At 39.7% G+C, this 144179-nt stretch overlaps 2 protein-coding genes and 1 long non-coding RNA gene across 5 annotated transcripts in view; 1 reads left to right on the forward strand and 2 right to left on the reverse strand.

Annotated features, from left to right (window-relative positions):
* The first annotated feature begins 13636 nt into the window (after window positions 1–13636).
* On the forward strand, window positions 13637–56206 carry LOC133559043 (uncharacterized). The gene is made up of 5 exons (XR_009808078.1): window positions 13637–13880; window positions 20339–24538; window positions 44649–44685; window positions 54636–54758; window positions 55976–56206. It is a non-coding gene; the product is annotated as an uncharacterized LOC133559043 (long non-coding RNA).
* On the reverse strand, window positions 29796–81718 carry bmp5 (bone morphogenetic protein 5). The gene is made up of 7 exons (XM_061910343.1): window positions 80828–81718; window positions 58762–58954; window positions 45983–46131; window positions 35638–35835; window positions 31944–32020; window positions 31751–31861; window positions 29796–31642 (listed from the first exon to the last, which is right to left on the reverse strand). The coding sequence occupies exons 1-7, from the start codon at window positions 81306–81308 to the stop codon at window positions 31493–31495; spliced, it is 1359 nt and encodes a 452-aa protein (XP_061766327.1). The 5' UTR covers window positions 81309–81718; the 3' UTR covers window positions 29796–31492.
* A 7439-nt stretch (window positions 81719–89157) lies between these two features.
* The window catches only part of col21a1 (collagen, type XXI, alpha 1), a 113895-nt gene continuing 58873 nt past the window's right edge, over window positions 89158–144179 (reverse strand). For all 3 annotated transcript variants that reach the window (XM_061910344.1, XM_061910346.1, XM_061910345.1), the window contains 17 exons: window positions 138917–138970; window positions 138800–138853; window positions 138676–138729; window positions 138264–138317; window positions 128066–128110; window positions 127937–127990; window positions 127812–127865; window positions 123274–123327; window positions 123082–123153; window positions 122953–122988; window positions 117305–117349; window positions 115444–115476; window positions 115217–115363; window positions 115086–115140; window positions 96308–96499; window positions 93521–93598; window positions 89158–90953 (listed from right to left, as the gene is read on the reverse strand). In XM_061910344.1, the coding sequence (XP_061766328.1) occupies window positions 90775–90953; window positions 93521–93598; window positions 96308–96499; window positions 115086–115140; window positions 115217–115363; window positions 115444–115476; window positions 117305–117349; window positions 122953–122988; window positions 123082–123153; window positions 123274–123327; window positions 127812–127865; window positions 127937–127990; window positions 128066–128110; window positions 138264–138317; window positions 138676–138729; window positions 138800–138853; window positions 138917–138970 (1260 nt within the window). In that variant the 3' untranslated portion in view covers window positions 89158–90774. The remainder of the gene's footprint in view (window positions 90954–93520; window positions 93599–96307; window positions 96500–115085; window positions 115141–115216; window positions 115364–115443; window positions 115477–117304; window positions 117350–122952; window positions 122989–123081; window positions 123154–123273; window positions 123328–127811; window positions 127866–127936; window positions 127991–128065; window positions 128111–138263; window positions 138318–138675; window positions 138730–138799; window positions 138854–138916; window positions 138971–144179) is intronic.

Genomic DNA, 144179 nt, shown 5'->3' on the forward strand with positions numbered 1-144179 from the left:
TGGTACAATACAATCGGCAAGATAGGATGGAGCTAGACCGTGTAGTATTTTATACGTAAGTAGTAAAACCTTAAAGTCACATCTTAAGTGCACAGGAAGCCAGTGCAGGTGAGCCAGTACAGGCGTAATATGATCAAACTTTCTTGTTCTTGTCAAAAGTCTAGCAGCCGCATTTTGTACCAACTGTAATCTTTTAATGCTAGACATGGGGAGACCCGAAAATAATACGTTTATGGCAATATTAATATAATATAGATATTTGCATGAATATTGCATTAACGGGCTTCACGGTGGAAGAGGGGTTAGTGCAGGGGTGTCAAACTCAAATACAGAGTGGGCCGAAATTTTAAACTGAACTAAGCCGCGGGCCAAGTTTGAACAAATGAACCTTTTAATATGGACCCAAACAAGTTTTGCATTGAATATTGAACAAGCAAGGCTTGTATAATTTTATAGTGACATGCAAAATAGATTTTCAAATAAACATAATAATAATTAAAAAATATCAATGGCATATCAAATTATATATTGTAGCATCCCGGAGGCGTTAGTGCTGCAAGGGATTCTGAGTATTTCTTCTGTTGTGTTTATGTTGTGTTGCGGTGCGGATGTTCTCCCAAAATGTGTTTGTCATTCTTGTTTGGTGTGGGTTCACGGTGTGGCGCATATTTGTAAAAGCGTTAAAGTTGTTTATTCAGCCACCCTGAGTGTGACCTGATCAAGCATGCCTTGCATTAACTTATGTGTGTGTAAAATCTGCTTATATTGTGTGACTAGGACGGCACAATGTTTGTATGTAGGAAAAGCGGACATGGTGCAATGTTGTAGAGAAGGCTAAAGGAAGTGCCATTAAAACAATATTGTTTTCCGGGTGGAAATCGGTAGAAATTTGGGAGAATGGTTCCCCCGGGAGATTTTCGGGAGGGGCACTGAACTTCGGGAGTCTCGGTAGGGTTGGCAAGTATGAGGATTAGCAGTGTTAGAGCGGCATCGCCGCTGTATAATACCGGCAGGCCAGCTCTAATGTTTAATTTGATATTGCCTCAAGGGCCAAATGAAATTAATTTGGCCCGCGGGCCAGTTTGACACCCATGGGTTAATGCATCTGCCTCACAATACGAAGGTTCTGAGTAGTCAGGGTTCAATCCTGGGCTGGGGATCTTTCTGTGTGGAGTCTGCATGTTCTCCCCGTGAATGCGTGGGTTCCCTCCGGGTACTCCGGCTTCCTTCCACTTCCAAAGACATGCACCTGGGGATAGGTTGATTGGCAGCACTAAATTGGCCCTAGTGTGTGAATGTTGTCCGTCTATCTGTGTTGGCCCTGCGATGAGGTGGCGACTTGTCCAGGCTGTACACCGCCTTCCGCCCGATTGTAGCTGAGATAGCGCCCCCCCCGTGACCCCAAAGGGAATAAGCGGTAGTAGATGGATGGATTGTACTTTTTAATGTTCTAATATTGTTAATTGTCGGATATTGAAAAATGTTTACAATAAGGTCATCTTTTGGTCATTAAATGTACCGAAAGAATCGTTCTGAGATTTTAAAAAAAATTGCTGGAATAAGACAATAACATTTAAATTGTTCAATATTAGTATTTGCAGCGTGACCTGAAGGAGGCGGAGAATGGCAGGTGGAATGCAGGTAAAACTTAAGTTTGGCTGAATCAGGAAGTGGGGACGGTATAGAGGCTGTGCCAGCAATTTGAGGGTTGTAGGTTTGATCCCCTTCCGCCATCCTAGTCACTGCCGTTTGTGTCCTTGGGCAAGACACTTTACCCACCTGCTCCCAGTCAATCAGTCAATCAATCAATGTTTATTTATATATATCCCCAAATCACAAATGTCTCAAAGGACTGCACAAATCATTACGACTACAACATCCTTGGAAGAACCCACAAAAGGGCAAGGAAAACTCACACCCAGTGGGCAGGGAGAATTCACATCCAGTGGGACGCCAGTGACAATGCTGACTATTGAGAAACCTTGGAGAGGACCTCAGATGTGGGCAACCCCCCCCCTCTAGGGGACCGAAAGCAATGGATGTCGAGCGGGTCTAACATGATACTGTGAAAGTTCAATCCATAGTGGCTCCAACACAGCCGCGAGAGTTCAGTTCAAAGCGGATCCAAAACAGCAGCGAGAGTCCCGTCCACAGGAGACCATCTCAAGCGGAGGCGGATCAGCAGCGTAGAGATGTCCCCAACCGATACAGGCAAGCGGTCCATCCTGGGTCCCGACGAGCGGTCCATCCTGGGTCTCGACTCTGGACAGCCAGTACCTCATCCATTGTCATCGGTGCCACCCACACTGGTTTAAATGTAAAAAAAAATTGATATTGGGTTTCACTATGTAAAGCGCTTTGAGTGACTAGAGCGGGGCTCTTTAGCGCCGCCCTAGTGGCTTTCTGGAGCTTTAACAAAAATTTATGAAAAAGGTGAAAAGATGAGAGGGAAAAAAAATATTTTTTTGTGTTAATATGATTTCTGTAGGAAACATGACACAAACCTCCCTAATCGTTATAAAGCACATTGTTTACATTAAACATGCTTCACTGATTCGAGTATTTGGCGAGCGCCGTTTTGTCCTACTAATTCTGGCGGACTTTGAACCCACCGTAGTTTGTTTACATGTATAACTCTCTCTGACATTCTAAGATGTGTGTTATGCCACTTCTTTTTCTGTCTCATTTTGTCCACCAAACTTTTAATGTTGTGCGTGAATGCACAAAGGTGAGTTTTGTTGGTGTTATTGACTTGTGTGGAGTGTGCTAATCAGAAATATTTGGTCACTGCATGACCGCAAGCTAATCGATGATGCTAACATGCTGTTTAGGCTAGTTGTATGTACATATTGCATCATTATGCCTCATTTGTAGCTATATTTGAGCTCATTTAGTTTCCTTCAAGTCCTCTTAATTTATTTTAGGCGTCATGACACAATTTCTAATAATTTTCCTGAAGGAACTCTCCTGAAGGAATCAAAGTTCTATCTGTCTGTCTGTCTGTCAGTCTGTCTGTCTGTAATATGGCTTTTAATTTTTTGCGGCTCCAGACAGATTTGTTTTTGTATTCTTGGTCCAATATGGCTTTTTCAACAATTTGGGTTGCCGACCCCTGCACTACAGAAAAAGCGCTATATAAATATAAATCACTTCACTTCACCAAACACTGGCTTACTACGCAGACTATCAAATACAATGACCTGGCATCGAGGGGGACAGATGAGTAGCTTTGAAGCTTTTATGGAAGCTATGACTCAACATGGGTCTAAAAATTGCTAATTTACACCAATCGCTACTCATCCAAAAAATGGCGACGGGACCACCACGCTAAAGGGAAATGTAGTTAAGCTACGTAGCGTCGCTACTTGTTGCTCGTTACCGCCCATCACCGATCATTACATTTATCATACTTGCCAACCTTGAAACCTCCGATTTCGGTAGGTGGGGGTGGGTGGGGCGGAGGCGTGGTTGGGGGCGTGGTTGTGGTGGGGGCGTGGTTAAGAGGGTAGGAGTATATTTACATCTACGATTCACCAACTCGAGTATTTCATATATATTTCATATATATATATGTGTGAAATACTTGACTTTCAGTGAATTCTAGCTATATATATATTTATTTTATTATATATATAAATAAAATAAATAGTTGAATTTCAGACAGCACAGTAATAAAAACACATTTGTTCTACTAACTGTACTCAATAACCAGACGAGGTGATAAAGTCATGTTTTTTTTACTGTGGGCTTCAGAACAGACTCCCTCACTTGCCGTCAAGTGCGCAACACCACGTAAATCGTTGGCCAATCAAAAGGCAACCCCATAACGCTATAGCCAACATTCACCAGGAGATGGCGACGGACAACATAGAATCACTATTACAGACGGCGTCGCCATGGCTGTAACTTTCTCGTTCTTCTGCTTTGTCTCCTTGTGTGTGCAGTTTTTTTTTTTAAATCTGTAGATGTTGTAACATGATTGGGCAGGCAAGCTGTTTATACAGTAGGAAAGCGGACGTGAAAACAGTCTGTCCCCACTCAGGTCCGCAAGGAGCTGGAGGGGGCGTGGCTTCCAGCTCCGGCTGAATTTCGGGAGATTTTCTGGAGAAAATGTCTTCCTGGGAGAGGCGCTGAATTTCGTGAGTCCCCTGGAAAATCCAGGAGGGTTGGCAAGTATGCATTTATATACCCTGACTTTCTTCTATTTCAGGTGGGGAGAAGTTACTTTAGGCAGGCCTTGCAACTTTAATAGCGGATCCAGAAATATCGCTGAATTGCAGGGAATCGAAGATATTAAACAGTCGACGTGATTGTGAAGTGCTGGGAATAATCATGCCAAGGCAACAGGCCGCAGGAATGCAAATCAGCCCTCAAGCCAAAGAGTTAAGTTAGCAGGTGGCCTCTTCTATTCAGCGGACGTCAACAGAGTCCGGGTAACATCTGGGCAGCCACTGCTTTTAATTACGCTCAATGTTCCAGCATGCATGAAAAAAAACAGGTAAAAGTGTGCAGGGGGGTAGGGGGGAGAAGTGGTGCAACAGTACGTATCATGTGTTCCGTGAAGGTCAACACAGTTGTGTAAATAAATATTAATCCTTAACCTAATCCCCATTTCCATGACCTGTTAAAAATCCCTGAGCAGCCAGTCTGTGCTGGTGCACTGGTGGAGAAAATATGCTAATTCACACCACAAAGTTTATACGCTCAGCTCCGCTTCCAAAATATGACAAATAATGTGATGGATGTGTCTTTCAGCCGTGATGTGGAAATGATTGCGTATAAAATTAATGGTAATCTTCCTGTTGGACAGGAAGGCTGTAGTACTCCTTAGACCAGGGGTGTCAAATGTACGGCCCCTGGGTTTAAGATGAGTTTGCTAAATTTTAAAAATGAGCTGCAATTTTTTAAGAAAAAAACTGCTGTTCTAAATGTTTCCACTGGATGTCGCAATAGCAATTCAGGTGTGACCCGCGTCACACATAGTGATGGGATTGGCAGTTCTTTTGACTGAACTGAATCACCATAATCAGTTCCTTAAATTGATTCGTTCAAAAAATGTGTTCACCGATTCACTTCTGCAGCAGCAGTTCTGTGTGCAGGTCGGCGAATCATGAGTCAGTCAGTAACAGCTTCCCCAGCGGCAGATCTCGGTATGTGTCAGTTCGCGAACGACACAAGCCCTCAGCACCCAATGAACGACGCGCACTGTGACTGAACAAGAGCCTCAATGTGACGTCCTCCTCCGCGACACAGTCAGTCCTCTGTGTCCGTAGGTTTGCGAATCGCGAGTCCTGATTCTGAATGAGTGAGTGAGTGCAGCGCAAACCTGAATCACGTCTTCAGCGACAACCAGTCAGTTCTTGTTGGTTCGTGAAGCAAAACTGAATCACTCAGCTACAGACGTGAATCGCTCTCTGCCCTGACAGACTCCCCTTTGAAGTTTGCAAACAGACATTGCATCTGTAGTAGAGATTCTGTTACTTTTAAAAACACTGTGCGCGTTTCCGTCCTGTCTAATAAACAAAGTGTGACTAAATGTCTTGGTTGTTAAATATGTTTTATTGCACTGAAATGGAAATAATAAATGAAAGTGGGAAATAAAAAAAATAGTAATAGCCTACTACAATGCTTGCAATCAACAGTTAAAGGGGAACATTATCACCAGACCTATGCAAGCGTCAATATATACCTTGATGGTGCAGAAAAAGGACCATATATTTTTTTTAACCGATTTCCGAACTCTAAATGGGTGAATTTTGGCGAATTAAACGCCTTTCTGTTTATCGCGCTGGAGGCGATGACGTCAGAATGTGACGTCGCCGAGGTAATACAGCCGTCATTTTCATTTTCAACACATTACAAACACCGGGTCTCAGCTCTGTTATTTTCCGTTTTTTTTGACTATTTTTTGGAACCTTGGAGACATCATGCCTCGACGGTGTGTTGTCGGAGGGTGTAACAACACTAACAGGGAGGGATTCAAGTTGCACCACTGGCCCGAAGATGCGAAAGTGTCTGCTGCCAGACCCCCATTGAATGTGCTGGAGTGTTTCCACATTTTACCGGCAATGCTAAGGCAGACATGGCACAGAGATGTATGGATAACCTGCAGATGCATTTGCAACGATAGTCAACGAAATCACAAAGGTGAGTTTTGTTGATGTTGACTGCCAGCTAATTGATGCTAACATGCTACGCTAATCGATGCTAACATGCTATTTACCGGCGGTGCTAAAGCAGACATGGTACAGAGATGTATGGATAACCTGCAGATGCATTTGCAACTATATAACGTTTCCTTCCACCCACATTTAATGCGAAAAAAACACTTACCAATCGACGGATTTAAGTTGCTCCAGTGTCAAAAGATGCGAAAGTCCTGATCGTTTGGTCCGCACATTTTACCGGCGATGCTAACGCAGCTATTCGGCCATGCTATGGCTATGAATAGCGTCAATAGCTATTCGCTCAATAGCTTCAGTTTCTTCTTCAATACTTTCATACTCCAACCATCTGTTTCAATACATGCGTAATCTGTTGAATCGCTTAAGTCGCTGAAATCCGAGTTTGAATCCGAGCTTTTGTCGCTATATCTTGCTGTGGTATTCCCATTGTTTGTTTACATTGGCAGCACTGTGTGACGTCACAGGGAAATGGATAGCGGTTTCGAAGATAGCGAAAATAAGGCACTTTAAAGCTTTATTTAGGGATATTCCGAGACTGGTAAAATTTTGAAAAAAATTTCAAAAAATACAACAAGCCACTGGGAACTGATTTTTATTGTTTTTAACCCATTTGATATTGTCATAATGTTCCCCTTTAAAAAAATAGGCCTCGTTTGTTTAGTGCAAAAACAAATATTAAATTAAGAAACCCTTAACAAATGCCAACATAAATGTAAACTTAAATATGCAAACAAAAAGAAAATAAATACCTTCAAAATAAAACAAGTTAAGAGCCAGAAAAGCCAACATAAAAACTAAATGTTCTTTAGCTTATGTTTAAAAATATAACAAAGAAAATATCAACTTAAATGTGCAAACAAAATGAAAATAAATAGGGTACTTTAAATAAAACAAAACAAATATCAAACCAAGTGCCAGAAATGCCAACATAAAAACTAAAATTTCTGCAGCTTACATTTAAAAATATAAAATAGAAATATCAACTTAAATATGCAATAAAAATTGTATGTGTTGAGCTAATGGGGGGGGGGGGGGGGGGGGGGGGGGGGGGGACTGGGCGCGTGTGTGTGTTTGTTTTCATGTGGCTTGAGTCAACATTAGCCGTTAGCCTGGAGAATGAATGGAGAACGGATGCCAATGGCATGAAACATATCCCCGTGACGGGAGAAAAATCACTCGTGGTATTGGGCCAAGCAGAGCAGAGGGCGAGAGCGTTGTCGTTCGCTGAGTGATTCATGTCGTTAATCCGCCGTGAACGAATCGTTCGCTCAGTCCCTCCCCGTGCCTCCCCATGATGAGTAAGCTGGCTGCGTCGTTCGCCGACGTCGAGGGTTCGGTGAGTCACAGAATGCGCCAGTTCCATTTATACAGGCATGGTCGCGGCGGAGCTCAACTGAACTGAGAAAGGAACGAACCAGTTCATGAAGTGACTCGGTTTCAGTACGTTCACTGAAAAGATTTGTTCATTTGAACGAATCATTTGCAAACGACAACACTAGTCACACATGACACTGTCAGCTGACCTTCAGCGCCCTCCGGATGGGCTGCCGCTACTCTAATCGGCGCAGGTGCATGCAATCAACTGCTCCTGTTGTGGCTGGCAGCAGATGGCGACAGACTGATGCTGTAGCCATGCACAATACCTTCCTGCATCGTAAATGATCCACCCTACGGATAAAATAACGAAACGGTAAGATCCAAAGACTTAAGTCAACTTGAGGCTATTGGGGTGGTAGAGCTCGGTTGGTAGAGTGGCCGTGCCAGCAACTTGAGGGTTCCAGGTTCAATCCCAGCGTCTGGCATCCTAGTCACTGCCGTTGTGTCCTTGGGCAAGACACTTTACCCACCTGCTCCCAGTGCCACCCACACTGGTTTAAATATAACTTAGATATAGGGTTTCACTATGTAAAGCGCTTTGAGTCACTAGAGAAAAACGCTATATAAATATAATTGACTTCACTTCACTTGACCATCATTTTTTGATTAGAGTTCTGTGCACCGCAATTTCTTGACGGCACGATGTGCACTCTGAACTCCATTGTAAGATATGTGTTTCTACATTTATGCTTAAATGTACCATGTTCACATTAGTTAAGTTTGGAATTATGCTACCTTGATTTCGACTATAGTTTTGTTTTGATTATATTAAACATGCACCTGGGGATAGGTTGATTGGCAACACTAAATTGGCCCTAGTGTGTGAATGTGAGTGTGAATGTTGTCTGTCTATCTGTGTTGGCCCTGCGATGAGGTGGTGACTTGTCCAGGGTGTACCCCGCCTTATGCCCGATTGTAGCTGAGATAGGCGCCAGCGCCCACCGCGACCCCAAAAGGGAATAAGCGGTAGAAAATGGATGGATGGATGGATGGATAATTCAAATATTTGAATGATGATAATAATGTGTTGTGGCAGTTGCGCATGTCACCGGTGCGGCGGTTTGAGGAAACATCTGGTTGCTTTCCAAAACACGCCTTTAATGAACTGTCAAAATGAGAACGCTAAACAGGAAGTGCTTAAAGTTTATCGGCTTTATACGCTCAGACACTGAGACAAATTATTTCAGTTTTTGACATTTTTGAAGTGTTTTGTAGTCCAATGCATGTTAAAAGTACGGGGGGCAGCCTGGCGCGGTTGGGAGAGTGGCCATGCTGGCAACCTGATGGTTCCTGGTTCGATCCCCAGCTTCTACCAACGTAGTCACGTCTGTTCTGTCCTTGAGCAAGATACTTCAGTGTTTGAATGTGTGTGTGAAGATGTATGTGAATGGATGAATGTGGACATAGTGTCCAAGCGCTTTGAGTACCTTGAAGGTAGAAAAGCACTATACAAGTATAACCCATTCATTATCACAAATAAGTGGATACAAACTACTGTATTTCTTTACACAGTGGTCTCTCACCACATTGAGCTTCAAATACTGCGACTTCACCACATCCCGGAATTTTTAGGATTTTTTCAAATGTTTTAAAAGTATATTATCCATCCATCCATCCATCTTCTTCCGCTCATCCGAGGTCGGGTCGCGCGGGCAGCAGCCTAAGCACGGAAGCCCAGACTTCCCTCTCCCCAGCCACTTCGTCTAGCTCTTCCCGGGGGATCCCGAGGCGTTCCCAGGCCAGCCGGGAGACATAGTCTTCCCAACGTGTCCTGGGTCTTCCCCGTGGCCTCCTACCGGTTGGACGTGCCCTAAACACCTCCCTAGGGAGGAGTTCGGGTGGCATCCTGACCAGATGCCCGAACCACCTCATGTGGCTCCTCTCGATGTGGAGGAGCAGCGGCTTTACTTTGAGTTCCTCCCGGATGGCAGAGCTTCTCACCCTATCTCCACACGACGGAGGAAACTCATTTCGGCCGCTTGTACCCGTGATCTTATCCTCTCGGTCATGACCCAAAGCTCATGACCATAGGTGAGGATGGGAACGTAGATCGATCGGTAAATTGAGAGCTTTGCCTTCCGGCTCAGCTCTTTCTTCACCACAACGGATCGGTACAACGTCCGCATTACTGAAGACGCCGCACCGATCCGCCTGTCGATCTCACGATCCACTCTTCCCCCACTCGTGAACAAGACTCCTAGGTACTTGAACTCCTCCACTTGGGGCAGGGTCTCCTCCCCAACCCGGAGATGGCACTCCACCCTTTTCCGGGAGAGAACCATGGACTCGGATTTGGAGGGGCTGATTCTCATTCCGGCCGCTTCACACTCGGCTGCGAACCGATCCAGTGAGAGCTGAAGATCCCGGCCAGATGAAGCCAACAGGACCACATCGTCTGCAAAAAGCAGAGACCTAATCCCGCGGCCACCAAACCGGAACCCCTCAATGCCTTGACTGCACCTAGAAATTCTTTCCATAAAAGTTATGAACAGAATCGGTGACAAAGGGCAGCCTTGGCGGAGTCCAACCCTCACTGGAAACGTGTCCGACTTACTGCCAGCAATGCGGACCAAGCTCTGACACTGATCATACAGGGATCGGACTGCCACAATAAGACAGTCCGATACCCCATACTCTCTGAACACTCCCCACAGGACTTCCCTAGGGACACGGACGAATGCCTTCTCCAAGTCCACAAAGCACATGTAGACTGGTTGGGCAAACTCCCATGCACCCTCAAGAACCCTGCCGAGAGTATAGAGCTGGTCAACAGTTCCACGACCAGGACGAAAACCACACTGTTCCTCCTGAATCCGAGGTTCGACTATTCGGCGTAGTAAGTATATTAAACATTTTTTTAAAGTCCTAAATGAATTATTTTCAGGGATGCAAATAGAGACATGAATACTACAGTAGCATTGACCACTATAGAAGATATTTATGAAAGACATGACAACTGGTGGATTTTTTTTCAATGCATTCAAAATATTAAATAAATGCATACTATGGTACCTATGGGAGCCGTTCAATTCTGCCTATGGAGTCTTTAAAAAAACATCCAAACAGCTCCATTAGGGTTTTATATACATGATGTAAGTATATATGTAATGTAGTAACAGGGACATGTATAATAACCTTTAATATTTACGTGTTTTGATTATTTTAAATATATGTGGCACATGAATTTTTCTTCATCACCAATTATTACTCACTGCAGACTTCAGGAGAGCCAAAAAATACAATAAAACATAACTTACTGTACAATGTATGCTGTCGTTAGGATGCCGACTGCCAAGACGTTCATATATTCTCATTTAGATGAAGAATGACTCATAATCTTCACAAAGACACAAGGTGGAAGGCAAAGGAGTGCTTTTCGTGGTTTGATTGATTGATTGATTGATTGAAACTTTTATTAGTAGATTTCACAGTTCAGTACATATTCCGTACAATGGTGGTGTCTCGTCCTCGCCAGTTCCAGGTCCTTTATGGCTGTCAACATGTCCCAGCTTGTCAAATTATTTTAACAGCCACCTTCTGTCCAGGTGTGATGCATGATTTATGATCTGAAATAAACTTACAGGGAGTAAGGAAGCAAGGAAGCAGCTGATAAGTCGATGATGTAAACAGCGGCACACGGGAAGTGATTACGGCGCCACTATAAAGAGTTTGACTGCGTAAGTTCTTATAATAATAATAATAATAATAATAATAATAAAAATAATTTATATCGCACTTTCCTAAACACTCAAAGCACTCACAGAGAAGTAGGATAATAACAATATAAATAATACTTAGTTGATATTCCAGTCAGAAAAATGTAAATGGAGTATTGTTGGCGCTTCATCAATGGTTCTTTATTGGATTTTATGGGTGGAATAGTGGAGCTCCCATTGGCTTACAGCGGACTTTTATTTATGTTTCTTTAATATTTAGATTTTTTAAAATCCATCCATTGTCTTGTATTTCATAATGGTTATGAACAAAAGGCAAAATTTAAAAAAAAAAGTGCACTTCCCTAGGGGAATCATCCCACAAAAGATGAAGCCTTTGAAAGTGGAATTCTTTCCCATTCTTGTTTTATGTAGAGCTTCAGTCGTTCAACAGTCCGGGGTCTCCGCTGTCGTATTTTACGCTTTATAATGCGCCACACATTTTTGATGGGAGACAGGTCTGGACTGCAGGCAGGCCAGGAAAGTACCCACACTCTTTTTTTACGAAGCCACGCTGTTGTAACACGTGCTGAATGTGGCTTGGCATTGTCTTGCTGAAATAAGCAGGGGTGTCCATGAAAAAGACGGCGCTCAGATGGCAGCACATGTTGTTCCAAAACCTGCATGTACCTTTCAGCATTAATGGTGCCTTCACAGATGTGTAAGTTACCCATGCCTTGGGCACTAATAGACCCCCATACCATCACAGATGCTGGCTTTTGAACTTTGCGTTGATAACAGTCTGGATGCTTCGCTTCCCCTTTGGTCCGGATGACACAATGTGGAATATTTTCAAAAAATAATTTGAAATTGGACTCGTCAGACCACAAAACACTTTTCCACTTTGCATCAGTCCATCTTAGATGATCTCGGGCCCTGAGAAGCTGGCGGCATTTCTGGATGTTGTTGATAAATGGCTTTCACTTTGCATAGTAGAGCTTTTACTTGCACTTACAGAAGTAGCGACCAAATGTATTTAGTGACAGTGGTTCTCTAAAGTGATCCTGAGCCCATGTGGTGATATCCTTAAGAGATTGATGTTGGTTTTTGATACAGTGCCGTCTGAGGGATCGAGGGTCACCGTCATTCAATGTTTACCGCTTACGTGGAGTGATTTCTCCAGATTCTCTGAACCTTTTGATGATATTATGGACCGTTGATGTTGAAATCCCTAAATTTCTTGCAATTGCACTTTGAGAAACGTTGTTCTTAAACTGTTTGACTATTTGCTCATGCAGTTGTGGACACAGGAGTGTACCTCGCCCCATGCTTTCTTGTGAAAGACTGAGCATTTTTAGCGAAGCTGTTTTTATATCCAATCATGGCACCCACCTGTTTCCAATTAGCCTGCACACCTGTGGGATGTTCCAAATAAGTGTTTGATGAGCAATCCTCAACTTTATCAGTATTTATTGCCACCTTTCCCAACTTCTTCGTCACATGTTGCTGGCATCAGATTCTAAAGTTAAGGATTATTTGAAAAAAAAAAAAAGTTTATCAGTTTGAACATCAAATATGTTGTCTTTGTAGCATATTCAACTGAATATGGGTTGAAAATGATTTGCAAATCATTGTATTCCGTTTATATTTACATCTAACACAATTTCCCAACTCATATGGAAACGGGGTTTGTATAAAGCCGTCAGCCAAGAGTGTGGAGCTACTATGAGAAAACCTTTCGTAGGGTTCGTCATGCTACTGTGCAAACAAATATTTAGGATTATTTTTACGAGGTGTTTGAGATTAGACTAATAATTAGTTTTAGCTGAGGTAATAATCGTGTTTATAATTTATTAATCTATCGCTCCATGCCAGAGAAAATACCTCTAGTTTAGTTGCACACCATTTGCGTTCCTGCTTTTTACATGATTGTTTAAAAGCGCTGGTTTCTTCCATGAACCAGGGGGTACACCTCTTACGGGCCTTTTTAAGTTTTAACTGTGCTACAGTACATTTGCAATGGCGTTGCGCAAGGCGTCATTAAAGTTGTTGTTGAGGCTGTCGATGGAGCTGACAAAATTTGGGAACGGTGCCATCAGCCAGGGAAGTATGCCAGAGAGCGTGGTAGTTGTAACAGAATTCATGTTACTGCTCCTAAAGCATTGGTTATTAACACAATAACGACAGTGGGGCAGATATCTTGTTATTTCCTGCTTTGTTTACAGCAGACCTGGGCATGGGTCCCGTTAAAGGGGAACATTATCACAATTTCAGAAGGGTAAAAACCAATAAAACTCCGTTTCCCGTGGCTTATTTTGTTTTTCAAAGTTTTTTTCAAAATTTTACCCGTCACGCAATATCCCGAAAAAGGGCTTTATATCCACCCGTCCATTTTCCTGTGACGTCACAGCCTGACATCACCACAAACAAAGATGGCGGATAGCACAGAAAGGTATAGCATAGTAGCTCGGATTCAGACTCGGATTTCAGCGGCGCAAGCTATTCAACAGATTACGCATGTATTGAAACGGATGGTTGGAGTGTGGAGGCAGATAGCGAAAACGAAATTGAAGAAGAAACTGAAGCTATTGAGCCATATCACGACAGACAGCGGAACAGGAGGAAGCAAGAACGAATACGGCGATCGCCTTCTAAGCAACTATTGGTATGTGTTTGTTTGGCATTAAATGTGGGTGGAGGGAAAGGCTGGATGTAAATATAGCTACAATCAATCAATCAATGTTTATTTATATAGCCCTAAATCACAAATCCTCGAAAGAACCCACACAAGGGCAAGGAAAACTCACACCCAGTGGGCAGGGAGAATTCACACCCAGTGGGACGCCAGTGACAATGCTGACTATGAGAAACCTTGGAGGGGACCTCAGATGTGGGCAACCCCCCCCCAGGGGACCGAAAGCAACGGATGTCGAGCGGGTCTAACATACTGTGAAAGTTCAATCCACAGTGGCTCCAACACAGCCGGACATAGGAGGGGGTGACATAGGAGAAAAAGAAAATAAGCGGCAGATCAACTGGTCTAAAGAGGAAGTCTATTTAAAGGCTAGAGTATACAAATGAGTTTTAAGGTGAGACTTAAAGGCTTCTACTGAGGTAGCATCTCGAACTGTTACCGGGAGGGCATTCCAGAGTACTGGAGCCCGAACGGAAAACGCTCTATAGCCCGCAGACTTTTTTTGGGCTTTAGGAATCACCAATAAGCCGGTGTCTTTTGAACGCAGATTTCTTGCCGGGACATATGGTAAAATACAATCGGCAAGATAGGATGGAGCTAGACCGTGTAGTATTTTATACGTAAGTAGTAAAACCTTAAAGTCACATCTTAAGTGCACAGGAAGCCAGTGCAGGTGAGCCAGTACAGGCGTATTGTGATCAAACTTTCTTGTTCTTGTCAAAAGTCTAGCAGCCGCATTTTGTACCAACTGTAATCTTTTAATGCTAGACATGGGGAGACCCGAAAATAATACATTACAGTAATCGAGACGAGATGTAACAAACGCATGGATAATGATCTCAGCGTCTTTAGGGGACAAAATGGAGTGAATTTTAGCGATATTACAAATGAGGCATAATGATGCAATATGTACATACAGCTAGCCTAAATAGCATGTTAGCATCGATTAGCTGGCAGTCATGCTGTGAGCAAATATGTTTGATTAGCACATAATTCGATAACATCAACAAAACTCACCTTTGGGATTTTGTTGACTTTATCATTGGAAATGCATCTGCTTTGAGTGTCGCAGGATATCCACACATTTCTGTGCCATCTCTGTCGTAGCATCACTATCGTCGGTAAAGTGAGCGAGGGACCTTCGCATATTTTGACCACTGGTGCGGTGCACTATTGGTATGTGTTTGTTTGGCATTAAATGTGGGTGGAGGGAAAGGCTGGATGTAAATATAGCTACAAATGAGGCATAATGATGCAATATGTACATACAGCTAGCCTAAATAGCATGTTAGCATTGATTAGCTGGCAGTCATGCCGTGAGCAAATACGTCTGATTAGCACATAAGTCAATAACATCAACAAAACTCACCTTTGTGATTTCGTTGACTTTATCATTGGAAATGCATCTGCTTTGAGTGTCGCAGGATATCCACACAGCTCTGTGCCATCTCTGTCGTAGCATCGCTATCGTCGGTAAAGTGTGCGAGGGACTTTCGCATCTTTTGACCACTGGTGCGGTGCAACTTGAATCTGTCGATTGGTATGTGTTTGTTTGGCATTATATGTGGGTGGAGGGAAAGGCTGGATGCAAATATACCTACCAATGAGGCATAATGATGAAAAATATGTACATACGGTTAGCCTAAATAGCATGTTAGCATCGATTAGCATGCCGTGACCATTGATATGTCTGATCAGCACACTCCACGTGAGTCAACTTGAATCCGTCCCTGATCGTGTTGTTACACCCTCCGACAACACACCGACGAGGCATGATCTCTCCAAGTTACGGAAAACAGTCGAAAAAACGGAAAATAACAGAGTTGATTTGTCTTGGTGTGTGTAACGTGCTTGAGAAAATGGCGGATTACTTCCTGTTGTGATGTCACGGGTGAAAGGTCATTGCTCCGACAGCAAACAATTGAAAGGCGTTTGAATCGCCAAATTCACCCTTTTAGAGTTCGGAAATTGGTTAAAAAAACATATGTTCTTTTTTCTGCAACATCAAGGTATATATTGACGCTTACATAGGTCTGGTGATAATGTTCCCCTTTAAGCATTTCAATCTGGCCCACCGGACATTCCCATATAATTATTTTAGATGATTAAAACGGAAACTAGCTGCCATTATGATGTGCAGTGATGTTTTCAAATTACCGTAAGTCTTGACCTATACAAAGTATTTAAATGGTTGGAATCTGCGTGTGGGCATGTTATATTAGTTACTATGGTCGTCTAAGTCACAGCAGCTCAGACGTGGCACAAAGCAGTGTGGGTGTGGAGCGTTTCCACAGAGTGTTTTCCAGAGCGGACGGCCTGAAATGCGGGTGTCAGGGACAGACGCGGAAGGAGATTTTTACAAAAAAGTTCTGCAAGAAAAGTGATATATTAGATTTTAGGTGGGTTTTCTTTACGCTTAGCGTTCATATTTTGCCGTATTTGTTGCATTTTTGTTGTGTTTCTCTTGATTGTAAATAATATCGATCGAGAAGGGATGTGAGAAGTAAAAGAAGAGCGACGTTCATATGTTGTCAATATTCAGTGTTGTATCATTCCTTGTTAATCATAACACATTCTTTATTTTCATGTACTTTCTAGGTGTCTCGTTCAGTAGAAAATTAAATATTCCATTTCGTTTTTTAGGGCTGTTTGTCATAACGATTTTAGCATTCAATCAGACATTATTGTGAGGTTTTTGTGTTAATGTTCCTAAAAATAGGACCCAAATACACACATATTGTACAGCAGATTGTCAAAATTTGTGTTTGTGTGTGTGTGTGTGGGTGTGTGTGTGTGTGTGTGTGTGTGTGTGTGTGTGTGTGTGTGTGTGTGTGTGTGTGTGTGTGTGTTTCTACCCTTCTTGAGACATCAACAAGGTAAAGTACCTTCCATATGAGGACCGGTGAACAAGTTAGGACCAAAATCATGGTCCGAATAAGGAAAAACCATTGCATTTAATAGAGCAGTGTTTTTCAACCTTTTTCGAGCCAAGGCACATTTTTTTCATTGGAAAAATCCAGAAGCACACCACTAGCGAAAAACATAAAAAAAATGAAACCCAGCAGCCGATATTGACATTAAAAAGTAGTTCTCGAAATTGTTGGATATAAATTCAAACCATAACCAACCATGCATCATTATAGCTCTTGTCTCAAAGTAGGTGTACTGTCACGATCTGTCATACCAGGCCGTGACTTATTTTGACTTTGTTGGTGTTTTCCTCTGTGTAGTGTTTTAGTTCTTGTCTTGCGCTCCTATTTTGTTGTTGGTTGTCATGTCATGTACTGATGTAGTTTGTGGACGCCATCTGCTGCTCCACACGCTGAAAGTCTTTGCTGTCGTCCAGCATTCTGTTTGTGTTTACTTTGCAGCCAGTACAGTTTTAGTTTAGTTTTGCATGGCTACCCCTAAGCTTCAATGCCTTTTCTTAGCAGAACTCGCCTTTTGTTTATTTTTTGGTTAAAGCGTTAGATACCTTTTTACCTGCACGCTGCCTTCTGCTGTTGTATGCATATTGTGATCACAACAAACCATGTTCCCGACATCTACGAAGCAATTAACTACCTGTTGCTACCTTCTTATATGGAAGAGTATTACATGGTTAATCTGCTGAGCTGTAGACAGTACAGACACACTCAACAACAGCACATTTGCGGATCATAATTACTGGTTTGCAAAAAATATTTTTGACCCAATTCATCGAAATGACATCATCTCATCTCCCACGGCACACCAGACAATCTGTCAGCGGCACAGTAGTTGAAAAACACTGTAATGGAGTGTCTCATTTGCAAACCTGGTGGTGAAATCCATCAAAATTAGGGTGGTCCCAAAAAGGAGGAATTTTTCAAATTGACTGTCTATCGGTTTTAAAAGTGCTCCCCCTCTGGTCAACATATGAAATAACAATTGTAAGTTAAAAAAAAAACAAAAAAACAATTGGCCCTCTTTGGCCAAAATTATGAAAACAAATTATATATGTACATAAAGACATACTGTAATAACTTAAAGTAATTAATGAAGATTAAAAACCAATGACAAACAAAAAAAAATAAACAAAAAATATTTTTAGTAAAAGCTTACATTTTTTATGTTTGCATTCTATGTATATATTGTTACTGTTGTAAATACAAATCTTTATATATCTACAAAGGGTGGTCTTAAAGAGGTAGGCATTTTTTGGAGGTCACAAGAAGGTAACAAATACAAAAATTGTGTGTGCGTGTGTGCGTGCATGCATGCGTATATATATATACATATATATATATATATTTATATATATATATATATATATATATATATATATATATATATATATATATATATATATATATATATATATATATATATATATATACTGTATATATATACAGTGTGTATATATATATGGTGTGTGTGTGTATATATATATATATATATATACATAATATATATATATATATATATATATATATATATATATATATATATATATATATATATATATATATATGTATGTATGTATGTATGTGTGTATATATATATATATATATATGTCTTAATTAGACATCCAGAGAATAGTGCTCGATACCGTGGTAGAGCGCAATATATGTGTGTGTGGCAAAAATCACAAGATTACTTCATCTCTACAGAACTGTTTCATGAGGGGTTCCCTCAATTGTCAGGAGATTTTCTGACGATAGACGGAACCCCTCATGAAACAGTTCTGTAGAGATGAAGTAGTCTTGTGATTTTTCCCACACACACATTATATATACATATACATATATACATATATATATATATATATATATATATACACTTTGTGCCGGCGCAACGCAGCCTAATTTGCATGCGTAGAAAATGCGCATGTCATGTTCACCTCCGGTGTTGCTTTGTGTGAAAGTTCTTTAATGTTATTTATCTGAACTATATTTAGTGTTGTGGTATTGCAATTAAATACAATCCAGTGGTCTGAGGAGCCCTATTGTAGGGAATCACACCTGAGCCATCATAAATTAATGAAAATTTTAATAAACATGTGAAAGTACACAATGTGATAAAGAATATTTTACAACAATCAAACTAGGGATCTAGATATCTGGTCAAGACACTCTTCGCTCTTTTGCCTTCACCTTCATTGGCCATTTGTTTTTGGTGACTTTACATACTCTGGACCTAGACGTTGAGTCCGCAACATACCTGGCGGACAATAACGCTTTCGCCATTTACCTTAGTCCTCCCTCGACGGCCAGGTGATACAAATTATTTTTATTTAGCCTTAATTTAACCAAGTAATATCCCTTTGAGATCAAAGATATCTTTTCCAAGGGAGACCTAGCCAAGAGGGCAGCAGCAAAGTTACATTAAAAACAGTAAACAACACATAAAGCATTACATTTACAACATTAAAACATGCTCACATAACACATGTGCATACAGACCAGGTAGACTGCAATCCTTTCACAGAAGCTTGAAACTCATTTAATGTAGCAAGGGTTTGAAGTTGAAGATTTAATTATAGGTTATTCCAAGCCTTCGGTGCTGAAAACCTAAATGCTTTCTTGCCCAGTTCAGTTGTTCCTTTGGCAACGACAAATTGCAGAACATTCATTGAACGAAGATTGCGACTTCCTTGTTTCTTTGTTAAAAGACAAGACAGATAAGATGGAGTGATACCCAGAATGGTTTTGTAGTTGAACACATACCAATGATTGGACAAAAAAGCACACTGTACCTTTATTATCACATCCATGGGAGCCCGCATTCTCGTTGACTCTCCTTCGACAAATGGAAAAAGTTTTTCGGTAAGTAGAATCACAGCTGACCTGGACATTCGAAAGTTCTCTTGCCGTCTGAGAAGTGTTGTATACCGAATAGCTGCAATCGCTTTCTCTTAAGGTATTCATGTGTGATTCCCACAAGCGTCTGTACATGTAGAAGAAGGAGAAACACGGGCATGTCTGGATGACTCGCCTCCATATTTCCAGTGGTTAGCTCCGGTTGTTATGAAACCACTTTATTAGGAAGCTAGCTGTGGCGTGTTATTTCTGACGTCACTTCCTCTCCGAACTCACTTTGTAAACGATCAATGAGTCCATACGAAGCTAAGTGCCGGAGATTCAAGAAATACCCGGCTGACTTACCCCTGTAAGAATTTGTCCAAGGAGGGGCACCTTAAACGACGGTTTAGTATGGCTAAAGCGGGGCATAGGCTAAGTAATTACGACTTAGTGTAAACATGGCCTCAGATACTGTCATTAGGCTAAACATGTAGTCTCTTCTCACGGATATGGCCATCACCTTTGCATACCAATGTTTTATTGCCTTTTCTTCCGCGAGAATTATTCCAATCCACTAGGGCTGCAATTAAATCAACTGGGTATGTATTGAGTTACATGTAAATGATGCGACTATGTACGTTCATAATATGGTTTCTCTCATTTCAGAAAGAAACAAACCACCATTAGTGACTTGGTACAAAGGAAGGTGTGCACACCACGGCGAGCGGCTGCCCTGACTGATGCTATCCTGAATATGTTGCTAACTCACATGAGGCGACTATCAAAGGTGGAAGATGAAGGTTTTAGACAAATGATTCACGTCCTCAACCCTGGTTACACTCTTTCCTCGAGGAACCCTTTTACCAAACTGATGGAGAGGAAGTACGAGCAGACATTTCATGCAGTGTAGACTGACATAAGAGCCACCCAGAGCAAAATTGCTCTCACTTCTGAGGTGTGGACAAGTGTAGCCACGGAAGCCTACCTTGGAAATAAATACATGCCACTACATTGGAGACGAATGGAATACGAAGACAATTTGCCTTACGACCATGCCACTAGAGCAGGGGTCGGGAACCTTTTTGGCTGAGAGAGCCATACAAGCCAAATATTTTAAAAAGTACTTCCTTGAGAGCCATATAATATTTTTTTAAGACTGAACACAACTAAATGTGTGCATTTGTAAGTAAAAACGACATTTTTAGAGTATAATAAAATAAGTCTTATTCTTTTTAATACCACTGTTATTCTGAAGCGAACCAACAATAAATAAAATACTTCTTACCATTAATGCGACTTCTTGAACAGGTGCGGTAAAAGCCAGATGGAGGGATTAAAATGCATGAGAATGTTTTATATTTTGAACGTTATTTTTGACACTGTGACTACCAGCAGAATTATTCATTACTTATCATGTTAATGTCAGCTAAGATTTATCTGAGAGCCAGGTGCAGGCATCAAAAGAGCCACGTCTGGCTCTAGAGCTATAGGTACCCTACCCCTGCACTAGAGGAAAGACATTCTGCATCCAATATTATCAGAATGGTTGGAATAGGTTTGAAATTCTCCTAAGAAAAATTATTGCTATCGTGCAGGACAATGGTGCACTTTATTAAAAAAAATAACATTTTCGTAACACTTGCCTTCTTTTATTTGGCAAGTCGAAAGGACATGGTGCCAGTATGCTGTTTTTTTAAATAAAGTATTGGAAAGGATAGAAATGTAGTATGTCTCTTTCATCCGATTATTAATCGAAGTAATAATCAACAGATTAATTATCAAATTAATCGTTAGTTGCAGCCCTACAATCCACACATAAATGTCAGTACTAAAGGGACGGTATAGCTCGGTTGGTAGAACGACCGTGTCAGCAACTTGAGGGTTGCAGGTTCGATCCCCGCTTCCGCCATCCTAGTCACTGCCGTTGTGTCCTTGGGCAAGACACTTTACCCACCTGCTCCCAGTGCCACCCACACTGCTTTAAATGTAAGAATTAGATATTGGGTTTCACTATGTAAAGCGCTTTGAGTCACTAGAGAAAAAGCGCTATATAAATATAATTCACTTCACTTCACTAGAGGGCCCTATGCCCAAAGTGAAATACCTACAATTTCAACTGGTGGTTTGCTTCCTCCCAGATGAATGAAAACATTTACCACATGCAAAACATAATATGAGTTAATTAATTAACTTCATTAACATATATAAATTAAAAACTAATTCAGAATTTGCGACTTTTCCACCTTAAAAAAAGGCTAAACTGTGGTGTAAACCTGAGTTACTGAGGTTCTCGACTCTGAATGGAAAAGCACCGAGAACACACACTTGGTTAAATAGAGAAAATAAAAATCATAACAAAGTTTCAGTATGCAAACTAGTGAAAGGGTTATTACCCCTGCAAAGGAAACGCTACACCTCTGGGGTGAGGCACCGTGTCCAAGTTCCAGTTGGCTGACTGCGCGGTTCGGCCGGCAAGAGTTTCCGGTCTGACAACAGCGAGTCTTGAAGAGCCTCAAGCACGTCCTCCATGTAGAAACATCTTTCCAACACTATTAGTAAAATATTATGGTGCAGACAAATTGATTTTTTAGATTAAAGGCCTACTGAAACCCACTACTACCGACCACGCAGTCTGATAGTTTATATATCAATGATGAAATATTAACATTGCAACACATGCCAATACAGCCTTTTTAGTTGACTAAATTGCAATTTTAAAACGTGGCGGTATGATGACGCATGCGTTTGACGTCACCGGTCGTAGCGGACATTTTTTTCCAGCCCGATCCAAGCTATAAATAGTCTGCTTTAATCGCATAATTACGCAGTATTCTGGACATCTGTGTTGCCTAATATTTTGCAATTTGTTCAATTAATAATGGAGAAGTCAAAGTAGAAAGATGGAGGTTGGAAGCTTTTAGCCTTTAGCAACACAAACACAGCCGGTGTTTCCTTTTTTAAAATTCCCGAAGGTGAAGCTTTACTATGGAACAGAGCGGTCAATTTTCTCGCATTTTCGGTGAGAAAATTGTGGTAATAAGTCGGCTCTTACCGTAGACATGAGCGGAGCTTGCGTCCTCCCACCGGAGATACTGGCGGTCACCACACCCGTGGCCACACTCCTCTGACTTTCAGGTACCATATAATCTCACTAAAACACTACTAACACAATAGGCAGATAAGGGATTTTCCAGAATTATCCTAGTAAATGTGTCTAATAACATCTGAATCGCTCTCACTGCCCTCGCCTTTTTTTTTTTTTCTAGTCCTTCACTCTCACTATCCTCATCCACGAATCTTTCATCCTCGCTCTAGCTGCTGGTGGCTATGATTGTAAACAATGTGAGGATGTGAGGAGCCCTACAACCAGTGACGTCACGCGCACATCGTCTGCTACTTCCGGTAAAGGCAAGGCTTTTTTATTAGCGACCAAAAGTTGCGAACTTTATCGTCGATGTTCTCTACTAAATCCTTTCAGCAAAAATATGGCAATATCGCGAAATGATCAAGTATGACACATAGAATGGACCTGCTATCCCCGTTTAAATAAGAAAATCTCATTTCAGTAGGCATTTAAGAGATGTGGGAGCTGAGCCAAAATACAGTCATTTGTTTAGTTTACATTATATCACACCAGGAAGCAGCATTGTTCTTTTGTGACCACCAAAATTGGAGGTAGATAGAAATTATCGCTGACTCTCAATAAACCAGGGATGCTCAAAGTGGGGCCCGCGGGCCAATTTTGGCCCATCGTCTCATTTTTTTGGGCCGGCCAAAGGCCCTTTGATGGCATGTCCGCAAGGCTACACTATAAAAAAAAAAAGTCAGGAGGCGTTATTGTCACCTGGCAACTCGAGTGCTAGAAATGTACTGTAAAATCATTAGTGGTGCCATATTTTCACTCACCGTAATGCCCTGTAAGAACAGGGAACATGTATATTTTACCGTAAAAAAGTAGCAGCTCTGTCGCCAGAATTTTACGGTAAAAAAAAAAGTGATGCTGTTTTTGAATTTATAGTAATGCACTGTAAAAAATATGCCTCTAAAATATATATTAGGGGAAAAAAACTGTTGGTACACAGTAACAGTGGTACTGTTAAAATGGTACAGCTTTTCAAAATACATTAATTTGGTATGAAACAGTGGTTCTTAACCCGGGTTCGATCGAACCCTAGGGGTTCGGTGACTCGGCCTCAGGAGTTCGGCAGAGGTCAAAACACACCCGACTCATCGTCTTAATAAAAACTTCTCCCTATCTGCGTATTATGGATACGGCAACAGCAGAATTCACACTGATTTGCAGGTGTGTAATTTGTTGTGACTTTATGCAGTCTAGTGTGAGTTTAGTGTCGGTTTTGTTCTTTGAACAAGGTGATGTTCTTGCACGGTTCATTTTGTGACCAGTAAAAAAACATGGTAACACTTTAGCATGGGGGATAAATGTAATAGTGTGATGTTGTTGCGCTATATTATGAACGAGACAGGGTGTTATGTTTTATTTTGAAGTACTAGTTTTATTTTGAAGAACCGGATGTCCAGTGCAGGAAGTGACTCTGCGTTTTTTTCGGATATTTACTTCCTCTTCAATCGGACTTTTGCTGATGAGGTAATATTTCTTCATTGCGCTGTATTTCTTGTGTAAATATTATTTCTAAACTTTCATAATACTTTAAAAGTTAAAACATTAATGTTGTAGGTATAAGTGATGTGTTGTTTTAAGTATTTTTTTATGCACAATTTTGTTAAGTCAGGATTAGAGCGTCGAATGTTTGAAATGTTTGGTCATAATTACACATGGTATTTACGCAGGTATCACTCCGCCAGAAAAGTAAAGACCTGTGTATGTGTTTCATGTTTCCAACAAAGGTATGTGGATTTGTGTATTATTTTTTTTTTGTGATAAAACATTTTTGTTATTGTAATTTAAATTATTATTTTTATATGAATGAATGTTGTTTACCTCCTCTTCTATCAGACTTTTGCTGATGAGGTATCACTCCGCCAGAAAAGTAGAGACCTGTGTATGTGTTTCATGTTTCCAACAAAGGTGTCCAATAAATGATAAAACGACGGAATGGTGGAGTGTCACCTATTTAAAAAACTACACAACGCAGAATAAGACTCACTACAAATATTCACTATTAATTAGTTGCTTATTAACATGCAAATTAGTAACATATTGGCTCTTAACTAATATCTCCGTAATATCGCTAAAATTCGCTCCATTTTGTCCACTAAAGATGCTGAGATCACTATCCATGCATTTGTTACGTCTCGTCTCGATTACTGTAACGTATTATTTTCGGGTCTCCCCATGTCTAGCATTAAACGATTACAGTTGGTACAAAATGCGGCTGCAAGACTTCTGAGAAGAACAAGAAAGTTTGATCATTATAGGCCTATACTGGCTCACCTGCACTGGCTTCCTGTGCACTTAAGATGTGACTTTAAGGTTTTACTACTTACGTATAAAATACTACACGGTCTAGCTCCATCCTATCTTGCGGATTGTATCGTACCATATGTCCCGGCAAGAAATCTGCGTTCAAAAGACTCTGGCTTATTAGTGATTTCTGAAGCCCAAAGAAAATCTGCGGGCTATAGAGCGTTTTATGTTCGGGCTCCAGTACTCTGGAATGCCCTCCCGGTAATAGTTCGAGATGCTACCTCAGTAGAAGCATTTAAGTCTCACCTTAAAACTCATTTGTATACTCTAGCCTTTAAATAGACCTCCTTTTTAGACCAGTTGATCTGCCGCTTCTTTTCTTTTTCTCCTCTGTCCCCTCCTCCCTTGTGGAGGGGGTCCGTTCTGATGAGCATGGATGAAGTACTGGCTGTCCAGAGTCGGGACCCAGGATGGACCGCTCGCCTGTGTATCGGTTGAGGACATCTCTACGACGCTGATCCGACTCCACTTGGGATGGTTTCCTGTGGACGGGACTCTCGCTGCAGTCTTGGATCCGCTTTGAACTGAACTCTCGCGGCTGTGTTGGAGCCACTATGGATTGAACTTTCACAGTATCATTTTAGACCCGCTCGACATCCATTGCTTTCGGTCACTGGCGTCCCACTGGGTGTGAGTTTTCCTTGCCCTTATGTGGGTTCTTCTAAGGATGTCGTAGTCGTAGTGGTTTGTACAGTCCTTTGAGACATGTGTGATCTAGGGCTGTATAAATAAACATTGATTGATTGATTGATTAACTAGTCATTAGTAAGTACTTATTAATGCCTTATTCGGCATGGCCACTTTATACCCTAAATCTCTAACCCTAACCCTAACCAAATAACTCCAAATTAAGTCTTTGTTATTTAGACATGTTCCCCTAGTGTCCAACAACATCTAAATTAAATCTTTGTTACTTAGAATATGTTCTCCATACTAAAATGTTACCAAAAACACATAACTTTGTCTTGAATTAGAAAAAAACAAAAACATTTTTCCCCAAGAACGGTTCGGTGAATGTGCAAATGAAACTAACAGGGTTCGGTACCTCCAACAAGGTTAAGAACCACTGGTATAAAAGCACAGTAAATCTTACAGTAAAATTGTTGTGACTGAGCTGCCACTAAAATCTATAGATTTTTTTTTTTTTTTTTTTACAGGTGAAATAGTTGCATTTTAACTTTAGAATCCTGGTCTTTGGTAAAGTTGTCAGGTTTTGCTGCTCATTGAAGAAGGATAATCTTGGTTGCCATGCTTTCCCCACGTTAGAGATGCACGGATAGGCAATTATATCATCCGCAACCGCATCACCAAAGTCGTCATCCACCTGCCGTCCACCCGAACCAACATTTTATCAGAAACTCATCCGCCTGCCACCCGCCCGCTGAAATACATCAGAGGTTGGCCACCTTTACCACTTACAGAGCTGTTAAAACCCGTTTCACAGAGTAACGAAGACAATTAGGGCCGCTAACGTTCTCGCAATAATCCAATTGGCGTTCATCCTGATGACAAGAATATGGGCGTGCCGTGAAGCCATTGCCTTAGACACATTCAACAACATGTACAAACCGATTGTTAGTCTGGCAACATGTGTGCAGCTTCCGCAATCACACGTACAAGATTGAAAGGCATACTGGGTGACACAGAGTACACTGATGGTTGTGATATAAACAACTTTTACACTTACTAATATGCGCCACGCTGTGAAGCCACACCAAACAAGATTGACAAATATTTCCGGATGGTTCAACCGCCACCCGCCCGAATCTAATTAAAATCTATTTTTACGTCATGTCACCCGCCCGACCCGCGGTTTATCCACAGACTCCACGGATAAGACCGCAAATCGCGCATCTCTACCCCACGTCCTATAATGAAAACCGAAACCCAACACAATTTAGCATCCTCCATATGTTTAATCTATCCAGGTAAAGTTTGAAAGCGATCGGATGAAATATCTAGGAGGAAATGGTTACAAAAAACACCTGGAAATTGAAAAAATGGAAGAACATGACCTTTCAGAATGTGTTGAGGTTGAAAATGTATGGAAAAGATGCAGAGTTGCATGAACTCGGCACACAACTATGTGACAATTTCTACTAACTCATATTTATTTTAATTGTTTTTTGGCAGATTTTCACTTTGGCCCTAGGAGGCCAATTGGTTAGGCACCCTTTCCGTAAACTATTTGTCTGCACACAAGAGTATTTTACCAATATTTAAAGAATACACTTACCTTCCCAGCACACCTGCTGTACAGAGTCTCAGTAGGTATTAAATCACCTTCCTCCCACAGCGGAGGAATGGGGTCTAATTTAAATTCCACGATTATTTCAAGACAGCCTGGACAAGTACCACACATTTTTATTTTAGAAAAGACACAGTGTCTGATTAGAGTGGAGGCCACTAAGGAAAGTGCGTGTGAATACATTCATTATCCAGGTCCTTGTTATGTTTTGATGTGGGTGTTGTTGGTTTGGACCCCAGGATGCAAAGACGGCCGGTGAAATGCAGGTAAAATGTATTTAATTAAAACAAACAACGGTACAAAAGCGAAGCGCACGACAAAAGGCTAAAAGTCACTAAGCTACGCAACATGGGGCACAAAGCAGAATGGCATAAAACGCCTCCTGATTGGCAACCAGGAAAAGGTGTGTCCTGATTGCCAATCAAGGACAGGTAAAGGGACCCACCACTCAGACAGGAAAAAATAGTGACAAAAATGAGGCAAACAGAAAATGGAAACAAAAATAAAAACACAGCGCTGGACATAAATGCAAAACCCAAAACCAGTGAAGTTGGCACATCGTGTAAATTGCAAACAAAAATAGAATTCAATGATTTGCAAATCCCTTTCAACCTATATTGTGGGGCAGCGGGGCGCAGTGTAAGAGTGGCCGTGTGCAACCTGAGGGTCCCTGGTTCAATCCCCACCTAGTACCAACCTCGTCACGTCCGTTCTGTCCTGAGCAAGAGACTTCACCCTTGCTCCTGATGGGTGCTGGTTAGCGCCTTGCATGGCAGCTCCCTCCATCAGTGTGTGAATGGGTAAATGTGGAAGTAGTGTCAAAGCGCTTTGAGTACCTTGAAGGTAGAAAAGCGCTATACAAGTACAACCCATTTATCATTTATTTATTTATATTCAATTGAATAGACTGCAAAAACAAAATACTTAACGTTCGAACTGGAACACTTATTTTTTGCAATAATTAGCTCATTTTGAATTTGATGCCTGCAACATGTTTCAATAATGCTGGCGCAAGTGGCAAATAAGACTGAGAAAGTTGAGTAATTCTCATCAAACACTTATCTGGAACATCCCACAGGTGAAACAGGCTAATTAGGAATAGGTGGGTGCCATGATTGGGTATGAAAGCAGCTTCCATGACATGCTCAGTCATTCACACACAAAGATGGGGCGTATGTCACCACTTTGTGAACAAATGTGTGAGCAAATTTTAAGAACAACATTTGTCAATAAGCTATTGCAAGGAATTTAGGGATCTCACCATTTACAGTCGGTAATATCAAAAGGTTCAGAGAATTTGGAGAAATCACTGCACTTACGCGATGGTAATACACACCTTCGATGCCTCGGGCAGTACTGCATCAAAAAGTGACATCAGTGTGTAAAGAATATCACCACATGGGCTCAGGAACACTTCAGAAAACCAGTGTAAGTGCAAGTTAAAACTCTACTATGCAAAGCTAAAGCCATTTATCAACAACACCAAGAAACGCCGCCAGCTTCGCTGGGCCCGAACTGGTTTAAAATGGACTGATGCAAAGTAGAAAAGTGTTCTGTGGTCTGACGAGTCTAAATTTCTAATTGTTTTTGGAAACTGTGGACGTTGTGTCCTCCACACCAGAGAGGACAATAACCATCCGGACTGTTATAAGCACACAGTTCAAAAGCCAGCATCTGTGATGGTATGGGGGTGCATTAGTGCCCAAGGCATGGGTAGCTTACACATCTGTGAAGGCACCAATAATGCTGAAAGTTACATACAGGTTTTGGAGCAACATATGTTGCCATCCAAGCAACGTTACCATGGACGCTCCTGCTTATTTCAGCAAGACAATGCCAAGCCACATTCTGCACGTTAGAACTGTGTGGCTTCGTAGTAAAAGAGTGCGGGTACTAGACTGGCCTGCCTGTAGTCCAGACCTGTCTCCTATTGAAAATGTGTGGCGTATTATAAAGCGTAAAATTCGACAACGGAGACCCCGGACTGTTGAACAACTTAAGCTGTACATCAAGCAATAATGGGAAAGAATTCCACCTGAAAAGCTTCAAAAAATGGTCTCAGTTCCTAAACGTTTACTGAGTGTTAAAAGAAAAGGCCATGTAACACAGTGGTAAAAATGCCCCTGTGCCAAATTGTTTGCAACATGTTGTTGCCATTAAATTCTAAGTTAATGATTATTTGTATAAAAAAAAAAAAAGTTTTTCAGTTCGAACATTAAGTGTCTTGTTTTTGCAGTCTCTTCAATTGAATAAAGGTTGAAAGGGATTTGCAAATCATTGTATTCTGTATTTATTCAACGTGCCAACTTCACTGGTTTTATAAAAAAAAAATGCAAGAAATTTCTAATAATTGTCATGTCGTATTCCCAGAACATTGACTCCATCGCAATTGGACGGTTTGGATTTATCAAGTCAAGAAAAAGAAAATATTACAGTTTAGAAATGATATATTTATTAAAAATACTCAAAACTTTACATTGGGATATACTTTGTCCAAAGATCACATAAAGTAGGGTCACAGAGGAATAAGACACCTTTCTGACGTAAAAAGATGACATCTTCGGTAAAGTCAAGTGAACAATAGATCATTGACAATTTCATGTGGAAAGGTGAAAGAAACAAAAACTAGCAACGGCGATAAAAGATGAGGATTAAAGTCACATTTTCTTCCAGTCACCTCAAGTTGCGGGCTTAACGTTTTTGGTGTATTTCTAAAAACATCCTCGCTTCAAAAGAGCGGATTTGCAATAGAATAAATAGAAAATGACTTGGCAAAGTTATGAAGACCTTAAAGGCCTACTGAAACCCACTACTACCGACCACGCAGTCTGATAGTTTATATATCAATGATGAAATATTAACATTGCAACACATGCCAATACGGTCTTTTTAGTTTACTAAATTGCAATTTTAAATTTCCCGCAAAGTGTCCTGTTGAAAACGTCGCGGTATGATGACGCTTGCGTTTGACGTTTCGGGTTGTAGCGGACATTATTTTCCAGCCCGATCCAATCTATAAGTAGTCTGCTTTAATCGCATAATTACACAGTATTCTGGACATCTGTGTTGCTTAATATTTTGCAATTTGTTCAATTAATAATGGAGAAGTCAAAGTAGAAAGATGGAGGTGGGAAGCTTTTAGCCTTTAGCCACACAAACACACAGTGTTTCCTTGTTTAAAATTCCCGAAGGTGAACCTTTACTATGGAACAGAGCGGTCAAACGAACATGGATCCCGACCACGTCAACCGGCAGTTTTCGGTGAGAAAATTGTGGTAATAAGTCGGCTCTCACCGGAGACATCAGCGGAGCTTCCGTCCTCCTGCAGCTGTGTGACTTCCCTCAGAGACACTCGCGGTCAACACACCCGTGGCCACAGCCCTCCGACTTTCAGGTACTATTTAATCTCACTAAAACACTAGCAACACAATGGGCAGATAAGGGATTTTCCAGTATTATCCTAGTAAATGTGTCTAATAACATCTGAATCGCTCCCACTGCAATCGCCTTTTTTTGTTTTTTTTCTAGTCCTTCACTCTAAATTTCCTCATCCACGAATCTTTCATCCTCGCTCAAATTAATAGGGAAATTGTCGCTTTCTCGGTCCTAATACCTCTTGCTGCTGGAGGCTATGATTATAAACAATGTGAGGAGCCCTACAACCCGTGACGTCACGCGCACATCGTCTGCTACTTCCGGTACAGGCACGGCTTTTTTATTAGCGACCAAAAGTTGCAAACATTATCGTCGATGTTCTCTACTAAATCCTTTCAGCAAAAATATGGCAATATCGAGAAAAGATCAAGTATGACACATAGAATGGACCTGCTATCTTCGTTTAAATAAGAAAATCTCATTTCAGTAGGCCTTTAAAAGGGTGTCTCTTAATGATTCCAGTGAAGTGATGATTTATAGAAAGGAATATATGCCAACGGACATAATTATGATCGATAAGCACAATGTGGAATCTACATTATTGCTAATCATTTAAATATCACAGTATTCAGTGCTATTTGTGAACAGAGAATAAATTAGGTAATAAAACTTTATATACATAACACTGTACAAGCACATCATATCCCCAGCCTGATGTGTTTCCCAAACGTTGCAAAGAACATAAATTAAACTAATGGCAACCACAAGACCTCACCACCATATTTCGATACTTCTTGAGGATGACGTTGGAGCTGTCGTCGAAGTAAAGCACTGAAATAGCGTTGAGTTTGGTGGGAGCGCAGCACGGCTTTGGCACGTTTTCAGGAAACATTAAATGGACCTAAAAGCAGCAGAAAGCGAGGTGAGAATGTTGTGGCTTAGACATGAATCACCGCTGTGGAGAACAGGAGGATGACAAAGACATGTCAAATGTGGAGCGAGAACTCACCAGGGTTTGGACAATGGCGTGATTTGTTGCGTTCATGTGCGCGTTGAGTGGGAAAGAGCATTCGCCGTCACAGTAAAAAGCGGCGTAGCCTTCAGGCGCTATGATCCAGTCCTGCGTGGGGAGAGTATTTTTTCATTTATGACTCGATTATGTGCGACGTTATTTGTATTTTGCTTAAATAGATGTGTCCTACCTGCCAACCCAGATCACGGAAGCTGACATAAAGCTCATGCTTCTTGCAGGCTTGCTTTTGCTCACTTGTGTTATGATCTGAAATACAAACGGGGCGAATAACCATTATTGGAATAACATGGATAAAACTCCGAGCCGTAACGTTAGCGTTAACACAACACAAGGGCCAGTTATAAAACACGTCAAAATGTATTTAAGGCTCTAATTTTCTGGTCAAATTACAGCATAGTGTTGCTTTAAAAACATCAACTGCATAAAAATGTCAAGACTGCAAATGCAGGCCCTGCACCCTGTGGCAATTTTATCACTGGCTACAAATTTGTACCTGCAAAACTGCAAGATTAGCTGTCACGTCGAGTATTAATTGAGCCATAATGTTTTTACAGCCTGCGGGGAGGTCTCCAGTATGCAAGGGAACTGCAACGCCATAATAACTGATCCGTGCGTTAACAAATATGCGGTCAAATGCAGAATGACAATGTTAGTACTTCTGATTCTGATTAATGTTATTCAGGATTATTTTCCAAACCACCAAAGAAACAGTAGGGATTAGCAAGAACACCTCAGTCAACAAACAACGAAGGAGAACAACAGTGTTTGCGGTGGTATTGCTCGTTTGGTTGAGTGGCTGTGCCAGCAACTTGAGGGTTGCAGGTTTGATCCCCGCTTCCACCATCCTAGTCACTGCCGTTGTGTCCTTGGGCAAGACACTTTACCCACCTGCTCCCAGTGCCACCCACACTGGTTTAAATGTAACTTAGATATTGGGTTTCACTATGTAAAGCGCTTTGAGTCACTAGAGAAAAAGTGTTATATAAATATAGTTCACTTCACTAAACTAAACAAACACGTTTTATTCAAGAGGAGACTGAGGGCAGCCAGAAAACGGGCCACTGCAACAAAGTGAAGACTGTGCAGCAACGGTCCCCAAACTACGGAATGTGGGCCGGATCCGGCAAAAATCCAAATCCAAAATCTAGCCCGCGGGATATCACAAGTAAAAAAACAAAAAATGTGTTTATTTTATTTTTATTTTTTTTAAATCTGTCCTTTCTCAGTTGCATTCGGGCGGTAGGCAGCATACACCCTGGACAAGTCGCCACCTCATCACAGGGCCAACACAGATAGACAGACAACATTAACACACTAGGGCCAATTTAGTGTTGCCAATCAACCTATCCCCAGGTGCATGTCTTTGGAAGTGGGAGGAACCCACGCAGTCACGGGGAGAACATGCAAACTCCACACAGAAAGATCCCGAGCCCAGGATTGAACCCAGGACTACTCAGGACCTTCGTATTGTGAGGCAGACGCACTGACCCCTCTGCCACCGTGCTGCCCTGTTTGTAAAAAAAACACATTTTATTGAAGAGGAGACTGAGGGCAGCCAGAAAACGGGCCGCTGCAATAAAGTGAAGACTGTACAGCAGCGGTACCCAAATTACGGACCGTGGGCCGGATCCGGCCAAAATCCAAATCCAAAATCTAGCCCGCGGGATGTCACAAGTAAAAAAACAAAAAGTGTCTATTTTTATTCATTCTTTTAAATTTGTCCTTTCTCAGTTGCATTCGGGCGGTAGGCGGGGTACACCCTGGACAAGTCGGCACCTTATCACAGGGCCAACACAGATAGACAGACTACTTTCACACTCACATTCACACACTAGGGCCAATTTAGTGTTGCCAATCAACCTATCCCCAGGTGCATGTCTTTGGAAGTGGGAGGAAGCCGGAGTACCCGGAGGGAACCCACGCAGTCACGGGGAGAACATGCAAACTCCACACAGAAAGATCACGAGCCCAGGATTACTCAGGACCTTTGTATTGTGAGGCAGACGCACTAACCCCTCTACCACCGTGCTGCCCTGTTTGTAAACAAACACAATTTATTCAAGAGGAGACTGAGGGCAGCCAGAAAACAGGCCACTGTAACAAAGTGAAGACTGTACAGCAGTGGTCCTTAAACTATGGACTGTGGGCAGGATCCGGCCAAAATCTGAATCCAAAATCTAGCCCGCGGGATGTCACAAGTAAAAAACAAAAAATGTGTTTATTTTTATTTATTTTTTTTCAATCTGTCCTTTCTCAGTTGTATTCGGGCGGTAGGCAGGGATCACCCTGGACAAGTCTCCACCTCATCGCAGGGCCAACACAGATAGACACACAACTTTCACACTCGGGCCAATTTAGTGTTGCCAATTAACCTATCTCCAGGTGCATCTCTTTGGAAGTGGGAGGAAGCCGCGGTACTCGCAGGTAACCCACGCAGTCACGGGGAGAACATGCAAACGCCACACAGAAAAATCCCGTGCGCAGGATCGAACTCAGGACCTTTGTATTGTGAGGCAGACGCACTAACCTCTGTTCCACCGTGCTTAGTATGTTAGCATCAATTAGCTTGCAGTCATGCACTGACTAAATATGCCTGATTAGCACTCCATACATGTCAATAACATCAACAAAGCTCAACTTTGTGCATTCATGCACAGCATAAAACTTTTGGTGGACAAAATGAGACAAGGAAGGAGTGGAAGATTTTACATGTAAACAAACTGTTGCTCACAATCCACACTATGGTGAGTTCAACAACCGCAGAAATTAGTAGGACAAAACTATGTTCACCAAATACTCTCATCAGTGAAGCATACACACAAACATATTAAACTGTAGGCTTTCTAACAATTGGGAAGGTTTGTGTAATGGTTGTCCTCAGACAAAAAACATACTAAAACCAAGCCTTTCTTATAAATGCTCCAGGGAGCCACGAGGGCGGCACTAAAGAGCCGCATGCGGCTCGCTGATTCCCGGTATCGTTTTACGGATAATGTAAAATAGTAGGGGTGTGGAAAAAAATCGATTCGAATTTCAATCGCGATTCTCACGTTTTGCGATTCAGAATCGAATCTCTTTTTTTTTTCTAAATCTATTTTTTTTTTTAAATGTATTTATTTATTTATTTAATCAATCCAACAAAAAAATACACAGCAATACCATAACAATGCAATCCAATCCCAAAACCAAACCTGACCCAGCAACACTCAGAACTGCAATAAACAGAGCAATTGAGAGGAGACAAACAAGACACAGAACAAACCAAAAGTAGTGAAACAAAAATGAATATCATCAACAAAGGTATAAATATTAGTTATAATTTCAGCATAGCAGTGATTAAAAATCCCTCATTGACATTATCATTAGACATTTATAAAAAAAAAACAACAATAGTGTCACAGTGGCTTACACTTGCATCGTATCTCATAAGCTTGACAACACTGTCCAATATTTTCACAAAGATAAAATAAGTCATATTTTTGGTTTGTTTAATAGTTAAAACAAATTTACATTATTGCAATCAGTTGATAAAACATTGTCCTTTACAACTATAAAAATCTACTACTCTGCTTGCATCTCAGCAGACAGGTAGATCCTGCTGAAATCCTATGTATTGAATGAATAGAGAATACTTTTAAACCAGGAAAAAAATATATAGTTTTTGAATCGAGAATCGTGTTGAATTGAAAAAAAAAACATTTTGAATAGAATCGTGACCTCAAGAATCGATATTGAATTGAATCGTGGGACACCCAAAGATTCACAGCCCTTTAAAATAGTACAATAAATAAATACATTAATATAACAAGTCTCTTGTTGTAGCTGCTTTTGCCAATAGAAAAGAATCAGAAGTATGACTGTACCTCCACTATTGGCTGCCCGAGACGATTCCTGCTGGTGCGTGGATTTATTGCGGTTGTGGTTCTTCCTTTTCCCACCAGCGGCTCTGACCGAGCGAAGCAACACCCCGCTGGCCTTGAAGAAAGCAACCAGGAAAGGCTGCTGGGACTGAGGCCCATTGCGTCCCACAATTCCGGCAGATTTCATGTTGATACTGCGCCCTTTAAAACATAACAATTATGATTAAATATAGAGGACAATAAGAGGCTCTAGTGGCCTAAGAACACCACACGTTGCTGTCTTTTCTCTCTCACTATATTTAGACAGTTTTTGCACTCACTTGCAACTATATTAGGTGCACTAAAAGGATGTGATGACACTGACTTTCTGTTGAGTCATTTTCAGTGGATAGTAAATCTATACTGCTATAAATGGGCCTGTGTAGTTTCAAAACAGTACTTTCCCACAAGAAAACATGTTCACATGCTATCAAGAACATTTTATTCAAGTTGGTCACATTATAACACCTCGGTTCATCAATATAGTGACGGATATATAATTTTCTTAAAAGAGGACCTATGATGAATTCCTTTTTTCTGACTTATACAAGGTGTTACAATGTTGGATACTCATGTTAAACCAGGGGTCTCAAACTCAATTTACCTGGGGGCCACTGGATGCAGAAATCTAACATGCACTTTTTAATGAATTCACCTTCTTTGACTGGCTTTCCCGCCCTAGCAACATACTTGCCAACTCTCGCGATCTTTCCGGGAAACACCTGAATATCAGTGCCCCTCCCAACAATCTCCCAGGGCAATCATTCTCCCAGTTGTCACCCGGACAATGTTATTAAGGGCGTGCCGTGATGGCACTGCCTCTAGCGTCCTCTACAACCTGTCGACTCGTCCGCTTATCCACCATACACAAAGTGTGCCAGGCCAGTCACAAATTGTATGAAGCTTCTGCAGACCCTTGGAAGTGACTGCAAGACATACTTGATCAACAGCCATACAGGTCACACTAAGGGTGGCCTTATAAACAACTTTATCACTGTTACAAATATGCCCCACACTGTGAACCCACACCAAACAAGATTGACAAACACATTTTGGGAGAACATGGGAGAATCCCATGCAGCCCTAACTCTTCCGGGCTCCAATATACACCCCTGACCCCCCTCTCTAACCCTGCCCCCTATAGTAGCCCGGAAAAGTTAGGGCTGCATTGGATTCTGGGTATTTGTTCATATTAAGGTGCTGGCCGGAAAATAACGTCTCGTGTTCGGGACCCCTGTGTTAAACAATTCCAAAGTGTTAAATCATTAGGTTCAAAGTAAGAAACTTCTCTTACACAAAAAAATACTTTGAACAAAATCATTTGCACCTGTGCATTTTGGCGTGAACTTGCATGCAGTTTTGAATACCTGTGTCCGTGGGGTTTTGCAGTCTCGCTACGTTGTGATGTCACAGCAAGGTGGATGTATTTACTGTATTTTGACGTTAAAGGCATTATATTATGGTTTTTGTACATTTAAAATACTGTATTTTTCGGAGTATAAGTCGCTCCGGAGTATAAGTCGCACCTGCCGAAAATGCATAATAAAGAAGGAAAAAAAACATAAGTCACACTGGAGTATAAGTCGCATTTTTGAGGGGAAATTTATTTGAAAAAACCCAACACCAAGAATAGACATTCGAAAGCCAATTTAAGATAAATAAAGAGTAGTGAACAACAGGCTGAATAAGTGTACGTTTTATGAGGCATAAAGAAAGAACGGAGAAGGTGCCTGGTATGTTAACGTAACATATTATGTAAGAGTCATTCAAATAACTATAACACATAGAACATACTATACGTTTACCAAACAATCTGTAACTCCTAATCGCTAAATCCCATGAAATCTTATACGTCTAGTCTCTTACGTGAATGAGTCAAATAATATTTGATATTTTACGGTAATGTGTTAATAATTTCACACATAAGTCGCTCCTGAGTATAAGTCGTACCCCTGGCCAAACTATGAAAAAAAACTGCGACTTATAGTCCGGAAAAAATACGGTGCTTCCTTGTGTTCTACAAAACATTTAACTGTGTTTTTTTGGTCAAAATTTTGCATTGCATATATTTTAAAGATCTTCAAATCTTCAAGTCTCTTTCTGAAAGTCTCTTCAGGAAGCGGGCTTATTTTTTGCGTCCACTTTGACTGCCTCTCCTACCCGCCACCTTGGTTTTAGTGCTTCCATATGGAGACTATGGCAAATTTAAGTTTTAACCATATGTTACTTTGTATTAGAAATAGCAACAGCGGAGGATGCATGTGCATGTACGAGCCAGTCTGCCCCACAACAAGAGGATAGAGGAAAAAAGAGTTTATTGTCTACAACGTCAAACTACAATTGCGGATTCGCACAAAGCTCTTCGGCTAAACCAAACCATATATGGAAGAACCTGCTGATGTCAGTCACAATTGGGAAAAACGTCCCAAATTGGGCAAATTCCAAACTGCTCACTTGGAAGTTTGAAGGACGGCAGGATTATTTTGATATCTTCGCTAGAGATGTAATAAATTGTAGATACTGCCGTATTGTGGTTTCAAAGTCTTCACAATACTGCAGTGACGTGTGATGGTATCAAACGAAAACTTGTGTTTTTTTCTGGCACATTAGCGAAAATAAACTATGTCTCTTAGAATCCTCTGCGCAGAGCGTTGCAGGCAAGGTTGGAGGCGTGCAACACCATCAGTAGGGAATTAAGTGTTCATACTCATAATAGATAAGAATTTTTATTTTTTTTCACATTTCCTGAAAATATCCGTCTATAACTGTTTGAGTAATGTTGCTAGAAAACACACAAATAAACCCTTGCGAAAACATAACATTTTTGGCGGAGGTTAGAAAGTCTGCGTTCTGCATCTCTAAGCGCGCCATTTCCGTCTCGAGCGTTGCACCACTCAGAGGAAAATCAATAACAAAAAACGACACCGCGGAAATAGGAGGAAACCGAAAAGCTACTAGATAAATCCTCAATCCATCCTTCCGTTTTCTACCGCTTGTCTCTCTCTATGTCGCGGGGAGACTAGAGCCTATCCAGCTGCACTCGGGTGGAAGGCAAGGGTTCAACATGGACAAGTTGGGGGATGCATGTGCATGCCACTTTATATACTGTCACCCAGAAAATATATTTGGAAACAGTCAGTTGAAGCCATCAATTAAAAGTTAAATTGTTAGTTAACTTTCCTGAGAAACTGCATTTTCCAAACTGATGTATACTGTAGAGGAAACTGCTTCTCAGAGAGTAAAAGTTGAAAGACACAAAGCTGAACATTATTGTTTTACGCTATAAATTTGTTTTAATATTTGCTTGAAACGGTGGACGTTCCTGCAAAATTATTTGCACTTAAAATAACATGTTTGTTGTAATAAATATGATTACAACAGTTGATCATTGTTTTTTTTGGTTAATTTTTGGTGTGTTCGTCCTAAAAATTCCTGCCACTTCATTTTACACACCGGAATATTTATGAGTCTTTTTTTTTTTTTTTTATTATATTTTTTTAACATATACCACAATAACATCGTACCATGGCCTTAATACCGTGATAATATCATACCGGTCAATTTTGATACCATTACATCCCTAATCTCCGCCATGCTTCCATGGTTTGATTTAACATTTCCGGGACCTATGCAGATCACAAATATACAAAAACAGGTACAAATAGGTGAGTTGGTTTTGCAAAATAGGTCCCTTTTAAGTAAAACTCTCTGCCAGAGGGCTTTGCTTTAGGTTATGAAGAAACACAAAAAAAGCTAGGATAGTCTATATTGTGTATATATAAATATTATTTTCATTAATTTTGCATAATAACACCAAAGTGTGACATGCAGTGACATAAATGTTAAAATGAGCTTTTTTGGGGGGAGTCTAAATCAATCTGCGAGTGTGCAGATGCACCTAATGTTGTGACCAGGTAAATATATATAAAATTTGACATTGAAAAATATCAGGGATGACTACAAGATATATTTAAACAGTGTACATTTTCATGATGTAGCGTGGTTTAATTTGCAATCTGGGAACTCTTCCAGAAACAAACTTCTTGCAGATAGACTTTTAAAATGTGTTATAAAAGTGACAGGAGGAAATTTTACACAAACTGAACCAAAATATATCCAATACATTATCTAAACCAGTGGTCCCCAACCACCGGACCGCAGAATAATTTATTCATTTTTGTAAAAATTATTAAATCAACATAAAAAACACAATATACGCTTACAATTAGTGCACCAATCACAAAAACCTCCCTTTTCATGACAAAAACCTCCCTTTTTCATAATAAAAAAAAAAAAGGACCCCGGGCCGCGGGACTAATTATTAAGCGTTGACCGGTCCGCGGGTACAAAAAGGTTGGGAACCACTGATCTAAACCACTAAGAAGTGTTATAAATGTATATTAAAATCATCGGTTGAGGACCTACATTGATTTTTTTTTTTTTTTTTTAATCATCTGTCCTTGTACTTAATAAATGGCATGCTCAAGCGTCTGCACGAATATAAACCAACACTTGTAAGGGTGTAACGGTACACAAAAATGTTGGTTCGGTACTGTTGTATCCTGCACATACCTCGGTTTAGAGGTCACGGTTCGGTTCATTTTCAGTACAGTAAAAAAACAACAAAATATAAATTTTTGGGTTATTTACCAAATTTGCAAAATCTTCCACTAAAATATTTTTCTTGGTGGAATATTTGATGTGAAGTAATCGGAACCTTGGATCGGTCAATAATTCATAATAACATTGATTTTGATTCAATATTATGTTTTGAGCAATAACAGTTTGAAAGAAAAAAAAACATCTTTGTTTTTTTACTCAACATTGCAACTTTTGCTAAATGACATTTAACCTTTATTATTTCACTTTTGTTATTTGTTTATTTTAATAGTATTTGTAGAATGTGCCGTGGGCCTTTTAAACAATAGCTGTGGGCACCCCTGCTGTAGATAACAAAAATAAAATCTGATAAATCTATGGGTAAAAAGCAGAGCCTGGCGATGCATGCGTGTTTATCATAACTCTCTCGCTCTCTCTGTCTCTGCCCCTCCCTCACCAATGTTGCTGCATGCACAATTTGTTTTGTTTTCAACCCCTTCTTAACCCTGAACGTACATTGAAAATACACACAACCCTAACTTAAAATGCAGGACATTTGAGGCATTTAAGAAACTCCACCCAGACAGCCCTGCAAAAGAGGATATATCCGCTGAAAAGAGGAGGTATGGTCAGTTTATCGTAGCCCGGTCGCTGCTAGCATGCCGTGTGTTGTGCCTCGGTGTGCATTGTTTACACAACGTACGGTACGCTACTTAATATGTCCGTGTGGAAACTCGTTAGATACGCCTCTGAACCGGACCGAAACCCCCGTACCGAAACTGTTCAATACGAATACACGTACCGTTACACCCCTACTTGTACAATTGTAAGTCAATAATTTACTCTTCTGTTGTTAAATAAGGTCTACAACAGGGGTTGCCAACCAGTAGCTTGTGAGCCACCCGTAGCTCGCCAGAGGATTTTGAGTAGCTCATCAGAGTGTCAAACAATATTTCCCAACCTCAGTATTTGTATAATTATTCAATTCAGACAATATGCCTCTACCTAATGACCGATTACCACGAAATAGCAAAAAGACAAGTACAGCATCGTTTGAGTGGATATTTGCTTCCTTGTTAAAGTACAATTTGAATGTTGCCAGCCATATAAATGCAACACAAAATCCTGTGATTGAAAAAAACTAAAATAAAAATGAAAACTTACTGATATACAAGATATACAAATATGATGAACAACCTTTTTATGTTGTTGATTTAGATTTATTGATAAAAAATGTGATTTTCGGATACCAACATTTGGTTCATACTCAGTGCAATCCCTTTTGTTTTGGTTAAAATTAACTATATAAATAAATGTTACAAAAACAACTACCCCTCCGTGATATTCATTTGATAAAATTTGCTCTATGGTCTAAACATGAGGTAATGTCTGTTCGGACCCTCCCTTTTTAAAGGGGAGAGTACTCCCTGATCATTTAATTATGAAGGCTGTCTGAATAAAATATTGAAGATGAACAATTCTACAAAATGGAGAATAAATACCAGCCCTGGAGTAAAGCCCGAACACTCTAAAGTCCAGCACATTCTCTGAAAACTACTATTCACACATGCTTTTGTCCACCCTGCTGCCCTGCCTCAGCAGAGATGTCAAACCGATAGTTAACTTGTGTATTTGGACCAAACACACACTCTTGTCCACTCACTCCATCCACACCTGTTACATCCTGACATACCATATTTTTAAGACTATAAAGGCACACATAAAATAATTACATTTTCTAAGTGCACCTTATTACTCTGTGTGCCCTATGTAAGGATTAATTCTGGTTGGGCGTACTGACCTCAAAGCAATGTTATTTGGTTTATGATGTAATGACAGTGTAGGCTGCAGGTTGATGCCCCCTGTTCAATAAACGAGGCGAGCAAGTACAAGTTGGCAAGCAAGCCCAAAATTTTGATTTTTCATAGAGAGTACGGAACATTACACGCGGTGCTCAAAAATCTGTCAAAATGTTTTAGTACGCCTTTGATAAACTACGAAGTTGCACCGCCTGATGGATTGTCAGTGCATTACAGCTACTATAGTCAGGCGTTTTGTGCTTCAACATATGTATATTACAAACCCCGTTTCCATATGAGTTGGGAAGTTGTGTTAGATGTAAATATAAACGGAATTAAATGATTTGCAAATCCTTTTCAACCCATATTCAAATGAATCCATTACAAAGACAAGATAGTTGATGTTCAAACTCGTGAACTTTATTCTTTTTAGCAAATAATAATTAACTCAGAATTTCATGGCTGCAATACGTGCCAAAGTAGATGGGAAAGGGCATGTTCACCACTGTGTTACATCACCTTTACTTTTAACAACACTCAAACATTTGGGAACTGAGGAAACTAATTGTTGAAGCTTTGAAAGTGGAATTTTTTCCCATTCTTGTTTTATGTATGGACCATTCAGCATTAATGGTGCCTTCACAGATGTGTAAGTTACCCATGCCTTGGGCACTAATACACCCCCATACCATCACAGATGCTGGCTTTTGAACTTCGCGCCTATAACAATCCGGATGGTTATTTGCTTACAAAAGTGGTGACCCTCGCCCCATCCTTGTTTGTGAATTACTTAGCATTTCATGGAAGCTGCTTTTATACCCAATCATGGCACCCACTTGTTCCCAATTAGCCTGCACACCTGTGGGATGTTCCAAATAAGTGTTTGATGAGAATTTATCAACTTTATTAGTATTTATTGCCACCTTTCTCAACTTCTTTGTCATGTGTTGCCGGCATCAAATTCTAAAGTTAATGATTATTCGCAAAAAAAAAAAATGTTTATCAGTTTGAACATCAAATATGTTGTCTTTGTAGCATAGTCAACTGAAATTGGGTTGAAAATGATTTTCAAATCATTGTATTCCATTTATATTTACATCAAACAATTTCCCAACTCTTATGGAAACGGGGTTTGTATTGTGTGAGTCTGAGGAACTCAAAATCGGACGTACTAGAAGACACTGATGTTTTGCAATATTATACACAACTAACTTTTCCTACCTATAGCTTCCAGCTATTATGTATTTGATATCTGCATAAGTCCTGAACTTTTTCAGATGTCTGCCATAGTCAAAAAGCTCCTTTTTTAAAATCTTTTTCTTATGGGGTATTCATCCTCCGCTGTTGCCAGCTCTACTACAAAGTAGTGTACAGTTCTAACTTATATCTGTCAGTAGACTCACTATGGAAGCGCTAAAAACTACCGGTACAACAAAGATGACGGCTGCTTGGATCATGTCATATTCTGGTTTTGGTTCTGTTTTATATCACATCTTGTTAGCGTTTGTCTTCCATAGTTCCTGGTGGCACTTCCTGTTTTGTTCTGTTGTTATGACTACGCATTTGTGTCACCTGCCTTGTGTTTGACGCGCATCTGCCTCCTAATTTTTGTCCGTATACAAGCCTGCCTTTTCCATTACTCATCCTCGCAGTCTAGTTTGCTGATCGATGCAACAGGTGACGTCGCTGATTCCTATTGTGGTAAAAGTCTTTTTTGTTTTTGTTAGCTTCCCCGCTGTCCTTCGTTTGTGTCCCTAGCTCACATGCTAGCGCTTTCAGTTCTTTCTAGCTTACCTTCACACTGTGTCCAGTACGCCTGCATTAGAGAGAGAACGCACCCGCGTAACCACAATGCCAGCTAAGCGTCACAGTTGACGTGGAGCCCCGTAAAGAAGCCCGCCAAAAATTTAGCGCATCAGAAAGCGGTTTGAAGATGGTCTCTAAAACAATCTATGCAACATTTTGACCAGAGAACCACATTACATGTTATGTAGACCAGTGTTGTTCAACCTTTTCTGAGCTCACATGCTAGCGCTTTCAGTTCTTTCTAGCTTACCTTCACGCTGTGTCCAGTCCGCCTGCATTATAGAGAGAACGCACCCGCATAACCACAATGCCAGCTAAGCGTCACAGTTGAGGTGAAGCCCCGTAAAGAAGACCGACAAAAATTTAGCACATCAGAAAGCAGTTTGAAGATGGTCTCTAAAACAATCTATGCAACATTTTGACCAAAGAATCACCATTACATGTTATGTAGACCAGTGTTCAACCTTTTCTGAGCCAAGGCACATTAATTTCATTGAAAAAATCCCGAGGCCCACCACCAGCAAAAAACATAAAAAAAATGAAACTTAGCAGCTGATATTGACAAAAAGTTATTCTCGCAATTGTTGGATGTGAATTTAAACCATAACCAACCATGCATCACTATTAGTCTTGTCTAAAAGTAGGTGTACTGTCATGACCTGTCACAGCACGCCGTGACTTATTTGGAGTTTTTTGGTGTTTTCCTGTGTGCAGTGTTTTCGTTCTTGTCTTGTGCTCCTATTTTGTTGTTGATTGTCATGTCATTTACAGATGTACTTTGTGGACGTCGTCTGCTGCTCCACACACTGTAAGTCTTTATAAACAATTCACTTTGCTGTCTTCCAGCATTCTGTTTTTGTCTACATTGCAGCCAGTACAGTTTTAGCTTTGTTTTGCTTAGCCTTCCCTAAGCTTCAATGCCTTTTCTCAGCGGCACTTGCCTTTTGTTTAGTTTTGGTTTAAGCATTAGATACATTTTTACCTGCACACTGCCTCCTGCTGTCGTCTGCATATTGTGATCACGACAAACCATGTTACCGACATCTACAAAGTAATTAGCTACCTGCTGCCACCTGCTGTTATGGAAGAGTATTACACGGTTACTCTGTCGATCTCCAGACAGCACAAACACTGAAAAATTGGCACATTTGCGGATTATAATAACTGATTTGCAAAAAATAGTTTTAACCTAGTTAGGTAAAATTGCATAATTTCCCATGGCACACCAGACAATATCTCACGTTACACTTGTGTGCCATGGCACAGCGGTTAAAAATCACTGATGTAGATCACGAGGAAGTGTTCTAAATGTATAAAAAAAATATATACCGTATTTTTCGGATTACTAGTTGCAGTTTTTTTCATAGTTTGGCCGGGGGTGCGACATATACTCTGGAGCGACTTTTGTGTGAAATTATTAACACATTACCGTAAAATATTAAATATTATTTATCTGATTCGCGGAAGAGACGAAGAAACTGTCAGCAATCGTCACACACACGTCAACTGATAAGAATTCGGCGGGGGAGGGTCATGGCAGAAGTGCATTGTGGGTCATGGGATGCTAACTGCTATATGCTACTGCCGTAGCTAGTAAAATGGATCATTTAAACGTTGGCGGTAACTTATAAAAACTGAGAAGGACTGAACAAAAATGGCACCGAAAAGGAAATCCTGTACTGCAGATTACAAGCTGGGACGTAGTGAAATATGGAGCAGAAAACGACAAGAGGAAGCGGAGCATACCTTTGGAGTTGGCAGAGTTGTTTAGAAGCGACATCGAGGAAGATTATCGGATTTATCGATTAGGAGTGACACATTGTTTGGTTAACTAGCATGTTCTATATGTTAGGTCGAATCAAAATGCTTTATTTTACCCGTCCACACTAAAAGGCTGAAACTGTGTTTTTGAACAAAAAAAAAAAAATCATATTTGTGTAGACATGGCCTGTATAGGACTTTACCAACTTTTGAGGGTGGGGGGACAGCGCGGATAAACTCACTTTATTCACATTTTTATTCTAACCTGCACCAAAATGTAATGGTCCGGCCTTTGCATGGCAGCCTAGTTGTTTTTATGAGGACAAAAGGTTTGCTTCACATACCATCTAAAGTCTCCACAGAGAGCTGGAGGCCCAGGTTCTGCTGCGGGTTCATCACCCAGTGGTTACTGGTTGCTGTTAAGTCGAACACCAGCCAACCTCCATCAGTCGCTTTGACCCTTTTAGAGTCCAGCAAGAAGGTCTCTGCATCTCTAAAAAGTGAGAGCACATTCATAAAACAATGAAATGACTGGTAAACTTGACACATGCAACATATTTCAGTTAGGTTGGCTAACAGGTGAACTCGTCATGGTTTACGGAGCACAGCCAGTGAAATTAATGTAGACGTTTATTTGTTGCATTAACAACAAAAGACCAAACTCCTGGGTCAGCCTAGACTCCAAAGCAAATAAAAACTTTCTGTGCACCACAGCACTGCAAAGCCTTAATGGCTACACACACACACGAAAGAACCCACGTGGCTCTTTGAAGGTTTTTTCTGAATTCAGAATGTATCCACCAGTTGGAATAGACCACATAATAAATAAGGTAACAGACTTATCTCTAATGGATGTTGAAGTCCTCCTTGCCAAAAGAAAAGTGCTCGTTTGCGTCTCAAGCTCCGTCTTTTGCTGCAATCCTTTTAAAACGTTCTCCTTTGAAAATACCTTCAAACCTAAAAAACCCAAACATGTTTGATCTTTTTTGGTTTCCAAGCTTTGCCATGCATCGTCTTTCTCAAACTGTGATCGATTGCAAAGCTCAAGATAAATGCTTTTAGACGGGCACAGCATCCTTAAGGGTTTGTGATTACTATTGTTTTTAGAAGTTGTGTATTTCAACATGAGCGTAACATAAGGGATCGTTCATTAAAAAAAAAAACGGCTTCTCAATTTGCCTTTCAAGTAGCAGAACGTTGGAAGCAGCGCCTGGTCTGCCTTTGTGGTTTGCATTGTGACGGATTGGAAAGGAGCAGGATTTTACTAATGAGCCCAAAAGGTCAGGAGATATTCATATGATTCTTACAAAAATTATAAAACAGAAGTTTATGAGGAATTTAAGATCAAATGTAGGCAAGGCAAGGCATTTTTTGTCAAAGTTATTTGTTGTCAAACCCCAAGATGCAGCGATGGAGTGAGCAAACATGATTTTAATATAAATACTAAGACAAAACCAAACAAAGGGTTCAAACCAAAAGCGCGCACGTGGGCGGATAACAAACAAAAGGCCTTTAGCATAGAAGCTAACAAGAAACAAGAATTAACTTTAGCATGGAAGCTAGAGGATCACAAACAGAAACACTGGAAATAGCTATGGCTAACAAAAACAGCTTACCGCTACAACGACCAGGACAAGATGTAGCACGACAGGTAATAGCTGTAACAAAACCACAGGTAGCACGACAAGAGTGACATGAGGCACCGACAATACAATGATCCAGCACTGACTGGAGGAACAAAGCAGGTAAAATAGGAGCTGGCCGATTGATATCAGGTGTGACCAAACAGCCGCAGCTGAGTGAAAACAGGACACAGGGAGACAAACAGGAAGCTGAAACAAAATAAGAGCACTAGACAGGAACTAAGGACAGGAAATACTAAACACACAGAGGAGAAACTAAAACACTAACAAACTGTTAGTGGCAACTCTGACATTTTTATTCGTAGAGCACTTTTCATACACAAGGCAGACTCAAAGTACTTCATAGACAACAAAGTGAAATGAAATAAAAATAAAAGCAAAATTGAAATGCAGACAATACAAATAAAAACAGTGCGGACGTTAAAAGTTAAAAGATTTAGCTGAAAGCTAAGGTGAACGTAAAAGTTTTCAGTTTAGTTTTAAAAGTAGTCAGAGTTGGGGAAAGTCTGACACCTTCGGGAAGTTTATACCAGCTATTTGTTGTAGATCAAATGTACAAATCCCGTTTCCATATGTGTTGGGAAATTGTCCATCCATCCATCCATTTTCTACCGCTTATTCCCTTTTGGGGTCGCGGGGGGCGCTAGCGCCTGTCTCAGCTACAATCGGGTGGAAGGCGGGGTACACCCTGGACAAGTCATCACCTCATCGCAGCCCTCATCGCAGGGCCAACACAGATAGACAGACAACATTCACACTCACATTCAAACACTAGGGCCAATTTAGTGTTGCCAATCAACCACTCCCCAGGTGCATGTCTTTGGAAGTGGGAGGAAGCTGGAGTACCCGGAGGAAACCCACGCATTCACGGGGAGAACATGCAAACTCCACACAGAAAGATCCCGAGCGTGGATTTGAACCCAGGACTGCAGGACCTTTGTATTGTGAGGCAGACGCACTAACCCCTCTGCCACCGTGAAGCCCTTGGGAAATTGTGTTAGATGTAAATATACTATAACCTTTTGATGATATCATGGACCGTAGATGTTGAAATCCCTAAATTTCTTGTATTTGTTACGATCCGTTACTCGGATCTTCACATGTTGTTGTTTATTTTTCCATCCGTGTTTTCATCCTCCATTCTGACCCGTTTACTTCCTGTTTTGTTTGTTTCCATGGTCTCTTATTATTTCCACCTGCTAGTCTCGGTTCTCGCACACCCGTTCTTGTAATCACCACCTTTTATAAGCCAGCCTCTTCTGTTTATTCTTGCTGGGACTCTACTGTTACGCCTGTTCGGCATTGTGGTGCCGGGTTCGATTCCCTCGAGAATGCGTCAAAACACAACAAAGGTAAGATATAACCAATTTATTCTAAATAACAGAAGGAGAGCAATGACAAAAACACGAGCTAAAAAAAGGCAAAGCAAAGACGCTAGTATGAGAACTAGGAGATACAAAATAGGAAATTAAACTGGCACGTTGGCACACAAAAAGGAGTAAATAAAACATTTAGCATGTGAGCTAATAACGAGGTGCGTAGCGTGAGAGCTCACGAAAATAGTAGGAATTTCATGAAAGCAAACGATCAAAACAGACGTATAGTTGCATGAGAGCAAACTAGAGTCCCAGAAAGAATAAACAGAAGAGGCTGGCTTATAAAGGGTGGTGATTACAAGAACAGGTGTGCGAGCACCGAGACTAGCAGGTGGAAATAATAAGTGACCATGGAAACGAACAAAACAGGAAGTAAACGGGTCAGAATGGAGAATGTAAACACGGATGGAAAAATAAAAAACATGTAAAGATCCGAGTAACGTATCGTAACAGTAATTGCACTTTGAGAAATGTTGTTCTTAAACTGTTTGACTATTTGCTCGTGCAGTTGTGGACAAAGGGGTGTACCTCGCCCCATCCTTTCTTGTAAAAGACTGAGCATTTTTTGGGGAAGCTGTTTTTATACCCAATCACGGCAACCACCTGTTCCCAATTAGCCTGCACACCTGTGGGATGTTCCAAATAAGTGTTGGATGAGTGTTCCTTAACTTTATCAGTATTTGTTGCCACCTTTCCCAACTTCTGTGTCACATGTTGCTGGCATCAAATTCTAAAGTTAATGATTATTTGCACACAAAAATATGTTTATCAGTTTGAATGTTGTCTTTGTAGCATATTCAACTGAATATGGGTTGAAAAGGATTTGCAAATCATTGTATTCTGTTTATATTTACATCTAACACAATTTCCAAACTCAAATGGAAATGGGGTTTATACAGTAGTGAATATACAGTGGGGCGAAAAAGTATTTAGTCAGCCACCGATTGTGCAAGTTCTCCCACTTAAAATGATGACAGAGGTCTGTAATTTTCATCATAGGTACACTTCAACTGTGAGAGATAGAATGGGGGGAAAACATCCAGGAATTCGCATTGTAGGAATTTTAAATAATTTATTTGTAAATTATGGTGGAAAATAAGTATTTGGTCAACCATTCAAATCTCTCACTGATGGAAGGAGGTTTCGGCTCAAAATCTCACGATACATGGCCCCATTCGTCCTGTCCCCTCAGCAGAAAAACAGCCCCAAAGCATGATGTTTTGAGTTGAGTTTATACCAAAATGGATACATGGATGATACATCAAAGGATTGGGAGAATGTCATGTGGTCAGATGAAACCAAAATAGAACTTTTTGGTATAAACTCAACTCGTCGTGTTTGGAGGAAGAAGAATACTGAGTTGCATCCCAAGAACACCACACCTACTGTGAAGCATGGGGATGGAAAAATCATGCTTTGGGGCTGTTTTTCTGCTAAGGGGACAGGACAATTGATCCGTGTTAAGGAAAGAATGAATGGGGACATGTTTTGTGAGATTTTAAGCCAAAACCTCCTTCCATCAGTGAGAACTTTGAATGTTTGACCAAATACTTATTTTCCACCCTAATTTACAAATAAATTCTTTAAAATTCCTACAATGTGAATTCCTGGATTTTTTTTCACGCTCTGTCTCTCACAGTTGAAGTGTACCTATGATGAAAATTACAGACCTCTGTCATCATTTTAAGTGGGAGAACTTGCACAATCGGTGGCTGACTAAATACTTTTTTGCCCCACTGTAGTTACTGTTTGTAGTGTGCTGCTACTAATATTTCCATGAAAAATTAAGGATGCAAATGTCTATATCTGCTGTGCATGGATGGACTTTAGCCGCTAGCTAGCTAGTTAGCCATGTCTTAAAGCACGTTTTCCTGAGGGCATTATAGTGTTATATCTTCACCTTTATTGTATCTTTAGTTTTAAGCCAAAACCTGTCCATTCTCCCTTTTCTGTCTACACACCTTGTCTGCTTGCAAGTACCCAGTAACTATGCGCTGCCAAACATGCTCCTATGCTTGTAAATCCAGCAACGTCTTGACGTGACTACTTAAATAGGTTTGCCAAACGTCCCTTGAGATACGGAATCGTCTCGTATTTAGAAATGTAAGTAGACGTTCCGTATTGAACTGTCAAAGGACCACTTTGTCCAGTGTTTTTATTATGTAAGTGACCAACAGAGCCGATTATTTTCATGTTCTCAGGTTGGTGCGGCGTGTAAAAGAAAAAGGTGAATCGTGACACCACACGTTTTGACTCTGACAGTTTCGCTGCAGTCGCCAACACGCATCGAGCAGGCATCTTGTCTGTGCAGCAGACAATTAAAATAAGCGTATGAAAGTTAAAATTGAAGTGTTCTGCTGTCTATGGTTGCAACAAGAGCAGTTTTTATGAGAGTGTTTGTTTTGTCACTAAGTGCAATTAGTCCGAGGTCAAGCACACGTCGTCATTCAATTTGGATTTTACACGTACAGTTTGCACCCTTCTGTAGGAGAAGAGCGGTATGTGGCTTAAACTATAAGTAGCGTGTCATTATTCCACATTAATGAGCTATGAATGTGTGTGATGCTTTTATACAATGATAAATTACACAATATGTCATAAAGACAATAACCTCACTGAGAGGATATCTCCATCATAAATAAAGCGCTATTGAAATGTTGCCAGTCATATGAACAAACTACAAATATCTCACCCCTCTTTTTCTCACAGTAGTTTTCAAAGTTGGAAAACTGCTCCATCATAAAGATTTTGTATTCTGTTAAGTCAAGCAGGAAATACTTACACTTAACTCACTGTATATTTCACTGATTGTTCCATATCCAATATACTGTATTAAAGGTGTGGGGGTAATGCCTCTAAACATAATTAAATCCAATCTTCCTTTTGCAGAAAAGAGCCATGAGAATCATTACTGGAACCCACAAACACAATATTTCAACCATTAAATGTATTAAAATTGCATGAACCGGTAGAGTATAATATCCTAAAATAACGTACAAAACACATGCAACAATTCTTTCAAACAATATTCAAAACAGATTTGTAAGAATAAAAAGTAATCATAATCTGAAATGAACCGAGATCTTTCATCAATCTAGATTTAGAACAGTCTTAAGGAAATAAGTATTTCAATCAGAGGTGTTCGTTTATGGGACAAACTTGACAGTGAAAAAATAATGTAAATCTATTTCTGTATTAAGAAAAATGTAAAAAAAAAACCATATGACTGAGTAAAATGTTTTCTTCATTATTGAGAAAGGCTCCAGCACCCCACGTGACCTCGAAAGGGGGCAAGTGGTAGAAAATGGATGGATGGATGGTTTAATTTTTGTAAAACGAAAATATGAAATATAGTCGCCAACATTGAAAGTTAATTGTTGCATTTGTAAAAAAAAAAATAGGGAGCAGTTTTTAACTTATTTCTGCTCCTTGTCATTCATAATTTACTTTAATATTATGTTGATTTTTTTTTTGTTTTTATTGAATGAAGTAATAGATAGTACAGATAGATAGTACTTTATTGATTCCTTCAGGAGAGTTCCTTCAGGAAAATTAAGAATAAATGAACTGAAGACAAGAAACACAAAATGGGCATGAATTCTTACTGTACTTACTGTCACCAAGTTTTGAGCAAATCATGGACTTGCAGTTAAGTAAAACATTTTAAAAACGTTCCCGTGTGACATTCTGGATACAAAATTGTATTTGTACCCAAATAATAAGGTATTCTCTTGAGAACATTGTATTCATGCAAGCAAAAAATAACCTGTAATTAATCATGATTGAGCACGGATCGAGTGTGATTAATCAGATTTTATAAATCAATCACCTGACAGCCCTAATATACACACATATTCACATTTAAACCCAAACACATATATACATACATGTGTATATATATATATATACATACATACATATATATATATATATATATCTTAATTAGATTATCCAGAGAATTGTGCTCGATACCGTGGTAGAGCGCAGTTTATGTAAGTGTGGGAAAAATCACAAGACTGCTTCAGCTCTACAGAACTGTTTCACGAGGGGTTCCCTCAATCATCAGGAGATTTGACGATTGAGGGAAACCCTCATGAAACAGTTCTGTTGAGATGAAGTACTCTTGTGATTTTTTCCCACACACACACATACATATATATATATATATATATATATATATATATATATATACACACACACACACACATACATATATCATATACCATATACATATACACGTATATACATGTGTGTGTGTATATATATATATATATATATATATATATATATATATATATATATATATATATATATATATATATATATATATATATATATATCTTGATTGGGTTATCCTCTCAAATATTGTTCACAAATCTGTCTAAATCTCTGTTAGTGAGCACTTCTTCTTCGCCAAGATAATTCATCCCACCTCACAGGTGTGGCATATTAAGATGCTGAATAAACAGCATGATGATTGATTGCACAGGTGTGCCTTAGTAAAATAAAAGGCCACTCTAAAATTTGTAGTTGGGGGGCCTGGGGCTTTATTTTTGCTCCTGCATAAACGGATAGACCAATATATTGTACATGCAAACAAACATACGTACATACATACAGGTACATACACACGCACATAAACACATTCATACATACACACGGTACATACATCCACGTGCAAATTCGCTGTATAAACAAACATACATACATACTGTACATTCACATGTACATATACATACATACATACACTCATGCATATAATCACGTATCATAAAACATATTAACGTTGTCTCTGCGATGTAAACAAATCTTTAGGGAGTTAATAATCTAGGTTGGGTGCCAGTGATTGAACAAGGAAGCTTACTGGGCTGAGCTAAGCGCAGCACAAAGGGTCACAATTAGAGGTAAGAAAATGATTGATTCTCTAATGCATCACGATTAAAACGTTAAAATGTTGATAACACCTTCTGAACCATATGCGATATGAAATTCGTAATTTTATCCTTCCAAAAAATGATTTTTTTCTAGTCTGCACAAACCCAGTCGGGGAGCAAAAGTCGTTTATTACAGGCTTCCTTTAAATGGATATTAACTTAGAAATACAATGAAGGTTTGCTAAACTAATGTTATCTTTTTTAGCCATACATCATACACAGGGAGGTACAGTAGTCACTGCAACTCAGTTATTATAGCTGCTTTAATTATAATGACGACAGTAAAGCCTTTATCGAATTTCCGTGACATAATTATAAATCACATATTTTTATAGCGACACTTCTATACACTGTACCTCTATTATTCACTATTTACCTTGTTTTTTCAATTTTTGCATCCTCCCATATCTTCGGACAATTTAGCACAGGCCTGGGCAATTATTTTGACTCGGGGGCCACATTTAGAGAAAAAAATGTGTCTGGGGGCTTGTATATCTATTTTTAGGGAAATTAATACAAGACTTCACATTAATGTCTGATTGAATGTTAACGTTATGACAGACCCTCTTAAAAAGGGTAATGGAATTTAAAATTGTTCTATGAACGATAAAACACTGAATATTGACAAAATATGAATGACACACCCCCTTCCGATTAACATGTTTTACAACAGGGGCCTCAAGCTCAATTTATCCGGGGGCCACTGGATGCAGAGTCTGGGTGAGGCTGGGCCGCAAGTAAAGATTCCCTAAAAAAAAATGTTGCATACTCCTCAGCATGTCTAGTTATATAATGATGTTTCAAATTGTATTCCGCAACTTTTTCTGTGCAAATAAGACACATCGGGGTGCCCCTGTGCTCAACAAAGGAATATTGCATACCCCACTTTTCCTGGATATGTCTTTGCTCATCACTAACCTTTCTCTTCACTGCAAGCTTTGAAAAAGACATGTTTGGGGTTGTGGAATATATTTGTATTTCTCCGACGCACGGAGAATAATGTTATAACCACAATGTGTGTCTTTCCGCTTTTCCTCCCTACAGCAACACGGCGGTCGGCGGATAATAGCCGGGAAAGTACTGGGATAGCTGTGAAGTTTGTGCGGCATAACAATGCCGGCCGGATTTGTTCCTCCAGAGATGCGTCGGGCAAGAACACAGCTTGAGGTAAAGAATAAATATTTATTTAACTCAAAACAGGCTAAGAACAAAAACACTGGTGCTAACAGAAAGGCAAACAAATGGCGCTAGCATGGAACTTAGGAATATGAATAGAAAAACTAAACCTGGCACGAAAGCATAAAAAGGGGGAAAAAAAAAATTAGCATGAAAGCTAGCAAAAAACAAAACCGCAGCGCGAGAGCTAGCGAGTATGAACAATGAAAGCAAGTCTTCAACCGTTGCATGAGAGCTAAATAGAGTCTGACAATGAGTGAACAGAAAAGGCTGGCTTATATAGGATGATGATTAGTAAAACCAAGAGTAGCAGGTGGAACTTATATGTAACCATGGTGACAGACTGAACAGGAACTAATGAGTCAAACGACGGAGAGTGATACAAAAAGGAACAATAGCAAGCGCAAAAAAGTGATGGCCCCGGAAGTGTTATCCGGCGTCACATAGAAATATATGTAGTGTTCATTGTGTGATGCAATGCAAATTAAACAATTAAAAAAAACATGAATTGGTCCAGGTTATCGGGGTCTGTTATCACTGACGGATAGGTGTCGCGGTGTGACTGCAGCCAGGCACGTAAGAAATCCCTCGTCTCCATGTCAACGTCTCTGTCGCTTTCACTTATTTGCCACTTTTCCACTAAGGCAGGGGAAGCCAACCCAGAACGTTGAAAGAGCCATTTTGGACCCAAATAACACAACGCTGTCAAGCTCCATTCATATAAAACTTGCAGGTCGCACTAACATTAAACTTTCATATTAAGGTGGGGGCCGCAAAATAACGTCTCGCGGGCCGCAATTGGTGTCTGAGACCCCTGTTTTACAATCAAATGAAACGCCACAAAAATTCAACAAGCAGTGAAATATGAACAAAGGGTACAAAATACACCCACCTACAATCTGATACATCTGACATATCATTTTGTTGTGAAAAGCTCCTTCCGCGTCTGTGGAAACGCTTTCCACCCACACTGCTTGGTGCCTCGTCTGAGCTGCTGTGACATAGATTACCATAGTAACTGTGGAGAGACGGAGCCAACGAGCCGACAGCAGGCTCGGACAAACGGTGGTCCTGCCCAAGATGGTGGCCAGGAGGCGGAGCATGCAGCGGAGTAGAGAGGCGAAGCACGCCTGGAGTGACTCTGCAGCCATCAGAGTCAGGTGCGTAGTTCACACACCTGCTCTCAGTCCCTACATCCTCTTCTGCAGCATAAAAGGGGAGGAGGAGGAACAATCGGGGCAGAAATAGGAGAGGAACCACCCGAGAAGGAAGACCACGAACGCGACGAGAGAGACCCAGAGAGAGATGAGCCCCCGCGGACGACGCAGCCACCGGCCACCGAAAGGTGCGCCGCGACTAGCAGGAAGAAACGGCGCGCTAGAAATTGGTGCGACCGACTAGCAAAAAACTATGTTTATTGTAACAATAAACCAGAGTCAAACCTGCTACGATGCGTCCTGTATCGATTGTCACTGCAACCCACACGATGACGGCTGGAAACCTGTCAAAGTGACTAATTAGATTACCATAGTAACTGGTATATAATCCATAAGCGCAGATCCCAACCATTGAAATGCTTTGTATAGTTCAAGACTTACGGTCATTAGAAAACATCACTGCACATCATAATGGCAGCTACAGTTTCCATCTTAAAGATCTAAAAAAAAAATTGGGGGAACGTCTGGCGGGCCAGATTGAAAAGCTTAACGGGCCGCATGTGGCCCCCGGGCCTTAATTTGCCCAAGTCTGATTTAGCACATAGGATGTGGCAACCGCCCAGCCCCGCCCCCAATGGCACTAAATGGTCCACGTAGCCATAAAGGTTGGGAACCCTCAGTTTACAGGACTTTAGTTTCAGCAACAGTACCTGAAACAGCTTATACCCTGTGAAAACAAATAAGCCAACATAAACCTTTCCCCTTTAAGACGGTGCAGTTTATTGACTCTGGGTTATTCAAAGCCCTTGAGGATCATATCTCGCCCTTCGATCACCCACACATATTTCTTGCAGAAAAGCCCACTTTTGAGCAGGCCCATGTGCATTCAGCTATGTCACAGTTGAAGCTTCCGGAATCTTGTGGAGTCAGGCTAGTAAAGTGTATATAACATTGACCACAGGAGCACTAAAGAAGCCCCCGCGCCGTTTAATATATAGGCCCCTTGTGGTTTTGTCTGGGACTCGGCCAACCAGGCAAGAAACACAAGACGAGTGATAACTGATGGACCCTCCAGGCTTCATAAGTGGCCAACTCGCTAATGGGCTTCTCTTTATCGAGAACTATATTTGTAATGGCCGACATGGTGTGAATGAAGGAGAACAGAGATGGAGTGTTTAAGCACTTGGAAGACAAAAGCTGCTACTGTTGCCTTTTTAACTGATAAAAATTAAAGCATATAAACTCTTGAAATTCCAGCAATATTATAAACACAAAACCAGTGAAGTTGGCACGTTGTGTAATTCCTCAATAAAAACAGACTACAATTATTTGCAAATCGTTTTCAACATATATTCAATTGAATAGACTGCAAAGACAAGATATTTACTGTTTAATGTTTTGCAAATTATCATGAACTTAGAACTTAATGGCAGCAACACATTGCAAAAAAGTTGGCACAGGAGCATTTTTACCACTGTGTTACATGGCCTTTCCTTTTAACAACACTCAGTAAACGTTTGTGAACTGAGGAAACCACTTTTTGAAGCTTTTCAGGTGGAATTCTTTCCCATTTTTGCTTGATGTACAGCTTAAGTTGTTCAACTCTGTTGTCGTATTTTAGGCTTGATAATGCGCCACACATTTTCATTGAGAGACAGGTATGGACTACAGGCAGGCCAGGAAAGTACCTGCACTCTTTTACTATGAAGCCATGCTGTTACAACACGTGCCTTGGCATTGTCTTGCTGAAATAAGCAGGGGCGTCCATGATAACGTTACTTGGATGGCATCACATGTTGCTCCAAAACGTGTATGTACCTTTCCGCATTGACGGTACCTTCACAGATGTGTAAGTTACCCATGCCTTGGGAACTAGGACACTTCCATACCATCACAGATGCTGGCTTTTGAATTTTCAGCCTAAAACAAATCGGATGGTCCTTTTCCTCTTTGTTCCAGAAGACACGACGTCCACAATTTCCCCCAAAAATTTGAAATGTGGACTCGTCGGACCACGGAACACTTTAACACGTTACATTAGTCCATCTTAGATGAGCTCGGGCCCAGTGATACCGCCAACGTTTCTGGGTGTTGTTGATAAATGGCTTTCGCTTTGCATGGTAGAGTTTTAACTTGCACTTATTGATGTAGTGACAAACTGTAGTTACTGATAGTGGTTTTCTGAAGTGTCCCTGAGCCCATGGGGTGATATCCTTTACACAGTGATGTCGGTTTTTAATGCAGTACCGCCTGAGGGATCGAAAGTCACGGGTATTCAATGTTAAGTGCAATGATTTCTCCAGATTCTCTGAATCTTTTGATGATATTGCAGACCTTAAAAGAGAAAATCCCTAAATTTCCTTGCAATAGCTTGTTGAGAACTGTTGTTCTTAAAATGTTCCACAATTTGCTCACGCATTTGTTCAAAGTGGTGACCCTCGCCCCATCCTCGTTTGTGAATGACTGAGCATTTTATGGAAGCTTTTTTTATACCCAATCATGGCACCCACCTGTTCCCAATTAGCCTGATCACCTGTGGGATGTTCCAAATAAGTGTTTGATGAGCATTCCTCAACTTTCTCAGTCTTTTTGCCACTTGTGCCAGCTTTTTTAAAAACAAGATGCAGGCATCAAATTCCAAATGAGCTAATATTTGCCAAAAAAATCAAGTTTTTCAGTTTGAACATTAAGTACCTAGTCTTTGCAGTCTATCCAATTGAATATTGGTTGAAAAGGATTTGCATATCATTGTATTTTGTTTTTATTTACGATTTACATGTGACAATTTTACTGGTTTGGGGGTTTGTAGGATGACGTTGTTTGGTGATGGTACTTACTTGTTGAGGAACTCCTTGATGACCTGATGAATAGTCACCTTCAGTGTGATGTTGTCAAAGCGGGCATGGCTGCGGTCCTTATAGATTCGAAACTCCGCTGCAGTCACTGCCTCCCCGTCAGGAATCTGGGTCAGATCAAAACGGAATTCCTTGTAGTGTCTTCGTTGGTGAGAAAAATCTTTATCTTTCTCCACTGGGGAAGAAAACATTCCAGTGTGAATTTCATCACAAAAAAGATTTGAACAAATTATGACTTCACACGTCTCTGACATATTGTAAGAAAGCACCAGGGACAAAAAAAAAAAAAAAGTGGAGTAACTTATCAAATCTTTTACATTCCTGGTCCAATCCAAACATTTTGACTCCCAACAAAAGCACTTTCCACTTCATTAAATCAGTCAAGTGAATACAGGTAGCGGTTTGCAGACAGGCCTTCGACTGTGTGCCTAACTGCTTTCTCTGGCCATGATGAATGGGCTGTCAGGAAGGGAAAACAAGCTGATTTCAATTAAGGACACACTCCTCTGCTCGTCATGACAGAGAAGAGCGCAGACAGGATTGCTCAATGTCTGCTCTGACCTCATCGCTGACCCGCTCTGATCATACCGTAACACGGTAATACTGCAAAAAATGTCTTGAAAGCCTACTGAAATTAGATTTTCTTATTTAAACGGGGATAGCAGGTCCATTCTATGTGTCATACTTGATCATTTCGTGGTATTGCCATATTTTTGCTGAAAGGTCGCAACTTTTGGTCGGTAATAAACCGGAAGTAGCAGACGATGTGCACGTGACGTCACATCGTGGGCTCCTCACATCCTCACATTGTTTATAATCATAGCCTCCAGCAGCAAGGAGCTATTCGGACCAAGAACGCGACAATTTCCCCATTAATTTAAGCGAGGATGAAAGATTTGTGGATGAGGAAAGTTAGAGTGAAGCACTAAAAAAAAAAAAAGGCGACGGCTCCAGGCACGGCAGTGGGAGCGATTCAGATGTTATTAGACACATTTACCAGGATAATTCTGGAAAATCCCTTATTTGCCTATTGTGTTAATAGTGTTTTAGTGAGATTATAAAGTCATACCTGAAAGTCGGAGGGCTGCGGTGTCTCTGAGAGAAGCCCTGGAGGAGCCAAGGAAGTCGCATAATCCACTCAAGTCTCCGGTAGGAGCCGACTTAATATCACAATGTTCCCATCCAAAAACTTGCTGGTTGACATAGAGAAACATGTTCGCTTGACCGCTCTGTGTTAAAGCTTCACAACAAACAAAGAAACACCGGCTATGTTTCGGTTGCTAAAGGCAGCTGCAATCCACCGCTTTCCACCAACAGCATTATTCTTTATAGTCTCCATTATTAATTGAACTAATTGCAAAAGATTCAGCAACACAGATGTCCAAAATACTGTGTAGTTATGCAATGAAAAGAGACGACTTTTAGCCCTGTGTGGTGCTGGGCTGAAATGTCCGCTCAAGGCAATAACGTCACAAGCACGCATCAACATAAGCGTCCATGAGTTTTCAACAGGATACCTCGCAGGAACTTTAAAATTGCAATTTAGTAAACTAAAAAGGCCGTATTGGCATGTGTTGCAATGTTAATATTTCATCATTGATATATAAACTATCAGACTGCGTGGTCGGTAGTAGTGGGTTTCAGTAGGCCTTTAACTAACTGCCACTCTGGTCCAAATGTAAAAAAAAATGAGTATTCTGAGTTTTTACACCTGAAAGTAACCTTAGAAGGGTTGCAATCACATGACCTAGAGCAGTGGTGTCAAACTCAAATACAGAGTGGGCCAAAATTTAAAACTGAACGAAGCCGCGGGCCGAGGTTGAACAAATTAATCCTTTAATAGGGACCCAAACAAGTTTTGCATTGAATATTGACCAAGCAAGACTTATATAACTTTATAGTGACATGCGAAATACAGTTTCAAATAATAATAATTAAAAAATATCAATGGCATATCAAATAAAATAAAAACACTATATATAAAAACACGCATTTAATGCCTATTTTCGGCGGCGGGTTTGAGTTGGGGCGGGGTTTGGTGGTAGCGGGGGTCTATATCGTAGCGTCCCGGAAGAGTTAGTGATGCAAAGGGGTTCTGGGTATTTGTCCCGTTGTGTCTATGTTGTGTTACGGTGCGGATGTTCTCCCGAAATGTGTTTGTCATTCTTGTTTGCTGTGGGTTCACAGTGTGGCGCATATTTGTAACAGTGTTAACCTTGTTTATACGGCCACCCTCAGTGTGACCTGTATGGCTGTTGACCAAGTATGCCTTGCATACACTTGTGTGTGTGTGTATGAGCCGCATATATTATGTATATTACGGCCCGCCCCCAATATTATTGTCCGGGTGGAAATCGGGAGAAATTCGAGAGGGTCACTGAACTTCAGGAGTCTCCCGGGAAAATTGGGAGGGTTGACGAGCATGAGTATTAGCGGTGAAGGTGGTGTTACAGCGGCGGGCCAGCTCTAATGGTAATTTGATATTGCCTCAAGGGCCAAATGAAATTATACGGCGGGCCAAATTTGGTCCGCGGGCCAGAGTTTGACACCCATGACCTAGGGGCACATCCGAACACTACCGGGTTTCAAGCGAGGGTCTAAGCACCATTTGGTTACTGTTTATTTACTTGGATTAGTGCAGATTTAAGCTTATTTTGAAAGTTTTAGAGGCAAATATAAACGTGATCACAAAAATATATTTAAAATGGGATGGAGTTAGGGCTGGGCGATGTATCGATATGCTCGATATATTACAGGTTTGTCTCTGTGCGGTATAGAAAATGACTATGGTGATATTCGAGTATATGTGTCACGCAGTTGCTTTCAGCTGCTGGCATTACACTACAGCAGGGGTGTCCAAAGTGCGGCCCGGGGGCCATTTGCGGCTCGCAGCTAATCGTTTACCGGCACGCCACACATTCGGCAAAAATTACAAAATTGAAGGTATTGCAAAAATTTTAAAATAACATTTAAAAAAAGGGAAATGAGGTGAAATCTAATGAGAAAAAGTGGCAATGTTTTTACACAAAGCTGCCATGCAGGCAGTTTTTTTTTCCTTTTGTCTTTATTTTATTTATTTTCCATTGCTCCAAAAAAAAAAAAGGATCAAAGCATCTATCCATCCATCCATTTTCTACCGCTTATTCCCTTTTGGGGTCGCGGGGGGCGCTGGCATTTTTTATATGTAGAAGAAAAGTTTTGTCATTTTGTTTAATCTGAGCAACAACTTGAGGCAGTTTAATGTTGATTAACGTGGGCAGAATCACTATAGTGTTCCCAATGTTAAAAAGAGAAAGCCATTGTTTACAAATTTGGTAAATAAATAACCCAAAAATGTATATTTTGTTGTTTTCTTACTGTACCGAAAATGAACCGAACTTCTCTAAACCGAGGAATGTACCGAACCGAAATGTTTGTGTACCGTTACACCCCTAGTTGAGCATACAAGAGATTTATTCATCTAGTTTATTATTACTATTAAAGATATTTTATTGATGCTAACAAATACCACCGAAGACGCTATAAACTGGTCAGACGCGTCGAGTAAAGCACTTCGCTTTCTAGAACAACAACAGCTATGAATGAATGGTTTATTTTGAGCCATGCAAACAAAACAAGAGAATGACATAAAATACAAAAGAAATATATAAATACATTATTTTTACACCTACATTGAAAACATTACATGTGACTAATCTTTTGTAGATGTCAAGATTGGCTCAAAAGGGAGTGGGAAGAAGTAAACTTATTAGGTCCCACCCCTATACATATACAATATATATTTACAATACATAATACAATAATATACATAATATAATTCGGTTCAGTGGTTGCTGCGTAGATGCTATATATTATCTATATATAATACATTTAAATTCACACACACTTACATATATACATATATACACACACATACATACATATATATATATATATGCATATATACATACATATATATATACATATACACACACACACATACATACATACACATACACACATAATCACATACATACACAAATGCCTATACCCAAAATACACATATGTCCATGACACACACACACACACACACCTATATAAATACTATATATATATAATAGTATATATGATATACACTTTTGTCTAAACATTATTAACAGTTTATGGTGCCTATCGGAACAAGCTTTCATTTTGACTGTGATATTAGTGGTTAATAGTGGATCTGTGGCTGTGGAGCTACTGCCCCTGATCAACAGGACCTGAGGACCACTCTTGCTATGTGTCTTATGCTGTGCATTAAAAGAGACGAGGGGAGCCCCCTGCCAGAGGAGTTATCCACGAACATAAGATCACCCACTCGCCTGCTAAAGCTTTTAGTTTCTGTTATGAAAATTGAAGATGAAAATACGTTGGTTTGGACCAACAATCACAATATTTATTACTAGGCCTAACATGACCTTAATTTATTTGCACAACCAAGTCTTCAAATGTATATTTAAGCATAGCAGTCACAAAAGAATTAACAGAAACTAATGTGATCTCTTGTCCTTGTTTTACGTTCAGTTATGCTATCAAACACTACTAATATAGTAGAGAATAAACTCTATTGCATCACAGAAAGTTTCTCAAACAAAACAAATGTTCAAACAAACATTTTACAAAGTGATCGCTGCAGACACAAGCGACCCGATTGTATTTCACAAGATGATATATTGTCGTGGTCAAAAGTTTACATACATTTGTAAAGAACATAATATCATGGCTGGCTTCAGTTTCAATCATTTCTACAACTCTTTTTTGTGATAGAGTGATTGGAACACACTTGTTGGTCACAAAAAGCATTCATGAAGTTTGGTTCTTTTATGAATTTATTATGGGTCTACTGAAAATGTGACCAAATCAGCTGGGTCAAAAGTATACATACAGCAATGTTAATATTTGGTTACATGTCCCTTGGCAAGTTTCACTGCAATAAGGTGCTTTTGGTAGCCATCCACAAGCTTCTGGTTGAATTTCTGACCACTACTCTTGACAAAATTGGTGCAGTTCAGCTAAATGTGTTGGTTTTCTGACATGGACTTGTTTCTTCAGCATCGTACACACATTTAAGTCAGGACTTTGGGAAGGCCATTTTAAAACCTTCATTCTAGCCTGGTTTAGCCATTCCTTTACCACCTTTGATGTGTGTTTGGGGTCATTGTCCTTTTGGAACACCCAACTGCGCCCAAGACCCAACCTACGGGCTGATGATTTTTGGTAGTCCTGAAGAATTTGGAGGTAATCCTCTTTTTTCATTGTCCCATTTACTCCCTGTAAAGCACCAGTTCCATTGGCAGCAAAACAGACCCAGACCATAATACTACCACCACCACCATGCTTGACGGTAGGTGTGGTGTTCGTAGGATTAAAGGACTCACCCTTTATACTCCAAAGATATGGCTGGGTATTGTGGCCAAAAAGCTACATTTTTTGTTTCATCTGACATCACATGGACAAAGATAAGACCTTCTGGAGGAAAGTTCTATTACTATTCATTTCATCTTCTGCTATATTAAAAAAATAACTACAATGAGAGCATTTTCAAACTATGCCAGACTATTTTCCACTTATTTGACTGATGAACATTTTCACATAATTTATTAAGAAAGTAAAAATACAGACAAATAAAGATAGAATACAATTAATCGTAACATGTAAGTATAAAAAAACACATCATGAGATTGTACATTTTTAGAACGTGCTTAGTCTATTTTGACTTAAAGAAAACAATCTAAAGTTGTCTTTATTTTTAAGTTATCATGCCATGATTTACCAGTCCGGCCGACTTGAGAATAGATTTTTTTCCTCCATGTGGCTCCTGAGCTAAAATGAGTTTGACACCTCTGCTCTACAATGTTGTGTGCACATTCTGATGTTCCTCTGCCATTTCTATACATTTTTTCTAGGCCCTTTCACCCTACTCTTTAAAAGCTAGCCCAGCTTCAGAGGGCTGTCATAGAGGTTGTGTAAAAATTGCATCCTGTGGCATCATGCAATGTTTTTTTGCAGCTTAATTTACACGATGATCAAGCAGCTTGAGTGTAGCATTAAAACAAGTGAGAGTGAGTGTAGAGTTAGAGCAGTAAATGCCCTATTGCTGTTCTGCTCTTGGGTGTTGCAGTCGCTCAAATAGAGAGATAGAAAGCGATTTAATAGAGTGCCAAAAGAAGTGCTTCATAAAGGTGATAAAGTCAGGGGAAAAAAACATAAGTGTCTCAAAGAAAACAGATATCACTTTCATCATCTTCGGGAATACAATCATACCATGCTTGTGTCTGCAGCGATCACTTTGTAAAATGTTTGTTTGAACATTTGAGAGATCGAATTGGTTTGGGTTCTTTTCTGGTTGCTGTGCCTAAATATAAATAGGAAGACTTGGTTGTGCAAATAAACTAACGCCATGTTAAGTCCTAATAATAAATATTGTAATTGTTGGTCCAATCCACCATATCTCCATTGTCCATTTTCATAACAGAAACTAAAAGCTTAGTTGTTGTTGTTGTTGTTGTTGTGCAGGATGGCCAAATTATAGCGTCTTTGGTGATATTTGTTAGTATCAATGGAATATCCTTAACAATAGAAATAAATTAGATGACTAAATCTTTGGTGGGCTGAACAGCTTATACCGAATCTCGGTAGCAAGCATTGCTGAACAACAGGGACTTATACAGCCAAATAATGAGAAAAAATATGGACATCACATCATAAAAACCACTGCAAACATGAATTCTAGATGAGACTAATATTTGTAGCAAAACTTAACTGCAGACAAACTTATCTTTTTAACGGCACTCTTTATGTCAATCAAACATGTTACCTAGCTATGCACGAATAAGTTCAACTTTGTCTTTCACCAGTTAATGATTCATTTGTGGACCCCTCAGATGTAAAGACATGATGTTCCTCCAATCTTTTTTTTTATTAAATCCTTGCAGTTGTCAAGACAGTTTGGTCGTGGCGAACAGTGACATCTACTTTGGATATGATGATGAGTTTAAATCTTTAGAAAATTAATTTCTTGATCCACTCCATCCCATATTAAGTGTTTTTTTCATGATTGCTAATATATTTGCCTCTAAACCTTTTAATATACGCAAAATCTGCACCGATGCAGGTAAATAAACAGTAGCCGAATGGGACTAGATCAGGGGTGCCCACACTTTTTCTGCAGGCGAGCTACTTTTCAATTGACCAACTCGAGGGGATCTACCTCATTTATATATATCATTTATATTTATTTATTTATGAAAGATACATTTTTGTAAACAAGTTAAATGTGTTTAATGCTAATACAAGCATGTGTAACACATAGATGTCTTTCTTTCACAAAGACAAGAATATAAGTTGGTGTATTACCTGATTCTGATGACTTGCATTGATTGGAATCAGACAGTAATGATGATAACACCCACATTTTCAAATGGAGGAGAAAAAAAGTTGTCCTTTCTGTACAATACCACATGAAAGTGGTTGGTTTTTGGCATCTAATTCATCCAGCTTCCATACACTTTACAAGAAAAACATTGTCGGCAAATTCCGTAGCTTGCTTGATTGACATTCACGGCACTCGAGGGTCTTGTGAGATGACACTGGCAGCTGACAGTTCATTATTATGAAAAAATGACAGAGATGAAGGTGAGAAACACTTTTTATTTCAACAGACTTTCGTGTCGTCCCTTCCATCAAAACTCTAAAGGCCGACTGCACATTTCCTATCTTCACAATAAAAGCCCTGCTTCATGCTGCCTGCGCTAACAAAATAAGAGTCTCGGAAAGCTGGTGTGCACAAGTGATGTGCACGCCAGCTTTCTGAGGGATCGCTTGTGCACGCCAGTTTTCCGAGACTCTGTATTTAGTTAGCGCAGGCAGCATGAAGCAGGGCTTTTATTGTGAAGATAGGAAATGTGCAGTCGGCCTTTAGAGTTTTGACGGAAGGTACGGCGCAAGAGTCTGTTGAAATAAAAAGTGTTTCTCGCCTTCCTCTCGGTCATTTTTAATAATAATGATCTTGCAGCAGGCAGCGTCATCTCACAAGACCCTCCGGTACCGTGAATGTCATTTAAGTGACGTCTTGGTGAAGATTGATGATCACTAATTTTTAGGTCTATTTTTTTTAAAAGCCTGGCTGGAGATCGACTGACACACCCCCGGCGGTCGACTGGTAGCTCGCGATCGACGTAATGGGCACCCCTGGACTAGATAGACCATCGTCTGAAAGCCGCCTCAAGGTCACGTGATTGCAACCCAGAAATAGAACTTAGCTCATTGACATAGGAAAAGAATCAGGCTGCTCTGTACAATAGAAACAAAAAAATGAAGTCAATATCAGTTTCATACACAAATTAATTTTGTCAAGCAAGTGACAGTCTCAGCACAGGTCTTTGAGCAAAGGATGTAATATTAAACAGTAATGATAATAACCGTGGTTTAACTCCCATTATTGCAACTACACTTTGATAAACTCACAAACTGATGAATGAAAACAAGAAACTTTAACATCTTTACCCATTAAGAAACAACATACCGCATTCTAAAATTATATAAAAAAAACACATTGCTATCTGAGCAACTAAGATATTCAATTGTGCTATTCAAACATACAATAGATCAGAGCAATCAATCTATACTTGGAGGAATACAAGACCGAGGGGTCTTTGTGATGCGTTCTAAGAACGCCAAACAGAGTAGGACGCCACAACGCCCACTAGAAATAATAAATAATAATTTATATGTTTTATGTCATGTTTCATTTACAGAAATCTTAAAGTGTTATATGATGCGTTCTGAGACCGTTAAACAAAGTAGGACACCACAACCCCCGCTAGAAATAATAAATAACAATAAATTATACATGTTTTATGTCACGTTTCATTTCAATAAATCTTAAAGTGCTAAAGTACAAATCAATATCTAAAACAGGGGTCGGGAACCTTTTTGGCTGAGGGAGCCAAGAAGCCAAATATTTTAAAATGTATCTCCGTAAGAGCAGCAAGATATTTTTTTAACTCTGAACACAACTAAACGGGTGCATTTTTAAGTAAGACTAACATTTTTAGAGTATAATACGTCTCTTATTCTTTGTAATAACATTGTTATTCTGAAGCTAACTGTGGAGGGGGCGTGGCCTGCGGGCCTGGAGCGAAGCAGTGTGTTGCCAGGACCGGCCTCGAAATCAGCGACAGGTGCGTAGACGGTCCAGCTGGGCCTAGTCACCTAATCACCTGTCGCTATGTTATAAGCAGCAGCCAGGAGGAGAGACGGGGTTGGTGCAGGAGCCAGAGCTCGAGCCAGAACGAAAGTGAAAAAGACAATTGCTGGAAAGCAACTGAGAGACTTATTGAAAAATGAAACAATACTGTAACCCTGAAACAGGGTCTCATGTCGGTTCTTGGTGGTCTGAAGAACCCTCAGGAGGGCAAGCCCCACACTAACCAATAATAAATAAATAACTTCTTACCATCAACGCAGCTTCTTGAACAGGTGCGGTAGAAAACGGATGGATGGATTAAAAATGCACGAGGATGTTTTATATTTTGAACATCATTTTTAACACTGATTACAAGTGGAATTATTCATTATTTATCGTGTTAAGCAGAGTCAGCTCAAATTTACCCGAGAGCCAGATGCAGTCATCAAAAGAGCCACATCTGGCTCCCGTGCCATATGTTCCCTACCCCTGATCTAAAACAACAAATGCTTAGCCATTAAAAAAGATACATTACTAAGACTAAAACACTGATCATTCAAGCATAAAAAACACAAAACAGGCAAAATAGTGTTTTTTTTTTCCCAACAGTATGTCTATTTATTTTAGTTATTTAAACAAAATTGTTTTCGCATACTTTTTGAGCACATTCAACAATACTGCAATAATAATGATCATTTTGGTCACGATGACCATGGTATGACATTTTCAGATCATTACATCCATACTTTGATTTTAGTTTTAATTAGTCAGTGCCACAGAAGTAATTTGTGCAACTTGGATTTTCCACTGTAAAGGCTTACCCCCTGGAAAACATGTTTTCCTTAATAGAAGCCTGGTTTCAGCAGAGGCCACTGCATTAGGAAATACATTCAGTAATAAATAAACTATCTTTTTGAAGTTACACACACCAAAGAGGATTTTAATAGGGGTGTAACGGTACACAAACATTTTTGTTCTGTACGTACCTCGGTTTGGAGGTCACGGTTCGGTTCATTTTCGGTACAGTAAGAAAACAACAAAATATAATTTTTTGGGTTATTTACTTACCAAATTTGCAAAATCTTCCACCAAAAATATTTTTCGTAGTGGAATATTTGATGTGAAGTAATTGGAACCTTGGATAGGTCAATAATTCATAATAACATTGATTTAAATTCAATATTATGTTTTGAGTAATGACAGTTTGAAAGGAAAAAAAACAGCTTTGTTTTATTAGTCAACATTGCAAATTTTTCTAAATTACATTTAACCTTTTTAATCTCACTTTCTTTATGTTTTTTTTATTCTAATTGTATTTTTAGAAAATGCCGTGGGCCTTTAAAATATTAGCTGTGGGCCGCAAATGGCTTCCGGGGCACACTTTTGACACCCCTGCTTTAGATAATAAAAAATAAAATCTGATAAATCTATGGATAAAAAGCAGAGCCTGGCGATACATGCGCATTTATCATAACTCTCTCGCTCTCTCTGTCTCTGCCCCTTCCTCACCAATGTTGCTGCGCGCACAATTTGTTTGGTTTTTAACCCCTTCTTGACCCTGAACGTACATTGAAAATACAAACCCTGTTTCCACATGAGTTGGGAAATTGTGTAGACGTAAATATAAACTAAATACAAGGATTTGCAAATCATTGTATTCCGTTTATATTTACATCTAACACAATTTCCCATCTCATATGCAAACAGGGTTTGTACACGCAACCCTAACTCAAAATGCCGGACATTTGAGGTATTAAAGAAACTCCGCCCGGACAGCCCCGCAAAAGAGGACATGTCCGATGAAAAGAGGAGGTATGGTCAGTCTATCGTAGCCTCGTTATGCAGTGTTTACTTAACGTGCGCTACGCTACTCAATATGTCCGTGTGGAAACTTGTTCGGTACACTTCCGAACCCAACCGAAACCCCCGTACCGAAACGGTTCAATACAAATACACATACGGTTACACCCCTCGATTTTACACATTCTCCACCAGAGGTGGGAAGCAACGCGCTACATTTACTCCGTTACATTTATTTGAGTAACTTTTGGGATAAATTGTACTTCTACGAGTAGTTTTTATGCAACATACTTTTACTTTTACTTGAGTATATTTATAGAGAAGAAACGCTACTTTTACTCCGCTCCATTTATCTACATTCGGCTCGCTACTCGCTACTTTTTTTTTTTTATCGATCTGTTAATGTTTGTTTTGGTTAATGACAAAGCTTCAAAGTAGGATCTACACATGCCTGCGTTTCACCAATCACATGCAGTCACTGGTGACGTTGGACCAATCAAACAGAGCCAGGTGGTCACATGACCAGACTTAAAAAAGTTGAAAAACTAAGAAAAGTATCAATCAATCAATCAAAAGTGTAAAGGAAAAAAGACACTTTTTATTTCAACCGTACTTCCCGTCAAAAGCCTAAAGACAGATCGCACAGTTCCTGTCTTCAAAATAAAAGTGACTCTCCATCGCGCCTGCGCTAACAAGATAAGAGTCTCCGAAAGCCAGAGCAAACAAGCTAGCAAGCTACGGAGTTTGCCGCCAATGTATTTCTTGTAAAGTGTATAAAAACGAATATGGAAGCTGGACAAATAAGATGCCAAAAACCAACGACTTTCATGTGGTATTAGACAGAAAAGAAGAACTTTTTTTCTCCTCCATTTGAAAACGTGGACGTTATCAGCACTAAAATGCAAGTCATCAGAATCAGGTAATACACCAACTTATATTCTTGTCTTCATGAAAGATAGGAATCTGTGTGTTAAACATGCATGTATATTCATTAAAACACCTTTAACATATCAACAAAAATGGCTAAATAAATATAAATTATATACTGTTTATATAAATGTATGTATATATATATGTATATGATATGTGTGTGTATGTATATGATATGTGTGTGTATGTATATGATATGTGTGTGTATGTATATGTATATATAGAGGTAGCTCACCACGACTTGGTCATTTATTAAGTAATTGATTAATGTTGAAAAACTTATTGGGGTGTTACCATTTAGTGGTCAATTGTACGGAATATGTACTGTACTACAATCTACTAATACAAGTTTCAATCAATCAATCAATCAATGCCTACTGAGCCTGTGGTGCTGTTAATTTATTGTGGCTCGATGTGCCTTCATTTTTTTTATTTGAATGTACTATTATTTAAAATATATTATTGTTTTAGTTGCTTAAGAGATATTCCTGGCTCTGAATTTGATCATTGCTATTTTTTTATGTTTTTGTGCATTATTTGTTGCCGTAATCAGGTTACTTATCAGTTACTCAGTACTTGAGTAGTTTTTTCACAACATACTTTTACTCAAGTAAATATTTGGGTGACAACTCCTTACTTTTACTTCAGTAATAAATCTCTAAAGTAACAGTACTCTTACTTAAGTACAATTTCTGGCTACTCTACCCACCTCTGTTCTCCACAAACTTTCTACACAAACGTTAAAACGGAATGGAATTTGTCCTTGTTTTGAAGACGATGCCAAATCCCCTGCAAAAAGTGACCGCCAGGTCTCACGCCACCATTTGGAATGATCCAAAATAAAGACACGCGGTAGAGGTCAGGGGATTGTGCAGCGATATCACGCAGTGCGCTTTCCTGATATTTTATCGCAAAGCAACGCCTGCGGCTACTTAGCACACGCAGGTCAAGGGTCAGCTCTGACTCTTTCCCGCTGAGTGTGTTCCATTAAATGAGCCACAGGCAGTAATTTGAAGCAGAAGTGCCACCGGGCATAAAACATTTGGCTTTCAGGAGGCTAAATATTAAATAACGGTGTCTCTGTGTTCAATCGTAACGGACGCTGAAAAGAAGACTCCAAATATTTGTGCATTGACTAAAAAAAAATAGCCAGGTGTTCCTCGAGTCATAATGTGACTGAGAGCTGAGGTGAGTGGCTATATTTGAGTGTGGTGTAATAAAGACAGAGGCCCATTGAACACTTCACTGACAGTCACCAGAACAAGAGCAGAGCTTTTAAGGCTGACAATGTACATGCCCCGGTGGAGCGCTAAGTGGAAACACATTGGCTCAGGCCGATGCACACAATTCACCTCGCGGACTAAAAAAATACAATATATTCGACACGTCAGCATCCAGTTTGTGTTTCAGCCGATCGTTTTCATCAGGGGATCCCTCGAAACTGAGTGGTTGGAAACCACTTGTGAAGTAAGGATATCTGTCAATATCAACCCTCCTTTCTTCAAATGACAGGAAATAATTAAGACCAATTTTCTTCAGGTCAGACGGTCATCTGATAAGGTGCATTGAACTGCGGGGTCAAAGGTCGCAGCTACTGAACAAACACAGCAATTATAGACATCAGCCGTCTTTTACAGGAGAGAAGCCCATTATTCCATACTGAAGTTAAAGGAGTCAGATTCGGATTTTATTGTACATTTCAAACACTTCCTTGTGGTCTACATAAAATGTAATGGTAGTTCTTTGGTCAAAATGTTGCATAGATTATATTTTACAGACCTGTGTCTTATTTAAGTTAAAGTACCAATGATAGTCACACACACACTATCCAGCCATCCATTTTCTACCGCTTATTCCCTTTTGGGGTCGCGGGGGGCGCTGGTGCCTATCTCAGCTACAATCGGGCGGAAGGCGGGGTACACCCTGGACAAGTCACCACCTCATCGCAGGGCCAACACAGATAGACAGACAACATTCAAACTCACATTCACACACTAGGGCCAATTTAGTGTTGCCAATCAACCTATCCCCAGGTGCATGTCTTTGGAAGTGGGAGGAAGCCGGAGTACCCGGATGGAACCCACGCATTCACGGGGAGAACATGCAAACTCCACACAGAAAGATCCCGAGCCTGGATTTGAACCCAGGACTGCAGGACCTTCGTATTGTGAGGCAGACGCACTAACCCCTCTCCCACCGTGAAGCCCCCACACACTAGCTGTGGTGAAATTTGTCCTCTGCATTTGACCCATCCCTTGATCACCCCCTGGAACAGGGGTGTCAAACTCAAATACAAAGTGGGCCAAAATTTTAAACCGAACAAGGTTGAACAAATTAACCTTTTAATAGGGACCCAAACAAGTTTTGCATTAAATATTGAACAAGCAAGGCTTATATAACTTTAGTGACATGCAAAATCCAGTTTCAAATAATAATAATAATAATTAAAAAATTATGAATGGCATATCAAATAACATTTAAATAAACATTTTATGCCTTTTTTTTCTATTTGCAATCTTCTGAGGTAAATATCAATTTGTTTCCACAGGCTAATAATACATTTGAAAATAAAATAACAATAATGAATGAACCAAACATTCAAGCCTTGAAGTAGCAAGAGAAAATCCATGAATAAAATGTTAATTATTGGTCAGTTTGCTGGAAGGTTCCCGGAAGAGTTAGTGCTGCAAGGGGTCCTGGGTATTTGATCTGTTGTGTTACGGTGCGGATGTTCACCCGAAATGTGTTTGTCATTCTTGTTTGGTGTGGGTTCACACTGTGGCGCATATTTGTAACAGTGCTAAAGTTGTTTATACGGCCACCCTCAGTGTGACCTGTATGGCTGTTGACCAAGTATGCCTTGCATTCACTTGTGCGTGTGTGTGTGTGTGTGTGTGTGTGTGTGTGTGTGTGTGTGTGTGTGTGTGTGTGTGTAAAAGCCACAAATATTATGTGACACGCTGTTAGTATGGAGGAAAAGTGGACGTGACGACAGGTTGTAGAGAACGCTAAAGGCAGTGCCTTAAATGCACGCCCCCAATATTGTTGTCCAGGTGGAAATCGGTAGAAATCCGGGAGAATGGTTGCCCCGGGAGATTTTCGGGAGGGGCACTGAACTTCGGTAGTCTACCGGGAAAATTAGGAGGGTTGGCAAGTATGAGTATTAGCGGTGAATGCGGTGTTATACAGCGGCACCGACGCTGTATAACACCGGCGGGTCAGCTCTAATGATAAATTGATATTGCCTCAAGGGCCAAATTAAATTACACGGCGGGCCAGAGTTTGACACCCATGCCCTGGAAGGTGAGGGGAGCAGTGAGCAGCAGCTGTACCGCGCCCGGGAATCCTTTTTGGTGATTTAACCCTCAATTCCAACCCTTGATGCTGAGTGCCAAGCAGAGAGGTAATGGGTCCCATTTTTATAGTCTTTGGTATGACTGCCGGGGATTGAACTCGCAACCTACCGATCTCGGGGCGGACACTCTAACCACTAGACCAGTGGTTCTCAACCTTTTTTCAGTGACGTACCGCCTGTGAACATTTTTTTTAATTCAAGTACCCCCATAATTTAGAGCAAAGCATTTTTGGTTGAAAAAAAGAGATGAAGAAGTAAAATACAGCACTATGTCATCAATTTCTGATTTATTAAATTGTATAACAGTGCAAAATATTGCTCATTTGTAGTGGTCTTTCTTGAACTATTTTGGAAAAAAAGATATAAAAATAACTAAAAACTTGTTGAAAAATAAACAATTGATTCAATTATAAATAAACATTTCTACACATAGAAGTAATCATCAACTTAAAGTGCCCTCTTTGGGGATTGTAATAGAGATCCATCTGGATTCATGAACTTAATTCTAAACATTTCTTCACAAAAAAAGATATCTTTAACATCAATATTTATGGAGCATGTCCACAAAAAATCTAGCTGTCAACACTGAATTTTGCATAGTTTTATTTTTTTTCACAGTTTAGGAACTTACATTCATATTTTGTTGAAGTATTATTCAATAAATATATTTATAAAGGATTTTAGAATATTTTTAAAAAAATCTCACAGACCCCTTGGCATACAGTACCTTCAAGTACCCCCAGGGGTAAGCGTACCCTCATTTGAGAACCACTGCTCTAGACCAGTGGTCCCCAACCACCCGATTGGTACCGGGCCGCAGAATAATTTTTTATTCATTTTTATTAAAAAAAAATAAAAATAAAAAAAAATATATATATATATATATATATATATATATATATATATATATACATATATATATATATATATATATAGAGGGCTTCACGGTGGAAGAGGGGTTAGTGCGTCTGCCTCACAATACGAAAGTCCTGCAGTCCTGGGTTCAAATCCAGGCTCGGGATCTTTCTGTGTGGAGTTTGCATGTTCTCCCCGTGAATGCGTGGGTTCCCTCCGGGTACTCCGGCTTCCTCCCACTTCCAAAGACATTCACCTGGGGATAGGTTGATTGGCAACACTAAATTGGCCCTAGTGTGTGAATGTGAGTGTGAATGTTGTCTGTCTATCTGTGTTGGCCCTGCGATAAGGTGGCGACTTGTCCAGGGTGTACCCTGCCTCCCGCCCGATTGTAGCTGAGATAGGCGCCAGCGCCCCCCGCGACCCCAAAAGGGAATAAGCGGTAGAAAATGGATGGATGGATATATATGTATATATATATATTTTTTTTCTTTATGAAATCAACGTAAAAAACACAATATACACTTACAATTAGGGCACCAACCACAAAAACCTCCCTTTTTTATGACAAACCCCTCCCCCCCCCCGGGCCGCGGGATAAATTATTAAGCATTGACCGGTCCGCGGATACAAAAAGGTTGGGGACCACTGCTCTAGACCACTGAGTAGGTATGTGCCCCCATTTGGACTTCGTCTGACATGTTGTAGTGTTCAGCAGTTCCATTCAAAAAGTTATAACTATACGCTACTTGGCATAAGAAACGACAACAGCGGAAGATGTGTGTGCATGTACTAGCCAGTCTGCCCCACAACAAAAGGACAGAAAATAAGAAAGAACTTATATATATATATATATATATATATATATATATATATATATATATATATATATATATATATATATATATATATATATATATATATATATCGGACTGCAATAGCAAACTCATGCAAAGCTATTCGGGTACATTTTTACTAAGGCTGCGGATCTTTGTGTGTCCCACGATTCGATTCAATATCGATTCTTGGGGTCACGATTTGATTATATATCGATTTGTTCAATTCAACGCGATGCTATTTTTCCGATTCAAAACGATTCTGTATTCATTCAATACATAGGATTCCAGCAGGATCTACCCCAGTCTGCTCACATGCTAGCAGAGTAGTATATATATTTTTTAAAAGCTTTAATAATTGTAAAGAACAATGCTTTATCAACTGATTGCAATAATGTAAATTTGTTTTAACTATTAAACGAACCAAAAATATGACTTATTTTATCTTTGTGAAAACATTGGACACAGTGTGTTGTCAAGCTTATGAGATGCGATGCAAGTGTAAGCCACTGTGACACTATTGTTCTTTTAGTTTTTATTTTTAAAAATGTCTAATGATAATGTCAATGAGGGAATTTTAATCACTGCTATGCTGAAATTATAACAAATATTGATACTGTTGTTGATAATATTCATTTTTGTTTCACTACTTTTGGTTTGTTCTATGTCGTGTTTGTGTCTCCTCTCAATTGCTCTGTTTATTGCAGTTCTGAGTGTTGCTGGGTCAGGTTTGGTTTTGGAATTGGATTGCATTGTTATGGTATTGCTGTGTATTGTTTTGTTGGATTGATTAAAAAATATATATATATTTTTAAATTGATTTTTAAAAAATGAGAATCGATTCTGAATCGCACAACGTGAGATTCGCGATGCGTAATGGAATCGATTTTTTCCCACACCCCTAATATTTACCGTGTATGGACATATCCACTGACAAATTCCAAACAGCTTGTTTGGAGGAAGTATGAAGGAGGCAAAGATTGTTTTATAAATACTGTATCTCCGCCAAGCATTCGTGAGTTAAATTTTTTAGGATTGATTAATTGATTGAAACTTTTATTAGTAGGTTGCACAGTACAGTACATATTCCGTACAATTGACCACTAAATGTTAACACCCGAATAGGTTTTTCAGATGCAGATCTCAAATACACAAAAACAGGCACCAATAGTTAAAACAAGTTGTTTTTGCATAATGAGTGCCTTTAAATAAACCGGAACACATTCACTATACATTTTTAAAAAGGCTGAAAAGAGTAATTTTCAGTAAAAATTTGGACTCCAATATACATTTCATAACAATTCCAATAATAAAGCTGTCATGTTTTCATTTGACAAATGGGCACGCACTGCCCTCTTCTTTTTGTTAATTGGAGTGCACTTTGGTCGTGCTGTTCAATTAAAACGTGGATGGAAGTTTGTTCGACTACAATTTTCCTTTAAACCACCATACTTGTGCTCAACGATATCAAGTTTCCTTTCAAAAAGAAACAAAAGACGATACAAGTCAAAAATGGATGTTTTAGACTCCAAACCCTGGGAAAACAGGATTTTAAAGTTACAATGGTGTATGCCAGGGGTCAGCAACGCGGTGCCCGCGGGCACCAGGTAGCCCGTAAGGACCAGATGAGTAGCCCTCTTGCCTGTTCTAAAAATAGCTCAAATAGCAGCACTTACCAGTGAGCTGCCTCTGTTTTTAAAACTTTATTTATTTACTCGCAAGCTGGTCTCGTTTTGTTCAACATTTTTAATTCTAAGAGAGACGAAACTCAAATAGAATTTGAAAATCCAAGAAAATATTTTAGAGACTTGGTCTTTGCTTGTTTAAATAAATTAAATTATTTTTTTCATCTGCTTCTTATAACTTTCATCCATCCATCCATTTTCTACCGCTTATTCCCTTTTGGGGTCTTATAACTTTCAGAAAGACAATATTCGAGAAAAAAATGCAACTTTGAAAATGGTTTTAGGATTTTTAAACACATAAACCTTTTTACCTTTTAAATTCCTTCCTCTTCTTTCCTGACATTTTAAATCAATGTTCAAGTAAATGTATTGGTTTTTATTGTAAAGGATAAGAAATAAATTGTAATTGAATTCTTCATTTTAGCTTCTGTTTTTTCGACGAAAAATATTTGTGAAATATTTCTTCAAACTTATTATTATTAAAATTCAAAAAAATTATTCTGGTAAATCTAGAAAATCTGTAGAATCAAATTTAAATCTTATTTCAAAGTCTTTTGAATTTCTTTTAAAAATTTTGTACTGGAAAATCTAGAAGAAATAATGATTTGTCTTTGTTAGAAATATAGCTTGGTCCAATTTGTTATATATTCTAACAACGTGCAGATTGGATTTTAACCTATTTAAAACATGTCTTCAAAAATATATATTTATAGTGAGAAATCATTCAGATGATCAGTGTTTCCACAAAGATAAATATCATTAATTATTAATAATAATATAGAGTTAAAGGTAAATTGAGCAAACTGGCTATTTCTGGCAATTTATTTAAGTGTGTATCAAACTGGTAGCCCTCCGCATTAATCAGTACCCAAGAAGTAGCTCTTGGTTTCAAAAAGGTTGCTGACCCCTGGGTATGCCATATATAGGACTGCTCTTGTACAATTGACACTTTAATAATTTATTTTTGAACTTGACGAATGTACAAAATGAGATCCTAAGAACAAGGCACATGAGACTATTTCAATCAATTAATCAATGTTTATTTATATAGCCCTAAATCACAAATGTCTCAAAGGACTGCACAAACCATTACGACTACGACATCCTCGGAAGAACCCACAATTTCCTCCTTAATTTTCCAATTTAGAATTTAAAAATGACAAAAAAAATATTGGCTTGTGCCAACTTGGTTTGTGGCCCTGGAGAAAGTGCAAAATAATCCCCCGGATTGCAAAAGTATAAAGCAGTGGTTCTCAACCTTTTTTCAGTGATGTACCCTCTGTGAACATGCTTTTAATTCAAGTACCCCCTAATCAGAGGGAAGCATTTTTGTTTGAAAAAAAGAGATAAGAAGTAAAATACAGCACTATGTCATCAGTTTTTGATTTATTAAATTGTATAACAGTGCAAAATATTGTATTTGTAGTGGTCTTTCTTGAACTTTTTGGAAAAAAGATACAAAAATAACTAAAAACGTGTTGAAAAATAAACAAGTGATTCAATTATGACTAAAGATTTCTACACATAGAAGTAATCATCAACTTAAAGTGCCCTCTTTGGGGATTTTAATAGAGATCCATCTGGATTCATGAACTTAATTCTAAACATTTCTTCACAAAAAAAGACATATTTAACATCAATATTTATGGAACATGTCCACAAAAAATCTAGCTGTCAACACTGAATATTGCATTGTTGTATTTATTTTCACACTTAATGAACTTACATTCATATTTTGTTGAATTATTATTCGATAAATATATTCATAATGGATTTTTGAATTGCTATTTTTAGAATATTTTAAAAAAAATCTCACGTACCCCTTGGCATACCTTCAAGTACCCCCAGGGGTACCCGTACCCCCGTTTGAGAACCACTGGTATAAAGCAGTGGTTCTCAACCTTTTTTCATGCTTTTAATTCAAGTACCACCTAATAATAGCTAAGCATTTTTGGTTGGACAAAAAGAGATAAAGAAGTAAAATACAGCACTATGTCATCAGTTTCTAATTTTTTAAATTGTATAACAGTGCAAAATATTGCTCATTTGTAGTGGTCTTTCTTGAACTATTTGGAAAAAATATATAGAAATAACTAAAAACGTGTTGAAAAATAAACAAGTGATTCAATTATAAATAAAGATTTCTACACATAGAAGTAATCATCAACATAAAGTGCCCTCTTTGGGGATTGTAATAGGGATCCAAACATTTCTTCACAAAAAAAGACATCTTTAACATCAATTTTTATGGAACATGTCCACAAAAAATCTAGCTGTCAACACTAAATTTTGCATTGCTGTATTTCTTTTCGCACTTAATGAACTTACATTCATATTTTGTTGAATTATTATTCAATAAATATATTTATAAAGGATTTTTGAATTGTTATTTTTAGAATATTTACAAAAAAATCTCACGTACCCCTTGGCATACCTTCAAGTACCCCCAGGGGTACCCGTACCCCCATTTGAGAACCACTGGTATAAAGCAGTGGTTCTCAACCTTTTTTCATGCTTTTAATTCAAGTACCCCCTAATCAGAGTGAAGCATTTTTGGTTGAAAAAAAGAGATAAAGAAGTAAAATACAGCACTATGTCATCAATTTCAGATTTATTAAATTGTATAACAGTGCGAAATATTGTATTTGTAGTGGTCTTGCTAGAACTTTTTGGAAAAAAGATACAAAAATAACTAAAAACTTGTTGAAAAATAAACAAGTGATTCAATTATGAATAAAGATTTTTACACATCATCAACTTAAAGTGCCCTCTTTGGGGATTGTGATAGAGATCCATCTGGATTCATCAACTTCATTCTAAACATTTCTTCACAAAAAAAGAAATCTTTAACATCAATATTTATGGAACATGTCCACAAAAAATGTGAATTAGTGTGAATTATATTTATATAGCGCTTTTCTCTAGTGACTCAAAGCGCTTCTACATAGTGAAACCCAATATCTAAGTTACATTTAAAGCAGTGTGGGTGGCACTGGGAGCAGGTGGGTAAAGTGTCTTGCCCAAGGACCCAACGGCAGTGACTAGGATGGCGGAAGCGGGAATCGAACCTGCAACCCTCAAGTTGCTGGCACGGCCGCTCTACCAACCGAGTTTTTCCGCCCCAAAATCTGTCTGTCGACACTAAATATTGCATTTCTTTTCACACTTAATGAACTTACATTCATATTTTGTTGAATTATTATTCAATAAATATATTCATAAAGGATTTTTGAATTGTTATTGTTAGAATATTTAAAAAAAAATCTCCCGTACCCCTTGGTATACCTTCAAGTACCCCCATTGGTACCCGTACCCCCATTTGAGAACCACTGGTATAAAAGGTAAAAACAGTGATTATTTGAAGAGTGTTTGTGTGTCTTACCTAAATTGACAAAACTCATCACCATGTCTGCGTCATTCAGGAAGTTGTTGTCATGTGTCATGGAGAGCGCCGGGCTCTGACCCAGCAAAGGGGCCGCTCGGTAGGGCTGAGCCACACGGGAGTAGCCGGCGTGCTGGGGGCTGTAGTAACCTTTCCTGGCGTGCCCTTGAACCTTGGCCATGTGGCTCTTCCCCGCGCCGTGCGTCAACCCCTCTTCCTCCACCGCCATGGCGTTGTAAAGGTCAATCATGAAAAGCGGCGCCGAGGACGCCTGCTTCCCCGGAGAGAAGGGCCTCGGGCGATGGGGCAAGCCCAGGATGGAGAGGATCTCCCTCTGGATCTCCCGCCGCTCGTGATTGCGCAACCTCCGGTAGATAAAACTGGAGTGCACATGGTTGTCGGTGAAGGCGCAGAGCGCACAGGACAGGACGGTCAAACAGCTCCAAGTAAGTCCGAGCAAGGCGCGGCTCCAAGGGGTCATGTTGCTGACTTCAAGCGCCAAAGTTCAACTACATTGCACTTGCGTGGAGGAGCCGGGATCCAGGATCGTGGACTGGAGGAGGCAGCGTCCAGGCTGCTTAGGAGGAGACAAACGAGGTATCGACTTGCAGCCCGGGCGGCACTCCTTCTCCCCTGTGCGAGTCTGCCTCTCCTGCGCCACTTTTTTACTCAACCATCCAAAGCCTGACTGACTTTTTATTGACTTGTGACCACGTCCCTCACCTCACGCCTCTTTGATGAAAGGAAAGAAAGAAAAAAAAATCAAAACATCTACGCCCCGAAAGGTCAGCAGGAGTGTCCCGGGGATGGAACTGCAGTTAAAGAGAGACATAGTACACACACACACACACACACACGGGAGGGAGAGAGAGAGAGTGCATGTGCACGCTGCCCTCAGAGAACATCCCACACTCAACTTTTTGTTCGTGCATCCACCTCTAGAGGCCGCAATAAAACGTCGGCCCACTCCCACGGTGCACGTGTAAACGGAGACACTTGAAATCCGAGAGGCTGTCCTAACGAGTGAAAGAATAATGGCCGAGCCTTTTAATCACCTCTGCTTGTTGAAGTCGGTATATGGAGGAGGGCTGCCGCACACACACACACACACACAATGCGTACGGATATATGCATGTGTGTATATGTATATATATATGTATATACTATAGATCAGGGGTGCCCACACTTTTTCTTCAGGCGACCTACTTTTCAATTGACCAACTCGAGGGGATCTACCTCATTTATATATATCATTTATATTTATTTATTTATGAAAGAGACATTTTTGTAAACAAGTTAAATGTGTTTAATGATAATACAAGCATGTGTAACACATATAGATGTCTTTCTTTCACGAAGACAAGAATATAAGTTGGTGTATTACCTGATTCTGATGACTTGCATTGATTGGAATCAGACAGTAATGATGATAACGCCCACATTTTCAAATGGAGGAGAAAAAAAGTTGTCCTTTCTGTACAATACCACATGAAAGTGGTTGGTTTTTGGCATCTAATTCATCCAGCTTCCATACACTTTACAAGAAAAACATTGGCGGCAAATTCCGTAGCTTGCTTGATTGACATTCACGGCACCCGAGGGTCTTGTGAGATGACGCTGGCTGCTGCCAGTTCATTATTATGAAAAAATGACAGAGAGGAAGGCGAGAAACACTTTTTATTTCAACAGGCTTTCGCGCCGTCCCTTCCGTCAAAACTCTAAAGGCCGACTGCACATTTCCTATCTTCACAATAAAAGCCCTGCTTCATGTTGCCCGCGCTAACAAAATAAGAGTCTCGGAAAGCTGGCGTGCACAAGTGATGTGCACGCCAGCTTTCTGAGGGATCGCTTGTGCACGCCAGTTTTCCGAGACTCTGTATTTAGTTAGCGCAGCCAGCATGAAGCAGGGCTTTTATTGTGAAGATAGGAAATGTGCAGTCGGCCTTTAGAGTTTTGACGGAAGGTACGGCGCGAGAGTCTGTTGAAATAAAAAGTGTTTCTCGCCTTCCTCTCGGTCATATTTTAATAATAATGATCTTGCAGCAGCCAGCGTCATCTCACAAGACCCTCCGGTACCGTGAATGTCATTTAAGTGACGTCTTGGTGAAGATTGATGATCACTAATTTTTAGGTCTATTTTTTTTAAAAGCCTGGCTGGAGATCGACTGACACACCCCCCGCGGTCGACTGGTAGCTCGCGATCGACGTAATGGGCACCCCTGCTATAGATTGTATATATGTGTGTACATATAAGTGTGTGTTGTGTATATATATGTGTGTGCATATGTATATATGTAAGTGTGTGTGAATTTACATGTATTATATATAGATAATATATAGCATCTATGCAGCAACCACTGAATTTAATGATATGTATTATTGTATTATATATTGTATATATATATATTGTATATGTATGGGGGTGGGACCTAATAAGTTTACTTCTTCCCACTCCCTTTTGAGCCAATCTTGACATCTACAAAAGATTAGTCACATGTAATGTTTTCAATGTAGGTGTAAAAATAATGTACATATATATTTATTTTGTATTTTATGTCATTCTTTTGTTTTGTTTGCATGGCTCAAAATAAACCATTCATTCATTCATATTAATAAAATTTTCATAGATGTATGCAAGCTGGTCTGAACACCACGGCCAGTATCAATGATTTACAAACCTTGTTTCCATATGAGTTGGGAAATTGTGTTAGATGGAAATATAAACGGAATACAATGATTTGCAAATTATTTTCAACCCATATTCAGTTGAATGCACTACCAAGACAAGATATTTGATGTTCACACTAGTATTTTTTTTGCAAATAATAATCAACTTAGAATTACATGGCTGCAACATGTGCCAAAGTAGTTGGGAAAGGGCATGTTCACCACTGTGTTACATCACCTTTTCTTTTAACAACACTCAATAAACGTTTGGGAACTGAGGAAACTAATTGTTGAAGCTTAGAAAGTGGAATTCCTTCCCATTCTTGTTGTATGTAGAGATTCAGTCGTTCAACAGTTCGGGGTCTCCGCTGTCGTATTTTACGCTTCATAATGCGCCACGCATTTTTGATGGGAGACAGTTCTGGACTGCAGGCAGGCCGGGAAAGTACCCGCAGTCTTTTTTTTACAAAGCCACGCTGTTGTAACACGTGCTGAATGTGGCTTGGCAGTGTCTTGCTGAAATAAACAGGGGCGTCCATGAAAAAGATGGCAGCATATGTTGTTCCAAAACCTGTATGTACCTTTCAGCATTAATGGTGCCTTCACAGATGTGTTAGTAACCCATGCCTTGGGCACTAATGCACCCCCATACCATCACAGATGCTGGCTTTTGAACTTTGCGTCGATAACAGTCTGGATGGTTCGCTTCCCCTTTGGTCCGGATGTCACAATGTCAAATATTTCCAAAAACTATTTGAAATGTGGATTTGTCAGACCACAGAACACTTTTCCACTTTGCATCAGTCCTTCTTAGATGATCTCGAGCCCAGAGAAGCCGGCAGCGATTCTGGATGTTGTTGATAAATGGCTTTCGCTTTGCATAGTACAGCTTTAACTTGCACTCACAGATGTCGCGATGAACTGTATTTAGTGACAGTGGTTTTCTGAAGAATTCCTGAGCCCATGTGGTGATGTCCTTTAGAGATTGATGTCGGTTTTTGATACAGTGCCTGAGGGATCATTCAATGTGGGTTTCCGGCCATGCTGCTTATGTGGAGTGATTTCTCCAGATTCTCTGAACCTTTTGATGATATTATGGACCGTAGATGTTGAAATCCCTTAATTTTTCCTGCAATTGCACTTTGAGAAACGTTTTTCTTAAACTGTTTGACTATTTGCTCATGCAGCTATGGACAAAGGGGTGTACCTCACCCCATCCTTTCTTGTAAAAAAACTGAGCAATTTTTTGGGAAGCTGTTTTTATACCCACTCATGGCACCCACCTGTTCCCAATTAGCCTGCACACCTGTGGGTTGTTCAAAATAAGTGTTTGATGAGCATTCCTCAATTATATCAGTAGTTATTGCCACCTTTCCCAACTTCTTTGTCACGTGTTGCTGGCATCAAATTCTAAAGTTAAATATTATTTGCAAAAAAAAAAAAATGTTTATCAGTTTGAACATCAAATATGTTGTCTTTGTAGCATATTCAACTGAATATAGGTTGAAAATGATTCGCAAATCATTGTATTCCGTTTATATTTACATCAAACACAATTTCCCAACTCATATGGAAACGGGGTTTGTACATCTGAGCAGGGGATTTAATTACTCTGACGGTGGAAAAACATAAAACATTCATTGAAAATGTTCATTTACAAACAAACCAGAGCTGACATAATATTCAGTAAGTTTTATGAAAACAGATGAATAAAAAAATAATATCAGGATGGATTGCATTAGTGGATGTGCTCTAAGATGATGCAAAAATGAGTTAAGAAATGATGCTGATGCTCTACAGCACCACCAAGTGTCCGATACGCGCATTTTCCATCTGTTGCAAACTCAATCAATCAATGTTTATTTTTATAGCCCTGAATCACAAGTGTCTCAAAGGGCTGCACAAGCCACAGTGACATTGATCTGACTTGTTTTATCTACTTGACATATTCCAACGTCTATTTACAATGTTGCCTTATACTCTGACATGTGTGTGTGGCGTCCATACCAACAAATAGAATAGAAGGTGCTTTTTGCAGCGTGTTCAAATATAAAAAGCTTATTATCATTAGTGGTTTAACAGATCATGTATTTTTTTACATGTCAGTATTTTTCATAATGACTAATTACAAACCCCGTTTCCATATGAGTTGGGAAATTGTGTTAGATGTAAATATTAACGGAATACAAAGATTGTCAAATTCTTTTCAACCCATATTCAGTTGAATGCACTACAAAGACAAGTTATTTGATGTTCAAATTCATAAACTTTATTTTTTTTTGCAAATAATAATTAACTTGTAATTTCATGGCTGCAACACGTGTCAAAGTAGTTGGGAAAGGGCATGTTCACCACTGTGTTACATCACCTTTTCTTTTATCAACACTCAGTAACCATTTGGGAACTGAGGAAACTAATTGATAAAGCGTTGAAAATGGAATTCTATCCCATTCTTGCTTGATGTACAACTTAAGTTGTTCAACAGTCCGGGGTCTTGTTGTCGTATTTTACGCTTCATAATGCGCCACACATTTTCGATGGTAGACATGTCTGGACTGCAGGCGGGCCAGGAAAGTACCCACACTCTTTTACTACGAAGCCACGCTGTTGTAACACATGGCTTGGCATTGTCTTGCTGAAATAAGCAGGGGCGTCCATGATACCGTTGCTTGGATGACAACATATGTTGAAAAAAAACCTGTATGGACCATTCAGTATTAATGCTGCCTTCACAGATGTGTAAGTTACCCATGCCTTGGGTCCTGGGTTCAATCCCGGGCGCTGTATCTTTCTGTGTGGAGTTTGCATGTTCTCCCCGTGACTGCCTGGGTTCCCTCCGGGTACTCCGGCTTTCTCCCACTTCCAAAGACATGCACCTGGGGATAGGTTGATTGGCAACACTAAATGGTCCCTAGTGTGTGAATGTTGTCTGTCTATCTGTGTTGGCCCTGTGAGAGGTGGCGACTTGTCCATGGTGTAACCCGCCTTCCGTCCGAATGCAGCTGAGATAGGCTTCATGGGGGACAGGTCTGGACTACAGGCAGGCCAGTCTAGTACGCGCACTCTTTTACTATGAAGCCATGCTGTTGTAACACGTGGCTTGGCATTGTCTTGCTGATATAAGCAGGGGCGTCAATGATAACGTTGCTTGGATGGCAAAATATTTTGCTCCAAAACTTGTATGTACCTTTCAGTATTAATAGTGCCTTCACAGATGTGTAAGTTACCCATGCCTTGGGCACTAATACACCCCCATACTATCACAGATGCTGGCTTTTGAACTTTGCGCCAAGAACGATCCGGATGGTTCTTTTTCTCTTTGGTCCAGAGGACAGGATGGCCACAGTTTCTAAAAACAATTTGAAATGTGGACCACAAAACACTTTTCCACTATGCATCAGTCCATCTTAGACAAGCTCTGTTTCTGGGTGTTGTTGATAAATGGCTTTCACTTTGCATAGTAGAGTTTTAACTTGCATTTACAGATGTAGCGACAAAATGTAGTTACTGACAGTGGTTTTCTGAAGTGTTCCTGAGCACCTGAATATGTAGAACAATGATTTGGCATCGTGTTTTTTCTCGTTGTTTGTGCTGCTGAAATACGAGTCGGTGTCTCTTTCAAGATGTCTGCGGAATTGCCTGCGCCCAGCGGCTTATGCAGTGTTTACAAACATGGTGTCCATTTAGTTAATGTTAGCTAACTGTAGCGTTCATTACATAATGTTTACCTTATAGCAGACAAAAATTGATGCGCACTGCAAAAAGTCGGTGTTCAAAAACAAGGGGAAAATTTTCAAAAAGTTGGGGTATTTTACTTGAGCTAAGCAAAATTATATACCAGTAGAACAAGAAAATTTGGCTTATCATGACTTTCCAAAACAAGTAAAATTAGCTAACCTAAATGAACCCCAACATACTTTAAAATGAGTATATTATCACTAATAACAAGTGCACTTTTCTCAGTAGAAAAAACAAATGCGAGACCTTTTTTGTCAATACGTTGAAAAATATTCTTATATTAAGTAAATGCTAGTTTCATTATCTTGACATAATGATATCTGCTCGCCATTATATTTCTTGAAACCAGCAAAATTATACTAAAAACTAATTTATTTTTCTTAATGGAAAGGCAACAAGGCAACCGCTTGTTACTCTCTTTGGGTTTCCTAGCCGCTCAGGCAAATCATATGGTTTGAAAATGCATTTTGCCATCGATAATATATATATATATATATATATACACACACACACACACACACACACAGCCCAGCCAATTTTTTTTAATTGTAATTTTGAAGAATTTATCTGAATGGGCATGAACTATTTCTGTTCAAAATTGTTAGAAATGTCAATTGTTTAACTATTGTCAGTTTACTGTACTCTGCCAACTGTACTACTATAAGAGCACATCTTGTTTCATTGTAAATAAAACACCAAAGTCTATTTGGCTGTCATTTGTTTTAATTATGAGACACAATTGTGTCAAAGTTATCACGCCCGTTTGGCATCGTGGTGCCGGGTTCGATTCCCTCGAGGACGCGTCGAATTTGAACACAGCAAAGGTAAGATTTAAGGAGTTATTTACCTAAAAGGGAGCTCTGAACAGAAACACTGGAACTGACAAAAGGCAAACCAAAAACGCTAGCATGAGAACTAGGATATACAATAATGAAAACTAAACTGGCACGTTGGCACATAAAAGGGAGAAACAAAACATACAGCATGAGAGCTGGAATTAACAATGGCTTAGCGTAAAAAGCTAGCGAGAATATACATACGTGGAAAAATGCAGGCGTAACTCGTTGCGTGAAAGCAAATTATGAACCCAGGCTGAACAAACAAAAGAAGAAGGCTTATAAAGTGAAGGTGATTAACTGTAGCAGGTGTGCGGGACCGTGAGTAGCAGGTGAACTAATGAGTAACCAAGGTGACTGACTAAACAGGAAGTAAGCGGGTCAGACAGAGAATGAGACAACAATGGAACAATAAACAATATGTGAAGATCCGAGTAACGGATCGCAACAAAAGTCATGATTTTTTATTTCACGCTTGAAATAAGAAATTTTTATTTTTGAAAAAGCAGTTTTATACAGCTTTGCAACAGTTGATATTCTAGTTTCAAGCATGTTTTACTCAATATAGGTCATAATATCTGAGCAACAAGCTGTAATAACTTACTGAGATCATTTAGGATCAAAACACCTAAAACAAGTAAAACGCTAACATAAAATCTGATTAGTGAGAAGAATTATCTTATCAGACAGAAAATAAGAAAATATCACCCTTATTTGAGATATTTAATCTTATTTAAATTTCAGTTTTTGCCGTGTGCTTCTTGTTTTTGTAGTTATTTAATTGACTTTTCTGATGACGACACAGCTTTATGACCTTTATCTGCAAATTTGACAAAAATACAGAAACACCAAGCACATAATAACTATTATTTTATGAGTGCTAATGAGAAACACCATGTAGCACTGACGCCACCAGCTTTTGCAATGCATTCTGGGACATATACAAAAAGGCCACGACAACGAAAAAAAATATTTTTAACATATTTGAATCAACATTTTAGCAGTAAGAAAGAACACACGCCGCTGACAATAACAAACATATATGCAACACTAAATGGTGTTTGATGAACTCTTGAAATAAAGAAAACATTTAAAAGGATGGTTTAATTTGGATAAAACTGGAAACAAGTTTTACAAAAACATAAAACATGGCAATGCTGGGGGGAAAAAAATCCACATATATGACTCAGACTCAGAATTATAAATAAGAAACAAATACGTGCTACAGGAATGAAGGGCCTGAGGAATATAATTCACTAAGAGACATAATGCCAGCCTACAATCTCGTGAATAAATACCCTTATACTCCTAAATGGTGAGTCTTTGTCGATTGTGGCGATTTCTAAAGAAAAGTTCAGTCAGACTGAATGCTTTCAGAACAAAAAATAATGCCAGTTATTATAGCTAAAGGCACATTTAGAGTGCTTTTGTACAGAAATACACATTTTGAATATGGCTTAGGTGGAATTAAAAAGAGTTTGCGGACCACTGATCTTCATCATAAGCCAGGGGTGTCCAGAGTGCGGCCCGGGACCCATTTGAGGCCCACAGGTAATTTTTTAACGGCCCCACGGCACATTTTAAAAATACGACTGAAAAATTTTTAAAATGTAAAAATTAGGAGCAAACGGGTGAAATGTAACAAGAAAATGCTGCAATGTTTACTCTAATAACACAAAGCTGCCATGCAGGCTGTTTATTTCTTTAATAAATAATAATGAATCAAAATCAATGCCATTATGAATTATTGACTCCAGTTACGTCACGTTAAATTTTCCACTTTGAGATATTTTTGGGGGAAAATGATGCATATTTTGTGTTTGCCATATAAAAAACTGAGCTGTTTTTTTTTTAAAGAAGGGCTTATAATGAACAAACAAAAAACCTAAACAACAGTAAAACTTATAATTGACGGATAAATCTGAAGTTGATCTCGAGATTATTGTGTTGAAAGTAAACAGTAAAAAAAAAAGGTATAATTTATTTTTTAACACTTTAATGAGTACGACCCTTTTGGATCCCAAATAATTTTAGTGTGATTTTTTTTTTTAAGTGTCATTGCTCCAAAAATAATAATGAATCAAAATCAATGGTGTTATGAGTTATTGACCTTTTTAAATGCTCCAATTATTATATAATCTCAAATATTCCACTTAAAAAAATATCGGGTGATAATATTGCATATTTTGTGGGGTTTTTTTCTTTGACATTCAGAGCATACAACTTAAATCTTTAAAATCATTACATTGACAGATGGACCTAATGTTGATCTGGAGATTTAAAACTTGAATAATAATAAAACAAAATAATACTGAATAATGACACATTTTTCATATTTTTCGGACCAAAACCCTTTGGGGTCCCCGGGATCAAGCCTGAGTGGAGGCCTAAATGTTAATTAGTTATACATATATTGTATTGGTAAATGTTAAAATGGCCCCCACTTGCTTTGATTTTTCAGTCTGCGGTCCTAAGTGGAAAAAGTTTAAAGGGGTCAACTTTCATATTGCAATCTGTCACCAGGGGGCAATATGAGATCACGGAACATGTTAGACATTAAAAGGCACCAACATCTTTTTAAAAGCATTAACTTCAATAGTCCAAAATAAACAATATGTGATGGGCTTTTACTCTAAAGAGGTCCATTTGTTACTTTAAGGATGATGTTTTCCTGAGAATGCTTTGGTTTGTGTCACACAGCGAGTGTCAATAGTTTGGTCCTTTGCTGTAGTGGGCCCTCCTCATCATGCTGCCATAGCAAAAGGAAGGATCACACACCCCAGGCTGGCCAGGAAGGCCGGCATTACCGCTTTTACCCTGCACCCCGTTCCGACCAGGTGCACCAGGCTTACCTGCGGTACCCGGTTTGCCATAGCCGTTAGGACCTGTTTAGGTGAAAAAAATAAAAAAATGAATTGCAGTAACATTTAATACTAAGACTGTTAAAGGGGAACATTATCACCAGACCTATGCAAGCGTCAATATATACCTTGATGTTTTAGAAAAAAGACCATATATTTTTTTAAAGGAGAAAATTATCACAATTTCAAAAGGGTTAAAAACAATACAAATCAGTTCCCAGTGGCTTGTTGTGATTTTTGAAGTTTTTTGCAAAATTTTACCGGTCCCGGAATATCCCTAAATAAAGCTTTAAAGTGCCTTATTTTCGCTATCTCCGAAACCACTATCCATTTCCCTGTGACGTCATACAGTGCTGCCAATACAAACAAAATGGCGGTTACCACAGCAAGATATAGCGACATTAGCTCGGATTCAGACTCGGATTTCAGCGGCTTAAGCAATTCAACAGATTAGGCATGTATTGAAACAGATGGTCGGAGTATGGAGGCAGATAGCTAAAACGAAATTGAAGAAGAAATTGAAGCTATTGAGCGAATAGCTATTGACGCTATTCGGCCATAGCGTCGGTGTACCTAATGAAGTGGCCCATAGCATGGCTGCCTTATTAGCATCGCCGGTAAAATGTACAGACCAAACGATCAGGACTTTCGCATCTTGTGACACTGGAGCAACTTAAATCCGTCGATTGGTAAGTGTTTGTTTCGCATTAAGTGTGGGTATCTAGTTTCAAATGTACATACAGCTAGCGTAAATAGCATGTTAGCATCGATTAGCGTAGCATGTTAGCATCGATTAGCTGGCAGTCATGCCGTGACCAAATATGTCTGATTAGCACATAAGTCAACAACATCAACAAAACTCACCTTTGTGATTTCGTTGACTTAATCGTTGCAAATGCATCTGCAGGTTATCCATACATCTCTGTGCCATGTCTGTCTGAGCATCGCCGGTCAAATGTGAAGACACTCTGGCAAATTCAATGGGGGTCTGGCGGCAGATTTCTTGCCAGTGGTGCAACTTGAATCCCTCCCTGTTAGTGTTGTTACACCCTCCGACAACACACCGACGAGGCATGATGTCTCCAAGGTTCCAAAAAATAGTCGAAAAAACGGAAAATAACAGCTTTGTAATGTGAAAATGAATATGGCGGGTGTATTACCTCGGTGACGTCACGTTCTGACGTCATCGCTAAAAGACCGATAAACAGAAAGGCTTTTAATTTGCCAAAATTCACCCATTTAGAGTTCGGAAATCGGTTAAAAAAATACATGGTCTTTTTTCTCCAACATCAAGGTATATATTGATGCTTGCATAGGTTTGGTGATTATGTTCCCCTTTAACCGATTTCCAAACTCCAAATGGGTGAATTTTGGCTGATTAAACACCTTTCTATTTATCGCTCTCGGAGCGATGACGTCAAAAAGTGACGTCACCTAGGTAATAAAGCCGCCATTTTCTCAAACATTTTCCGTTTTTTCGACTATTTTCTGGAACCTTGGAGACATCATGCCTTGTCGGTGCGTTGTCGGAGGGTGTAACAACACTAACAGGGAGGGATTCAAGTTGCACCACTGGCCCGAAGATGCGAAAGTGGCAAGAAATTGGACGAAATCTGTTCAAAATACGAGGGTGTGGGGAAAGCCGACGAAATGCTCAGTCGTTTGCTCCGCACACTTTACCGACAAAAGCTACGCTACAACGGAGATGGCAAGATTGTGTGGATACCCTGCGACACTCAAAGTAGATGCATTTCCAACGATAGAGTCAAAGAAATCTGCCGCCAGACCCCCATTGAATGTGCCGGAGTGTCTGCATATTTTACCGGCGATGCTAAGGCAGACATGGCACAGAGATGTATGGATAACCTGCAGATCCATTTGCAACGATAAAATCAACAAACTCACAAAGGTGAGTTTTGTTGATGTTGTAGACTTATGTGCTAATCAGACATATTTGGTCGTGGCATGACTGCGAGCTAATCGATGCTAACATGCTATTTAGGCTAGCTGTATGTACATTTGAAACTATATTTGCATCCAGCGTTTCCCTTCACCCACATTTAATGCCAAACAAACACTTACCAATCGACGGATTTAAGTTGATCCAGTGTCACAAGAAGCGAAACTTCCGATCGTTTGGTCTGCACGTTCTACCGGCGATGCTAAGGCAGACATGGCCGAATAGCGTCAATAGCTATTCGCTCAATAGCTTCAGTTTCTTCTTCAATTTCGTTTTCGCTATCTGCCTCCATACTCCAACCATCCGTTTCAATACATGCGTAATCCGTTGAATCGCTTAAGTCGCTGAAATCCAAGTCTGAATCCGAGGTAATGTCGCTATATTTTGCTGTGCTATCCACCATTGTTTGTTTGTATTGGCATCACTGGATGACGTCACAGGAAAATGGACGGTGACTTCACAGATAGCGAAAATCAAGCACTTTAAAAGTTTTTTTTAGGGATATTCCGGGATGGGTAACATTTTGAAAAAATTTTGAAAAATAAAATAAGCCACTGCGAACTGATTTTTATTGGTTTTAACCCTTCTGAAATTGTGATAATGTTCCCCTTTAAATGAAAGTATCATCTACCTGGAGGTCCAGGTGGTCCTTGATCGCCATGTGTGGTTCGTCCTGGGTTTCCAATTTCACCCTTAGGACCAGGTTCACCTATAAGCAAAATCATTCTTCTTAGAACACTTTGGGCATGATCTACTAAAGGTTTGCGTGTAACAAATTATTAAAAACATTAAAGTATTGATCGCGGTCAATCGCACTGTTCTCAGTCAACTCAAAATCAATCGTGATCATCAGAGAGAGATATAATTTTCATTATTAAGTGTACCCTAGACGAATCATTTTCAAGTTTTTAATACCATGTGTGGACAATTACTTTTACTGAAATGTTTTTTAAACATAAACAATATTTTAATGATGATTAAAAAAAATTACCTGCAGTGCGTTAGTGACTTGCCACATTTTTTATTTCCTAGGAATACACAATTTGTATTCCAGCTGTAGGAGCACTTGCATTTAGAGGAGGAGCTACACCATGCTTAGGTACAAGTATCACACATTAATAACACAAAATGTGGATTGTTTTTGTTTGATTGATTGAGACTTTATTAGTAGATTGCAAAGTACAGTACATATTCCGTACAATTGACCACTAAATGGTAACATCCGAATAAGTTTTTCAACTTGTTTAAGTCGGGGTCCACGTTAATCAGTTCATGGTAATACGGTCGTGGTTTGATTGTCAAGGATGTTTAATCACGTAATCTGTGATATTTCTACCTGAATAAATGCTTCTGATATTCTGCACATTACAGTGCCCTAGTGGTTAGAGTGTCCACCCTGAGATTGGTAGGTTGGGAGTTCAACCAAAGACTATAAAAAAATGGGACCCATTGCCTCCCTGCTTGGCACTCAGCATCAAAGGTTGGAATTGCAATTGGAATTGGAATTAAATCACCATAAATGAGGGGAGCTGCTACCCACTGCTCCCCTCCCTTCCCATGTGTCAGGCTGGTCCCTGACAGTTTGTTTGTGTTCTAGTTTTTTCCTGTGTGTGTAGTATTTCCTGTCAGCGCTCTTATTTTGTTGGTTTCCTGTCTTTCTCCCTGAGCGCTGTTTCCCCTCAGATGCAGCTGATTGGCACCTGACCACACCTGGCGTCAATCAGCCCACTCCTATTTTTACCTGCTTTTGTCCTCCAGTCAGTGCTGGATTATTGTCATGTATTGTCACTTCTGTATTGTCGCTCCTGTCGTGTCGTGTCGTGCCGGGTCGTTACAGCTATATTTGGTAGCTGTTTATAGCTTACTGTTCCCTGCTTCCAGTTTTGTTTGTTCATAGCCTAGTTTGCTATCTTCTAGCTCCCATGCTAGCTCTTTTAGTTTGTTATCCGCCTCGTGCGCGCTTTTTGTTTGTACCCTTATGTTTGGTTTTGTCTTGGTGTTAAATTAAAACCATGTTTTCTCATTCAATGCCTGCCTCCTTCTCTGCATCTTGGGGTTCGTCATAAACAAACTGTGACACCATGGGGTGATCAAGGGGATGGGTCAAATGCAGAGGACACATTTCACCACACCTAGTTGGTAATTGAACTTTAACTTAACTTAACATGTTGCATAAGTTAATGGTATGCTTATCTCTGCATGAGAATGTTTTAGCCTTCTCTATTTATTAATAACATGTAATACTCAGCCTGCTAAACATTCTGTAATCAGATTTTTTTTTTTAAATATACACTTCATTTAAATGTATTCTTTTTTATTTTGGTAGAAATATCACAGATTACATTACAAAATATATTCGGCAAAGCATGATCGTAATGTTAAGACGATTTTTCATTTTGTGATTCCCGTATTTCCTTGAATTGCCGCAGGGCATATAGTATGCGCCTGCCTTGAATTACTGCCGGGTCAAACTGGCTTCCCAAAATAATTAGCGCATGCTTAGTATTACCGCCTGGTCAAACTCGTGACGTCACGAGTGACACTTCTCCTGTCATCATTTTCAAAATGGAGGAGGCTGATTTCAATACCGGTCATTTAAAATTGCATAAAGGGAAGAAGATTAAGAGCTAGTCAGTAGAATTTAAGGTCCAAGCTTACATCACACTCAAATTTTTACTGCATACCTTTGGTAAGTGCCGGAGTGAGAAGAGGCTTTAAATTAATTAGCGTATGCTAACTTTTACCGCATGCCTTTGGTAAGCGCAGGAGTGAGAAGAGGTTTTAAATTAATTAGCGCCCCGGCGGAAATTCAAGGTAGTTAGACCGGATGTGAAGCCAGAAGTGTGTGATTGTAATAGAAATAAGTATTTTGACGACATAAAATGACTCTAGAACTTCTCTCTACTGTCTTTTTTCATGCCGCGTTTTTATTACATCTTACTGAAGCAGTTAGTGCAACAATTTGCATTTTATGTTTTCAATGCACTGAACTGTAATCCAAATCCGTAACTGAAGCTCCACCTCTGCAAGCAGCAAAGCGCGCCAGCAGACAACCGCAGCAGGTCTCCAAGGCGAACAGCCTCTGGCACGGTAGAATAAAGCACGCCAGCAGGCAATTACTGCAGTGATGCCCTCTGACAGCAATCTAGGATCAAATAGTCTTGTCTTGTCGGGAGAACAATTTGGCATGACTTTGGACATGGGATTTCCATAATGTCCCCCTTTCTTTGTGCATTTCTAATCACGACTTCCGAGCTTGTGGCTCAACAGTAATTGTAGGCCATGACATTTCCCCACGCTACGGAATAAACCGAGGGTCTCAATGGAGTCAGGACGCATGCACGTTCATCGCGTGAAAGGAACTTATAGTTAACACATTATTGACTTTGACATAGAGCAATTCATTTTTGGCTTATACCTTTTAGACCATTATGACCGGGATGCCCTTGACGACCTGGGTAGCCTGGCTGTCCTCGGGCTCCAGTTAGGCCAGGAAGTCCGTTGATGCCTGGAGGTCCTGAATCTCCTGGAGCTCCAGGTAATCCGGGACGGCTGTGGCAGGTGTCACAGCTGCTTGATTGGTGGCTCAGCAACATAGAAGGTAGTTCAGCTATGACAAGTGAAAGGAGTATGAAATGTTTCACATACGTCAGGGTAAATCTACTCTTGAACCGCTGCAGACAAAAGGGTGAAAACATGTTCCCATACGGTGTTGCCTGTACTATTATTTTTTTGATAAATACAGCACATGGTGAGGCTGTTTTTAAACTCAAATACAAAACTCCCATAAATAACTATTTTACACAAATGTATTGTTCCCCTAAAACAGGGGTCAGGAACCTTTTTGGCTGAAAGAGCCATGAAAGCCAAATATTTGGAAATGTTTTTCCGTGAGAGCCATATAATATTTTTTTATCACTGAATACAACTTAATGCATGTATTTTTTGGAAGACCAACGTTTTTAGAGTAAAATAAGTCCCTTATTTTTTTTTATAACATTGTTATTCTGAAGCTAACCAATAATAAATAAAATACTTCTGACCTCTTAAGGCCCAAGCTGTTTGTTTACATGTGTTTTTTTCTTTTTTTTTCTCTTTGCTATTTGGGCTTATTGGGCCCTAATTAGAATAATAACTAAGAATAATATTTTGATATGATGTACTTAGTCCATAAGTACACATATGTGTACTTCATGTTTAATGACATGCTAATTCTTATTTTTACACTTTTTTTTCCAATTTCATTGTATGTTATACTCTTCTGACACCACCAGATGGCAGTATAAGTGTCCACATAAGCGGCCATAAGACCCCAATTTAGTAGTGTACACAATTTTGGAAATAAGAGCTAAAAGGTGCTGTCCACGCATGCGGCCACAAAGCCTTTAGAGCAGGGGTGTCAAACTCAAATACAGAATGGGCCAAAATTTAAAACTTAACAAAGCCGCGGACCGAGGTTGAACAAATTAACCTTATAATAGGGACCCAAACAAGTTTTTCATTGAATATCGAACAAGCAGGGCTTATATAACTTTCTAGTGACATGCAAAATTGAGTTTCAAATAATAATAACAATAATAATTAAAAAATATCAATGGCATATCAAATCAAATTTAAATGAAAATTGAATGCCTCTTTTGTATTTGCAGCCTTCTGAGGTAAATATTAACAGAGGCTAATACATTTGAAAATAAAATAACGAATAAATCAACCATTCAGGCCTTTTTACTGCCCAGTTAATGTCAGGGCTCAGGTGGGCGGGGTTAGTGGGGCGGGGTTTGTTGGTAGCGGGGAGGGGGTGTATATTGTAGCGGTCCGGAAGGGTTAGTGCTGCAAAGGGTTCTGGGTATTTGTTCTGTTGTGTTTATGTTATGTTATGGGGCGGATGTTCTCCCGAAATGTGTTGGTCATTCTTGTTTGGTGTGGGTTCACAGTGTGGCGCATATTTGTAACACTGTTAAAGTTGTTTATATGGCCACCCTCAGTGTGACCTGTATGCTGTTGATCAAGTATGCCTTGCATTTACTTACATGTGTACTAGAAGCCACAGATATTACATGACTGGGCCGGCACGCTGTTTGTGAGGAGGAAAAACAGACTTGACGACAGGTTATAGGGGACGCTAAAGGCAGTGCCTTTGAGGCACACCCCCAATATTGTTGTCTGGGTGGAATTCGGGAGAATGGTTGCACCGGGAGATTTTCGGGAGGGAAACTGAAATTCGAGAGTCTCCCGGGAAATCGGTGAATGCGGTGTTACGGCGGCACCGCTGTATTACACCGGCGGGCCAGCTTTTATGTTAATTTGATATTGCCTCAAGTGCCAAATGAAATTACACGGCGGGTCAAATTTGGCCCGCGGGCCAGAGTTTGACACCTATGCTTTAGAGGTTTTTAATGCGACTTCTTAAACAGGTGCGGTAGAAACGGATAGATGGATTAAAATGCATGAGAATGTTTTATATTTTGAACATTATTTTTAACACTGTGATTACCAGCGGAATTATTCATTACTTATCATGTTAAGCTATGTCAGCTAAGTTTTATCTGAGAGCCAGATGCAGTCATCAAAAGAGCCACAACTGACTCGAAAGCCATAGGTTCCTTACCCCTGCCCTAAAAGGAGTAAGGAGTATCCTGATGTTTTCCCTTCCGATGCATTACAGATAGGGGAACCTTGATTATTGGCTAATACCGATATTAATCCGATACAATATTTGCAAAAATCATAGTACATACTTTTATTATTTTCATAGGCTATATCAGGTGAAATTACTCAGAGAACCATGATAGGTATAAAAAAAACACTAATGTTATGACAGACATTTGCTGTCATTAAGTTGAAGTGGAGTGGTAATCTGTTTTTTGGCAACGCCGAGTAGCCACACCAATTCATTGATGCAGTTAATTAAATAATGCGGACACGTTTGATTCTAGATGCTTTCTAAAACGCTTCAGCCTTACAGACTTTGTATGTCTATTATTAACTATAATTATGTTATATTTGTTTTTTACATACAAATGGGGAGATTATCAATATTTTGAAATAATTACGTATATCTAGCTTGTGAGCTATTGTGTGCTTAGCTGTTGGCTAGCTGGTAGTTCCAGTTTCATATAGCCTACCATGTTTACTAAGGGTGTGCTGTCATGACCCGACTTGATTTATGTTTTGTGTTTTTGTTCCCTATGATAGTCTGTTTCCATGCTTGGCCCTCTTTCCTTCCGTTTCACTAATTCTACACTCCTGTCCTTGTTTAGTAATTAGTGTTCCTACTAATCACTCCCTTTTATATATTTCAATCACCCAGAACATTTACGACGTTTACGTTGGTTCTTGTTTTCACCACGCTTGTGTATTTTTCCTAGTCTAAGACTTTATCGCTGTTTGCCCCTGGTGACTATCTTGTTTTTATAGCTCCACATTTGACTCCTGTTTGAGTTTTTGTATTTTTTGTCTGGCCTGGAAGAATTAAAACAGACTCCTACCCGCACCCTGCTCCTGTATTTCATAATTACCATGATCAGCTGGATAAAAATAAATGGCGGTAGCAGTATCGTTCGTCCAGAGTCGGTCGGTCCAGAAGGACCAATGATTTGCGAATCATTTTCAACCCATATTCAATTGAATATGCTACAAAGACAACATATTTGATGTTCAAACTGATAAACATTCTTTTTTTTGCAAATATTTAACTTTAGAATTTGATGCCAGCAACACGTGAAACAGAAGTTGGGAAACGTGGCAATAAATACTGATAGAGTTGAGGGATGCTCATCAAACACTTATTTGGAACATCCAAGCACACAGGTGTTCAGGCTAATTGGTGACAGGTGGGCGCCATGATTGGGTATAAAAACAGCTTCCCAAAAAACGCCCAGTCTTTCACAAGAAAGGATGGGGTGAGGTACACCCCTTTGTCCACAACTGTGTGAGCAAATAGTCAAACAGTTTAAGAACAACGTTTCTCAAAGTGGAATTGCAAGAAACTTAGGGATTTCAACATCTACGGTCCATAATATCATCAAAAAGTTCAGAAAAACTGGAGAAATCCCTCCACGTAAGCAGCGTGGCCGAAAACCAACATTGAATGACCGTGACCTTCGATCCCTCAGACAGCAATCAATCTCGAAAGGATATCACCACATGGGCTCAGGAACACTTCAGAAAATCAATCAATCAATCAATGTTTACTTATATAGCCCTAAATCACTAGTGTCTCAAAGGGCTGCACAAACCACCACGACATCCTCGGTAGGAAAACTCACACCCAGTGGGACATTGGTGACAATAATGACCCAGTGGGACGTCGGTGACAATGATGACTATGAGAACCTTAGAGAGGAGGAAAGCAATGGATGTCGAGCGGGTCTAACATGATACTGTGAAAGTTCAATCCATAATGGATCCAACACAGTCGCGAGAGTCCAGTCCAAAGAGGATCCAAGACACAGCAGCGAGAGTCCCGTTCACAGCGGAGCCAGCAGGAAACCATCCCAAGCGTAGGCGGACCAGCAGCGCAGAGATGTCCCCAGCCGATACACAGGCGAGCAGTACATGGCCACCGGATCGGACCGGACCCCCTCCACACGGGAGAGTGGGACATAGAAGAAAAAGAAAAGAAACGGCAGATCAACTGGTCTAAAAAGGGAGTCTATTTAAAGGCTAGAGTATACAAATGAGTTTTAAGGTGAGACTTAAATGCTTCTACTGAGGTGGCATCGCGAACTGTTACCGGGAGGGCATTCCAGAGTACTGGAGCCCGAACGGAAAATGCTCTATAGCCCGCAGACTTTTTTTGGGCTTTGGGAATCACTAATAAGCCGGAGTCCTTTGAACGCAGATTTCTTGCCGGGACATATGGTACAATACAATCGGCAAGATAAGATGGAGCTAGACCGTGTAGTATTTTATACGTAAGTAGTAAAACCTTAAAGTCACATCTTAAGTGCACAGGAAGCCAGTGCAGGTGAGCCAGTACAGGCGTAATGTGATCAAACTTTCTTGTTCTTGTCAAAAGTCTAGCAGCCGCATTTTGTACCAACTGTAATCTTTTAATGCTAGACATGGGGAGACCCGAAAATAATACGTTACAGTAGTCGAGGCGAGACGTAACAAACGCATGGATAATGATCTCAGCGTCTTTAGTGGACAGAATGGAGCGAATTTTAGCGATATTACGGAGATGAAAGAAGGCCGTTTTAGTAACGCTTTTAATGTGTGCCTCAAAGGAGAGAGTTGGGTCGAAGATAATACCCAGATTCTTTACCGTGTCGCCTTGTTTAATTGTTTGGTTGTCAAATGTTAGAGTTGTATTATTAAATAGAGTTCGGTGTCTAGCAGGACCGATAATCAGCATTTCCGTTTTTTTGGCGTTGAGTTGCAAAAAGTTAGCGGACATCCATTGTTTAATTTCATTAAGACACGCCTCCAGCTGACTACAATCCGGCGTGTTGGTCAGCTTTAGGGGCATGTAGAGTTGGGTGTCATCAGCATAACAGTGAAAGCTAATACCGTATTTGCGTATGATGTCACCTAGCGGCAGCATGTAGATGCTGAAGAGTGCAGGGCCAAGGACCGAACCCTGGGGAACTCCACACGTTACCTTAACGTAGTCCGAGGTCACATTGTTATGGGAGACACACTGCATCCTATCAGTAAGATAAGAGTTAAACCAAGACAGGGCTAAGTCTGACATACCAATTCGTGTTTTGATACGTTCTAATAAAATATTATGATCGACGGTATCGAAAGCAGCGCTAAGATCGAGGAGCAGCAACATAGATGACGCATCAGAATCCATCGTTAGCAATAGATCATTAGTCATTTTTGCGAGGGCTGTCTCCGTGGAGTGATTTGCCCTGAAACCGGATTGAAAGGTTTCACATAGATTGTTAGACGCTAAGTGTTCATTTAACTGCTCCGCAACAATTTTTTCAAGGATTTTTGAAATAAAGGGAAGGTGAGACACCGGTCGGTAGTTTACCATGAGGTCAGGATCGAGGTTAGGTCTTTTAAGAAGAGGATGAATAACCGCTTTTTTGAATGCTAGGGGAACAGTGCCCGAGGAGAGTGATAAGTTTATAATATTTAGCACTGATGGACCTAATAATACAAAGAGCTCCTTGATCAGTTTCCCAGGAAGAGGGTCAAGTAAACATGTTGTCTGTTTTATTCCATTTACACGTTGTAACAATTCCTCTAATGTTATTTCCTCAAAACGAGAGAAAGTATTTTGGAGGGCAGTATCCGCCGTATATACAATCGTGTCAGTGTTAATAGAACCCCGTTGTAGCTGGGACGCATTGTCTTTAATCTCCTTTCTAATGACTTCAATTTTCTTACTAAAGAATTGCATAAAGTCATCAGCTGAGTGGGTTGAGCTACTGGAAGGAGTCCCTTGTTGGGTTAGCGATGCTACCGTACTAAACAAAAATTTAGGATCGTTTTTATTACGGTGGATGAGATTTGAGTAATATTTAGCTTTAGCTAAGGTAAGCATGCGTTTATAAGTTATTAAACCATCACTCCATGCTTGATGGTGCACCTCAAGTTTAGTCGTGCGCCATTTGCGTTCCAGCTTTCTACATAATAATTTCTGAGCTCTAGTGTCTTCTGTAAACCACGGGGTGCGCTTTTTTGGAGCCTTTTTTAACTTTAGCGGTGCTATGTTATCAATGGTTTCGCGCAGGGCGTCGTTAAAGTTGTTAGTGAGGTTATCAATAGAGCCCACATACTTTGGGAATGGTGCCATTACCGAGGGCAGTAGGTCAGCAGGAGTTGTCGTTGTGGCTGTATTAATGTTGCGGCTGCTATAGCAGTTATTATTATTATTAGTTTGACGAACATGCGTCTGAACCTCGAATTTTATAAGGTAATGATCAGACAATACTTTAGTATACGGGAGTATCGTAACTTTGGAAACGTTGATGCCCCTGACAAGCACTAGGTCTATCGTATTACCGTTGCGATGCGTGGGTTCATTTATTATTTGTGTGAGACCACAGCTATCAATTACAGTCTGGAGCGCTACGCACGGTGGGTCCGATGGGGTATTCATATGGATATTAAAGTCCCCCATTATGATTATATTATCGGCGTGTGTCACTAGATCAGCAACGAACTCTGAGAATTCATTAATAAAGTCCGAATAGGGCCCTGGGGGGCGGTAGATAACAGCCAGGTGTAGAGGCAGCGGTGTGACAGACCTCATAGTAAGCACCTCAAACGATTTATATTTATTATTTATGTTAGGACTAAGGTTAAAGTTTTCGTTGTATATTAGTGCGACCCCCCCACCCCTTTTGAGCGGACGGGCAATATGCGCATGTGTAAAGTTAGGAGGACATGCCTCATTTAGCGCAAAAAAGTCGTTTGGTTTAAGCCAGGTTTCGCTGAGACCGATGACGTTAAGATTGTTGTCTCTGATAATATCATTAACTAACAACGTTTTAGGAGACAATGATCTTATGTTTAAAAAACCTATATTATAGGTAGTGGGCTGTTTTAGGGAGTTTTTGATCAAATTATCCGTAGTAGCAATATTAATAATGTTGTGTTTATTATGCCCAGTGCATTTAGTATAGTTACGACCATATCTAGGAATTGATACGACAGGAATTTTCCGATTGTTTGATTGTTGCTTTGATAAACTGCACGCATCATGGTTAGCCACCTCAGTAACGGGGATTTTCCGATTGTTTGTTTGTTGCTTTGATAAACTGCACGCATCATAGTTAGCCACCTCAGTAAAACACATGTCCAACTCTGAAACACTCAAAGCAGAAAAAACTTGTTCTAATTTAACTGACTCCTTACCCTGACCAGTAGTCTCGCATTTTCCATCTAAATCCGTCTTCGGGATGGAGGAAAGTGGTGTTCTGTGGGGATTAGCCTTCTGCTTTGTTTTTAGCCCCGCTCGGCATCCGCGTTTCCGATCACTGTCACTAAATACAGATTGTGGCTACACCTGTAAGTGCAAGTTAAAGGTCTACTCTGCAAGGCAAAAGCCATTTATCAACAACATCCAGAAATGCCGCCAGCTTCTCTGGGCCCGAAATCATCCAAGATGGACTGATGCAAAGTGGAAAAGTGTTCTGTGGTCTGACGAGTCCACATTTGAAATTGTTTTTGGAAATATTCAACATTGTGTCATCCGGACCAAAGGGGAAGCGAACCATCCAGACTGTTATCAACGCAAAGTTCAAAAGCCAGCATCTGTGATGGTATGGGGGTGCATTAGTGCCCAAGGCACTAAGCAGTACTAAAATAACCCGGTAATCGGTATACATCCCTAATGAACAGCGTAGTAGATGCTGTGATTACCTCAAAGAGTTGTGGCTAAGTGTTGGTGTTTTGTCAGTTGGTAGCTCTGCTAACATTAACATCACTACATCAATAAAGTTAGTCTAAGTCTAAGTCTAGCTCCCTTATCGCTGGCCTGTGTGTCTTCCTCTCGCCACAACAGGTGTGTTCTCAAATTAGTCGTCCTGCCACTACATTATCGCTGTTTTCCAAACATTACAAATGGCCATACTTTTATACAACTGACCAGTCTTTTTTTTTTTAAAACCCAAACGTTAACCACACTTTAGATTTGATCTTTGTGGGCGGATTGTTTGTAATCTCTTTCAGTGCTGTCGGACATGTTGCTCTGTTGCTTTACTCTGGTATTACCTCATCACAGAAATATGGGAAGATAAGAGCGGACTTATTAGGGACGGCGTGGCGCAGTGGAAGAGTGGCCGTGCGCAACCCGAGGGTCACTGGTTCAAATCCCACCTAGAACCAACCTCGTCACGTCCGTTGTGTCCTGAGCAAGACCCTTCACCCTTGCTCCTGATGGGTGCTGGTTGGCGCCTTGCATGGCAGCTCCCTCCATCAGTGTGTGAATGTGTGTGTGAATGGGTAAATGTGGAAGTAATGTCAAAGCGCTTTGAGTACCTTGAAGGTAGAAAAGCGCTATACAAGTACAACCCATTTATCATTTATTTATTTATTTTGTAGTAGATCTACAAGCAACCGATTCATGATTTTCCAACTGGACATCGACCGAAACATACTATATGTAGATCGATCCACAGGATTGCCAAGCGAAGTATTCATATCTCTTCAGTTGAAATCGGTTATCAATTTGTACTGATTCTTTTTTAACACCCCTTATGTGTTATGGCTCGAGCGCATGCTGCTATGCATTCTTCGGTGCGCTCCTCCGAGCGTGCCTCTGGACATGCCCACTTGCTCTCCACTCCAGCCGCGGCCACAGCCCCTCAATCATCTATCATCGCACCTGACGCTGATGAGGACGCCTCACACGATTTAAACCCGCGTCCTGCGTTCCAGTGCCAGAACATAGTCATCTGTATGTATTGGGGCGGTATAGCTCGGTTGGTAGAGTGGCCGTGCAAGGAACTTGAGGGTTGCAGGTTCGATTCCCGCTTCCGTCATACTAGTCACTGCCGTTGTGTCCTTGAGCAAGACACTTTACCCACCTGCTCACAGTGCCCCCCACACTGGTTTAAATGTAACATAGATATTTCACTATGTAAAGCGCTTTGAGTCACTAGAGAAAAGCGCTATATAAATATATTTCACTTCACTTCACTATCGTACAGTAAGCCCACGCGTCTCTAGCTCCTCTTCATGTGCATTCTCACTGTCTCAAGTTTCTCCTCCGCTGTTGTGTCCCGTTTCGTCGCCACCGCAGTATCCCTATGTTCCCTGGATTCGAGCTGTGCGTCTCGTCTCCACAGACTTCCCCGGACCTCTTGCTACTTCCCCGGGTCTCGACCTCTCGCCTGCTTACGGACCCTGACGCCTCTCTCCTGCCCTTAACCCACGGACTTCCAAGACAGCCTCGCCCTCTTCAGACTTCCGCATTCCTCTCAACATGTACCTTCAACACTTGCTGGTAACACTCTCCAATTAGACGCATCACATCCTCTCACACAAAGTATTTTGTTTGACTACACACGTCATTTCCTATTGATAGAAAATAGCCAAACAACAGCCCTGCCTCAGTGCCGTCTTCTTCTGCCCTGTACCGCTACATAATGTTTACCTTTTGTAATTGACCTGACTAAAATAGGTCCAACCTGATGTAGTTTTTAGAGAACAGAAGTTTATATCAAATATTTAAAATGCAAACTGATATCATCCGATACCTGTTTGTTTTTTGCCTGATATCGGACCAATATTCAGCATCAAAATTTGATCGGGACACCCCTAAAAAACAATAAACAGTATTCTGGCCTAAACATATAATTCTTGTTCATGTGTCCTGCTCTTTTTGCCTTAAAGACGCATTCAGTTACTGTATGTATTTGTCAAATTTCACAACTCAATTCAAATTCTTCCGCTTTTGTGTCTTTTTTTTTACCCTCTAGAGCATACACAACTTACTGTAATAGCAAAGCGTAGTACCAGGACAAAAACGTCCTCAGCAGGTTAAAAGTGAATAAAACCTTTTTAGATTCATATCTTTTTCTATTTTTTTTTTTTTTTGCTCATATATCCCAATCCCAGGCTTATAGCTTACATTTTTTTAAACCTGTGAATGCCCATTTCATCTTACTAACATCAGTTGTTTTATTTGGGAAAAAACTATAAAATAAGTTATCATCCATATAATAAATGTTAAAGGACCAGGGTAAAATCATGCCTGCACTGTCAAATGAATATATATATATTTTTTTTTAATCAGATTAAACACATTTTGGAATTTGGATTATTCATGATGATACAGGTGATTACTTGCTCATAATTTGTTTTTATTTTTTTAAAGACCACTTATTTGTACACAAATTAATGTTGTTTAAAAATATCATCCAGGAACATTTTTAAATGTTTTACTGTAATGCATGTCATTTATTTGCACAAAACTTGGTAACAGGCTTATCTAAAATTCTTCCAGGCTGTATTTTGGAGTTAAAATTGCACGCCATCACACCAGTCCGTCTCCTCGCTCATCTTTACTCCCTGAGGACTGAAGTATGCATTGATCTGATCACTGACCTTATTGCGGTCAAGGTAAAATAACTATAATAAATAATATACATGATTAATGCAATCATATTTTGTTAAGTCAATTTTTTAAATTTTGACAGCTCTATTGAATATTACTAATCAAAAACATTTTAAAGCATTTGAAAAATATGCAGCCACATATTTGTCTATATTCTTTAAGTCCCTGAGGACTTTTTTGTCCTGGTGCTACTCTGTTAGGCAACAATAAAATTAAAGAGTATTGATATATGAAAAAAATTGAAATTAACATGAAAACAGGGTTAAGGTTAAGGTTAACAATATTTTAACAATTAACTAGTGTGTGAATGTGAGTTTGAATGTTGTCTATCTGTGTTGGCCCTGTGGTGAGGTAGCGATTTGTCCAGGGTGTACACCGCCTTCCGCCCGATTGTAGCTGAGATAGGAACCAGCAAGGACCGCAAAGGGTATAAGCGGTAGGAAATGGATGGATGGAAAAACATTTTAAAGCATTTGAAAAATATGCAGCCACATATTTTTCTATATTCTTTACTCCCTGAGGACTGTTTTGTCCTGGTGCCCCCTCTGTTAGGCTAAAAAAAATTTTAGTGTACCAATATATGAAAAAATTAGAAATGAACATGAAAACAAGTTTAAGGTTAAGGTTAACATCCATCCATCCATCATCTTCCGCTTATCCGAGGTCGGGTCGCGGGGGCAGCAGCCTAAGCAGGGAAGCCCAGACTTCCCTATCTCCAGCCACTTCGTCTAGCTCTTCCCGGGGGATCCCGAGGCGTTCCCAGGCCAGCCGGGAGACATAGTCTTTCCAACGTGTCCTGGGTCTTCCCCGTGGCCTCCTACCAGCTGGACGTGCCCTAAACACATCCCTAAGGAGGCGTTCGGGTGGCATCCTGACCAGATGCCCGAACCACCTCATCTGGCTCCTCTCGATGTGGAGGAGCAGCGGCTTTACGTTGAGCTCCTCCCGGATGGCAGAGCTTCTCACCCTATCTCTAAGGGAGAGCCCCGCCACCCGGCGGAGGAAACTCATTTCGGCCGCTTGTACCCGTGATCTTATCCTTTCGGTCATGACCCAAAGCTCATGACCATAGGTGAGGAAGGGAACGTAGATCGACCGGTAAATTGAGAGCTTTGCCTTCCGGCTCAGCTCCTTCTTCACCACAACGGATCGATACAACGTCCGCATTACTGAAGACGCCGCACCGATCCGCCTGTCGATCTCACGATCCACTCTTCCCCCACTCGTGAACAAGACTCCTAGGTACTTGAACTCCTCCACTTGGGGCAGGGTCTCCTCCCCAACCCGGAGATGGCACTCCACCCTTTTCCGGGCGAGAACCATGGACTCGGACTTGGAGGTGCTGATTCTCATTCCGGTCGCTTCACACTCGGCTGCGAACCGATCCAGTGAGAGCTGAAGATCCCGGCCAGATGAAGCCATCAGGACTACATCATCTGCAAAAAGCAGAGACCTAATCCCGTGGCCACCAAACCGGAACCCCTCAACGCCTTGACTGCGCCTAGAAATTCTGTCCATAAAAGTTATGAACAGAATCGGTGACAAAGGACAGCCTTGGCGGAGTCCAACCTTCACTGGAAACGTGTCCGACTTACTGCCAGCAATGCGGACCAAGCTCTGACACTGATCATACAGGGAGCGGACTGCCACAATAAGACATTCCGATACCCCATACTCTCTGAGCACTCCCCACAGGACTTCCCGAGGGACACGGTCGAATGCCTTCTCCAAGTCCACAAAGCACATGTAGACTGGTTGGGCAAACTCCCATGCACCCTCAAGAACCCTGCTGAGAGTATAGAGCTGGTCCACAGTTCCACGACCAGGACGAAAACCACACTGTTCCTCCTGAATCCGAGGTTCGACTATCCGGCGAAGCCTCCTCTCCAGTACACCTGAATAAACCTTACCGGGAAGGCTGAGGAGTGTGATCCCACGATAGTTGGAACACACCCTCCGGTCCCCCTTCTTAAAGAGAGGGACCACCACCCCGGTCTGCCAATCCAGAGGTACCGCCCCCGATGTCCACGCGATGCTGCAGAGTCTTGTCAACCAAGACAGCCCCACAGCATCCAGAGCCTTAAGGAACTCCGGGCGGATCTCATCCACCCCCGGGGCCTTGCCGCCGAGGAGCTTTTTAACTACCTCAGCGACCTCAGCCCCAGAAATAGGAGAGTCCACTACAGATTCCCCAGGCACCGCTTCCTCAAAGAAAGACATGTGGGTGGGATTGAGGAGGTCTTCGAAGTATTCCCTCCACCGATCCACAACATCCGCAGTCGAAGTCAGCAGAACACCATCCGCACCATACACGGTGTTGATAGTGCACTGCTTCCCCTTCCTGAGGCGCCGTATGGTGGTCCAGAATCGCTTCGAAGCCGTCCGGAAGTCGTTTTCCATGGCTTCCACGAACTCTTCCCATGTCCGAGTTTTTGCCTCCGCGACCGCTAAAGCTGCACACCGCTTGGCCCGTCGGGACCCGTCCACTGCCTCCGGAGTCCTATGAGCCAAAAGAACCCGATAGGACTCCTTCTTCAGCTTGACGGCATCCCTCACTGCTGGTGTCCACCAACGGGTTCTGGGATTACCGCCACGACAGGCACCAACAACCTTGCGGCCACAGCTCCAATCAGCCGCCTCGACAATAGAGGTTCGGAACATGGTCCACTTGGACTCAATGTCCCGCACCTCCCTCGTGACATGTTCAAAGTTCTCCCGGAGGTGTGAATTGAAACTCTCTCTGACAGGAGACTCTGCCAGACGTTCCCAGAAGACCCTCACAATGCGCTTGGGCCTGCCAGGTCTGTCCGGCATCCTCCCCCACCATCGCAGCCAACTCACCACCAGGTGGTGATCGGTAGAAAGCTCCGCCCCTCTCTTCACCCGAGTGTCCAAAACATAAGGCCGCAAATCCGATGACACAACTACAAAGTCGATCATGGAACTGCGGCCTAGGGTGTCCTGGTGCCAAGTGCACATATGGACACCCTTATGTTTGAACATGGTGTTTGTTATCGACAAACTGTGACGAGCACAAAAGTCCAATAACAAAACACCACTCGGGTTTAGATCCGGGCGACCATTCTTCCCAATCACGCCTCTCCAGGTTTCACTGTCGTTGCCAACATGAGCGTTGAAGTCTCCCAGTAGGACAAGGGAATCACCCGGAGGAGCACTTTCCAGTACTCCCTCAAGTGTACCCAAAAAGTGTGGGTATTCTGAACTGCTGTTTGGTGCGTAAGCACAAACAACAGTCAGGACCCGTCCCCCCACCCGAAGGCGAAGGGAAACTACCCTCTCGTCCACTGGGTTGAACTCAAACGTACAGGCTTTGAGCCGGGGGGCAACCAGAATTGCCACCCCAGCCCGTCGCCTCTCACTGCCGGCAACGCCAGAGTGGAAGAGGGTCCAGTCCCTCTCGAGAGAACTGGTTCCAGAGCCCTTGCTGTGCGTCGAGGTGAGTCCGACTATATCCAGCCGGAACTTCTCTACCTCGCGCACTAGCTCAGGCTCCTTCCCCCCCAGTGAGGTGACGTTCCACGTCCCAAGAGCTAGCTTCTGTAGCCGAGGATCGGACCGCCAAGTGCCCTGCCCTCGGCTGCCGCCCAGCTCACAATGCACCCGACCTCTATGGCCCCTCCTATGAGTGGTGAGCCCATTGGAGGGATGACCCACGTTGCCTCTTCGGGCTGTGCCCGGTTAAGGTTAACATATTTTTGTTTTATATTTCACACACTTGTTAATGGCTAAAATATGTTAAGGTTAACATATTTTAGCCATTAACAAGTGTGTGAATGTGAGTTTGAATGTTGTCTATCTGTGTTGGCCCTGTGGTGAGGTGGCGATTTGTCCAGGGTGTACACCGCCTTCCGCCCGAATGCAGCTGAGATAGAATTCAGCACCCCCCGCGACCCCGAAAGGGATAAGCGGTAGAAAATGGATGGATAGATGTGACAAAATCCCTGTTTTAGGGTTGGTTGTGCCTTTGAGTGTGTATATTTTCATTCCTGTTACTTTTCTTAGGGTTGTCCCGATCCAATAGTATTCTCAGGGCATTGAATCAATTGCAACTCGACTGTTCAAATTAGCTTTGAAGATGTTTCGCCTCTTATTCGATATTAATGCTGTTGGCGTTCATGCTTTCCTCTCATCCATTCCTAAGAGATGGAATAAATTAGCTTCTAACAAATGATGAACAAAAGAAATGCGATTGTGTTTGTTGAGTGGGCCCTCAGCTTTTGTTACAGCTGAAGGGCTTGCTAACGAGGGTGATTGATTGATTGATTGACACTTTTATTAGCAGATTGCACAGTTCAGTACATATTTCGTACAATTGACCACTAAATGGTAACACCCGAATAAGTTTTTCAACTTGTTTAAGTCGGGGTCCACGTTAATCAATTCATGGTGATGCCATCCTAACGACTGTTAGTTTTTCTTCTTTGTACCGTAACTTTTCTTTGTCGTTCTACTCCACTACAGAGTGAAATTATCCTTGTCTGGGCATGCCCCCCACTTTCAGAGGATAAATACTTTGGAAACTGCACCATTATCTCAGACTAGAGATGTTTTATCTAAGTGTGTGTACATGAACTTATGAAGCCCACTCGGATAAGGGGTGAAACGTCTTCTAAGACAAACTGAACAGTCCGGTAGAAACCAATTCAATGTCCTTAGAAGTGTCTTAGAGCAGTGGTTCTCAAATGGGGGTACGGGTAACCCTGGGGGTACTTGAAGGTATGCCAAGGGGTATGTGAGATTTTTAAAAAATATTCTAAAAATAGCAAAAATTCAAAAATCATTTACAAATATATTTATTGAATAATACTTCAACAAAATATGAATGTAAGTTCATAAACTGTGAAAAGAAATGCAACAATGCAATATTCAGTGTTGACAGCTAGATTTTTTGTGGACATGTTCCATAAATATTGATGTTAAAGATGTGTTTTTAGTGAAGAAATGTTTAGAATTAAGTTCATGAATCCAGATGGATCTCTATTACAATCCCCAAAGAGGGCACTTTAAGTTGATGATTACTTTTATGCGTAACATTTTTTATTTATAATTGAATCACTTGTTTATTTTTCAACAAGTTTTTAGTTATTTTTATATCTTTGTTTCCCGAATAGTTCAAGAAAGACCACTACAAATGAGCAATATTTTGCACTGTTATACAATTTAATAAATCAGAAACTGATGACATAGTGCTGTATTTTACTTCTTTATCTCTTTTTTTCAACCAAAAATGCTTTGCTTTGATTAGGGGGTGCTTGAATCAAAAAAATGTTCACAGGGGGTACATCACTGAAAAAAGGTTGAGAACCACTGGCTTAAGGGATACATACATTTCAAACCAACACCTAAAGCTGAAATTTAATGCAGAAAGCAAATAATGAAAGATATAAACACTAGAGCACAGGTGTCAAACTCAAGGCCTGGTTGGCCAGATTTGGCTCGCGAAAACCTGGAAATCATTTTACCGTTAAAAAAAAACAGTGGTACTGTTTTTCTACTTACTTACAATAATTCACTATGAAATCAACAGCAACCATATATATTACAGTAAAAAATATGTCCGCTCAGTCGCCAGAATTTTAACGTTTAAAAAAAACAAACATTGTAAATTCTACAGAGCTTCCTGTCTACAGCTTATTAACTTTAGGTTCGGGGGGGGCGCTGGTGCCTATCTCAGCTACAATCAGGCGGAAGGCGCAGTACACCCTGGACAAGTTGCCACCTCATCGCAGGGCCAACACAGATAGACAGACAACATTCACAGTCATATTCACACCCTAGGGCCAATTTAGTGTTGCCAATCAACCTATCCCCAGGTGCATGTCTTTGGAAGTAAGAACGAAGCCGGAGTACCCGGAGGGAACCCACGCAGTCACAGGGAGGACATGCAAACTCCACACAGAAAGATCCCGAGCCCGGGATTGAACCCTGGACCAATTTTCCCTCCAATTTTTCATATGTGTGAGCAAACGCCAAAACTCCTTAAGCATTCAGTGGCGCACATGTGAGCTACGGCAGACGTGCACACTGTTATGTGCTTATCTTTTTATTCGATTTTGTGTGCGGCCTAGATTTGGCGTGAGCAGTGTGCAATTGCACATGCACCTTAGAGGGAACGTTGCCCAGGACTACTCAGGACCTTCGTATTGTGAGGCGGATGCACTAACCCCTCTACCACCGTGCTGCCCCTATCTGCCTACAGTGGACATAAAAAATGTAATGGGTACAACACTCGGAAAAATAAACTCTGTTCCTTTGCCAGCGCCTGCAGAGCGACTGCAGGCCTACAGACTTAACACACACACACACCATGGACCATGGCTACTTCTTGCACACATACCCCCAGCGACACACCAAGCATGTTGCACCGTTTCATTCCAAGCGGTATGACGGAAAACAAAGCAGTGCCCTTAGTGGCTGACAGCTTCAGGCAGGATGCCTGCCCCCTCCCCTCCTGCTGCAAGTCTTGTGCTTTCTGTCAACATGTATATATGTGCTTATCAATTTTTTTTCTCGGCCGCAGTATATGCCCTTTACCCCATAGAGGTCCAGTCTGAGATTTACTAATCCTCCCCCAACTTCTACCTCTTTCCCACCTTCTACGGGGCGCCGTAAGTGGTGACCCATCACCGTTACCATTCTTTACCCTGTTTGTCTAATCTTAAAATTAAAGGCTTACTGAAACCCACTACTACCGACCACGCAGTCTGATAGTTTATACATCAATGATGAAATATTAACATTGCAACACATGCCAATACGGCCTTTTTAGTTTACTAAATTACAATTTTAAATTTCCCGCGGAGTTCCCTGTTGAAAACGTCGCGGAATGATGACGCGTATGATGACGCATGTTTGTGACGTTATTGGTTGGAGGGGACATATTAGCCAGCACCACTTATGGCTAAAAGTCGTCTCTATTCATCGTGCAATTACACAGTATTTTGGACATCTGTGTTGCTGAATCTTTTGCAATTTGTTCAATTAATAATGGAGAAGTCAAAGTAGAAACCTGGTGGTGGGAAGCTTTAGCCTTTAGCCACACAAACACACGGTGTTTCCTTGTTTAAAATTCTCGGAGGTGAAGCTTTACTATGGATCAGAGCGTTCAAGCAAACATGGATCCCGACCACTTGTCAACCGGCAGATTTCGGTGAGAAAATTGTGGTAAAAAGTCGCCTCTTACCGGAGATCAGCGGAGCTTACGCCATCCATGCAGTTGCCGTGACTTCTCTCAGAGACTGGCGTCAACACACCCGTGGACAGATCCCTCCGACTATCAGGTACTATTTAACTCACTAAAACACTAGCAACACAATAGAAAGATAAGGGATTCCCCAGAATTATCCTAGTAAATGTGTCTAAAAACATCTGAATCGCTCCCAATGCAATCGCCTTTTTTTTTTTCTTCTAGTCCTTCACTATCAATATCCTCATCCACAAATCTTTCATACTCGCTCAAATTAATGGGGAAATTGTCGCTTTCTCGATCCGAATAGCTCTTGATGCTGGAGGCTGACATTATAAACAATGTGAGGAGCCCTCACCCTTGTGACGTCATTGTCTGCTACTTCCAGTAAAGGCAGAGCTTTTTTTATTAGCGACCAAAAGTTGCGAAATTTATCGTCGATGTTCTCTACTAAATCCTTTCAGCAAAAATATGGCAATATCGCGAAATGATCAAGTATGACACATGGAATGGACCTGCTATCCCCGTTTAAATAAGAAAATCTCATTTTAGTAGGCCTTTGAATTGTGTTGTACTTGTGCAACAACAATAAAGAGTGTACCATACCGTATAATAATCAAATGCATATGCAATTGTATAATATTATCATTAAGTGACTCTTTATACATGTATACTTGTATATTACTCACTGTTACAAGCAGCCCTCAGAGCAGCAACAACTGCAACGTGGCCCTCAGTGAAAATGTGTTTTAAACCCCTGCAATAAAGTAAAAGTCTGAGAACCAAACCTGTTCTCCACAAGTTACTGACAACTGGTTTCTTAATTCTAAAACTTATATTTTTTTAATTGTACTTACATCAGGATAGCTTTCAAAGCTTGTTTTAGTTCAACCCAGATGGGGAACCCCCATGGACTGTATTTTTCAACGTGTTCAAATAATTGCGGGTCGCCATAAAAAAACTCACCTTGAAGAATTTCTCTGCATACTTGACGAATATGCATGTCGGAAATTGCACTGGCCTGTAATGACAAAAATTACAATATGAACATAAAGATTAACAAGTCACACAGTAGGTTAAACTGTAAGGAACATTACAGATCTTCCCGCAGGTCCAGGTTGGCCAGGAGGACCCGTATCCCCCTGAGGCCCTCGAGGTCCCGGCTGACCTGTCTGACCTGGCTGTCCAGGTCGTCCCATTTGACCTTCTTGACCTCTTTGTCCCAAATCTCCTGTTGTCCCTTTCTAACAAAAACACAAGGGCAATGTTAGCAGTAAATGTCAGCTTGGGTGGATGTTTTTCCAGAAGGATTAGGTACACATACCTCCCCCTTTCGACCCTGCAGACCCGGCGATCCCTGTCCATTAAAAAGAATGTGCAAAAAATTCACATTACTGGACTTGTCTGTGATCATTTTAGTCGGCAGCACAAGAAGAAACTTTTAAACTGTGTGTAGTGAACATACATAACTAAAACTAAAACACACAAGTAGTTATTCACGGAGACAGAAAGGAAAATGAATTGAAATGCATCATATTATTTTAACAGAATTATTTATTACATATAGCTTTTGGTTTTTCTGAATACAACAGGGTGTACCATGGTTTTCATCTATGGCACTATATACAGGATAAACTGCAAATATTCAATAGGGTTGTATTCTCAAAAGTATCTGAAAAAAAAAAAAATATATATATATATATGTGTGTATATATATGTATGTATATACACACACATGTATGTATATATATATATACTCTATAGATACATACACATATATGTATGTGTGTGTGTATATATATACATATATATATATATATATATATACATACGTATGTATATATATATACATATATATATATACATACGTATGTATGTATGTATATGTCTGTGTATATATATATATATATATTTATATGTATATATATGTACATGTATGTGTGTACATGTATGTATGTATATATATATATATACATGTGTGTGTGTACATGTATGTATATATATGTGTATATAAATATATATATATATATATATATGTGTGTGTACATGTATGTATATATATATATATATATGAATATAAATATATATATGTATATATATATGTATATATATATATATATATACATATATATATATATATATATATATATATATATATATATATATATATATGTGAACAAATTTAACAGAAGGCAATGAGACAATCAGTTAAATAATGAAAAAAAAGCCTGGGTTCCTTACTGGAGGTCTAGTGACACCTAGTGGCAATATGGAAAATTGTAACTTTATAATATAGACCCGGTTAGGGATTTTCTCATTTGATATTAGTATTTATCTTTATTTATCGACTTTCCATCCATCGGTCCATTTTCTTTTATTCAATCTTATTCTTCAGTGTCAAATGGTTCAAGTTGGTCAAAAATGTTTATTGTTAAAAAATGATATATTGTTTTAATTTCAGGCAAAATTATGCATTTTAATTATTTTCTGTAACAGACTAAGAAACAATGTTAATAAAGTTATTTGCTGTAAATTGATCTACTGTATATTTACTTCTTTTTTTCTTTAATTTGAATAAGGTTACAATGTTATGCAGAGGTGTACGTATAACAGTTTTATAGACAAATGTTACTCTTTCCGTCTTTTACAGAAAATAATTGAAAAGCACTGAAATAGACCAAGAATGTTTCACATGGTGGGATGATAAAAACAACCCACCAAATACATATTCAATTACTATAAACCGCTTTAGCATAATAAACTAAGGAGGTATCACCTACAACAGTGGTTCTTAAACTTTTTTTCACCAAGTACCACCTCAGAAAACACTTGGCTCTCCAAATACCACCATACTGACCAACCTCAAAATACAGTAGCATAGTAAACCTAAGTATTCATTAAAAAACAGGGCAGAGGTTTCTTTTTAACGAGTATACAATATTTTAAATGTGTGGCCATTGTAACATTACACATAGTTACAACAGTAACACTGTGTTTGAATATAGGAAAATAAAACATTGTACTTTATTTTTTTAATTGTTTGGCATACCACTAGAATGAGTCTGTCTACCACTTGTGGTACACGTACCAACGTTGGAGCATCAGTGACCTACAACAATTTATGTAAGCATTTTTTTAACAATAGTATATTTAATAGATAGATACAAAAAAAAGGATCAACTTACGTGGTTCCCGGGTTTGCCGTGTTCCCCCTTTTCTCCTTTTATTCCCTTTAGAACAAGATAAAACACAGGAACATACTTTTCAAAAATAGAGCACACAGATTGTGAGTATTTTGAAAAAGTGCTAAGTCCAAAAACATGTTTTTCATCTAAAAAAAAATATGATACAGTATAGTAGATTGAATCTTTTTTAAATGTTGAAAATATTGTTGGAAAGTAAATAGGAACGGACATTATCCAGCTTCAGTTATTTTAGTGCTGTCCAATGATTAATAATTTAACCATATGAATCACACTTTCAAATTTAGAATATCTATGATCAATTACAGGCTATGACTGCATAATTTTGACAAAAATGCAATTTTGTCAGAATGTCATACAGGAAATATTTTTAAATGTTTTACTTGAATACACGACAATTATTAGCTCAAAACTTGGCAACAGTCTTACCTAATTCTCAGGGCACTCAGTTGATCCCAACTGGACCTGTTGGTTTGTCTTAGAAGACATTTTGCCTCTCATCCAAGTAGGCTCTATCAGTTCATGCTCAAAGACTTACTGTAGATTGGTCAGATATATTCCAGCGGGTGGTGCCAAAACCACAAATATTTATACTCCAACACCAGAAGGGTGTGCCGGGGCAAGGATGGTTTCAACCTATTGTAGTGCGAAAAACAACTGTTGAGATGCAAAAGAGCAATCCTACCATCAATGCCAAAGACAGTCATTCTAGTGGAATTTCACCTCGTTAGCTTTGAGGAATTGTGTCACAAAAGGATACTGTGGAATGACCACTATCTGCCCAATATCAGTCGCAATCACCCATGTCAGCATTCCATTCAGTTGTAAACAAATGGCACAAAAAGGAGCATCTGTGACCAGAATGTTCTATATCCTGTTATTTGTTGAAGGCTAAATTGCAGTGACTTTTAGGAATGGTTGAAAGCACAGTGTTGTATGTGGAAGATAAAGTAGGTCAGGGGTCGGTCACCAACCTTTTTGAAACCAAGAGCCACTTGTTGGGTACTGATTAATGCGAAGGGCTACCAGTTTGATACACACTTAAATAAACTGCCAGAAATAGCCAATTTGCTCAATTTACCTTTAATAAATAAATCTATATACCGGTATATATAAAAAAAAAAATTGGGTATTTCTGTCTGTCATTCCGTCGTACATTTTTTTTCCTTTTACCGAAGGTTTTTTGTAGAGAATAAATGATGAAAAAAACACTTCATTGAACGGTTTCAAAGAGGAGAAAAGACGAAAAAAAAATTAAAATTTAATTTTGAAACATAGTTTATCTTCAATTTCAACTCTTTAAAATTCAAAATTCAATCGAAAAAAATGAAGAGAAAAACTAGCTAACTCAAATCTTTTTGAAAAATAAAAAAAATATATTTATGGAACATCATTAGTCATTTTTCCTGATTAAGATTAATTTTAGAATTTTGATGACATGTTTTAAATAGGTTACAATCCAATCTGCACTTTGTTAGAATATATAACAAATTGGACCAAGCTATATTTCTAACAAAGACAAATCATTATTTCTTCTAGATTTTCCAGAACAAAAATTTTAAAAGAAATTCAAAAGACTTTGAAATAAGATTTAAATTATATTCTACAGATTTTCTACATTTGCCAGAATATTTTTTTTTAATTTTAATCATAACAAGTTTGAAGAAATATTTTACAAATATTCTTCGTCGAAAAAAGTGAAGTATATTTTATATAGCGCTTTTCTCAAAGTGACTCAAAGCGCTTTACATTGTGAAACCCAATATCTAAGTTACATTTTTAAACCAGTGTGGGTGCCACTGGGAGCAGGTGGGTAAAGTGTCTTGCCCAAGGACACCACGGCAGTGACTAGGATGGCAGAAGCGGGGATCGAACCTGCAACCCTCAAGTTGCTGGCACGGCCGCTCTACCAACCGAGCTATACCGGTTGGTATACAATAAAAAAAAATAATTACTTGAACATTTATTTAAATTGTCAGGAAAGAAGAGGAAGGAATTTAAAAGGTAAAAAGGTATATGTGTTTAAAAATCCTAAAATCATTTTTAAGTTTGTATTTTTTTCTCTACAATTGTCTTTCTGAAAGTTATAAGAAGCAAAGTAAAACAATAAATGAATTTATTTGAACAAGTGAAGACCAAGTCTTTAAAATATTTTCTTGGATTTTCAAATTCTATTTTAGTTTTGTCTCTCTGAATTAAAAATGTCGAGCAAAGCGAGACCAGCTTGCTAGTAAATAAATATTATTTAAAAAATAGCTCACTGGTAAGTGCTGCTATTTGAGGTATTTTTTAGAACAGGCCAGCGGCCTACTCATCTGGTTCTTACGGGCTACCTGGTGCCCGCGGGCACCGCGTTGGTGACCCGTACAGTAGGTAGTGTCGCAGACCAACTCCTCTGTTCAGGGATGGTTTTTCAATTGTGACGTAAATAGCTTCCCTCACTCTTCTGTCGTACCTTCCAGCTGGGTCTTGCCGTCAATGCTGTGCTTAATGGTTGTTTTGTTTCCCCAATACATGAATCATTGCATCCATCATTACATTGGACAGCAGACACCAGATTGTTTTTGTGGGTGTTGCCTGGTTTCAAGTGTACTCGGATGTTGTGTTTGTTAAAAATTGATAGTGTCTGAGTTCATTCCATGTGTATCAGGTCTATCTGAGACAACCTACACACACAAAACAATTTGATGTATTCTGGCCAATGTAATGAAGAAAGCACTAAACAAAACAACCTCTGTATGTACAGCATAGTTCGGCTCTCTTCAGGCCAAAACTCAAGTGTCTATCAGCACTTCAAGGAGAAACAGCACTCCTTTGAAAATAAAAATGAACAGATTCTGGACAGGGAGGAGAGATTGTACGAAAGAGGGGTAAAGGACTCAATTTCCGTCAAGATTGAAAAAACCTCCCTGAACAGAGAAGAGAGTCTGCGACACCACCTATCTCCCACATACAACACTGTCCTTTCAACCATTCCTAAAAGGGTTTGCAGTTTAGCCTCCAGCAAATAACAAGAGTGAGAAACATTTGAGTCACAGATGCCCCTTTGTTCCATTTGTTTACAACCGAATGGAATGCTAACGTGGGTGATTCGACTATTTTGGGCTGATAGTGGTCCTTCCACAGCGATCGGTTTGCCACACAATACTTCAATGCTAACGAGGGGAAATTCCACTTCAAAGACTGTCATTAGCATTGACAGTAAGATTGCTGTTTTGCATCTCAACAGTTGTTTTTCTCACTGCGCTAAGGCAGAACCATCCTTGCCCAGGCGCATCCTCCTGGTGTTGAAGTATAAATAGTTGGGGTGTTGGTACCACTTACTAAACTAGACCATTCTTAGTCTAAGACTCAATCTGACCATCTGAGTCTATGAGCATGAATTGATGAAGCCTGCTTTGATGATCGGCAAACTGCCTCCAGACCAAACAGTCCAGATGCTATCGATTGAATGCCCTAAGAACAAAATGACCCAGATGAATGGGAACATCTATAGAAAAGTTTTATCTAAAGTCCAGTCAGGGTTCATTTTGAAGTGGACTTTGCCAACAAGCACACCGTTTGCAGTCTCACACTCATTTTTGCACTGACCGTAGAAACCCTGTTTCCATATGAGTTGGGAAATTGTGTTAGATGTAAATATAAACGGAATACAATGATTTTCAAATCATTTTCAACCCATATTCAGTTGAATATGCTACAAAGACAACATATTTGATGTTAAAACCGATAAACATTTTTTTTTTGTGCAAATAATCATTAACTTTGGAATTTGATGCCAGCAACACGTGACAAAGGAGTTGGGAAAGGTGGCAATAAATACCGATAAAGTTGAGGAATGCTCATCAAACACTTATTTGGAACATCCCACAGGTGTGCAGGCTAATTGGGAACAGGTGGGTGCCACGATTGGGTATAAAAGCAGCTTCCATGAAATGCTGAGTAATTCACAAACAAGGTTAGGGTGAGGATCACCAATTTGTAAGCAAATTGTCGAACAGTTTTAGAACAACATTTCTCAACGAGCTATTGCAAGGAATTTAGGGATTTTACCATCTACGGTCCGTAAAATCATCAAAAGGTTCAGAGAATCTGGAGAAATCACTGCACGTAAGCGATGATATTACGGACCTTTGATCACTTAGGCGGTAATGCATCAAAAACCGACATCAGTGTGTAAAGGATATCACCACATGGGCTAAGGAACACTTCCTAAAACCACTGTCAATAAATACAGTTGGTCGCTACATCTTTAAGTGCAAATTAAAACTCTACTATGCAAAGTAAAATCCATTTATTAACAACATCCAGAAACGCCGCCGCCTTCGGTGGGCCCGAGCTCATCTAAGATGGGCTGATGCAAAGTGGAAAAGTGTTCTGTGGTCTGACGTGTCCACATTTCAAATTATATTTGGAAACTGTGGATGTTGTGTCCTCCGGAACAAAGAGGAAAATAACCATCCGGATTATTACAGGCGATTGTAGCTGAGATAGGCGCCAGCGCCCCCCGCGACCCCGAAAGGGAATAAGCGGTAGAAAATGGATGGATGGAATTTCAAAAGCCAGCATCTGTGATGGTATGGGGGTGTATTAGTGCCCAAGGCATGGGTAACTTACACATCTGTGAAGGCACCATTAATGCTGTTTTGCTTATTTCAGCAAAACAATGCCAAGCCACATGTTACAACAGCGTGGCTTCGTAGTCAAAGAGTGCGGGTACTTTCATGGCCCGCCTGCAGTCCAGACATGTCTGCCATCGAAAATGTGTGGCGCATTATGAAGCGTAAAATACGACAACAAGACCCCGGATTGTTGAACAACTTAACCTGTACATCAAGCAAGAATGGGAAATAATTCCTCTTTCAAAGCTTCAACAATTAGTTTCCTCAGTTCCCAAACATTTATTGAGTGTTGTTAAAAGAAAATGTGATGTAACACAGTGGTGAGCATGCCCTTTCCCAACTACTATGGCACGTGTTGCAGCCATGAAATTCTAAGTTAATTATTATTTGCAAAAAAAAATAAAGTTTATGAGTTTGAACATCAAATATCTTGTCTTTGTAGTGCATTCAATTGAATATGGGTTGAAAAGGATCTGCAAATTATTGTATTCCGTTTATATTAATATTTATATTATATTAATTTATATTAATATATTATAAAAATCCTTAGCCTTTCATGTAACCACCCCCAGTTTAGTTAAAGGAGCATTTATCTACATATATTAATGATATTGATCATTTTTGTGTCATTAATCACATGAGTTAACTCGTTATTTTACTTCTTTTTTTTTTGATGAAATGTAAATAAAAACAAAATTCGGCTTGATTCTCATGGATATGCTGTACAGTTTCTGCACTGCACAACAATTATACTCAATTATTTAATTCATTGGGTGGCTGAATAAGCTTTTCTGTTGACGTGTCCTGCTTCTGATGCCAAACCACGTTTTGGCTATTGGTAAATCAAAACACAATTATCATAAAATGCACTCATTTTGACTAAAAGCTGGCGATGTGCTCGCAAACCAGTCTAAATCATTGTACTGTGGTAAAGTTTGACACTATAGAAGGATACACCCATTTCCTATAATAAGGGATAATAGATGTGTCTTTTTCACTCAGTCTTACCATTTCTCCTCTTTCACCTGCATTGCCCCTTTCTCCCTAATAAAAAAAAATACACAAAAGTACTTTCAAAAGACATGTAAGACATGTGACGTTACATATTACTTTTGTAACACAAGTGCATGTACCTACCTTGCTTCCCATCAGGCCGGGCACTCCTTGGTGTCCTGGCTGACCCGCTAGTCCTGGCTCTCCTGGCGTGCCCTATAAAAGACATGATATTAAAAAAGGAACAGGCATTGGTGTAATTGCTGTGGAAATACAATAATTCAATGCACAATGAAGTCACTATGAGAAAACAGCACAAATGTTCACATAACGTACCATAGAACCTGGTGTCCCTTGCTTACCCGGACTTCCATGTTCACCCTTACTCCCCTTTAAAAAACAAAGGTAGAGATAGCATAACCACATCGTATCAATGAGTACACTTTTTATTATTTAAATTATTGTTACATTGTGGAATCCCCTAGGTGTCTTCCTAAACAAAATGAAAACGGCAAAAGTCATTCCCATCTTCAAAAGTGGAGATAAGCATCAGTTCACCAACTATAGGCCTATTTCTTTACTCTCACAATGTTCAAAAGTCCTTGAAAAATGATTTGTGTCTGGACTTGACAGTTTTATTGATAAACATCACTTTCTAAGTGAACACCAATACGGTTTCCGATCTAATAGGTCCACTTCCATGGCAGTGATGGAACTAGTTGAGGAGATAACCACTGCAATTGATAAGAGGGAGTTTGCTGTTGGTGTTTTTATTGACCTGAGCAAGGCCTTTGACACCATCGATCACACATTACTTTTAAACAAAATGCAGAGGTATGGTGTCGGAGGTCTTGCTCATGATTGGTTGAAAAGTTATCTTGGTGGCAGAGAGCAGTATGTGTATATGAACAATGGTAATTCAGACAAAAAGATCTTACACATGGAGTACCCCAAGGTTCTGTACTGGGACCAAAATAGTTTTTACTGCATATTAATGATGCTTCTAAAATCTTTAAAAAACTAAACTGTATTCTTTTTGCTGATGATACAAGTCTGTACTGTTCTGGGCAAGACCTTGACCAACTCCTAGAGACTGTAGAGATCGAACTCCACGTACTAAAGCAATGGTTTGATGCCAATAAACTATCAATAGACCTAAATAAAACAAAATATATAATTTTTGGAAATAGGAAAAATAACATACAGCGTCGTATAAGAATTGATGATATGGAGATAGAAAGGGTGTATTCAATAACATTTTTGGGAATCTATATAGATGATAAATTAAATTGGAAACTGTACATAAATATAATTAAGACAAAGATGGCAAAAAGTATTGCTATGTTACATAAAATTAAAAATTCTGTAAATCAAAAGGCTCTAAACAGGTTATATAATTCTTTCATACTCCCATATCTTAATTATTGCGTTAAAATCCGGGGAAACAATTACAAATCAAACATCAACTCTATATTCTTACTTCAAAAGAAAGCGATTAGAATTGTAAATTATGCAAATTATCATGACCATACCAATACTCTGTTTACTAAATTAAAAACATTTAAACTGCACGATCTTGTTGACCTCAATACTACTATTGTGGCTTACAAAGCTCATAACCACATGCTGCCTGGGTGTCTACAAGTAAACCCAGAGAGAATCCCTATGACCTCAGAGGTTCAGCTTTCTTTCAGAAAGTAAAAATAAGAATGGGCTTAAAAAGTAGATGTGTTTCTGTTAGAGGAGTTCAACTGTGGAACAGCTTGGATGATTCCTTAAAATGTTCCAGTTCCATTAAGACATTTAAAAAACACTTTAAAACCAATGTCTTCAAAAAATATATCATTCTTGAATCAACATTGTAGTTAATACTATGATTAATGTTAATTAAAAACTAAACGTGGGATATAAATAATAATAGAAGTATAATTGTTTGTATATATTGTATATAAATAGTGCAAAGGTTTAATATGTACACAAGGATATTTCACATGCCTGTACTGTGTATAAAATTGAACTACGTTCATGTTGTTTATAATGTGTATTCATAATATGTTGTGCAAAGGACATTTTATAATTTTCGGAAGTTTATTTTGTACTTGACATTATTTATAGGGTTAGGCGCAATAAGTCTTTAACTTCAGCCTAAACCCTTTCAGTCTGCAACATTTTTTATTTTCAATCTATGATTGTACAACTGTTTGTTTGCCGAAGAACAATAAACATTAGGCTTTACTATAGCATAGACAATGAAAAATAAAATAGAACATCATAATGTAAGAGTTTTGGTATGTGTGGGGGCAAATGGGACAAACCAAAATACAAAAAGACATCTTTAAATAATTACTTAAATGTGTCATTAAGTAAATATTAACTGGAAGTAAATAGATAAATGTGTAATTATGTGTCATCAATGTATTTAATGTAAAAAGTACATTTAATTATTCATGTTTTAATTAATCATTTAATTAATTATTGATTTCATGATTTATTTAATTATTTCATAATTTAATTAATTATTGAATGAACATTTGTGTCAGTGCCTCATTAATGTATTTAATCCGTCAAACTCACCTATTAAAGTAATGGGCCGGGCTAACACAACTCTGGTCCAATGATTGAGTTAGTTTGAAGCCTGGACTTTTGGACTTTCCGCCCAGTGACTGTTACAGCTAAATTTAACAATAAAATAATCCAGGAAGTGCTTCGAAAGAACAAAATAAATCATGTGAATTGGTAAATGTGGAAGTAGTGTCAAAGCGCTTTGAGTACCTTGAAGGTAGAAAAGCGCTATACAAGTGCAACCTATTTATCATTTATTACCTAGGGGGTCCCCAAACTACGGCCCACGGGCCGAATACAGCCTACGTCCATCCAAAATATGGCTTTTTGGAAGTTAAAATTTTAAAAAATAATTTTATATATATATATATATATATATATGTGTGTTTTTTTATTATTATTTTTTTTAAAACTGTCCTTTTTAATCCATTTTCTAACGCTTGTTACTCTCGGTGTCTCCTAGTCGCTCAGGCAAATCCTATTATCTGAAAATGCATTTTCTCATCGATAACCTGACATCATCGCACTCGCGCCGCAGCAAGTGTGTGCTCTTTCAGTCAATTAGTGCGCGAGGGATATATATATGTATACAGTATATATATATATATATATATATATATATATATATATATATATATATATATATATATACATAATGTATACATATACACAATATATACACTATTTATATATGTACATACATATATATATATATATATACACATAATGTATTCATATATATATATAATTTTTGGAAATAGGAAAAATAACATACAGCGTCATATAAGAATTGATGATATGGAGATAGAAAGGGTGTATTTAATAACATTTTTGGGAATCTATATAGATAAATGAAATATATATATATATATATATATATATATATATATATATACATTGATATATCTATATATATATATGTGTATATATATATATATACACATATATATATATATATATCTATATATACCTATATATATACACATATATATACATATATATATATATATACATATATATATATATATATACACACATATATATATATATATATATATATATACATATATATATATATATATACACACATATATATATGTATATATATATATATATATATATTTATACAGCCCAGCCCCCGGTCAAATTGTTTTAATCCAATGGGACCCCCGGGTCAAAAAGTTTGGGGACCCCTGCATTACTTCATAAACAATTAATTGACTTGTGAAATAATTAATTAAATCAAAACCATACAACCGATAAATTAATAATTAAATACTTAATGTAATATATAATTATAGAACTAACTGAAAGTACATTTACATCAAATGCATTAATTTTAATTTAATTAAGTTTTTAAACACCTTTAATATCACATTTAGGTATTTGATTCCTGTCATGATCAATGAATGACATATTTAAGTAATTATCTTAAAATGTATTTACTGATTTAATTTCTTCCTATTTGACCCTTCATGACCCTTCTGGCAACTTCAACCCTTTACTAATACCCTCCTCCTTTCACATCCCATCTCCCCGGATGGTAAATAACCTAATTTAAATAATCAAATGTATTTCTAATGTATATACTTTTTCATATGCTATCTGAACTCACTGTTCTCTGCTGGCTGTACATATCCTACTAAATAAGACCTACACTGTTTCAATGTCCATTTCTCTGTTGATGCAATTGTTGATGACTGAAGTACTGACATCAACCAAAGCTCCTCATCCCACCCCTCGGATTGTAAATAATGTAAATAATTCAATGTATATACAATGATGATTAACTTGTGTGATGACTGTATTATGTTGATAGTATATATTTGTACCATGAATTGATTAACGTGGACCCCGACTTAAACAAGTTGAAAAACTTATTCGGGTGTTACCATTTAGTGGTCAATTGTACGGAATATGTACTGAACTGTGCAATCTACTAAGAAAAGTTTCAATCACTGTCAGTATACTTTTTTTAGATAGTTACAAAATGTGGTTATCAATGAATAATGTTGACGTTTATTAAGACATTTATTTCAGGAACTTTTTTAACTCCCTCTTTACAACAAGAATTATTGAGCTAGGCAGTTACAGTACGTGAGTGTAATTGTGTTCCCCTCATGCAAACATGTATCAGATTTAAGTACATTACTAGACGTTTAATTTGATCTCACTGGTGTTCTGTTGAACTCCATAAATGCAGCGGCCACAAATGTGGGTTTAACTTTAGAATTATGAAAACAACTGGCATTGTACTTATGCACACATACAGTTGATATTTAGGTTTAAAAATGTAAAAAAATAATGGATACCTTTGGTCCCATTTGCCCATTCAAGCCAGGTGGACCGGGTGGGCCCATCTCCCCCTGTAGAAGATTAAAAACATCCATGTTGGAGAATGCTTCAGACATAGTGAAGATTTTAATCAAATGCGCACTGGTGGTCCGTCTGATCCTTGGGGGCCTCTTGATCCAGGAAATCCCGCCTCTCCCTTAATAGAAGAGAGCATTTGTTAAACATGATATTTAAAAAAGGTATTTAATAGCATGTTTGAATTGAGACTCACCTTTAGTCCGATTAAACCTGCCATCCCTGGTGAACCGGGTATGCCCTAATTAATACATGGGGAAATCATTTAATTAGATGACTGTATTTATGAATTATGAACATTAATATCAGTGGATGCCAGTTGAGTACAAATTCAAAACAAAAATAGTCATCCTCACTGAACGGTGTAGTGCAAACATTTGATGACCGTGTGTGACTGGGAGGCGAGGGTCTTTCTTTCTTTAATCATTGATGCCAACATATTTTTACATCCAGGGCCGCCCCTCTCTAAACGTAGATCACGCTCTGTGTGTAGGGCCCAAGATCCGTGGTGGGCCTCGTTTTGCGAAAAAAACAACAAAGTAAATCCTTGGGCTTTACGATTAAAGTAGGTGATACCATAATCACCAGCAAAGACAAGGTTGTATATTGGACAACATCTTGGGTAGATAAATGGCATTTACCAAGATCAAAAATAAAACTAGGTTTTTGGGCAGGATTTCTGCGTTCAGCAACAGGGATACACTTAAGACCCTCGCCTGTGCCCTCATACCGTGTCATTTTGACTACGCCTACACTTTATGGTTCACCAGTATCCCTAAGCCACTAAAAACAAAACTGAAAATGTCCCAAAACAAGCTGCGGAGACTCCTGCTCAACCCCCCATACTGGACTAACCTAAACCAAATTGGGATGGCTTAGAGTTGAGGAAAGTGTACACCGAATCACAATATGCCTGGTATTCAAAATACTCAGAGAAACTGTCCCCAAGTACCTGTCTAACTATTTCACCAGAGTAACAGATGCTCACAGGTACTACACTAGAGGGAGTTCCTCAGACCTCGCCTCCCCCCCAAATTCAAGACTCTCATGGGAAAAAATGCATTCTACTATGGAATGCACTACCAACAGACCTTAAAATTTGAACTTCCCTACTAAATTTTAAAACTGCCATAAAAACATGGCTCAGTTCAATCTCTACCTGATCTGAAAGCAACTTTCCGAAGCATCAAACATGTTTATATGTGGTTATAGTCTATATATATTTTCTTATTCTGTTTTGCCCACTCTTGGAGTCAACATGTGCATAGTCATGTACATAGTGTCGTGTACATGGTGTATATACCCCCCACCCCCATTTTTTAGTAACGTATTTTTCGGTCTATAAGTGGCAGTTTTTTTTATAGTTTGGCCGGGGGTCCGAAATATACTCCGGAGCGATTTATGTGTGAAATTATTAACATATTACCGTAAAATATCAAATAATATTATTTATGTCATTCGCGGAAGAGACGAAGAAAATGACAGCAATCGTCACACACACGTCGACAATCGTCACACACACGTCAAGCAATAAGAATTCGGCGGGGGAGGGTCATGGCAGAAGTGCATCGTGGGTCATGGAATGCTAACTGCTATAAACTACTGCCGTAGCTATTAATGTGGATCATTTCATCGTTGGCGGTAACTTATAAAAACTGAGAAGGGCTGAACAAAAATGGCACCGAAAAGGAAATGATGTACTGCAGATTACACAATATCAAATGATATTATTTATCTCATTCGCGGAAGAGACGAAGAAAATGTGAGCAATCGTCACACACCCACGTCAACCAAAAAGAATTCGGCAGGAGAGGGTCATGGCAGAAGTGCATTGTGGATTATGGAAAGCTAACTGCTATATGCTACTGCCGAAGCTATTAAAATGGATCATTTCATCGTTGGCGGTCAATTATAAAAACTGAGAAGGGCTGAACAAAAATGGCACCAAAAAGGAAATCATGTACTGCAGATTACACAATATCAAATAATATTATTTATCTCAGTCGCGGAAGAGACGAAGAAAATGTAAGCAATCGTCACACACACGTCAGCAATCGTCACACACGTCAACCAATAAGAATTTGGCGGGGGAGGGTCATGGCAGAGGTGAATTGTGGGTCAATGGATGCTAACTGCTATATGCTATATGCTACTGCCGTAGCTATTAAAATGGATCATTTCAACGTTGGCGGTAATTTATAAAAACTGAGAAGGGCTGAACAAAAATGGCACCGAAAAGGAAATCATGTACTGCAGATTACAAGCTGAACGTAGTGAAATATGCAGCAGAAAACGACAAGAGAAAGCGGCGCGTACCTTTGGAGTTGGCAGAGTTGTTTAGAAGCGACATCGAGAAAGAAGATTTCATTGGCTTTATCGATTAGGAGTGACGGATTGTTTGGTTAACGTATAGCATGTTCTATATGTTATAGTTATTTGAATGACTCTTACCATAATGTTACGTTAACATACCAGGCACCTTCTCAGTTGGTTATTTATGCGTCATATAACGTACACTTATTCAGCTTGTTGTTCACTATTCTTTATTTATCTTAAATTGCCTTTCAAATGTCTATTCTTGGTGTTGGATTTTATCAAATACATTTCCCCCCAAAATGCGACTTATACTCCAGTGCGACTTATATATGTTTTTTCCCTTCTTTATTATGCACTTTCGGCCGATGCGACGTATACTCCGGAACGATTTATAATCCGAAAAATACGATATATATTGTTTTACAAATCTCCTGACATGTATACTGTGTAAATGTAAATAATTATTCCATTTTTTTAACGTAAGTTTTTATATACATGTTACATCTTATACATCTTTTATTATTGAATGTATAAAATGTGATGAATATTTAATGGACCACAATGGAAACAAGCCTTTTAGCTTTTTGTGCCATCCATTTGCCTTTTTAAAGCATTACATGGATTCAATTCTTTAAGACAGGGGTGTCAAACTCAAATACAGAGTGGGCCAAAATTTAAAACTGAACAAAGCCGCGGGCCAAGGTTGAACAAATTAACCTTTTAATAGGGACCCAAACAAGTTTTGCATTGAATATTGAACATGTAAGGCTTATATAACTTTATAGTGACATGTAAAATCGGGTTTGAAATAATAATAATAATAATAATTAAAAAATATCAATTGCATATCAAAAAAAAATTTAATAAAAGTTGAATGCCTCTTTTCTATTTGCAGCCCTCTGGGGTAAATATCCCCCCCCCCCAAAATTCCACAGGCTAATAATACATTTGCAAATAAAATAACAATAATAAATTAATCAAACATTCAAGCATTGAAGTGGCAAGAGAAAGTGCATGAATAAAACGTTAATTATTGCTTGGGGGGGGGGGGGGTTGTATATTGTAGTGTCCCGGAAGAGTTAGAGCTGCAAGGGATTCTGGGTATTTGTTCTGTTGTGTTTATGTTGTGTTACGGTGCGGATATTCTTCCGAAATGTGTTTGTTATTCTTGTTTGGTGTGGGTTCACAGTGTGGCACTTATTTGTAACAGTGTTAAAGTTGTTTATACGGCCACCCTCAGTGTGACCTGTATGGCTGTTGAACAGGTATGCCTTGCATTCACTTGTGTGCGTGTGTGTAAAAAACGCATATGTTATGTGACTGGGTTGGCACGCTATTTCTATGTAGGAAAAACGGACGTGACGACAGGTTGTAGAGGACGCTAAAGTCCGCAACTTTTGGTTGCTAACAGAAAAGCCCTGCCTTTACCGGAAGTCGCAGACGATGACGTCACATGTTGAGGGCTCCTCACATATTCACATTGTTTTTAATGGGAGCCTCCAACAAAAAGAGCTTTTCGGACCGAGAAAACGACAATTTCCCCATTAATTTGAGCGAGGATGAAAGATTCGTGTTTGAGGATATTGATAGCGAAGGACAAGAAAAAAAAAAAAACGCGATTGCATTGGGACGGATTCAGATGTTTTTAGACATATTTACTAGGATAATTCTGGGAAATCCCTTATTTTTCTATTGTGTTGGTAGTGTTTTAGTGAGTTTCAAGGTATCTGATAGTCGGAGGTGTGTGTCCACGGGTGTGTTGACGCCAGTGTGTCAGATAAGTCGACGGCAGCTTTATGGACAGCGCAAGCTCAGCTTATCTCCGGTAAGAAGTGACTTTTTACCACAATTTTCTCACCGAAACCTGCTGGTAGACATTCGGTCGAGATCCATGTTCGCTTGACCGCTCTGATCCATAGTAAAGTTTCACCTCCGGGAATTTTAAACAAGGTATCACAAGGTGTGTTTGTGTGGCTAAAGGCTAAAGCTTCCCAACTCCATCTTTCTACTTTGACTTCTCCATTATTAATTGAACAAATTGCAAAAGATTCAGCAACACAGATGTCCAAAATACTGTGTATTTATGCGGTTAAAGCAGACGACTTTTAGCTGTGTGTGTGTGCAGCGCCAATATTTCCTAACAGTCCGTGACGTCACGCGTACACGTCATCATTACACGACGTTTTCAAGAAGAAACTCCCAGGAAATTTAAAATTGCAATTTAGTAAACTAAAAAGGCCGTATTGGCATGTGTTGCAATGTTAATATTTCATCATTGATATATAAACTATCAGACTGCGTGGTGGGTAGTAGTGGGTTTCAGTAGGCCTTTATATTCTTATTCTGGCTAATTTATATTAAACTTGTTGGCTTTTTTGTTAAAAAAAGACATAAATAAAAATATGTCATTGGGTTAATCCCACCTTTGAAAATTAAGGTTTTTACAAGTGTTTTAAAAGTATTGTTTGAACCAAATTCATGCAATATTTAGTTTTTAGTGCATGTAAACATACTACATGTGTGTATGATGTCCTGAATTTGGTGCTAAATAAAATAGATCAGTGGTTCTCAACCTTTTTTCAGTGATGTACCCACTGTGAAAATGTTTTAAATTCAAGTACCCCCTAATCAGAGCAAAGCATTTTTGTTTGAAAAAAAGAGATGAATAACTAAAATACAGCACTGAGTCATCAGTTTCTGATTTATTAAATTGTATAACAGTGCAAAATATTGCTCATTTGTAGTGGTCTTTCTTGAACTATTTGGAAAAAAAGATATAAAAATAACTAAAAACTTGTTGAAAAATAAACAAGTAATTCAATTATAAATAAAGATTTCTACACACAAAAGTAATCATCAACTTAAAGTGCCCTCTTTGGGGATTGTAATAGAGATCCATCTGGATTCATGAACTTGTTTCTAAACATTTCTTCACAAAAAGAGAAATCTTGAACATAAATATTTATGGAACATGTCCACAAAAAAATCTAGCTGTCAACACTGAATATTGCATTGTTGCATTTCTTTTCACAGTTTACGAATTTACATTGATATTTTGTTGAAGTGTCATTCAAAGAATACATTTGTAAAGAATTTTTGAATTGTTGCTAATTTTAGAATATTTTTTAAAAATCTCACGTACCCATTGGCATACCTTCAAGTACCCCCAGGGGTACGCGTACCCCCATTTGAGAACCACTGCAATAGATGATATAATGCAATGATTTATGTGCAGAATGTGCTGCTTCTTGCAAGAAGCAAATCAATTCACTTGGGATTATAAACAATGGCAGAATATAAGAGCAATAAAAACACACTAAACATTGTTGTGGTGTGTAGCACTAACACAAGCCCTGGAGAGAAGATTTATGTTGTTGTTGTTCTCTAACCAGATGAAGTATTCCAGATGCTTGAGAAGCCCCTGACAAAGAAGCTATAACATAAAAGCTATATTTGACAGGTTTAAAGACAATGATCAGATCTGTCAGTCAGACGGAGAAGACGACAGACCACGCAGGTCCATGGTGACGTGAAAGTGAAGAATTCCCTGATTGAGTCAAATCAAGACTACATTTATCTCGGTGGATGGCCTCTTTGTTCTTGTGTAAGTCGGGGGTTAAATGGCCTGTAGCCCTGTGGAGCAACTGAGTCATGTTTTATAGACCCATGCTAGACTTTGGACAAGACTTCTAATCATGAGCGGGGGGATTGTGGCCCAGTTGAAACACTTTTCTTCCTAAAACAGACTTGCCAAAGCAGCGCAGTTTTCCCTCGATTAGTCATTTCATGGCTTTCGATGAGAGACCTTCCTTCTCTGCCTTACGTAACAAGGTTATCCTGGGATACTTTACGGGGGAAATACCCCTACTTTTTTACATCGTCAGGGTTACTCTCCGTACTCATCTGTTTACCCGCAGCTGTCAAACGTTAAAAAATAATCCCTGCAGTAAATTATTACCAATACATTCTCAACTGAACCATGAATTGATTAACGTGGACTTAAACAAGTTGAAAAACTTATTCGGGTGTTACCATTTAGTGGTCAATTGTACGGAATATGTACTGAACTGTGCAATCTGCTAATAAAAGTTTCAATCAATCAATCAATCAAAGCTTTGATGGCATTAGCACTCTTGGCTATGTTATCAGCTACGGTACAGTAAACGTTACAGACAGAATGTCCATCGCAGGTTTTTATATCCTTGGAAATGCTTATTCAGAGTAGCATCACATTAATTTCAATGTTAAGTGAGCAAACATCCGCCCGGATAAGACTTTGAAGATTCTGTTTTTGCACCTAGAGCAGGTGTGTCAAACGTAAGGCTCGCAAACAGGTTTTATCTGGCCTGCGAGATGTGCTGTGTGCCGTGTTATACTAGAGGCAACACTTCCGTGTATGGACACAAAGTACTTACCGTGTTTTTCAGATTATAAATCGCTCCAGAGTATACGTCGCATCGGCCGAAAACGCTTAATAAAGAAGGAAAAAAACATATATACGTCGCACTGGAGTATAAGTCACATTTTTGGGGGATATTTATTTGACAAAATCCAACACCAAGAATAGACATTTGAAAGGCAATTTAAAATAAATAAAGAATAGTGAAAAACAGGGTGAATAAGTGTACGTTATATGACGCATAAATAACCAATTTTTACGGTAATGTGTTAATAAGTTCACACATAAGTCGCTCCGGAGTATATGTCGCACCCCCGGCCAGAGTATGAAAAAAACTGTGACTTACAGTCCGAAAAATACGTTACTTACGCTGTTTATGAGTGATAGTAATAATACAAAATGTGGATTGTCACGTTCATGCTTTGATTGTCAATGTTGTTGTTGCAACCTGTGACATTTATAAATATTTCTAAACAAAAAATGCTTTTGATAATCTGTACATTTCAAGTTGTCCTTATGACTGGGGGCACATTTTTTGGGCGCACATAAACATGCGGAAATAATATGTATCCCCTTCTAACTTGAGGCATGATTAATGAAATTAATCCAAATTCACGGGTTTTGTTGTAAATGATGCTACATATGAACAGAATAAACCACATGATGTTAGTACATCATTTGAGGAAAATGAGTAAATGACATTAATCACATCCTGTAATTTGATATTTTTGTTAATTTTATCTTCTGATAGACACCAATGGGAGCATTTTAAATCTCTGCCAGAATCTTTTCCTCCTATTTGACTGATGAACATTATCACATATAACGTTAAATGAAGATAAAATAATATTAACTGCAACATGTAAGTATAAAGCCCTATGATTTGAGCAGAATGTGCTTGGTCTATATTTAAACAAAAACATTTAAAGTTGCCTTTATTTTTAAGTTATCATGCCATGATTTTGCCAGTCTGGCAGTTTTGAGGATAGATTCTCCTCCATGTGGCCCCTAAACTAAAATGAGTGTGACACCCCAGACCTAGAGGCTGGGCTATTCATGTGATGGCTGTGGGGTGGCAAATCCAACCTGAGTTCAGTTCACAACTTGGGGGACAAGCATTTTTGTAGCAAATTCCTAAAAACCCTAGAGTTCTCCTGTTGTATAAAAGAACTTGGGCAATTGTAATAACATTGGCATTTACATCTTGGCGTTGACAGTCACTTTGCCAGCAAACATAAAACACTGGGTTCCAAACTTGTGATTTACATAACTGAGGCGTTCCACAAGGCACCCCTTTGAGTCCCCTTTTGACAATTACAATTTGTTTTGTCATAACATGATTTATGTAACAAAGGTTTGATTGATTGATTGAAACTTTTATTAGTAGATTGCACAGTACAGTACATATTCCGTACAATTGACCACTTAATGGTAACATTCGAATAAGTTTTTCAACTTGTTTAAGTCGGGGTCGACGTTAATCAATTCATGGTAGGTGTTGCTGTAACTTGTTTGCTACAGATGCAGTCTGTAGTCATATGTTCAACTTCCTTAGTTGTAATAATGGTGTTCCACAAGGTTCTGTTTTAGGTCATCTCTTTGATATCATTTGGGCTATTCAACTGGTGGTCCGCAAGTTCTTGCAAAGGACTGCAATTTTTGAGCCAGATTTTTCAAAAAACCCAACAGTGCTGTCATAGATAATTTTTGACTATATTTTTTACAGAAGGCCTTTAAAAACTGCAGAGCGCGCCTGTAATTCTGACCTAATAAAGAGACCAAAATCCAATGTCTACTTGTGAGGACGCTGCTTCCTCGGAATATAAAAAATAAGAATAATTTTTACGATCTGTTAGGCCAGGCCATTGTTTGTTTAGTTTTTGGGTGTTTTTCCAGTGTTTTTGGTTCACTTCCTTTCTTGTGCTCCTATTTTGTCCCAGTTCCTGTTCTGGTTGTATTTTCCCTGCACTACTGTCACACTGCTTTTTAGTGCTGTCTTCATCTCCTGGGGGTTGTTGGAGGAACTTTCACGGTTAGTAGCATTTTTGACTTCTTGTTTTTGCATTACTTGGTTGTTAATTTCTTTTCATGCACAGTTTCCCTGTGCCTGTCATGTGCATAATCCCTGTTGCATTCTACATTGGATTTTTGATTTTTGGACATTAAACACTCCTTAAAGGGGAACATTATCACAATTTCAGAAGGGTTAAAACCAATTAAAATCAGTTCCCGGTGGCTTATTTTATTTTTCGAAGTTTTTTTCAAAATTTTACCCATTATGGAATATCCCGAAAAAAGGCTTTAAAGTGCCTGATTTTCGCTATCTGTAAATCCACCCGTCTATTTTCCTGTGACGTCACATAGTGACGCCAATACAAAAAAAATGGCGTACAGAACAGCAATATATAGTAACATTAGCTCGGAGTCAGACTCGGATTTCAGCGGCTTAAGCGATTACGCATGTATTGAAACGGATGGTTGGAGTGTGGAGGCAGATAGCGAAAACGAAATTGAAGAAGAAACTGAAGCTATTGTGCGAATAGCTATTGAAGCTATTCGGTGATCGCCTTCTAACCAACGATTGCATCTTTTGACCACTGGAGCAACTTAAATCCGTCGATTGGTAAGTGTTTGTTTGACATTAAATGTGGGTGGAGGGAAAGGCTGGATGCAAATATAGCTACAAATGTACATACAGCTAGCCTAAATAGCATGTTAGCATTGATTAGCTGGCAGTCATGCAGTGACCAAATATGTCTGATTAGCACATAAGTCATTAACATCAACAAAACTCACCTTTGTGATTTCGTTGACTTTATCGTTGGATATGCATCTGCTTTGAGTGTCGCAGGATATCCACACATCACTGTCGTAGCATAGCAACAAACGAGGGACTTTGGCATCTTTTGACCATTGGTGTACTTGAATCCGTCGATTGGTATGTGTTTATTTTGCATTAAATGTGGGTGGAGGGAAAGGCTGAATGCAAATATAGCTACAAATGAGGCATAACGATGCAATATGTACATACGGCTAGCCTAAATAGCATGTTAGCATCGATTAGCATGCCGTGCTAATCGATGCACACTCCACGTAAGTCAACTTGAATCCGTCCCTGATTGTGTTGTTACACCCTCCGACAACACACCGACGAGGCATGATGTCTCCAAGGTACGGAAAACAGTCGAAAAAACGGAAAATAACAGAGCTGATTTGACTTGTGTGTGTAATGTGTTTGAGAAAATGGCGGATTGCTTCCCATTGTAACGTCACGGGTGAAAGGTCATCGCTCCGACAGCGAACAATTGAAAGGCGTTTTAATCGCCAAATTCACCCTTTTAGAGTTCGAAAATCGATTAAAAAAACATATGGTCTTTTTTCCGCAACATCAAGGTATATATTGACGCTTACATAGGTCTGGTGATAATGTTCCCCTTTAACCTGCAAGGTGCCTGCTGTCTTCTGCCTAATGAGGTCAGGACCACCACTACGAAGCGCGCATATAACAATAGTGAAGGGAGAAGTCAGGCTCAAATATGGCCCCCCAAAAGGTTTAGTTGAATAGCCCTGCAACATTTGATGTATTCTGGTCATGAGTTGAATAAGTTTGGGAATCCCTGTGCTACGGTAAATGAAAAGAATATCCCACAAAACCGCAAAAGCTGCAGTAATGACTCACTGGATGCCCGGCCCTTCCATCAGCACCAGGGATACCACTGGCCCCAGTTTCTCCCTACAATGGAAGAAAAAATGTTGATGAATAACAGCTGATGAACAATGCCTAAAGGAGACACACAAAAAGCATTTGCACATCATAATAACATGGAGTTGGACGGTTCTGACACTAAAGATGAACTTGTTTACATTCAATTGACCTCATTGAGTCATATGGTTTGATTTTAGATTATTCACAGTTGTAAACTGGCTCTAACTTGGAGAAAAGTTCTTGCCAGATCTGGAGGACTACATCAATAACTGCCAATTCTCAATGACTAAACTTTTGGGAACATAAAAGTCTTCTAGGAACACACACTTTGCCAAACAGCCTTTTCATCTCTTATTAATCTGTGCACTGTATAAATAAACAGGACCTTTTGACCAAGTTGCCCAGGAGGTCCGTCCTTTCCGTCTCTGCCAGGTAGGCCCTGTGAAGACAGCATCAGCGTTTAACAGTGGCTGTATGATTTATAATATGTGTTTATTATCAATACATACAGTTTCTCCTCTATAGCCTGAAGGCCCGGGAGGTCCCATACTCCCTTTCTGTCCCTGTAGGAGACATCCAGTGTGAACAACTGCATTCAAAGACTGGATTAATGTCAACTCCCTCACCATTTGTCCATCTTCACCCGGCATCCCTGCTCGTCCTGGTAAACCCACTGGGCCCTGGAGGGTAGTCAAAAAGTAGATACATTATGACGAGGAATCCCTATTGAATTTCTTAGGCTGGCCGCTGATTCCACTTTTGTTGGAGGAAACCTCAACCAGAGAATGCTTTAATGGAGTGAGACCGTTACTGCTAGCTGCACTGGCAATGATGTGTATAATTGAATTAATCCAATGATGCCTATTATTCATCCTTCATACAGCTAAAGAAAGGAGAGAGGCAATAGTATGGATTTCTTTTTTTTTTTTGTCCTGTCCAGCTTCTCAGGCAAATCATATAGTTGATGTAAATTCCCATATCGGCTGTTCAGATTTACATTACAAAAGAGAAGTGTAGGATACTTCTCTTGTTGCCTTATTTGAATTTGACTTTATTAAATGTTTTTACATTATCATTTGGTGCAGCCGGGCTGGAGCAGGAGGGGATAGAAAGAGAAAAAAAGGAAGACAGAGGGGGAAATTGTGGGGATAATAGGGGGATTAGACAGAGAGACAAAAACAACAACAGCAAACACAACAATAACAGCAAAAACAATAACAACAACACCAGCACATACGATATGTACAAATATGATCGTAGTGATAGCAAAGAAGCAGTTGGTGAAATAAATAATATAGAAATAACAATGAGGATTTTTACACTACAACTGGAGCAATAAAAATACCAATAGAAAAAGCGCTATTGATCATGAACAATACCAATAGTTTACCTCTATTATCAACAATACTGTTGTTCAAATGCAACAATACGTATACATAATGATAACTAGAGAGATAAAAAAAAAAGGAATACCGAAAGATGGAGGGGAAGAGAGAGAGGCAACCTATATTAATCTTGTAGATTGTTACAGTAAGAATGGGTTAAGCTTTGTCAGTGTGCCATGTGTTATCCAGTTTACCCTAGGGCAACAACGTTGCTATATGTTTGATGAAACGTGATTATGTGCATGAGTGTATGTATGTATATGTACTTGTATATGAACAGAATGTGTATATGAATGTTTGTACAGTAAATGTATATGTACAGTATATGTATGTTTGTACAGTGGATGTATATGTACAGTATGTGTATATTTGTACCCTGAATGTGCGTGTAGATGGACTAACTTGGAGTATGTAGGTATGTACTGTATTTGTGTATGGATGTGGGAGCATAGGTACCTATGTATGTATGTTTGTATGTATGAATAACGGTGTGTGTGTGTGTGAGTATATGTGTGTTTGTATGTACAATGTATTTGACTCCCAGTGTGCGTGGGAGCCAGAGTACAGACCCAGCCGCCCAGAGAGCCCAACCCAAACAGCAGGTGTGGCGCCCAGGGAACCAGGGACCAACAACCCCACGCAGCCAGGCCGACCAGCGACGGGAACCCCAGAGCCCGGCCCACCGCGCCGCCCGGAAGAGGCAGCAGCAGGCCGCACAGACGCGCCCAGCAGAGGACAGGGCACGAAAAAAGCAGTGGACAGCCAGACCCCAAGCCAGCGAGAGACAACCCCCCACACGGCCAGTGGTTCTTAATCTGGGTTCGATCGAACCCTAGGGGTTCAGTGAGTTGGCCTCAGGGGTTCGGTGGAGCCTCAGCTGTGGAGGTCAAGACACACCCGACTCATCGTGTAAATAAAAACTTCTCCCTATCAGGGTGATATGGGTACCCTCAAACAATCTTCCATCTGATTTACAGGTGTGTAATTAGTTTAGATTAGATAGATTAGATTAGGTAGTACTTTATTCATTCCGTCAGGAGAGTTCCTTCAGGAAAATTAAAATTTTCAGCACAATCCCATTCAAGATCAGACACACATTACAGGGAGGGGGGGGAATAGAAGATTAAAATGAAATTTAAAAAAATCGGTCTTAGCCTGGCTCTTGGAGAGGGGGTGCAGACTGAGGCCAAGGGAAAAAAAACAACAACAACTCATAGCCATAGTACACATCCCTCTTCCATGTGTGTAAGAGGGAAACACCAAAGAACACATAGGACATTAAAGACATTAAAGCAGCAGATACAAGCAGACACTTCTACATACAGCTATGAATAAAAAGTAAAGGAAACATATACACTGTGGTGGCCTCTGCGGTGATCCACGCCATCGTCTGCTGGGGTGGAGGGAGCATGGCCAGAGACAGGAGCAGACCCAACAAAGCAACCAACAAGTTGTGAGTTCATGCACTGTGTTGGTTTTGTTCTTTGAACAAGGTGATGTTCATTCGCGGTTCATTTGTTGCACCAGTAAAAAAAACATAACTTTGTCTTGAATTTGAAAAAAAAAAAAATTAATTTTTCAGTAAAGAAGGGTTCGGTGAATGCGCGTATGAAACTGGTGGGGTTTGGTACCTCCAACAAGGTTAAGAACCACTGTATTAGGCTGTTGGTATCAAAAGAGTGCACCAGTTTTTTAAGTCTTAATGGTGAATATCTTAATGTGAATATTATTCTAACTGACTGTGTTGTTTAGTGACCATGTAGCATCTGCTGATATAAAAGCAGATCAATCACCCTATATTGCAATTGCCTAACGCTTCAGTCCACAGTTTGACGGGTATAAAATAGCTGCACTGCAGTCTCCGTGTTGCCTTTGGACTTACTGTATATCCATGAACTTGTTTTCGATCGACACAGACCTTCTGCCAGGAAAACAAACTTTCAACCCTTGGATTCGCTATAAGAACAACTGGCAATGTGGCACATGCTGCAGAATTAATTCCATGCGGCAGCAACGGTAGTCATCCATATATCATGGAAAATCCCCAGAAATCCGCTCAGCTTGTCATGATGGGGTTTCAAAAAGATTACTTTTATTGCTTTTTCAAAGCCAATACAATATAAGTACAAGACTATATAACATGAAATGGGACAGCTAGTGTAACTCTTCTTGATCACTAGCAGGCCTGGCCCTGAGCTGACCATGTCACTGAAGTCATAAAAAATGCAAATATAACCGGAATTCCACGGTTGTAGAAGACACCAATGTGTCCCATGGGGCATCTTCAACATTTTATTATGCATCCGGCGAGTGTCATTGCTTCATCTACTGACTTAATGACAATTCCTACACCTTTCCACCCTGGCCTTTACTGAGATTTCAGCCATACTGTTTAAAACAGTGGTTCTCCAATGGGGGTACGCGTACCCCTGGGGATACTTGAAGGTATACCAAGGGGTACGTGAGATTTTTTTTAAATATTCTGAAAATAGCAACAATTCAAAAATCCTTTATAAATATATTTATTCAATCAATCAATGTTTATTTATATAGCCTCGGTAGGGCCCACATAAGGGCAAGGAAAACTTACACCCAGTTGGACGTCGGTGACAAATGACTATGAGAAACCTTGGAGAGGACCGCATATGTGGGCAACACATATGCAGTGTCTAACGTTGAGCTGATGCTATGTGTTTGCGGCACTTCCTCGTTTGCATTTCATCCATCCATCTTCTTCCGCTTATCCGAGGTCAGGTCGCGGGGGCAACAGCCTAAGCAGGGAAACCCAGACTTCCCTTTCCCCAGCCACTTCGTCTAGCTCTTCCCGGGGGATCCCGAGGCGTTCCCAGGCCAGCCGGGATACATAGTCTTCCCAACGTGTCCTGGGTCTTCCCCGTGGCCTCCTACCGGTTGGACGTGCCCTAAACACCTCCCTAGGGAGGCGTTCGGGTGGAATCCTGACCAGATGCCCGAACCACCTCATCTGGCTCCTCTCGATGTGGAGGAGCAGCGGCTTTACTTTGAGTTCCTCCCGGATGGCAGAGCTTCTCACCCTATCTCTAAGGGAGAGCCCCGCCACACGGCGGAGGAAACTCATTTTGGCCGCTTGTACCCGTGATCTTATCCTTTCGGTCATGACCCAAAGCTCATGACCATAGGTGAGGATGGGAACGTAGATCGACCGGTAAATTGAGAGCTTCGCCTACCGGCTCAGCTCCTTCTTCACCACAACGGATCGGTACAACGTCCGCATTACTGAAGACGTTTGCATTTCGAAGTGCAAAAATGCCCTGTTGTGCAACATGGTGCTGCTCCACCCGCGAGAAATGTGGAAGGCTTTTACGCTGCTGCAGGAATGGAACAGCAAAGTGCGTCGAATAAGGCCGCAAAGTTATACTTTCACCAAATAAAAGCATGTTTTCATTGTAGGTTTGTGAGTTGGAGTATGATTAGGCCTATATAAATATACATACAGACATTATTTTGATTTATTTCGTCAGAAATAATAACATCAAAACAACAGCAATTGCATGCATCCGAGCAAGGCCGCACACGTCCTTGGCAGCAGTCACGGTTCCTGTTGTTTATTTGGCCATATATCTTTATACGCGACTCTGGGCCAGGGCTTTGGAAAGATTAGAAAAAAAGAATCATTTGATTTAAATCTGTCACTTCTAAAATATGACGTTCAGATACGATCAATGTTGCTGTCAAAATGAATAATAAGGTTGTTGGGAGTCAAATTAGGAATGTGTGACACAACCTGCACCTCCCTGTAAAGTCAGGAATGGTTCATTCCTTCTGGTAGCAGAAAACCCAGCATGAACACTTAACTGTCATCACATCATCAACTCTCACATTCATGCATTCACACACAGGAGCAACATATAGGAACCGGGATGACGTGATAGAAGAAAGGTAAAAATATGGTAAATCTGTTTGTGACGTCGGACAAAGTTTGCATCGCATAGCAACTTAACTGTGGTGTGTTAAAGGAACCTTTATTAAAGTTCAACACAAATTTGGGGCTAGTTTTTTTTAAGACAGAAGAGGCTTAACCATACTTGCCAACCCTCACGGATATTCCAGGAGACTCCCGGAATTCAGCGCCTCTCCCGAAAACCTCCCGGAAGAATTTTCTCCCGAAAATCTCCTGAAATTCAGCTGGAGCTGGAGGCCACGCCCCCCCCAGCACAAACATGCACAGTTCGAAGCTTGAAAAGGAGGATTGCAGGCGGATCTGACGGCATTTAAAGTCATTTTTAAAAACGACCACTAATCCTCCTCCTTAAAGAGAATTAAAGTAGGAACACTACGAGGCAGAAGTTCATTAAGAGGGGCGGACTCACCGGCTTTCAGCCATGTTTCCGTCACACAAAGGAAGTCAAGTCCGCCGCCCTCGGGAAGTGAAGAAATCCTTTAGGATAAACGTTTTGTTTGTCAAAGATCTTGCGTTCATAAGACCGAGCCTGGCTGGGGCCAGCACGTCCAAGGGCGCAGCTAA

The sequence above is a fragment of the Nerophis ophidion genome, linkage group LG09 (assembly GCF_033978795.1).
Source record: "Nerophis ophidion isolate RoL-2023_Sa linkage group LG09, RoL_Noph_v1.0, whole genome shotgun sequence".
Lineage (NCBI taxonomy): Eukaryota > Metazoa > Chordata > Actinopteri > Syngnathiformes > Syngnathidae > Nerophis > Nerophis ophidion.

Excerpts from the sequence above, each read along its gene's own strand:
- bmp5 (XM_061910343.1), bottom strand. The coding sequence starts at position 81,308 with ATGACCCCTTGGAGCCGCGCCTTGCTCGGACTTACTTGGAGCTGTTTG. Across the intron at positions 58,955-80,827 it reads GATGAGTTTTGTCAATTTAG|TGGAGAAAGATAAAGATTTT; the intron begins GTAAGACACACA and ends TTTCTTCCCCAG. Across the intron at positions 31,862-31,943 it reads TCCGTGATCTGGGTTGGCAG|GACTGGATCATAGCGCCTGA; the intron begins GTAGGACACATC and ends CTCCCCACGCAG.